The sequence below is a fragment of the Triturus cristatus genome, chromosome 4_2 (genome assembly GCF_964204655.1).
Source record: "Triturus cristatus chromosome 4_2, aTriCri1.1, whole genome shotgun sequence".
Taxonomy (NCBI): Eukaryota; Metazoa; Chordata; class Amphibia; order Caudata; family Salamandridae; genus Triturus; species Triturus cristatus.
In genome coordinates this window covers 311,580,399-311,724,577 of record NC_140586.1, presented here as the reverse complement: position 1 = coordinate 311,724,577, position 144,179 = coordinate 311,580,399, and the positions used below count along the sequence as shown (strand labels likewise).

Below are 144,179 nucleotides of genomic sequence, written 5' to 3'. Positions count from 1 at the left end.
TGAATTTCATAATTCAGACAGCAGTCAGTAGGTATATTTCCTCCTTTGCACCAGGGCCCATGACACAGTAGCTACTGTACTGATGGGGAGAAAGACAAAAAAAGGAGATGGGGACAGAGAAACAAAAAGAGAAAGAAAGTCAAAGATAAAGAGCGACTGACAAAGTCAGAGAAAGGAAGAGATGTGGAGCAGGAGAAAGAAAGACACAGGGAGAAAGTGAGAGACTATAGAGATAGAAAGACAGGAAGAGACAGACAGAAACAGTGATTGGGAGAGATAGAGGAGAGAAATGGTAAACAGCCATTACAACGAGGCTGTTACCACACAAGTTGTTACATCTCATGCGTAAAAACGCCTGCGAAGTAATAACGACTAACATTACAACGCAAACCATTATATCGCATGCGCTTTAAAAACGCATGCAATGTAATGGTTATCCACATCGTTGTGAGAAAATTGGGTTGTTCCGTTTCCTCACGACGTGCACCGCCCCTCTGTCGACGCTGGAACCAGGAGAGAGGAACCACGAGGAGAGAGAGGTAAGGGGGATTGTGCTTGGGGTGGGGGTTAACATTTTAAGGGTTTAGGGTAGTGTCAAAGTAGTTTAGTAATGTTTGTGTAGTGTAGGGTTGGACGTAGGGGAGGGTCATGCTAGGGATAGTGTTTTAGGGTTTAGGGTAGTGGTGTGGTGTTTGTGTAGTGTAGAGTAGTGTTTTAGGGTTAAGGGTACTGTAGGGGGGGCATGCAGGATAGTGTTAAAGTGTAGGGACAGGACTGGGGGAAGGTGGAGGGTCGTGCTGGGGGTAGCGTGTTAGGGTTTAGGGTAGAGTTGTGGTGTTTGTGTAGTGTAGGGTAGTGTAGGGTAGTGTTTTAGGAATTAGTATAGTGTCGGGGGGGGGGTTGTGCAAGGTAGTGTAGTGTTATTGTAGGGATAGGACTGGGTGTTGGAGGAGGGTCGGGGAATTAGTATAGTGTCGGGGGTTGTGCAGGGTAGTGTAGTGTTATTGTAGGGAGAGGACTGGGGGTCTGGGGAGGCTGGTACAGTGGAACTACATTAGGGATTAGGGTAGGGTAGGTTGGAGTCACTTACCTTGCAAACGTTTACCATGAGTATACCTTTACCACACATGCCTTGGCGTAGAAATGGCATGCGTGGTAAAGGTATGGTTGTGGTAAAATGTTGCATTGTAATGGTACTCGTTGTAATTGACATCGAGTAGTAATACCCGCTTTGTAAAGGCATGCATGGTATTTCTATGCGATGTAACGAGTGCTATTCGAGAGAAATGTTTGCGAAGAGAGAGAGAAAGATCTGGACAGACCTAGAAAGACAGAAAACCCCTGGAGGAGATTCCACAAAAATACAAGGATGCACTGAGAGAGACAGAGAGAAAAATAAAGGCGGACAGAGAAAGTCAGAACAAAAAAATAGAGAGAGGGTGTAGAAATCGAAATAAATATGTAGAGAAAAAACATTTGAGCTAGAGAAAAGCCATGAGATATGCTGGGAAAGGGAGGATGGATAAAGACAGCAAAAAGATAGGCAGAGATAATGACATGGAGAAACTAGGGAAGAGAAAAACTGAGAGAAAAAGAGCAAGAGAGACACAGAGCGAAGCAGCAAGGGAAGATAAAGACTGAGGAGTATAGGCAAATGCAGAGGGAGAATGGAAGTGAGATACAGGAAAAGGCAGAGTGGTGGAGTCAAGGAGAGAAAGAGCAGGAGAGACAGAAACACATGCAGACACACAGAGAAACAGGGGTGATAAAGTTATAAGGAAATATACAAAAATGACAGGAGGAAAGAGATATAAGAGGAGAGGGAAGACAAGCACACTCTGAACTCAATCTGCATCACTTCAAATCCTATCTATCTATCTATCTATCTATCTATCTATCTATCTATCTATCTATATATCTATCCTTATGGCTATCCACTTTTTACCTCTGTCTCTGCCTGGCTATCTTTCTCACTGTTTGTGTCTTTCTCTGTGCCCCTGTCCCTCTGTAAGCTTCTCTTTTTAAATTCCCTCCTGCTGCCCCCAATCCTGTCTCCCTTAATCTAAGTCTGTTTGAATCACAATCCCTTCCAGCATCTGAGAGGACCCAAGTGAAACCTGGGCACAATCTGACCCCACATATTGTGGGAAGAATTGCATCCTAGGCACAATTGGAACCTCACATCTGCATGGACAGAAGTCTTACCACCAAGAGTGAGAAGTAAAGGTGAATTGAATCTCATAGTGTGCATTATTATTTAAAGAGAGAACACCCGGAACAATATCACATTTTACCACAATCAATATAGAGAGCTGTCATCTATGAATTTGGTAGATCTGTGGATGAAGTAATAAAGTTTCTCTTTTGGCGAAAACTGAAGGCTGGGTTGAAAACAGATAGGGTAATCTCAGGGAGGGGAAAATGGATGACCCAATCTCAGCTGGGGCATGATTTTCAAGTTCAGCTTTTCTTTCAATAAAACCATTGTAATCTAGATTTCTGGTTCACAACATTGAATTGAAGTTGATATGCACTGCAACTCTGTGAAAGTATTAAGAAGACGTTGAATGAGAGCTCAGGAATGGAAGAAGATGCCCCAGATAACAAAGCCATCTGGAAGCTTTATGATCAAACTGAATCACATCTGAATAGTGAAAACCTGTAGATATCGGTGAGAGACAAAATAATGAAATCTGAAGCAAAAGGAAAAATCTGCAGAGAAGAAAATGATGAAATTGAAGAATTACCACATGACTCCATGTTACCAGGAAACAACTACTTGAGTCAATGCCATTACATTATATCAAGTGATGAGAAGCAGGACTACAATTACTAACCCTGGGCGTAGCTCGCGAAGTAGCACTTCGCGAAGCTACGCAAAGTGCACTTCGCACTACGCGAGCTACGCGTAGCACTTCGCGAACTGCGTAGTACCTTGTTCGCACTGTGCCAGATGTCGTTTTCAATGATTGCACAGTGCGGACAAGCAACCGGCACTGTGCAATCATTGAAAATGGCATCTTGCACAGTGCGAGCTGTAGTTTTCTGCTGCTCGAGTAGATTTTTACTCGAGAGGCAGCTTTCTCAACGCGAACTGGTAATTTCTTATCGCGAGCGGTCGCGAGCATACGTGACCACTCGCATTGAGAAGCCTGACCTCCTCGCGTTGGGATTCTCGCCGGGAGGTTTATTTTCCATGCTCGCGATCACCAACTTGATGTTGCTGATCGCGAACAAGGAAAAAGTCTTGCCGGGATGTCATTTTGCTTGCTCGCGGTCACCAACTTGACGCTGAGGACTGCAAGCAAGCAAAAAATGACCGCAGCACTACGCAACACTACGCTACGTGTGTTCGCACTCTGCTACGTGCAGTTCGCGTAGTGCAAAGTAGCGCGAACTTCGCAAACTACGCGAGCGTAGCGTAGTGCTGTGCCCAGGCTTAACAATTACCAGAATACAGTGATTTTGTTTTTTCATTAGAAGGTACAGGACTGGAAAATAGATTTCTTGGTGGCATGACAATGTTAATTAAATCTAGTAACCATATGAGGAATGAGGAAGAGTAAGAGAAATTAAGGGGATGAAATGGAGAGATATCTGGGAGAAAGGTATAGGCACAGTAAAGAAGTTATTACGCTGGGGTAACTCAATGGTCTCTCTTTGCCAGGACTCAAGTTTTTAGGTCTGAGCCTCACGTTCAAAAATCATTGTAATCAGATGCATTAATCCAGTTTGGTAAATTGAATAAAGATTAAACTTTCAAAAATGCAATGATTTGCTAACCTAAACTGTGAACTGGATGGGTGTCTCAGCATAAAGTCATCCGGTAAGCAAAGCTTAGTCACCTCAGTGTCTGCTGCACTTTATTGAAAGGCATGCACATTAAAAACAATGTCCCCTTAAAGAAGGGCAACATTTTGCATCTTCCCATCCTCTTTATTGCAACCACAGATACAGGAGACTGCAGGATATTACTTTGCCATTGACCAGTCCTAGGCGACAGTCGAGAAACACAATGGCCACTTTCTGGCAAGTTGCTTGGTTGGTATTTTTCCCTGCCAGGATGCCCACCTTGGGACTTTTTCTTTTGGAGAATCTTTGTTGCATTCCCCGTCTAAAACCATTTACCACAGACATGAGTAGCATGAAGAACATTTCCATTTAATGCTGCTTTCGTAAAATAAAATAAAATAAAATAAAAACCATGCCAACTGGTGAGATTTAAAAAATGTTAAGTTGCCCAAAAAAGGGTTTGTTGCTTCCAATTTGACACCTGCAGCATAAGCTATGGACCCATCCATACAATTACTTTGGTTTTCAGAGATGATGAATGCAGATTTCACAAAGGTCTAGTAGATGAACAAGGAGTTTAGATATAGAAATAAGAATCACTTATATCAGTACCATACATCCACTTCTATACCCCAATGACCTCCATCTCCATGCAGATATGATTCCCATGCATTCCAAATCCCAAAGGGAGTCATGTGACTGTCAAGGAAGGGTCTAAAAGTTTACCAAACAAAATGTCAAACATGGCCCAACTATCGTTATCATTAGCTCTAAACAACCACAGTGTTCATAAAATCTAAACACAATGTTTATAAAAATGAATTGAGAGTAGCACATGTACCTGCTTTGTGTATTACTTTCAGAAGCGCATGCTGCTAATCACTGGCTAAGCATTGGCACACCCTTTTATCTTGTTGCCGGTTATGTGAATACGATCCCAAGGAAGCAGAACCCAACTTGTGAAAGATTTCAAATGAAGTCCAAGCAGGCAATATAGGAGGGCCTGTCTGACAGAATTATAGTTTTGTCTGGAACAGAAGCTTATTTCATGCTTTCACACTTGATCTGAGCATAATCTAAGGGCACCATAAGCATGGCCCTGGGAAATGGGACCGCCCGCAATGCATGCAGCGGTCCCGCAGATACAATTAGGATGCGCCCGCCACACTGGCAGGCGCATCCCACATTTTTAACATTGCGGTGGGCGGTGCAGAAAGCACCCCCCGCCGCAATGCCAAAAATGCAAGTTGTGCATTTGCATGAACAACGTGACAGGCACAGCGCTGTGCCTGCCACGTTGTACATGCAAATGCAGGGGGCGGGGGTACCATAGGAACCCCCATGTGCACCCCCCACCCCCCAAAATTACCTGGGGGCCCACTACGGGCCCCCAATGTGAAAGACTGCATGCCTTTCCGTGGCGGCAACGGCAAATCCCCGCATGCATCCTGATATGGATGGCGGTGTCTAACAGACACCGCCACCATATCAACAGCTTTTCCGCCCGGTAGGCAATCGGGCGGATTGCCTACCGGCGGAAAACCGGCGGACGGTCTTTCCGTTTGCCGGGGTCCCCCCCGCCATAGTAATATGGCGGGGGGAATTGGCCGGCGGGCGGGAGAAAATGTCGGGCGGATCGCCACCGCCATGCGGGCGGTGGCGATCCGCCCGACATACTAATGGGCCTCTAAGTGAGGTGTTGATACCAAGATGGTGAAGGAATCGCTCCTTAGACAAAGATTTGAGAAGAAGCTTGAAAGATTTCCAGATTCTTATGAAAGTCTGACAGTTTTGTTTATTAAAACCGGTTGAAAATGGGGAGATCCTTCAGAGCTAATTTAATCCAGAATAAAGAGTAGTATTTTACCTTTAAATATGAGAGATTGTGTCTTGTTTGCCAAGATAGTGAGGTTGACGATGAAGGATGTCACCTGGTGAGGGGAACCAGAGGCATGCTAAGGTGTTGACACTTCCAAAGCCAATATTTTTAACAGCTGTATATTTGCAAACCTAGGCCCTCTCAAGTACTGCAAGACAGCTGACATTACCTTGGTGAATCCCTGCAGATCTGATCTCAGGTTGAGGGTTGTGTTGAGTGCTAATAGCAGACCCTCTCCTGTGAAAAAGTAATGGCACTTCTTGTGGTACAGGTATTGCAGCACACTCCCATAAAAATATTAAAGGTAGTGATTTAAAATAAAAAACCCAAGGCCTAATGTTAAAATAAAGAACAGTATTTAATTATGTAAAGAGTTTAAAAATATAGTTATATTTAATTTATTATTTAAAAAAATCTAAAACAAATAGATAATTATTAATGTTTTATTGCATTAATCTTTTTGTAAATATAAAAATTAATCTAGCATTAGTATTTATTAAAAAAATAATCAAATTACTGTTAATTCTATACGCCACTTCTAATACTTTTAAATACTTAATACAAATATATATTTTTACTTTAGATGAGAATTTCTTTCCAGTTAACCGTCAGCTAAATTATTTTATTTTAAATGGTATACAGTCAAAATAACCATTTTTTTTTAAAATTCATTTAGTAATGCAGTATTTTTTTTGTCACTCTACATTTACAATAAAGTTATTTCAAAGTTTAATAAAGTTTTAAATCTTTCCATACGCTTTACCATTGAGAGTTTTCTGCCCTTGTAGTGGAGATCCTTGACAAGGTGTGGGAAGTAACATGTTGTAACTTCAAGCTCATAAATTAGGCTCCTGCCCCTAAATTCAGGGGGTGGGGACACGTAAGGATAAACTTTTCAGTAACTTTACACTTGTAAATGGTGAGCAGTCTGAAGTGGTAAAGTTGCTCAAAAGTGTAACTTACACTTGTAGATATACTTATATGTAGGTTTACATTTGTGAGTACAACTCATATGTTTGTGAACTGTAGTCCTACTTTATGTTCTACGAATGCAGTTTGTGAATCAACCCCTAAATCTTTGGGAACTTGAACATGACTATTGTAACAAAAAGAGTCTGCAGGGACTTCTTTTGTATAAGTAAAACTACACACTAACTCTGGGGAGACCTGAGCAGCATTGTAATCACATACTATCTTTAGACTTCATAATCTTTACACACCATCTTTGTTTGAGTTGAATATCCATATAATTCACACATTATCTCCGTGACCACTTAAACCCCAGTCGGTCGATTTTTCCTCTTTTTATTTGTGCTGCATTCTTCAGCACACATAGGATGAGGAAAATGACTCAAAGTATTGTTTTTGTGCAGGAAGGTGCCCCTTCCTCCACAAAAACAATCCAGATTACAACGCAGGTACCTTTGCACCATGGGTCAAGAGTGCCTGCATTGGTGCTAGGCAGCACATTGTGAGCCAGCACTGGGAAAAGGCAGCAATGCGCCATATTATGTCAAATGCAACGCTTTCCTGCTCTTTCCCTTTCATCCGGCGCAGCACGATGACTTGCTACACTGCATAACTTTTTGATAAATAGGCCCCAATGTTGGTAGGACTGGAATATCACTATAATCACATTGTATGCAGATTCTTGAACATGCCCATGGTCACACAGTATTTCTGTGGAGACTTCATTATCGTCACACACTAACTATGCAGGGACTTGAAAATGTTTATCTTCACACCATCTCTGAGAGGTCTTGCACATTCCAATAACCATACACTATTGTTGTGAAGATTAGTACACCTCAGATACTACACATTTTTCTTGTGGGGAATTGAACATCCCAATACCCACACTCTATCGCTGTGGAGAATTGACCATCACTATAATCACACACTATCTCTGTGGGACTAGCATATCATTATCATTTCACACTGTGTTAAGTTATGCAGATATGTAAAGTGCACTATCACCAGAGAGGGTATACTGGCTGTCACTTTATGGACTTGATCATGATAGTCTCCACAAAGTATGTTGGTAGAGACTTGATCACAACTTTAATCACATACTACGTGAAGGCCTAAGCATGCCTATATTCACATACCAACTCTGTGGGACTTGAATATCAGTATTTTTATGCATTTCCACTGTAAGGACGTGACCATGATAATCTTCACACACTGAATCGGTAGGAACTGGAACATCACAATTATCACACAGAAAGAGAGTTATTGAACATGCCCATTATCACACGCTATCTTTGTGGGGACTTGACCATCATCATCTGCATACACTAGCAGTCTAGAGACTTGAACATTATCTCCATACACTATCTTTGTGAGTACTTGAACAGGCTTACCTTCACACACTATCTCTGCGAGATCTTGAATATCATTTTATTTTCATATTAAGTTGTGCTATTTATGCAAATTTGAAGAGCACACTATCACCTGGGAGGGTATCATGTCTATCACTGTATGGACTTGACCATGAGACTTTTTACACACAATGTCAGTAGAAACCTGAGGCCACCTATAATAACACACTATGCTCCAGCTTAAATGCCTATGATCACACAATATATTTGTGGGGACTTGAATATCATTATCTTTTAAACACCACGTTATGTTGTGCAGATTTGTAGGGTGCCCTATCATCCAGAGGGTATTCTCGCTACCACTATATGGACTTGACCATAATAGTTTCAACACAGCATATCAGTAGAGACTTGAAACCTTGCTGACAGGTTCCATTTGTTTTCCTCAGCGTGTTTTTTATTGAAAATAATGAAATTGCACATGAATGTACTGTATTTCTCTGCCTCACTTCTGAGAACTTATGCTGCTTTTATCAAATTGAACATTGCCACTTTGCACAAATATTTTAAACTTTGATTGTTGTTACGCTATTTTTCGAGCGGCGGCCATTTTCAGGGTGCCACACGCTTTCCCTGGTCAGCGCACTAGTCTTTGCACGCCGCACTGCCTCATTTTGTATTAAATGAGTAGATAGCGGACGCGCAGCGCCTGACAGGTTCTATTTGTTTTCCTCAGCGTGTTTTTTTATTGAAACTAATGAAATTGCACATGACTGTACTGTATTTCTCTGCCTCACTTCTGAGAACTTATGCTGCTTTTATCAAATTGAACATTGCCACTTTGCACAAATATTTTAAACTTTGATTGTTGATATGCTATTTTTCGTGCGGCGGCCATTTTCAGGGTGCCACACGCTTTTCCTGGTCAGCGCACTAGTCTTTGCACGCCGCACTGTCTCATTCTCTATTTAAATGAGCAGTAAGCGGACGCACCGGCGGCGCGCCGAAGGCGCGCCAAAGGCAAGCCCATCTGCGCCCGTCCGCGCCCTTCCGGGACCAGAGGCCATGAACCCTGGCCAATTATTACCTAATTTGGCTGCTTCATTGAGGTATTCACCCGAACAGCTACTGAAATATCGCCCATGCATAGATTTAAATTGTAACATTAGCTCTGTTTTAAACAATGTTTTCTGCTGTCCTTGTTGCAATTTCTCGTTTTGCTCGGCACTCCCTAAAGATAAGAGCTACGAAACTTTGACTAGTTCCCCCTCCCCCCTTCTTTAAGAAAGACTGTTTTGTTGTCAGGTAAGAATGCTGTTAGTAAAGTTTTTACATTCTGGAACGTGAATTGTCGTTCACTGCCCAAACATAAGATGGATATATTTGACCTCTTAAATAGTGAACATCCTGATGCGATCTTTCTTACTGAAACCTGGTTACATTCCAGTTCAGGTCCTGATGTTGTCTTGGCTTTACCATCTAATTATACCATAGCCAGAAGGGACAGGGTCAGCGGAAAGGGTGGAGGAATTGCTATAATTTATGATAAATCTTATCAATGTAAATTGGAAGATGTAGCTATTTCAAATTCTGAGGCAGCTTTATTTAAAATTACATTGACACCGCAAATTACTTTTTCAGGTACTCTTGTTTATCGCCCCCCTGGACCCTCTAACTCCTGGGCTTTGTTACTGCCAGAGCTAGTTGCGCCATACCTTCTCAAAGCGTCAAATTTCACCGTACTGGGGGATTTCAACTTGCATCTTGAAAACTTGGATTGTATGATTAGCAGTACACTGAATGCGGACCTTGTAGCTTTAAATCTTTTACTTGGTAATAGCGTCCCCATGCATGTGGCCGGGCATTTGTTGGATCCTATTTTTTCTAATTTGACTTGCCTTCACTGTGATCCTGCTCTCCCTTTATGCTGGTCTGATCATTTTGCTACCAAATTTCAGTGCACTTTTTCACTGACTCCAATCACAGCTTCTGCAAGTAGTCCTCAAAGTATTCGGAACTGGAGTAAATTGGACCTTGAATTCTTTAATAGGACTCTTATTGATAACGTCCCTACTATTGAACAAACATCAACTGACTCATCTAGTATGATACATGAATGGATTTCGGATACAGTTGAATGTTGTCTTCCATTAAATACAAAAAAGAAATATAACCATCGTCCCCCTGCTCCCTGGTTTATGGAACAATTAAGAGTTGAGAAAACCAAATTTAAAACTCTGGAAAGGATCTGGAGGAGGAATTACTCACAGGACTCTAAATCCAACCATAAATTAGTCTTAAAACAGTATCAAGCCCTTTGTAAATTAGCCAGAAAGTAATATGTATCCTCCACTATCTCCAATGCCCAGAACTGTTCACGTATTCTGTTTAGCATGGTAAAAAAACTTGCTGGTTCGGACACACAGTCAATGCCACCTATCCTTAATGAACAACAGTGCGATAACCTCGCAATTTATTTTGTGAACACAGTTGAACAAATATACTCTGCATTACAAACTACTCAGACAGTGGCATCTGGTATGTCATCTCCCATGATTGAGTCTGACCATGGAGCGAGTTATTCCATGAAACTTGAAACCTGGACATTATTTGATTTTAATTCTTTAAAACAAATCCTAAATAGTATTAAATCTGGCTCTCCTCGTGATCTCATCCCTGCTTCTGTGCTGCAGCAGTTGGATTCATCCTCTTTGATGCTCATTATGCAGTTACTAAATGCCTCTATCCAAGAAGCCGTTGTCCCCTCAGATTGGAAGCATGTGATGGTCCTTCCTCTCTTGAAAAAGGCCAATGCGGATCCTTCCCAGCTGCCTAATTTTAGGCCTATTTCCTGGCTTCCCACTTATTCCAAAATTTTGGAAAAACATATTAATCAGCAACTTATTCGTTTTGTGGATTCAACTAGCCTTTTACATCCCTCTCAGTCCGGTTTCAGGGCAGGTTTTTCTACTGAGACAACTCTGCTTGGAGTATCAGAGGTGCTACGACAGCGACTGGATGCTGGCTATACTGTAGCTCTTATATTGCTCGATTTGAGCACTGCATTTGATACGGTGTCCCACACCGTGTTATTAAACTCCTTTCAATCCTTTGGTATTACTGGCACAGCACTTGGCTGGCTCGCGTCTCTTCTTGTCAAGCGGACATTTCAAGTTTTTTCATCCAGAGCCACCTCTAAAATGTACCCCTCTTCCTATGGGGTGCCTCAGAGCTCTATTTTGAGTCCCCTTTTATTTAATTTGTACATCAAACCCCTGGCAACGATGATAGAGGAATCAGGGTTGTGCCTGTTCTCTTATGCTGACGACACCCAGATCATCTTTTCCCTTTCCACAGGACAGTTGTGCGGACCTTCAGTGCTTCAGACTGGTCTAAGAAACATTGCATCGCGGATGCAAGGTAATCTTCTTAAGCTTAACGGCGAAAAGACCGAGGTCCTCATCTTGGGGAAAAATAAAAATCTCTGGGGCCCTCAGCATTGGCCATGTGAAATGGGCGCTTTCCCTCAGCCCTCTGCCTATGTCCGCAATTTGGGAGTCTTGATTGACGATAATCTATCTATGAAGCAGCAGGCTGTAAATGTAGCTGCCACTTGTTTTACCATCTTAAAATGGTTGGAAAAAATCATTTGGATGCTTCCGGTTTCCGCCCAGAAAACCGTAGTCCAGGCGCTTGTGACCTCGAGAATGGACTATGGAAACATCCTCTATCTGGGTTCTAATAAGGATGTTATACGGAAACTACAAGTGGTCCAAAACTCTGCTGCTAGGTTGTTATGCCGGCTTCCCAAACACTCTTCAACTTCCAGTGCTCTACATAAACTTCATTGGCTTAAGGTTGAAAACCGTGTGAAGTTTAAAGCCATGAGTTATATGCACAAAATTAAAATTGGTTCTTCTCCAAAATACTTACAAACTTTGGTTCACCCTTACCTGCCTACTCGTGTGCTTCGCTCAGCCACTCAGGGTAAATTTGTGGTGCCTAGTGTCAAACTTAAAAGAATGGGTGGTCGTTCCTTTGCCTATCTAGGTCCAGTGCTCTGGAACTCTCTCCCCACTGTCATTCGCAATGAAACCTCATTTCCGAGCTTTCGTAAACTTTTAAAACCATGGCTATTTAATCAATAATTTTTATTCTTTGATTCGATCTTACTGCTGTTGGTCCTCTGCCAGGTTTAGCGCTGGGAAACCCTAGTTTGGGTAGCTGTGCGCTCTACAAAATTTACCTAACATAACATCACATACTATGTGAAGGTTTAAACATGCCTATAATCATATTCTATCCCTGTGGGGACTTGAATATCATTATCTTTACACATTAACATTATATAGACTTAACTTTGATAATCTCTAAGCTCTCTGTTGGTGGGGACTGGACCATGTTATGCAGATTTTTAACATGCCTATGGTCACACACTATCTCTTTGAAGACTTCAACATCATTATCTTCACTCACTATCTGTGTGCTGACTTGAACATTATCGTCACACAGGGAAGAGGTGTTGCGCAGCGGCCAGGGCAACTGACGCCAGACGCTGGGGATCATGGTTCGATTCTCGGCACCGGCGTCCTGGTTACCCCAGCACCATGTGACTCTGGGCAATAGCTCGCTTAATCTTCCCGACGGCCTCCAGCGCCAGGATGCCTATGGGTAGCTGTGCGCTTCACAAATACTAGATTTACATTTTACACTATCTATGTAGGGATTTGAACATGTTTATTTTTACGCACCATCTCTGTGAGATTGGTGAGTTATAGTCCATTCAATGTGGCAAGTGAGATGACAAGGCTGTGTAGGTAGGTGCATGAATTCTAGAAATGTGAAGGTGTTGCATAAGTATAAATGTGAGTTATAACTATGACATAGTAATTTGAAAGTGGTGCGCAAATTATAAATTGAAGTTATAACTCTAACTTTAGAATTTCTAATGTTTGTGTAGTTTGTTTGGTTTGTGTACAAAGAAGAAATAAAGTTTTCCTAACTATATCTTATCCTTAACCTTAGTTTATTTCATGTGATTTCAATGGTTTTTAAAATTGTAATAAAATGTTGTTTAAAAATGCATAGTTTACTGTTGTCAAGTGGAGTTTTATTAAATGGAGTGTGGTACAAAACAGTGGAGGATAGTGTTGTAATGTATACTGTCATACAGCATAGTGTCCTAGATTGGAGTTGAGTAGAGTGGCATGAGGTTCACTCGAGTGACATAGAGCGGAGTGGCGTAGAGCGGAGTGGCATAGAGCGGAGTGGCATAGAGCGGAGTGGCATAGAGCGGAGTGACGTAGAGTGGAGTGGCAAACAGTGAACTGGGATAGGACAGAGTGGCATAGAGCGGAGTGGCAAACAGTGAAGTGGGATAGAGTAGAGTGGTGTACAGCAGAGTGGCATACAGTGGAGTGATGTACAAAGCAACAGCATATGGTAGAGTGGCATACAGTGGAGTGGTGTATGATGGAGTGGTATAGGGTGGGATAGCATACAGTGGAGAGTGGTACAGTGGAGTTGCATACAGTGGAATAGTGTAGAGTGGGTTTGTGTACAGTGTAATGGCACACAGTGGGGTGCTATAGATTAGAGTGTTGTATAGTGTAATGGCATACATTGGAATAGCGTAAACTGGAATTCCGTACAGTGCAGTAGCATGCAGTGAAGTATGGTTGAGTAGACCTGCATACAGTGCAGTGGCATAGACTGGAATAGCGTAGAGTAGAGTGGCATAGAGTGGCAGGGCGTACAGTGAAGTAGTGGCGTACAGCAGAATAGCATACACTGGAGTGGGGAAGAGCGGAATAGCGTAGAGTACAGTTGAGTACAGTGGAGTAGCATAGAGTGGAGTGCCGTACAATGGAGTAGTGTTGAGTTTAGTGGCATTAAGTCCAGTGATGTACAGTGGAGTGGCATGTAGTGGAGTAGCATAGCTTACAGGGTCATACATTGGAATAGCTTAGACTGTAAAAGCGTAGAGTGTAGTGACATACAATGAGGTGGCATACAATGTAGTGTTGTACAGTGTAGCAGGATACAATGGATTGTAACAGAGTGAAGTGTGGTATACTGCTGTTGATTATAGTAGAGTGCTGTTGAGTGGAGTGGCATCTAGTGGATTAGCGTAGAGTGTAGTGATGTACCATGAAGTAGCACAGAGTGTAGTGGCACAGAGTAGCATAGAGTGTAATGTCAGAGTGGAGTAGCATACAAGGGAATATCATACAGTGGGGAGTTGTACAGTGGAGGGATATACAGTAAAGTGACATAGACTGGAGTATAATAAAATAGAGTGGTGTATAGTATAATATCATAAAGTAGAGTGGTGTAGCATAGAGTGGCCTAAAGTGGAGTGAGGTGGAGTACAGAGGAGTGGCATCCAGTAGATTAGCGTACAGTGCAGTGGTGTATAACGGACTGACGTAAAGTGGAATGGTGGAGAGAGGAATAGCATAGAGTGGAGTGGTGTAAAGTGAGATGTCAGAGTGGAGTGTGTTAATTGAAACAGACTTAGCATGAATGTGTGTGAATGAATGTAAATGTCATTTGGCAGGAATATACATTATGATGTTCATTTTTGGTTGTGGCCTAGAGTGGAGTGAGATGGAGTACAGTGGAGTGGCGTATAGTGGAATAGCGTACAGTGTAGTTGTGTATAATGGACTGACAAAGTGGAATGGTGTAGTATTTGTAAATAGTGTAAGTAATGCTAAACTTATAACTTTAAAAAAATATACTTATATATTATGCCTCGTTATACCATGGTATGTTCATGGTATACATGGGGCTTTGAAGTGAATATGTGATTTGCTAATTGCTCTGCTTACCAAAGGTAAAAGGCAGTCATGTAGCTTTTATCATAATTTTGCTGGTTTCTGGTCTATGTTTCGCTGCATTTTGGTTTAGGGTGTTACTTATAGGTTAGTATTAGGTTTAATGGTTGTTCACTATCTATTACTACTTTATTTAAGTGGCAATAGGTGGAGATTTTTACTTATAAATTTCTATATATTTTATAGGAGTTTAGGGTGAACTGCACTTTTTTTAAGTAACAATAATTTGTAGCTACATGAATAATATTAACATTAATGAAAATAATTGTAGAAAAAATAATAAAGACATAACACAATTGGGTAAATAAAGACAACTAATATAAAAATATACATTTAAAATAAATATAGATTTTTTAAAACAATAATAAACATAAAAAGATATATAATTTAAACATTTATATGAGCAAGTAAAAGAAACAGCAAAAAAATTAGCGAACTCGAATTAAAATAAAAGTATGAAAAGTGTTACACTTGAAAGGTGTCGCATTTACTATTCCTACTCAACAAACAAACTCATTGAAAATATTGGACTTCAGACTCCGATCTAAGCAACAGTAGAGTAAGGTTTGGATTTTGGAGAGGTTAGATTCACTATTCCCACTCTTATTTAAGCAACCCAAGAAAAAACTTTTGACTTCAGGGAGGCTACATTTACTATTCAACTCCAATCTAAGCAAAAGTACGGAAAGTATTGGACTTCAGAAGGGTTGGAATTACTATTCCCACTCTGAACTATGCAACAGTAGGGAAGGTTTTGGATTTAGGAGGGATTAGAGTTACCATTTTCACCCCAGTCTACGCAACAGTAAGGAAAGTGTTGGACTATGACAGGTTACATTTGCTACTCTCACTCCGATCTAAGTAACAGTAGGGAAAGTGCTGGGCATCAGAGGGGTTCAATTTCTATTTTCACTCCAGTCTAAGCAACAGTAGGGAAGGTTTTGGAATTCTGAGCGGGGTTTTGGAATTCTGAGCGGTCAAATATACTGTTCCCTTTCCACCCTAAGAAAAAGCAAGAAAACTGCTGAATTTTAGAGAGGTTAGATTTACTATTCCCACTGCAATGTACGCAAAGCTTGGAAAGTGTTGGACTTCCGAGGGATTAGATTTTCTATTTCCACCCCAATATATACAATAGAAGGAAAAGCATTGGACTTCAAAGGGGTTAGATTTACTACTCTCACTCCATCCTAAGCAACAGTAGGGAAAGCGTTGGACTTTGAAATTGTTAGATTTACTATCCCCACTCCAATTAAGCAACAATAAGGAATGCATTGGATTTGCATCGGCTAGATTTACTATTTCCAATCTAAGCAACAGCAGTGAAAGGGTTGGACTACAGAAAGGTTCCATATACCATTCCAACACAGGCATTCAAATAAATATTTAAATATCTAAAAACATAACATGATTAACCATATTCAAACTAAAAACTTTATCTTGTATAAATTTAAATAGGATGCAAAATGTATTATAAATCTGCCTGTTTTCCGTTTTTACTGATTTTTACACATAAATACAGACAGAAAACATTTATTTCTTGTCTGTATTTATTTTTAAATGTGGATAAAAATGGAAATTGGGTTGCTTTTGGAGTAATTCTAAATACTGTCTGCCATGACTGCCAGGCCAATAGCTGCATGGATTGATAGGTAAGGGATTAAAAAAGAAAGGAATTTTAGTAAAGAGGATTTAACAGCAGTAGATATGCACAAGGTTGATACTGAAATTGATCATATTTTCATATAAGTGCATTGATTTATCTTCTGTGGATGTTCGCAGCATTGAAACCTGACAGGCATTCAAGCATGTGTGCATATTTATCGGTTATATAAATTGGGAAATATACTAATTTCAGCTTAATTTCTCCACAAACACAAAAGAAATATGGATAAATACAGATAAAATTAGCAAAAAATAAATATGGATAAATAGAGATGGAAATGTAAAAAAAAAAAATACCATAAAACCGGGAGCCCTATTTATAAATATACAAAATAAATGTATAAATAAATTAAATATTGAACTAAACATACATGGAATTCATTTCACTCGCTACTACTGAACAAAAACCACAAAACCAAAAAGATAAATTGAAATATAAATAAAATTAAAATAAAATTAAAATAAAAGAAACATAAAAATAATAAATGGTAATATAATATGCACTTGTTTATAAATATTATCAATTATTTCTTACACAGTCCAAGTAAAAGAACAATTGTACAATATTAAATAATCAAGGAAATAATTATATAATAATTTATAAATTAAATATTTAAATAGCTTAAAACATAAAGAAAACAATTGTAATTAAAATATTATCTCACCCTACTCCCCTACAAACCATACAACATGCTACTAAATTATAGATGACTAATTATACTATACAAAATATCAATTAAAAATGCAAAATGAAACCCCAATAAATGAAAGAACAATTAAAACATTTAAACATTTACATAAGAAAAAAATTAATATTTACTTTACCTTATATCACTTAATATTAAAAACTACTATTTAAAATGTATTTAACTTGCCACCATATTCCCCTACAAACAAAATGACCGCTACTAAATTATAAACTACTAATTACATTATAAAAATTAAATTACTCAATGAAAATTACAAACTATATTTAAAAAAAGATGATTATACTAATATTCTTAGTATGTATATATATATATTTAATTAAAATCAATGTTTAATACAACTATATTAAAGTACAGAATATTAATGACAACAATTTTCTTCATGTAGATATTGCATAATAGAACCTATATTCTTACTTTTGATATTTAGTTCCACAATATTTTTGCAGAGGTGATATTCTTGACAACATGCTTATATCACATTTTGGAATCAATATGTGTTTCATTGCCATATTTAACATGTGCCATTTTGGAAAATGTCCCTTTCCACATGAAAAGTGTTGTTACACAACTGTAAGTGTATTTTTGTACTCCGGCACAAAGGAACCACAAACCTAATTGAAAAATTAGTGTTTGAGACTCTATGTACAAAATGTCCCCTGCTGAAAACATGTATTTCAACTTTGACATGGGCACATTTTAAGGATTCTTTTAACACAAAAACAGCTAGCGCATGACCATCAAATTATGTTTCTATATTCCTGAACAAAGAATTCACCGGCCCATTTTAGTAAGTCTAGTTGTATACCTGTTGGAAGGCGGACCCCGAGGAGTCGGCGAGACCACCAAGGGGGGGCCCTCACACTGTACGAAGTAGCCGAGCGCTGCCGAGAAGTCTCCTGAGAGATCCTTCTCCTATCACGTACTAGCACAGTAACACCACCACACAGGACTCAAGGAGGTTGTCTCAAGACAAGCAATTCTTTATCAGCAATAAAAAGGTTACGAGGTCAATATTTACACGAAGGGATCGAGGGATCCACCAAAAGTCTCAGTGTCTCTTTGGAAGGGTATGGGTAGCGGGACAGTCTTTGGCAGGAGTGCGGTACGAGGGTACCTGGGGCCCAGTTCTTATCCTCAAGCTGGAGGACCTCCGGATCTCGGAGGGGTCGAGCCGCGACGGCGTCAGCAGGGCTCCGGCGTACAGTTCGTGGAGAGCCGCGATCCAATCAGCAGGGCTCTCAAGATGGTTTCTGCTCAGCTCGAGCCGCGACGTCGTCAGCAGGGCTCCGAGGGAGGTTTCAGCGAGGTTGGGCCGCGACAGCGTCAGCAGGGCTCCGATGTTCCAGGTGGCTTCAAAGTGTTCACAAGAAGGAGCCGCGACGCAGTCAGCAGGGCTCGTGATGGTTCCGACAAGAGTTCTTCTCCGTAGGGTCAGCCGCGATTCAATCAGCAGGGCTCTCGACTCCGGGATACAACTGCCGATCTGTGGCGGGGTCGCCCCAGATATAGGTCTGGAGCCCTTTGATGTCCGGACCCAGGCGCCCGGGGGGGGCGGAGAGGCCGGGCGGAGGTGGCCAGACGCCCAGCAGGAGAGGCGCCAGGCCCAAGGGAGTTGCAGGGCGATCACACCTCGAGAGGGGAGGACAGTTGGGGGTCCCATCGAGACTGTCCTCCGCCGGGGGCGATGAATGGTTCCTGCGGCACCCCCTGGCCAGTTCGTGTTGCCCCGATGTCGGGGCTTCGCTGGGGTCGAGGCCGGGTTGAGTGGGGTCGCGCTGGCTGGCGCACAGTCACGTGGATGCCAACAAGATGGCGGAGCCACGAGAGGTATGCGACCTCGTGCAGCTCAGGATGAAGGGCCTCGGTGCAGTTCAGAAGGGTGGCCCGTGAAGGCCGGGGCGGGGAACGGGCACAATCCCCGGGGGTAAGGACCACGCCACGAGGCCGGGTCCAACAGGCGTCCCCCCCCAGCCGAAGGCATGGAGAGTCACCCATCTCCTTGGGGATTCTCCTCGTCCAGGCGGAAGAAGCGGGACAGGCCGTCGGCGTTGGCGTGGTCATTGCCGGGCCGGTGTTCAACGTCAAAGTCCATCCCTTGTAGCGAGATGGACCATCGCAGCAGCTTGGGGTTCTCGCCCCGCATTGGCATTAACCACCGCAGGGGCCGGTGGACGGTCTGGACCCGGAAGTGGGTACCGAAGAGGTAGGGCCAGAGCTTCTTGAGGGCCCACACTACAGCGAAGGCCTCACGCTCGATGGTGCTCCATCGTTGCTCCCGGGGCAGTAGCCGTCGGCTGATGAAGGCCACTGGTCGGTCGAGCCCCTTTTCATCGGCCTGGGACAGGACGGCCCCGATCCCATACTCGGAGGCGTCCGTCTGCACCACGAACTCCTTATTGTAGTCAGGGGCCTGCAGCACCGGGGCAGTACACATGGCTGTCTTTAGGGTGTCGAAGGCTGCTTGGCAGCGGGGTGTCCAGTGCACCTTCTTGGGCTGCTTTTTGGACGTTAGCTCTGTGAGGGGGCCAACAATACTCCCATAGTCCCGGATAAACCGCCGGTAGTATAGGGTGAGACCCAGGAAGGCCCGGACAGCGGTCTGGGTAGTGGGGGGTTCCCAGGCCTGGATGGCATCTATTTTCGGTTGGAGAGGGGCCACCTGCCCGCTCCCTACTTGATGGCCCAGGTAGGTCACGGATACGTGGCCGATCTGGCATTTGCTGGCCTTGATTGTGAGCCCGGCCCGCTGGAGGGCGGCCAGGACGGCTTTAATGCGAAGGAGGTGCTCTGCCCAGTTGTTGCTGTACACGGCAATGTCATCTAGGTAGGCCGCGCTGAAGGCCTCAAGCCTGGCCAAAACCTTGTTCACCAGTCTTTGGAAAGTGGCCGGGGCGTTCTTCATTCCGAAGGGCATCACCCGAAAGTGGTAATGCCCATCCGGGGTCGAAAAGGCGGATCTTTCTTGGGCGCCGGGGGTGAGCTGGATCTGCCAGTACCCGGCGGTGAGGTCCAGCGTGCTCAAGTAGCGAGCGGCCCCTAAGCGGTCGATGAGTTCGTCGGCCCGGGGTATAGGGTGGGCGTCCGTCTTGGTCACTGCATTCAGGGCTCGGTAGTCCACGCAGAATCGTAACTCCGGGGGGGTGGCCGGGAGCTGCGGCCTTTGGCACCAGGACGACAGGGCTGGCCCACGGGCTGTCGGAGGGTTCGATGACCCCCAGGGCCAGCATCTTCGTTACTTCGGCCTGGATGCATGCCCGCACTCGGTCGGGTACCCGGTAGGCTCTGTGTCGCACGGGGGGGCTCTCCCCGGTGTCGACGTCGTGGACGCACCAGTGGGTCACCCCCGGGGTGAGGGAGAAGAGGGCTGCGTAGTCCTGCAGCAGTTGCTGGCAGTCGTTGCGCTGTTCCGGAGTCAGGGAAGAGGCGAGTTGGACACCTTTGATTGATCCATCATGGACGTTGGACTGCAAGAGGTCGGGCAGGGGCTCGGAGTCGTCCTCGCCCCCCTCGTCGGTCGCCAGTAGCAGGCTCAGTTCGGTCCGGGCAAAGTGGGGTTTTAGCCTGTTAGCATGTAGGACCCGGAGGGGGTTCCGGGGGGACTCCAGGTCGACCAGGTAGGTGACGGGACTTTTCCTCTCCACCACCTTGAAGGGCCCGGTCCACTTGTCCTGGAGGGCGCCGGGTTCAACCGGGGCCATGACCCATACTTTCTGACCTGGCTCGAATTCTATGGTAGAGGAGTTCCGATCGTACCACCGCTTCATGTCCTCCTGGCTGGCCTCGAGGTTGGCTTCGGCCATGGCTCGGAACTTGCGGGTCTGGTTTCGGAGGGTCAGGAGGTATCGGTAGACGTCAGGAGGGGCGCCTTGGGGCTTCGTCACCCAGCCCTCCTTGACCAGTCTGAGCGGACCGGGTGTCCGTACAATAGTTCAAACGGGCTGAACCCCAGGGACTTCTGCGGGACCTCCCGATAGGCAAACAGGAGGCACGGCAGCAGGACATCCCATCTCCGCCTGAGGGGCTCTTCCAGGCCCTGGATCATTCCCTTTAGTGTTCTGTTGAACCGCTCAACCAGTCCGTTCCCCTGAGGGTGATAGGGGGTCGTGAACTTGTATGTGACCCCGCACTGCTGCCACAGGGACCGCATGTACCTGGAAATAAAGTTCGTGCCTCTGTCGCTCACCACTTCGCGGGGAAATCCCACTCGGGAGAAGATCCCCATTAAGGCCCGGCCTACCACGGGGGCTGTTATAGTTCTTAGCGGGACCGCCTCCGGGTACCTGGTGGCGTGGTCCACGAGGACCAGGATGAAGCGGTGGCCCAGGGCGGTCTGGGGGTCCAGGGGCCCCACGATATCGATTCCGACCCGTTCGAACGGGGTGCTGACGGCTGGAAAGGGTTGGAGGGGGGCCTTGACCCGACCCCCCGTCTTCCCGCTGGCTTGGCAAGTCTGGCAGGACCGGCAGTGGTTGTCCACGTCTCTCCGCATCCGGGGCCAGTAGAAGTGGGTCACCAGACGGCTGTACGTTTTGTCTTGCCCCAAGTGTCCGGCGAGGGGCACATCATGTGCCAGGTTGAGCAGGAACTCCCGGAAGCGGAGGGGAACCACCAACACTCGGCTGGCCCCGAGTTCTGCCACTTTTTGCTCACTGTATAGCAGGCCCTCGGCCCAGTAGACCCAGTGGGTGCCGGTCTGGTCCCCGTTGGTTTGGGCGGACGCTTGCTGGCGGACCCCTTCGAGAGTGGGGCAGGACTGCTGCTCTTGTTGGAACTGCTCCCGGGTGGGGCCCCCTTCGTGTCGCCATTGTGTCAGCTCTGGTAGGGCGCACGGGGAAACCATCTCTTCGGGGGAGGATTCACTAGGTCCAGGGTCGGTGTCCGCCTCCCCCTCGCTGCTGGCGGGAGGGGGTGCGAGCCCCTCGGGCTGGGCGGCCCCGGAGGCCGAGGATGAGCGGGGGGCCCGGGCGGTCATGGACCGGGTGATGGCGCAGGCCCAGTCAGATAGTCCCAGCATTCGGAGGTGCTCTCGTCGCTCTACTTGAGCCCAGGGGGAACTCTCCAAGTCGTTCCCCAGGAGGCAGTCGACGGGGGCGTCGTCGCGTACCGTCACCTTCAGCAGGCCTGTCACCCCTCCCCACTCGAAGGGGACCAGGGCCATCTGGCACAGGCTTTCGCTGTTGTCGGCCGTCCGGACGGGGCACAGCACATTCGGTAGGATCTGTTCGGGGGTCACCAGGTGGCAGCGGACAGCGGTGACACTGCCGCCGGTGTCACGAAGGGCTTCGGCCCGTTGTCCATTGACCGTGACCTGCTGCCGGTACTTCTGGGTGTTGCTTGGGATGGGGGTGCAGGGCACCATTTCTCGGCTACCCAGGCAGACCAGGGACATGGCTGCCGGCTCCCATTCAGTGGTCCCTCGGTCGAGGGTCTCCTCTTCCTCTTCTTCTCCTCCCAGGGCGGCGGCCGCCAGCTGTCGGGGCGGGGGCCCGCCGGCCCCGTTTCTTCGGTTCAGGGGGCAGACCGGATCGCTGGCATAGTGTCCGGTTTGTTGGCAGCCGTAGCACGTTACTGGTGGCCGTGGTCCGGATCTGGCCGGGGGCGCCCCCCCTTCGGGCTAGGCTCGGGGAGAGTTGTAGCTGCGGTGGCCCTCGAGGGGGGCTCCTGGGGGCCCCGGCGGGAGGGTCTCGGTTCCTGTTCGGCGCTCCCCCTCCACCGCGTTGGTGGGGGGGCCCGGTGGGGTTCCTCTGGTACTCCCCCATTGAGTTCCGGGGGACCCGGGAGTTGACCCATGGATCGGCCTCGACGGCGAGTTTTCGCGGGTCGGTCATTTTGCTGTCGAGGAGGTGCTGTCTCAGTTCCACGAAGCAATTGTTGGAGAGATGTTCCCACACGATGAGGTCGACCAGCTGCCCGTAGGTGGTTACTTTGCTACCTTTGATCCACCCTTCTAGGGCCCGACTGAAAAAGTCCACATACTCCACCCAGGTGGTACCCGGGATTTTCTTGCAGTCTCTGAACCGCTGGCGGTACATTTCCGCGGTTAGCCCGTAGCGGGTGAGCAGGGCCTCCTTCATGTGATCGTAGGAGGTCATCACCTCCTCCGGCAGCTGGAGCAGTGTGTCTCGACCCTCACTCAGGAACCGCCCCCACAGGCCCGCGCCCCAGTCTTTTCGGGGCACCCGATGAGAGGTCATGGCCACCTCGTAGGCCTTGAACCATTGTTGGATGTCGTCATTCTTGTAGTACTCCTTGACGACCTCTTTCGGGATATGTACCTTGGTCTCGGAAGGCGGTAGAGGGTCTCTAGTACTGGGGGCGTTGGTCCCTCCGTTCTTGGCCTTGATTTCGAGCTCCTTGAGACTGCGCTCGTGCTCAAGGGTCAGTTTCTTTTCCTCCCACTCCCGGTGTCGTCTCTTCTCCTCTATCTCCTCTTGAAGCCGTAGCTGCTCTAGGGCCAGTTTCTTTTCCGCCAGCTGGAGTTCGCCGTCCAGCCGCAGTCGTGCGAGCTCTAGCTCGTGGTTCCGGACCTTCTCCCGCTCTCGTATTTCTTCTTCGGAGAGGCCGGTTTCTAGGCTCTTTCTTCCTCCGGTTGCCGGAGTCAGTGCGGTTGATGTGGTCTCAGTCAGGGGCAAGGGCCCCTCTTCCTGGGAGGGGCACGCCCCGGCCTCCAGCCATGTCCTCAGAGCTTTCTGCATGTCTTCTTTGGTACCTAGGCCGGTGGTTGCAATGCCTTTGTCTTTGCAGAACTGTTTTAACTCTTTGTGCGTATATTCTTCCAGCCGTTCGGGCTGGAACTCCATTGTCGCGTTGTTTTCCTGGCTGCTCATGATTACTGTACGTTTGGATGGGTAGCTAGTGGGTACTGGCTGGTACGTACTGCGTTCGGCTCGGATCCCGTCGCTGGCCACCAAATGTTGGAAGGCAGACCCCGAGGAGTCGGCGAGACCACCAAGGGGGGGCCCTCACACTGTACGAAGTAGCCGAGCGCTGCTGAGAAGTCTCCTGAGAGATCCTTCTCCTATCACGTACTAGCACAGTAACACCACCACACAGGACTCAAGGAGGTTGTCTCAAGACAAGCAATTCTTCATCAGCAATAAAAAGGATACGAGGTCAATATTTACACGAAGGGATCGAGGGATCCACCAAAAGTCTCAGTGTCTCTTTGGAAGGGTAGGGGTAGCGGGAATTAATTAATTAAAATATTATCTCACCCTACTCCCCTACAAACCATACAACATGCTACTAAATTATAGATGACTAATTATACTATACAAAATATCAATTAAAAATGCAAAATGAAACCCCAATAAATGAAAGAACAATTAAAACATTTAAACATTTACATAAGAAAAAAATTAATATTTACTTTACCTTATATCACTTAATATTAAAAACTACTATTTAAAATGTATTTAACTTGCCACCATATTCCCCTACAAACAAAATGACCACTACTAAATTATAAACTACTAATTACATTATAAAAATTAAATTACTCAATGAAAATTACAAACTATATTTAAAAAATGATGATTATACTAATATTCTTAGTATGTATATATATATATTTAATTAAAATCAATGTTTAATACAACTATATTAAAGTACAGAATATTAATGACAACAATTTTCTTCATGTAGATATTGCATAATAGAACCTATATTCTTACTTTTGATATTTAGTTCCACAATATTTTTGCAGAGGTGATATTCTTGACAACATGCTTATATCACATTTTGGAATCAATATGTGTTTCATTGCCATATTTAACATGTGCCATTTTGGAAAATGTCCCTTTCCACATGAAAAGTGTTGTTACACAACTGTAAGTGAATTTTTGTACTCCGGCACAAAGGAACCACAAACCTAATTGAAAAATTAGTGTTTGAGACTCTATGTACAAAATGTCCCCTGCTGAAAACATGTATTTCAACTTTGACATGGGCACATTTTAAGGATTCTTTTAACACAAAAACAGCTAGCGCATGACCATCAAATTATGTTTCTATATTCCTGAACAAAGAATTCACCGGCCCATTTTAGTAAGTCTAGTTGTATACCTGTTGGAAGGCGGACCCCGAGGAGTCGGCGAGACCACCAAGGGGGGACCCTCACACTGTACGAAGTAGCCGAGCGCTGCCGAGAAGTCTCCTGAGAGATCCTTCTCCTATCACGTACTAGCACAGTAACACCACCACACAGGACTCAAGGAGGTTGTCTCAAGACAAGCAATTCTTTATCAGCAATAAAAAGGTTACAAGGTCAATATTTACACGAAGGGATCGAGGGATCCACCAAAAGTCTCAGTGTCTCTTTGGAAGGGTAGGGGTAGCGGGACAGTCTTTGGCAGGAGTGCGGTACGAGGGTACCTGGGGCCCAGTTCTTATCCTCAAGCTGGAGGACCTCCGGATCTCGGAGGGGTCGAGCCGCGACGGCGTCAGCAGGGCTCCAGCGTACAGTTCGTGGAGAGCCGCGATCCAATCAGCAGGGCTCTCAAGATGGTTTCTGCTCAGCTCGAGCCGCAACGTCGTCAGCAGGGCTCCGAGGGAGGTTTCAGCGAGGTTGGGCCACGACAGCGTCAGCAGGGCTCCGATGTTCCAGGTGGCTTCAAAGTGTTCACAAGAAGGAGCCGCGACGCAGTCAGCAGGGCTCGTGATGGTTCCGACAAGAGTTCTTCTCCGTAGGGTCAGCCGCGATTCAATCAGCAGGGCTCTCGACTCCGGGATACAACTGCCGATCTGTGGCGGGGTCGCCCCAGATATAGGTCTGGAGCCCTTTGATGTCCGGACCCAGGCGCCCGGGGGGGGGCGGAGAGGCCGAGTGGAGGTGGCCAGATGCCCAGCAGGAGAGGCGCCAGGCCCAAGGGAGTTGCAGGGCGATCACAGCTCGAGAGGGGAGGACAGTTGGGGGTCCCATCGATACTGTCCTCCGCCGGGGGCGATGAATGGTTCCTGCGGCACCCCCTGGCCAGTTCGTGGTGCCCCGATGTCGGGGCTTCGCTGGGGTCGAGGCCGGGTTGAGTGGAGTCGCGCTGGCTGGCGCACAGAGTCACGTGGATGCCAACAAGATGGCGGAGCCACGAGAGGTATGCGACCTCGTGCAGCTCAGGATGAAGGGCCTCGGTGCAGTTCAGAAGGGTGGCCCGTGAAGGCCGGGGCGGGGAACGGGCACAATCCCCGGGGGTAAGGACCACGCCACGAGGCCGGGTCCAACAATACCCCACACACACCAATGTACAACATTTGGCCTCACACCTCAAAAATGTTTTTGTTAACATTGCAAAAGACTTCTTTAATTACAGTAGGAGCATTCTGAGGTTTTTATTCCCATGAAAAAGACCACTGTACATCAGCCAAAGTAACTTTCTCTACTCTTACACAATGAGCATACCAGTTCAGTTCAGGAATACAATTGGTAAGACTCTTGCATATGATTTGGCCTTTAAATAAGACCTTAAACACTGAGAAAGTCTATTGTAGTTGACGTTGGCACTTCTGAGAAGGTACCTTTTTCCATGTAGAAGGCTGTTGCTCCGCGTGGCCAAACTATCCTTATCTACTCTTGTACAAAAAAACACAAGCCTGGCTTAAGAATTTCTATCCTATGCTCCAAACATAAAATGTTGGTTCTAAAATGGATGTTTCAACTTTGTGAAAGTTTCCCATGTTTCACCTGGGCACATTTTGAGAATGTATCTTATCCAATAAAAAGGCGGATGTAACACTGCCAACTTGACTTTTTTCTACTCTTGCACAAAGGACAACTAGCCCCATTGTGGAAACCCAATTACAGAATTTGTGCTTCAAACACAATAAATGTTTTAAGTTTGTTAAACAAGGTTTATGTACATTTATACATATTTGAGTATGAATGAGCCTGGGTAGCTAGAAAAAGCCCCAGGTAGAAGAAATACTTTGAGAGAAATAAGAGCTTTATGAGGCGAGGACAATTACATTCTTGAATTATAGAGACAAAAATTATAAAGATGTGCCAGTTCTTAAATCTATTTCTCTATTGTAAGAATCCTAAAGGGTCAGGAAGAATCAGCATGGGGAGTTTGTTGCATTCAAAAAAAAAGTTTTATTTTCCTGATGGAGACTAGATTTCTTAAGACGGTGGCTAGAAAAGAGAATGAGAACTCAGATACTTGGATTTTTAAGGAAGTGTGGAACTTCCTGGAGGGACACAGTTTAAATCAGTTAATGCTGCATTTGAAGTGGGATTAATAGATATGTCATAATTCCAGTCTATCTCTGGTGGTAGTTTAAGTACCACTATTATCATATCACATCACATCATCTCATGTGCATATATAAAGTACACATTCACACCTAGGGGTGTCTTGGAGCCGACTTCCATATTTTTATTGTTATCCAAGTAAATGGTATTTATTGTATGAATCTTGGAAGTATGAAAGGTTGAGTGAAAACACACGGATTCAAACATGTGAGAGAGAGGTGAAACACATATCCCTCAAGTGGATTAATTAGTTTAATAAGCAACTAGACTAATATGATATATATGGGTTCTTCAACATCCCTATAATTACACACATCACTCTGGAGACTTGAGCATAACTATAATCGCACACTAACTCTGTGCAATCTCCCTGTGCATACCTATAATCGCACGCTATCTCTGTGGGGACCTGGGGATGTCTATAATAACACATTATCTCTACGGGGACATTGGCATGTCTATAATCACACACTATCTCTGTGAGGGCTTGTACATCCCTATAATCACACGCTATCTCTGTGGAAACCTGGGCATGTGTATAATCACACACTATCTCTGTGGGGACCGGGGCAGGCCTATAATCACACACTATCTCTGTGAGGACCTATAATCACACACTATCTCTGTGAGGACCTGGTCATATCTTCAATCACACACTATCTCCGTTGGGACCTGGGCATGTCTTTAATCACACACTATCTCTGTGGGGACCAGGGCATGTGTATAATCACACACTATCTCTGTGGGGACCAGGGCATGTGTATAATCCCACACTATCTCTGTAGGGACCTGGACATCCATATTATCACACACTATCTCTGTGAGGACCTGAGTATGTATTTAATCACACACTCGCTCCGTGGGGACCTGAGCATGTCTTTTTTCACACAATATCTCTGCGAGAACCTCGGCATGTCTCTAATCACCCACATTCTCTTTGACAACCATGGTAATACTATAGTCACACACCATCTCTGTGGGGACCTGGGAATGTGTATAATCACACACTATCTCTGTGGGGACTGGGCATGTCTATAATCACACACTATCTCTGTGGGGACCTGGACATCCCTATAATCACACACTATCTCTGTGGTGAACTGGGTACATCTTTAATCATACACTATCTCCATAGGGACGTGTCTTTCATCACACACTATCTCTGCTGGAACCTGGGCATGTCTATAATCACACACATTCTCTTTGACAACCATGGTAACACTATAATCACACACCATCTCTGTGGGGACCTGGGCCTGTGTATATTCACACACTATCTCTGTGGGGACCGGGGCTTGTCTCTAATCACACACTATCTCTGTGGGGACCTGGACATCCCTATAATCACACACTATCTATGTGAGGACCTGGGCATATCTTTAATCATACACTATATCCATGGGGACCTGGGCATGTCTATAATCGCACACATTCTCTTTGATGACCATGGTAATATTATAGTCACACACCATCTCCATGGGGACCTGGACATCTCTATATTCACACACTATCTCTGTGGGGACTGGGGCATGTCTATTATCACGCAGTATAGTATCTCTGTGGGGACCTGGGCATGTCTATAATCACATACTATCTCTTTAGGGACAGTGGTAATGCTATAATAACACACTATCTCTGTGGGGATCAGGACAAATCTTATAATCCATCGCACACTATCTTTGTGGGGGATTAAACATGAGTGCTATCACACACTATCTCTGTGGGGACATGTGCTTCACTATAATCCCACAATACCTCTGCAGGGCTTGAGCATGACTATAATCACACACTACCTGTGACCCCACCTAAACATCACTATAATCAAAGATCATTTTTGCAGGAATCTAAGCATGACTAATATAATACACCATTTCTCCAGGAACCTGAATATTTCTATCCTAATCCTATTTATATAGTGAGTTGAACATGACTATCATAACACTTTTTATATGGGGACTTGAATATGAGTGTAACCATGCATTTACTCTGTGAGGACTTAAACATAGCTATAAATATACCCTATACCTGAGGGTAACTTGAATATGAATATACGCACACTCTTTCGGAACTTGAGAGTGATTATAATTAAATGCTGTATCTGTGGAGACCTGGGCACAACTGTTATGACAGATTGCTTATGCATGAACATCAGCATAAATATCATCGCATACTTTGTAGGACTTGAACATGACTATCACACTACTCTCTATGTGGGGACTTGAACATGACTAGAATCACACACTATCTATGCAGGGACTTGAACATAACTAATCCTACACTATCTCTGTGGGGACTTGGGAATTATTGTAATAACACACTGTTTCTGCATTAACTGCAGCATCACAATCCTCATACACTATCTCTAGGGGTACTTAAACATGACTATGACCAAACGCTATATCTCTAGGGACCTGGGCACGACTATAATAATCATACCCTATCGTTTGGAGGATTTGAGCATGACTATAATGACATGCTATCTGTGAAGCAACCTGGGCATCACTCTGACACACCGTCTCATGTGACTTCAACACAACTATCATCACACCCTATCGCTACAGAGAATTGAGTATTATTATAATCACACACCATCTCTGCGGGGGCTTTAACATAAATATAATCACACCCGGTCTATGGGTACTTGAGAGTGACTATAATTAAACACTATATCTTTGGGAACCAAGGCATCAATATAATCATGCACTGTCTCTGAGGGGGCTTGAAAATTACTATCACAGCACACTATCTCTGATAGCTATATAACATATCACATGCTATATCTTTGGGGACTATTATTGTACATCCATACCTAGACAATGGTGGAGTTCATGCAAAAACAAAGTAACCTCAACTTGGCTTTCCCATCTTGCCACAATGTATGCTCTTTGGCATTTACAGGAATTTAACTAATCACTATGTCCTTATCCCTCAGTTTTTGTGAGAAGTCAGCAATAGACTAGATATCTGAAAATCCCTTTCCATTTACTTTATATACTATATTTCTCCACTGAGAAATGCATTATCTTCAAACTATATCTGCTGGATGGTCCTAGGACACAAATAGATATTCATATATGTCTAAACTATCATGTAATATAGGTAAAGCAGGGAAAAACAACATTTAGTCATTTGTTTGTGAATGTATTCAATCAGAAATGATAATTATTGAGTAAGTCCCCGCAAGGATAGTAAGACACGTTCAAGTCCCCACAAAGATGGTTCTGTGCGCGTGATTAAATAACAATATATTTGCAGATTTGAAGCAGGATCCTGTATAATGAATTTTTTCTTAACATTTTTCTGTTATTGGTATGTTTTTAAAACATTGGGAAAGGTTAGTCCCCACAAGGCAGGTGTTCACACATAGTCCCCACAAGGATGGTAACACGTGTATGTGTGTGTGTGTGTGTGTGTGTGTGTGTGTGTGTGTGTGTGCGTGTGTGTGTGTGTGTGTGTGTGTGTGTGTGTGTGTGTGTGTGTGTGTGTGTTACTGTGTATGTTACTAGAGACCCTATGTCTAACATCACAAGCAACAACATCTTGACAATTATTTGGATGCAGTTCTTTACTATTTCCCTAAAAAATCTATCAGGGAGACCTACCTCCCAGAATTGATGCTGCTGGTTGGTAAATTGTTGTTGTTGATCTTCTCTGGCACTCCTAGAGGAATTTATCATGATAGTTCATTAACCACAAAATGCTTAGACGGGTGGGTTTAGAAGGCAGCACCCACAGAAAAATCAATCCCTCTCCTGTTACCAACTACAACCATTCACATCAAGCCTGGAATTGTATGCAGTTATTGAGGTCCCAAGAAGGAGATATGCACTTTTAAAGTTTACATCAAATGACTACCATGCAGGTCACTTTCATGCATTCCCATGGCTGCTGATAATGATACACAGGTGTCAAAGAGCCTTGCAGACATCTACTTTGAGTGAACTCTAGATTGAGTTCTGTGCCTCACACATCTTTTCTCGTACGACCAAATCAATCATTAGGTGGCTACTTGGGCCAACATTCTCCTTGTCATATGGGCCTGGTGGGCCACAGTCCCAAGTGGTTCTTTCTGTTTCTGAAAATGTCTCTCCACTGCTTCTGCCTGGCAATTTCACTCTTTATAGCAGAATGGTGCACACATGCTGGGCTTGACAAGATAGTGTAGAGCTGTTGATCTTTCTTTGACCTCATTCAGGTTGAAACTTTTAAATAATGATACATTTATTCAGCTTCTGGGAACTCATGGGTGTAGGCCAGGTAAAACACTCTTACCCATCCCATAGACTTTATAAAATTCAAAAGGTTGTGTTTGCAGGATATGCTTAATGACACAATCAAAGATGCTTCAGAGTAATGTAAGCACATGTATGACTTGTGGTCAACTCCTCTAAATCTTCCCAGATCTATTCCATAATCCAACCACCCTTCACATAAAATTAGGGCCCCTGTAAGGGGATGATAATGGAGATACTGCCCATCTCCTGTCACAGAATAGGCGTCCTAATAGTTCCAGTGAACTCAATGGACTTATGACAGATATGGACACTCTTGGTAGCATGTACAGCAGAAACAATGATATTGCTAATAGGGGAGTGTTAACTACTACTGCATCTATAAGCATAATGTTTTTAACCATAACTCTACTGGTTGAGACACACCAGCACAAGTGAGATGCAGTTTACCTTGTTTCAAACCACCACCAGGCAAGAGGTAGCATTTGGAACTAACCACAAGTGGTGTGAACATTGCAGGAAGTCCAAATACAAATCATTGCAGTGGTCAGTTGTTGCATTAATTGCTCAGGCAATTAATTCAAAGCTGGCTTGGGATATGCTTGGCCTATTGTTAGACCTGGCACCATTGGTGTGGGTCCCCCTTCCATTTTTTTGCTGTTGCCTCCTGTGTTTTTGCTATATGTTTTGCTGGTCTAGATGCTTTTGGGCACTGTGACACTGCCATTCAGTGCCACAGTGCAAGTGCTCCCTATTGTAAAGTGTTGTATTGGATTAGTGACTCCATGATTGGTTTATTTGATTTACTTGTCAGACCCTAGTACCGTGCACCATGTGTGCCCAGGGCATGCAAATCAAATGCTGCTGGTGGGATTGCAGCACTGGTTGTGCCACCCACAGAAGCAGCTTGTAAAGTGTGTCTGTGACTGCCATGTCGACTTGGCAAGTGCACCCACTTGCCAGTCCCTAAACCTTCTCTTTTCTACATATTAGTCACCCCTAAGGTAGGCCCAAGGGCAGGGTGCATTGTATGTAAAAGGTAGGGCATGCCCTGATGTGTGCGACATGTCCTCAAATCATTGCAGTGGTCAGTTGTTGCATTAATTGTTCGGGCAATGAATTCAAAGCTGGCTTGGGATCTGCTTTGCCTATCAAGTATGTTCAATATAGCATTCCCCACAGCTCAGGTTGGAAAAAGAGACCCACAGCTGTAATGTTAATAGGGACTCAGTGAGATTTTGACCACCCAATCAATTGTCATTTCATGAACAAAACGTTTATAGCCACAGTTTCTGCCATTTGACACAGTCGTGAAAGAAAGAGTGCAATACACAGCAAAGTGGTTCTCTGCTTTCAACCTTATTTTTATTAGTTGTCTACTCCTTTTTCATACAAAAAAAATCTGTTTTTTTGTTAAAATAAAATAATTAAATAGATACATTATTTTATCAAATAAATAGCAAACGAACACCTCTGTCATTCAGTTATCGGCGTATCGCTGTGTTCAAACCGTACATGTTGGGGAAATGGTTTGGCGACTGCGGGTATCTCTAGGGCCACAGAAAACGGAATGTCAAGGTCATTGGAGGTTCAACTTAGTTGCTTTTAAATCCTGCATTGACCAACTTTGCCTATGCACACGAATGTTTTCATGAAGCAGTTTTTCATTTAATTGTATTATAACATGTACAAAACCAAGGGGGGGGGGGTCCACTGGATAAGTTCCCGTCTTGTTTAAAGACAGGTCCGCTCTATTCTACCCTGGTTAACATAATTAGGGTACGACCTAATAAAATATGTTATAGGTGTATAAGAAAAGAATGGAGTGTGATATTGTCACATGAGTCAATGGTGATGACGTCACGGGTCAAGTTGTCTAGTTTGGATGCTGTGCTTTACCGACAGACAGAAACTAAGGAGCTGCGTGTTTTATGCCACCAAGCTTACCAAGAAAAGCATAGCTTGTTTCACTGTGATGCTTTAAAACTTGTCAGGTCGAGCCTGGGCAGCGCATGCGCTGCTCTGCGAGGCATGCTGTATTGAGGTAGGGACTTGAAGCTCCGTCTCCGTCCACGCTCCGCCCACATTTGTTATTGGCTTGTGTCATTGTCCACTGTAAACTGTGGCTGTTCATTGGTTGATAGGCTTAGTAGTCCCTCCTTAATACCGCCTTGTCTCATTGTGTAACCTCCAATGGCGACACCCCCTGTTTCGTGTGTTGTTACTCGGTAGGTCTTAAATACAGCCTCCGAGCACTATTTTCTCAAACAGCTTTGTCCTGCTCGCTGTTAAAGGCAGGACATGCTCTCTCCTAACGCTTCTTATTTATTTTTATAGCACGGAGGCTGGCATTTGCAAATGTGAAAGGTCTCACATTTGCGCGAGTTTAAGCTATTGGCATTGTAAATGACAATGCCTTTTATTTATCTGTTTTAACAACAACACATAAATAAAAGCCATTGTTATTTTCAATGCCAATAGCTCAAACTCTCATAAATGCGAGACCTATTGCATTGCAAATGCTTGTTATCTAGGGCTTTCTTCAGAATGAACTGAGCACGTGGCTCAGGGGACGTGATTAAAAGGCTCGTGGATAATAAAGTTAATTAATGTTTGTGCGAGTTATGGTGGTCAGACGGAGGAATTCACAAGCTGAATAGGAGATGCCCTTTCCAATTAATGTTATAGTGCTAGGAGAGGCTTGAGTGGAAGCTCCCACTTTAGCTCACTGATGACATTTATCATGTTAGCAGTGATATAGTTTGGTCATATTAGACAGCAGGTTAAATTGTGAAACTGTTCTTGGAGCTTAGTTCAATGCTTTTATCAATCAACCTAAAGACAGGCGAGATAGCACCGTCTTTAGATCGGGTCTGAGGTACTTGGGTTTCTGGAGCTACAGGGAAGAGCCAAGAAAATAACAGGTGTATTAGAACTGGAATGTAGCATGTGCAAGCTGCCATCTTGGTGTTGGGAAGTCACATCTGCCATCTTGGTCAAGCTGTCCCTCATCGTACAACCATCAATGTATAAGATCCTTTCTGCTCTTTGGGGCACAAGAATTATGCAGCAACAATAAATAGGACGGATGACCTTTAACAGAGAGCAAAAGCTGAAGCTTGTGTGGAAGAAACAAAATACATGTCATTTGATATACAGAGCTTATTGTTGAAGGTCCATCAAAGAGGAATTGCACACATCTTTGTTCCTTTCATAAATATCTAGCTTAATGTTGAACATCCAATATTAAGAGTTAGCACATTTGAATCAGACTATCTGTGGCATCAACTGTTCATAATGTACAGACATAAATTAATCCTGAGCATGTTTTGTTTTTCAGTGGCACACATGGTTCTATTGAGCAAGTCTCTTCAGTTACACGTGCCTTCGACATTAAATACTTCATTCAATGGGAATGCATGGCTCATGGGAAAACTAATCTACACCATGGAGATTTCCTTCTACTAAGGTGTATGGTCTGCCTCATCAAGTGGAATCTCCAACAGGAAAGTCAGCTTCAAGGATAAAATGCTCAGTTTAGCTTCGGAGTCGACTGTGACATTCATTGTGTCTCCCTTATAGAATGTTTGAAGAGTCAACAAATTCATCACTCTGTTGGTCATCTGCCCCTCGAGGATGAGTTCTGGCTTTTCACCTTTTCTGTTCCTGTAGACCTTGATGTCCGCTTTGTCACCCTCGCTCTCAAGACTTCCACGTACACAAAGAAGGTAGCAGCCATCTTTAGTGATGCTGACCGAGTTGTTCTCTATGTTTTTTTTGCCAAAGCGCCAGGTCAGGTTGCGAGGCTCACCACGCTGTCCTAAAAAAGAAGACAATGAAGAGATTGACACTTCTCACGATCAATCCGAACTTACCATGGGCATCTTTGTTTGAGTGCAATAGCATCAGGATATCTTAAAATTGTCTGAAACGTCCAAGCACTTTTTTTACCCTTTATCACACTGACCACAGAGATCAATCCACCAACTGTAGTTGAGTATAGTTTCTATAATTGAACTAGGTCCTAGTCAGCAAGCTGACCACAAAATGACTACCAATAGCATATTCTAACAAAAGTACCCCGGCAACCCTTTTCTAAAAGTACTAACCGTTGACAAAAACCTACACCCTTCAGTGTTAGCAAATTAGATTATGTCCTATGAATGAGCCTTTGGGAAATTTCTGTGACTGGCGCAAGTCCGCTATGGATGAGGTCCTTATATGAGTCCTTTGAACCACTGCGAAGCTATGCTCCAATGTTCTTCTGGCCACCCTGAAACCACTGGGCCATTTAGACTAAGTAAAACTATTGCAGTGAAATATTTGGACTTACCTAAGGCTAGTCAGCAGAGCCACTTCGACTAACCTAAAGGTACTCTAAAATGAAGGTAATCTACTGAACTATTTTGATGAATCAGAAACTACGTTTGTGGACTAATTGAACTAATCTACGCATATACCACTGGCACGTTTAGAGTAATCTAAACCTCTATCACTGAGCCATTTGCACTGCCATGACCACTTGGCCATTGGACCCACTCTGCTGCTTTGGTATACTGAAAATCTGTATTAGCTCTATAACCTTACCAATGATTCATTCTGATAAGTCTGCAGCCAAAATACTTGGGCTGCGCCAATTAAAGTCCGCTCTTTTCTACCGCTGTACCCCAATGGAAACCCACACGCTAATAACTGACAAACAAATATATTCGATTATCATTAAATCTGAGTTAAAGCCCCATTGAGATAATCATAAGCACTAACCTCTAAACCAGTACATCATCCAGAAAACCTACAACTGATACAATTTAAAGTAGATCAATGAAAGGGTGCCACAAGGACAAAGCAACAGCCCTGCTGTAAACCAATTAATACCCTCTAGCCCTATTTTTGAGACAGTTGTACACAATTTAAAACTCCCACTAACCTGCCAGTCCTGTGACCCTGAAACTGAGTTTCTTAATAATAGTAGTAAAATAATAATATTTCTTTTTTTTTTGAGTCAATCAGACTTATATGTTTATCATCATAAGATACAAAAATAAACACATAATAAAACACATAAAAGCTAAATAAGTAACTGTTTAAATAGTACAAATGGCGTACGAACTGCTGTTTAAAGAAGACTAAAAAGGGAAAGGGGTAAATCATTGTGGGGGGGATTGGTATAAAGTGTTTTATAAGAATATACATTGGAAGCTTGAGAAACAGTTGATTAGTGCAAAATAGGTGCACTGAAGGTATAGCACATCGAAGATATTTAATTGATGCACCTTCCTGCACAAAAACAATCCTGCATGCAATGCAGGCACCCTTGCATCTTGGTGCAAGGGTGCCTGCGCTGGCGCTAGGCTGCCGAAATGGAGCCTGCACAGGGGCAAATGACTGGAATGCTTCGTATGGCATAGACATGCCACATTCCTGGCCATTCACTTTGACTCAGTGCAGTGCAGCAAAGTGGCTTGCTGTGCTTCCCTGCACCAAATCCACAAAAATATGCCACGATGCGGTTGAAAATCCAGAATACATCACACACAATCTTTTTCACTCATTTCTAGGACCCTCACAATTGAGTGCAAATTAAATTAAAATGTGTTTTCTCCAAAAATGTAATGTCCTCGTCAATGGTTCCATGCCTCCAAAAAACATTTTCCAAAAATCTTTCTCAAATCCTGAAGCCCTGGACAAAGACACACTGCATGGGATACATTTATGCAATAGCGAGAAGCACTCAAACACATATCAAGCAAAGTCACAAAATAGGTCAGTCCAAATGACACAAGTTCAATCTTCTGCTTGCATGTTTTTCATTATTCAAGCTTTTTTTTTTTTTCTTCACACATAAATAGACAAACGCAGCCAACGTGTTTCCCAGCACCAGGCTTCTTCAGGGCCTAAAAAGAGTATGTTGGCAAAATTCATCAATTCACATTGTGGGTTCAGCAAAGAAAGAGATTATTGACATGCGTTAATTTGCAAGCAACGTCATTTTGATGGCCACTAAGGTGTACATTGAAAATACGTTTGGACTTTTTTTTGAATTATTGAATTGCTGTGTGACGGTGTGGACCACAATGCTGTACGACTAATGGTGGCTAGACATTTAAGGTGGGCAATCAGGGTGGTCGATAATCGCTGTGATTACATTGGGTAGTGCAGCATATGTTTCCCTTCCTGCCAGAATCTTCTCACACAATGCATTGGTCAGGGTTTGCCCACCCACATTCAAAAACAATATACAATGTCTTCCTTCTTTACATTTTTGCCATGCCCCTGCAAGCTCATGCCTAGTTAAAAGGCAGAACCAAAAGATCACAAAACCATGCCGTATTCTAACAGACATTAGAATTTTGAGGTGGCCCATTATCTTGCCAACATTATTTTACCACCATAGACCTTCCTACTGAGCTTAAGGTCACTTGAGAAACTAAGGGGCATATTAACAAGGAACGGGGAAAATTAACGCTAAGGGCGCTTAGCGTTAATTTTTTTAACGCCCGCTATCGCTGGATAATATCGCCTGGTTATCGCGTTATTAACGACGATAACCGCCTAGGCGATAAAAAATCCAGCGATAGCGGCATTTTGGGAGGTTATCGCTGGTAATGAAGCGATAAAACTACAAGGATGGGGATGTTCTTGTTGATAGCCCATGGTGGACTTAGCCATGTAATGCACCTCCCATTGGATTACATGGCTAAGTCTGAAAATTAGCAGACGTAAAAAAGCAGCGTTAACCGTGGTTAGCGTTGCTTTTTTTGTCTCTAACTGGGTTAGCGTGAAGCTTGATAATAGGAGAAATGTCGCTTAGCAACATTTCTCCTATTATTTTGCTCTGGAACGCCCACTTTGCATCTCATTAGAGATGCAAAGGGAAGCGTAGTGAAAAAGGGTGCTAACATGTGATTTTGCATGTTAGCACCCTGTTGTTGATAGGGCGATATTTTTATCTCCTCTTCTTTGGCTTATAAAGCCAAAAAAGCGGAGATAAAGCCCTTGTTAATATGCCCCATTGAATTCCTAATGCAGTTTTTTTTCACCCATTTACAGCCATTGCAGTCTAGTTTTTTTAGTGGTCCTTTATGTATAGACTAGAACTTCCCTTTTCTAGGATTTGTAGATTCACTGTGCAACCACAGGAAATCTGGTAGTGTGTTCAAAGCTAAGTATTATAGACACATATAGTAATCAATTGGAAAGGTAATCTCATTTTTATTTAATGTTATTTAACAGTCTTATGAAGCATTGCTACACATAGTGTTATTAGCAGTGCTTACTTTGAGAAGACATAAGTGCCAGGGCCCAACATTTTGCTCAGAAGCCCAAGGCTGAAGTTATTGAATGTCAGCATGCCAAATACCAAAGCTGTGTAGTCTTCATTCCACCTCTTGCCTCTTTAACCCACCACCAGACAATACCTGCCCACTTATCTCACTCTTGCAAGTTCCAACTGTCTTCATTTGTCATGGTTTTCCCATCTTTCTCTTCCTCCTTCTTTCTGCCTTACACGTTTTTTGCAGTCTTGTTCTAGGTCTGATGAGCAAAAATCAATGCCAGGCTCCAAAAATGAGTGCTGGCGGTCCCCACCTTCACACACCGGCGCAAATTAAACAATGGGGGGCTGATTACGATGCAGCTCGTAAAGGCTCCAACCTACGGTCAGAGTCTTTACGGCCGCATCGTAATGGGCTGCTCGGCTTCCTTCCCGACGACCTCATTACGATGAAGGTGATCGGAAAGGAAATCGACCAGTCATTCCGGCTGGCTTCCGACAGACTCAGAGAGCCCGTCTGCCAGCCAGAAGATGGGTAGTAATCTCAAGGGCGGGCCCTTCCACCCATTGAGATTATGATGACGGTTTCTGACATGGTTTCCATGCCGGCCTGTACGGCATGGAAACCATGTCGGAAAGCATATTTGGGGGCCCCAGCAGAGCCTCTGTGGGTGCACAGCCTCCGGTTTGAGGCCGAGGAGGCACCTATGGTGCCCCCTGTTGATCCCTGCACCTTGTGGTGCCTGCCACGGGGTGCAGGGATGAACCGCACCTCCCATTTCATTATGGGAGCATGCATTGCAGACGGTTTATGGATGTACTGCATGCTCCCATAGTGAAATATAGGAATGCGACCGAACAGTGTTTGGTCGCATCCTAATGGGGCGGAGGGGACCGCCGACCGGGAGTCGGTCGGTCCTATGACCAAGTCTGAGTCGGCGGAAGTGATTCCGCCTGACATTGTAATGACCCCCTGGGTGTTACTGCATCATAATAACAGAGTAAATGGAGGCAATAAGAGAATGTTTAGGAGGAGTATGAGGTGAAGTGTGGAGGAGGAGAGCGATGGAAAGCAAAGGATATAAATTGATCGGACGGATTAATCTGCCAACGAAGTTGTAGAGTAGAGTTTAGTTAAAGTACTGATTGGACAAATGGGTGTTTAATCTCTTTCTGAGGCACAATCAGAAAGATTGGGTTCCTAGTTGTTTGGGTAACAAATATAATTTTTTATTTATCACTCCAATGCTGACTACAGTTAAATACACACAAATTCAAAACAAAGCAGAACATGAAGTGTAGAACTGTGGTGGGCATGGCTTGGAAGCCCAGGTTGGCAGACACAGTTTAGTGAGGGCTGTGGCGGAGAGGACCGTCAGAATTTAGTGGCATTAGGGTGACTTGTGACTGCACAAAATAGAATAAGATGATAAGCAACTTGTGAAAGCAGTTTACTTGAAGAAAAAGTTTATTTTCAAGCCTGTCAACTGACATGTAAGAAGAAACAGGAGGTGTTTGTTTTAGTAAGTGTGGGCACTTTACTCCAGTCGGCTTTTTAATATGTTATGACAGATTTATTGAAGAGCGAGCAAGTTCATCTATTCTACAGAAATGTGAAATACTTCTGTAAAGAATCCACACATTTCTTTTTTTTGAGTGTGTCATGCCTGTCATGTTTTGGAAGAAGTGCTGAGGTGATTTACCAGCTTTTTATGCTCTCACTTTATCTCTATTGCTGTCAAAGGCTTCTTTAACACAGATTTAACTTTACTTTACAGCAGGACAAAGATAATAATGATTTAAAATAATACTGCTCTGCCTTTCAATTTAATGCATCTTCTAATTAAGCAAATCTTTCGAAAGCCTTTCTGCAATGAATGTAAAGCTCTTGTCTTGTGCTGAAGGAGGTTTTTATTAACAGCAACCAATGTTCCCTCTAATTTTTTTCCTCTGTGTGTGGCAGAGTAAGGTCTCTGTGTGCTGCAGCCAAGGGTATGTTCGCCAAGAAACCGACCACGCGTGTAGACCAGGCCTTTAAGTGGGATGAAAAAACTAGGGGGTCTTTCAAAGGGACATGACCGATGCAATTAAGGTCTTGGCTTAAAAGCAATTAAGCTAAAAATCTGTGCTTATCATAGTGTACCACCCGACTGATATTTTGCTTCTTCTGTCATTGCATCCAGATATATATTACAAGTAACATTACACCTACAAGAAGCCAGGATTATTGGATTTGTCAATGGTTGTTTGTTGCATAAAGTTGTATATAATATTGTGGTATAGGTTGTGGCTTAATGCTCGAGCTGCCGACTTAGGAGATGGGTTTTGAGTCTCGGCCTCGGGTCAGATTAACATCCTGTGATTCTCTGCAAATCAATTTTCTCCCCATGCATACAAATAAATAAATAATGTAAATTGCTCCAATACTTTTGGGATGAGTTTGCACTATATAAAACTTGCTGCATTTTGTTTCTAAATGCGGGGAGGATGGTTTGCCTTTGAAAGAATTAATGTTAAATGAAGCCCATGACGGACGCTGTGATCAGGGGAGCAAATAGACCCGAACTTCGAAGGCGGCTAACACTCCAAGCCAGGACTGGCCTTAGCACCGGTCGCACACTGTGCAACAGTCTTTTTTGGCGCCCCCTCCTCCATTTCCTCCTTCTCCATTAATTCCCTCACTACCACTCACCAACAATGCACCTCATCTCTCTATAGCACCTTTCTGACAAACATTTCATTTTTTTATCTACAATCTTTTTTTAAAAAAAAATTTCAAAGCATATTATTACATAGTGCCATTCCAGCCCATTCATTCTCTTCACACAATGGTAGGCTATAAGGTAGTACAGTTGCTTCGTTTCGGAGAAGAGAAAAACAAATAACTTTAAGAGAGACAGAGCAATAGCACTATTAATCTTTCTCATACAATAGTCTGTGAACATTAAAATCCCTCTTAACTCCCCCCTCCACCCCTCAGCCCCCACCTTAAGGGTGCACTGAAGTTCACTGAAGTGCGTCGTTTGAACGTAAGAAATGTCTGAACATTTCATTTTTTTAAAGCGCTGCTCATAGTTTACCCACACTCGGTTCTGTGATCTGCATGGTACACGTTCTTTGTAGCAGGCACATTAACCCTCTGCACTCTGTGGGTGACAGGAGTGCCCATTTGAGTGCAAGGTGAGCAATGTGACAGTGTGAGAGAAGGGTAAGAGGAGTGACTGCAGTGTGAGTGAGGTGACTATATGAATTTGGGTGCGGATGTAAGTGCAGAGTGGGACGAATGAATGCATGGGTAGTGATGGGCTTGATTGAGTGAGATTGCAGATTGAGCAGTGAGGGGGACAGGTGAGTGAAGTATCACGAGTGCAGGGTGAGTAGTGTGCTCGTGTGGCAGCAGGGTGAGGTACAGGGTGAACAGCACAAGCGTATTGTGAGTGCAGAATGATCACTGTGAGTGCAGGGTGAGCGAGTGAATGGTGTGAGTGCATGGTGATCAATGTGAGTGTATTGGGATCACTGTGAGTGCAGGCGAGCAGGAAAGTGAAGGGCTAGAATGAGGAGTGAGTTGTCTGAATGCAGGGTGCATTCCCAGACACTTGCAGTAACTCAGCTTGTTATCGACGGCGGCATAGGGTTTCAGATATAAGTTAAACTATTGCTAGTATAGCATTAATCAGGGATCGAGGGTGGAGGAAATAAATAATGTGCTGATCCTGCAACAAACTACCAGTCTTATAATTAGGGTTGCCAGCTCATTATTTTGATGTCTCAGACGGTACAAAAATAAGCAGTCACCTAAAGCCGTATTTTCAGCACTTTCAACAGCAGATATAAATAGAAAGCACTTTATAATTATGCACCTAGGGCTGGCTGAATGATCCATGACTGATTATTAAAGGGAACAAAGACAGAAACGTCACATTACAAATGAATACATACTTTTTTATTTATTACCCTATTTAGTGTCAAGGTGAGGTCTTTGCAGGCCCTTTAAACAAAAGGACTGGCATTTTTCTTTTGGCAACCCTACTTTATATTCCTTTTCATGAAATGCATTCTCACACTATGGCAGTAAATGTAAAATACAAATGTAAGGAATAGGCAGAGTGGGGGCCCAGTGGGTACTGGAACCATAAAAAAAAACAAGCCTTGGTAACCAGTTTGTAAAGGTATGTAAATATGCAAATGGTCTTTAAAGACCTGTGAAAAACTCAGGCGTGCCGGAGTAAAGACTCCAGACACTGCTTAGCTCGAACCGCAGCAGCCCGGGCTGAGACACACGACGGGGTGGGGCTGAAGTCCTTTTAGCTCTATGGGCATTGCAGCAATTTTTAAAAGCACAACGTGTGCTTTCAGGATCATCTGAAAGCACATGTTGAGCTTTTAAACTTTCTACATTTCTTTTCTTAATGCAGCACGGCTGCGGGGCTGATTGCGGGCCTTTTGAAAGTATTTATGTTAATCACAGCGTCCGTCATGGGCTGCATTTAACATAAATACTTTCAAAAGGCAAACAATCAGTCCCGCAGCCGCGCTCTATTTAGAAAAGAAATGCATCATGTTTAAAAGCACGAACGTGTGCTTTCAGATGATTCTGAAAACACACCTGTGTTCGTGGACTTGCTGCATTTCTTTTCTAAATAGAGCGCGGCTGTGTGGCTGATTGTTTGCTTTTTGAAAGTATTTATGTTAAATGCAGCCCTTGACGGGTGCTGTGATCAACATTAAATACTTTCAAAAGGCCCACATGTTCTCATTCTAGTATTAGAACCATTTCTCTATCAAATAAAAGAGTCTTGAGAGTTTTTCAGGCGTTAAAGTTAAGGAGAAACACATTACATTTACTGCTTAAGCAGATGATTTTCTTTTGTTTGTTTCAAAACTGGAATTATCTATATCAACTTTCTTCACAGCAATAAAACTCTATTCTGAGGTTTCAGGTTATACACATATGTAGAAAAATCAGAGGTTATGCCTCTTAATAAGCATTGCATGAAAGAGCCATTTGTTAACCCAGGTATTAAGCCTTTTGTATGTAATGGTTGGGAGAGGAAGGTTGTATTATATGCAGACGATTTGATGGTTTATACCTCAAATTTGGCAGGCTCATACCCCATTACGCAGCAGATAATGGAGACATTAGTGAAGTTTCTGGCTATCTGGTGAGTGCTAAAAACTGAAATTATGGCTTGGAACATCCTGTGTGATAGTTCTCTATTAAAGAGAGGGATAAGGTATCTTGGTGTTTTAGAAGTGCAAAAGTTGGACAGGATGGAGGCCAACTTCAATAAAGCTATGATGGAGGCAAAAATGTGTTAAAAACATGGATGAGTCTCCCGTTGACAGTTATAGAGTGATCCTTTATTTCAAAGATGTTGGTACTACCTAAGTTTACCTTCCTTTTTAACGCAATCCCATTATCATTTGAAAAGGAGTGGTTTAGGAAGTTGCAGGGGGGAACTGTATAGTTTTATTTTGGCCTCTGGAGGTGTCCGAATGTTTTGGAAATACCTGCGCAGGAGAACGGCGAATGGAGGTGTAGTAGCCCCGATCTTCCAAATTTACTGTTGGGCCTTCCAACCGAAGAATGTTAGAAGGCCGCTACTGGGTGTGGATCACTCACAGATAGGCATCATGCACTGAGCAATGCTAAAAAAGCTGCAACAGGGCGATACCTACTTTCTTGACTGTTTAGCAAAGCCCCTGAGAGAGTCTGGCATAAATAGGTGGGGTCAAATTATCCGAGAAGGAAGTTTGCTATCCTGGGAAGATATGTCATAGATAACAGAGGATAGGGTGTCCAGATTTGAAATACCAACAATTGGTCAGTTGGGCTCCTGGACTGGCCCAGTAAGGCAGGGATGAGGCCGATTTAGAATATTAACTTCATGATGGTTCTCCCATAAAGAAGTAGGTGGCTAAATGGTATTGGTTGATTCTGGAAGGCTTGGATTGAGACGTCACCTTGCCAGAGGAGATCTGGAGAAGGGACCTGCCAAACCAGAGCTAACAAATTTCTGGTAAGTATCAATGTCTACCTTGTAAGAATCAGGGAAATCCGAACTTTTAAAGAAAAACCATCCGCTTATGTTGCATAGAGCCTGCTGGACCCCAAAAAGGCTATAGTGGATGGGTAATCAAGCAGTGAAGTGAAGTCACAAATGTGTATGGAGAAAGAGGATGATGTGCACATGTTTAAGCGGTGTCCCAGTATTCAGCTCTTCTGGCAAGAAGTGGGTAAGGCTATATCTGAGATTCTGGATAGAGAAATTGAGGAAGCCTTGTATAGGTGATTTATGGTATCCTGGAGGAAAAAGGATCAATAATTAAATCACACAAGAAAAATAAATTGCTTCTACTTGTAGTAATTTTGCTGGTGAAAAGGAAACTGTGTATAAAATGGGTATCTTCAATCCCCTAGGGGTGACAGAGTGGGCACAATCAGCAAAATGGGTCTGTAAGATCGATAGCAAATACCCACCTTCGAGAAAGGCGGGATGGGGCTGCTGTTATAACAGTGGTAGGAGAGGCAGAACTCAGTAAGGGCAAAAAAGTAGAAGAGAGTTATCTTGCTCAGGTTGAAGTGCACCTGTTGGATCATGGGGATCAGCGATCCCTCTGGAGGGCAACCACCACTTGCGTGCGGCACAATGAGGACATGAAAAAAGACCCATTTGTTGCAGAAGGCATATCCTAGAATATGACTATACACAAATTCTTGGGATCTGGTATTGTAATTTTATTAGGGATACTCTGAAAATCAATACAAATTAAATAATTATTAAAGTCTGTTACCTTATACAAAAAATAATCTCCTTAATTTTTTTATCTTGGTGGGGTCCCATTGATACAATCAAGATGATGATTCTCCCAATTGTAAACCTTTTTCTTATGATGATGCGGGTTTAAAAAAAATTAAATTTTTTGCTACCTTAGAAATCATGGTTTCTATGTTTCTTTGGAATGAAAAGAAACCTAGATTTTCCCTAGATAGTGTGAAAAATCTCAAACTGTGTGGAGGTGTTAAATTTCCAGATTTCTCCACTTATTACTGGGCATTTGGAGTTATGAAAATTCAGGATCATTTAAGGGATGAATTTCTGCCACATTGGCAAGTTATGGTTCTAACGTCCTATTTTCTCACAAAAATATTATTTTTATGCCTAATCCACCCAAGGTTTTGTTGCCCGTCTACTGTTTCATATTCTTGCTCCTTATTGAAACTATTTATGGTTTCAACTTTGTCAAATTTTGATCTGTCTGTTAGCAGTCCCATCTGGTATATTCATTTGATTAAGAAAAATTGTAAAACCATATTGTAGAAAAAGTAGAGAGTTACAGGTATTTTCACAATTTCACAATTATTAAAGGATAACTCTATTGTTTGTTCTTCAGAACAATCCAGCACATAAAATCTCTCAATGTTAGAAATGGGGTCTCTAGTTGGAAGAGGTATGCAACCTGTCAATGTAAGGGCCCCCACTCTAGTTATGGTGAGTGTAGTACAAACCAAAGCTTGCCCGAGTTCATCCGCTGGTAGTTTGGCACAGAGCAGTCAGGCAAAACTAAAGAGGCAATGTGTAAAGTATTTGTGCACACACACAGTAGCACACCACAAACATATTACACACCAGTTTAGAAACATAGCCAATGTTTATCTGAGTAAAACAAGACCAAAATGACAATAATCCGACATACACAACTCAAGGTATTTTGCAAGATTAAATCAAAATGCAGTGCTTAGAAGTCAAAAGCTCCAACTGGGGCCATCTCCTCACGTCTGACGGGGACAAATATAAAAGTTCAGTGCGACCGCGATGGAGCGGGAGCCGGATACAGGAATAACACAGAACCCCTTGCAGTACCTTGGATGCATCGGAAATCAAAGACGATGCATGGCGCAGAGAAGGTGAGGCATCATAGGTGCAGGTGATGGGTCAGTTCCTGAAGGCAGTGCAAGGTCGTTGAGGCTTTGGCGCTTGGAGATGATGCGTTCGGCAGAGGAGATGATGCGTTGGTTGTGGATGTGAGAGCTCGGTTGCTGGAGGAGAAGCGGCGTCAATGATGCTTCAATGTCAAGGGCGTGATGCATCGATTCCGAGGAATTGTGGTTGAACTGAAGTCGGTGATGCTGTGTGCAAGACTCACGCAGTGGCCATTCTTCCGGGGTGTTGCAGCAAAGTAACAGCTGCTTTGAATGTTGAGGTCAGTACGTTGTGCACTCAATGAGCGGTGACCATGGCTTTGGGGCAGGCAGCAGTGAAGCGGCGATTTCGAAAGGGATGTGCTAGTTCCAAACTGACTCTTTGGGTTGGTGCATCAGTCTCTTGTTGCAGCACAAAAACTCACTTCCAACAGCCCAGTACTGAATTTGGCAACACTTGGTAGAGCAGGACTCACAGGAGAGGAGCCCAGGGGCTAGTAGCACGATGCAGGTGAAGTCTTTGCTGTCCCTGAGACCTCAGCAACAGGAGGCAAGCTCAGTCAAGCCCTTGGAGAAACTTTAGGAGCAGGATGTAGAGAGTAAAGTCCAGTCCTTCCAGGCAAGATGCAGCAGGCAACAGGCCAACACAGCACAGCAAGCAGCAAAGGGGCCACCCCTCTTGGCAGCACAACAGCTCTTCTCCCTTTTATAATGTTCTCAGTCCAGGTGTGTCAAGAGTATATGGTGTCAGAGGTCAAGTACTTAAATCCATTATAGCCTTTGAAGTAGGGAGACTTCAAAGAAAGGCCTTTGTACTGCACAAGACCCTACCCTTCCTGACCCTGACTCTAGGCACACTACAGGGGGGTATGCAGCTCTATGTGTGGGGACAGGCACAACCCTATTCATGTGTAAGTGTCAATTCCTCCCACCACTCTAGGTCAGGAAGGCTCATCAGCCTAGTGATGGGCCATCAGGATATGCAGGGCACACCTCGGCTCCCTTTGTGTGTGACTGTCTAGATTCACAAAGCCCAGTTGTCACCCTGACCCAGGCGTGTATTCTAGGAACAGGGCAGGACAGAGGCACAGAATGGATAAAGTAAGAAAACTCCAACTTTCTAAAAAAGAGCCATTTTCAGACCTGCAATTTAAAAACCAACTTCACTAGAAGACGTATTTTTAAATTGTGAGTCCAGAGACACCAAACTCCAATTTTCTGTCTGCTCCCAATTGGAAGATACACCTATAAAGTATTACAAGGCAGCTGCAGTGGCAGGCCTGAGACATGTTTGAAGGGTTACTTTTGTGGGTGGCACAATCAGAGCTGCAGGCCCACTAGTAGCATTGGTTTACAGGCAGTGGGGGTATGTAGTGCGCTGTACTAGGGACTTACAAGTAAATCAAATATGCCAAATCATGGACAAAACCAAATGCCATTACATTTTATATGCAGAGCACATGCACCTTAGCACTGAATAGCAGTGGCAAAGTGCCTACAGTACTAAAATTAAAAGTGCCCAGAGTACTAAAACCAGCAAAAATGAAGTTCAGCACACAGTCACAAACAGGAGGTCAGAAACAAAAAGACTGGGGAAACCCCAGCAAAAGATGCCAGGTCTAACACTCAAATAATATGTTTACACAATATAATGAGCTAAAAGATTCTCTCCACATTTCACTTGGGTCACTCACCTCTTGTAACCTTGCAGCTCCTCATGTGCAGAATTGTCCTATTTCTAAGAATTTGCTCTCAAAAGCTACTGTCATTTACAAATTGCAGTGACCATTCAATATGGACAGACCTAAGTTTCCTAACGATGCATTATGGGAATTGAAGTTGCATTGTACTTGGCTGGTTTTCACCTGGGATAAAATGTGGGCCAAAGTGCATTCTACTGATTGCTACAGATCGCTCCACTATTTTAACTCAACCTTTGTTTTTTTTCAATAATCTATTATTTTACACACCAGTTTTCTTTTTAAAACTAAACTCATTCTACAAGATACTTGTTGGCTTTGTGATGCACATGCTGGTACATACTTGCATATGTTTTTTCTCTTCCCCATTTATTCTGAAATTTGGACTCATAATCGGCAAAAGGTGGAAGTTATTACCAATGTTTCCTCACCTTTTTCATTATATAACCGTTATTTCGAAGGGGTACACTTTGGTCTCATAGAATATTGCTAGGAAAACGACTCTGTTTTCACAAGACTAACCAGCTTTTTGATGAATTTCATCTATGTTATGAGTTCTTAATCATGGTATATTACAATAGAATTGTAATAGGATATTTTGTTATAATCTCTTACTATATTATAATTGTATCTCAATATATGCTTTATATCCTTCTTACTTTCCTCTTTCCACTCTCTTCTATTTCCTTCCCTTTTTTTCTCTTTCTAGCTTTCTTTCTTCTTTTCTATTATAATAACATTCAGTGTATTGCCTTTTTGGTGACTCATTCATTTTGCCCTTTTTATTTCGCTTTATTTTGATAAACTGTTCACATCCTACTAAGTTGCTGACTAAATGACGTACTGGTTTATGTTCTGATTTATTATTTTGATTCTTCAATAAAAAACATAAACTAAAAAAAAGTGAAGAACTGTGAAATACAAATTAAAGGCACAATTACTTGCTTTTAATGATGCTCATTTTGCAACCAGCTGTGTCATTATAGATAGTGGAAACACAGTTCAAAATGAAGGATTTCACTTGAAAATGCCCTCATGAGAGGCAACGTCTGCGGATCTACTTTATTACAATTAAAATGTCTCGAGCCAAGTTGACTTTGTCCATCAGTACCACACTCTAGAACTCCTGGTTCAAATTGGGAGTTAAAAGCTCCCCCAAGTAGTTATATTGAGATACTAGTTAAATTGGCATTATTACGGTGAATGTTAGTATCAGTGGTAGCAGCTATAGTAGTAGAAGTAGCCACAGTTGTATAAGTATCATTGTTACCACTATCAGCAATGTAATTTTATTAGGACTCTTTGTATTATTATGATGATGATGATGATGATTATTATTATTATCATCAACAACAAACAACAACATTTATAATAATAATTATTATTAATATTATTTTTATTTGCATTATTGTTAGTGGGTTTCTAACAAGCTACCTTGAGCAGCTTCAGAGCTTAAGTGTCTTTAAAGCAAAAGTAACATCATCCAACATTTAGATATTAAAATATACATACCTTCCAAGAGTTCTGATTCAGTATACAGAATATCTTCTTTTGTCTCCTAAAGAAAAAGAAAACAATCTCCATTTAAAAAACACATTTTCAAATCTAATGCAACATTTGCAATACGAATTTACTTGACGGACTACTCCTCCATGATGAACTCAGAATATTCATACTTCTGCACTCAAGTTCCCCCAGTAACAGTTTCGGTCATTAGTCGAGGCTCCCGGTTTAAATCTGGACTCATATGAAGCATAACTGCACCCTTTTTTGGAGCCCAAGGGCCAGATCACATAAAGTGAGTATTGGAAGTGCAATGTTAAGCCATGATTTCTGCCACAATTATGGACCAACAGGTGCTTTAAATTGGTGAACAGCACCTTAAAGTGTGGTAAATTGTTGTTTAGCACTGGGACATTCTGTTCTGTTTCTGGCTGAAAAGTAACAGCATTGTTGGTGGCTGAAAAGTAACAGCATTGTTGGTGTCTTAAATGGAAAGTTTCAACATGATAACTCACCACAAAATAAAATAGCAGCACAGCAGAAACATAACAAGGACAACACACCAAAGCAGTCAAAACAGAACAAAAATCAACAAGCTCAGAACAACACAATATAGCCTCAATATTAAAGATTACAGTAAAATATTACACAGTATATCACCACCAAAACAAAATGTCTCACAACAAATGTTCACAAATATTATTATCACATATTACTAGGGTCACTGGAATTATGTGATTTTGCAGCTGGGAGGTTTTCATCCTGCATTGTACAGTTTTCCAGAGTATACTGCTTTTAATCATGCAATAGAGAAGGACAAATAAAGAACTCTCAACCTCCTTCCCCTACACTTATTTCTTCGTAGGTTCCCTGTAACTTTACCTCTAGGGAGTTACATTTTTCAACTCCTCAGTGAGTAGGGGCCGATGATGAAGCATGTTGCCTCAATGAGTGAGAGCATTCACCCTTTTTAGGGAAGACCCTTAGAGTTGGGCTTCTTCCATCTAGGTATCAAATTCTCATTAGCAGGATTCCAGTAGCCCTTTTAAACTCTTTTTCCAAGTAATTTTGTTTGTGCTATTCTTTTTTTTTATTGAGGATGTGCAAGAATACTTACATTACTTCACAAAATTTCTTTAAAAGACAAGGAAATAATAGCGACATAATTGATCAAAATTAAATTTTTACCAATTTCCGATACCTACTAACATTGAGGCTTTAAGCTACTTCACTAAATCATTTTCTCCAGATTTAAAAAAAGGTCTTTCTTTATGTTGGTGCTTAAATAAAGGGTGTTTGATACAGCTGATCTTGGTTATTTTCTCCTGTCATTGAAGAAGTGTAGGTGGGGTAAGTAGATTTCCATAACAACGATGTAATAGATTGGGCAAGAGTAATAGCGGTAAAGAACATGAGGCCACATGGACAAAGGTAAGTGTTTACGATTACTAAATAGAGGCTTTATGCAATTCGCTATTTGGTCATCTCCAAAGACCCATGTACAAATGTGTGGTTTACACATTTTGCGATGGGATGCAAATAGATCTACCACATGAATAATAATGAGCTCGGTCTTGGTTTGTGACCCATTTTTAATTGCAAAAATAACAGGGATGGTGGCCGGCTGACCACCATGTCTGTGATTGCTTTTAAATAAAGCACTCTCTTTTTTTTAAATGCATCCTGTTTTCCTTCAAGGAAAACAGGATGCGTTTCAAAAAGAAAAATGAAAAGTTGTCTTTTCATTTTTTAAGAGGCTGCAGAAGTCCATGGGACCACTGCAGACTCTTTAAAAATGTGTTTGCATCCATTCACAAAGGGGAAGGGTTTACATTGGGGACCTCTTCCCATTTGTGACTGGGTTACCACCTACTTATACTAGGCAGTAAAATGCAAATGTTTCGTGACCGCATTTCGGTCACAAAACATTTCCTCATACCACTGCGTTTCGGTGTTAGGAAGGGACACCCTACACACACCCCTTCCAAATACATAAATGCAAACAGCATTTGCGATTCAGTAATAGGTTACCAAATTGCAAATAGAGATTTGTACATTTCAAAAAGCCTTTTTGTGTTTATAAATGGACCGATTCTGTGATTCAGCCCGTTTGCAAACACAAAAATGCTTTGTACATGTGGTCTATGGTATGCTTATGAATATTCATCAAAATATCATGCTCTAATAAACCAAAGCAGACAGCTCCGGGAGAGTGGCATAATTGAACCCCAGATTGAGAACCCAATTGTCTAAAAATATTTTGCCAATAGTTCTGTATTTGGGGACATACCAGGAACATATTTCACCAGTCTTCAATTAAATTATTAGTACATCTAGGACATGCAGATGGAATAGTGGTGCAAAGAGTATGTATTTCTTCAGAGTGTAGTCTAACATCCATTTTGTCATAAATAATAATAAATATTGAAAGTAGGAACTATGTAAAGCTGTAGATGATATTCTATTAATTCTCAGCCAATCTGTTTCATCAAAATTGCCCATGGACGTCCCTCATTCTTATGTCATTTTCAATACCATTCACTAATTTTTATATTTGTCTGTTGTGATGTGTAAATCTGGTTTGCAATCTTAGGATTGTGCGACCAAATTACTTTCCAATTGTTTAGTTATCTGTTTTAAGTGATTATATAACAAAATAAAACCAGCTTGCATCTTCCATGGTCCGTATCTGATAAGCATATATTTTCTTCACCCAACCACCTATTCAAAGATTGGCCATCTTCATCACCCTAACTTGACTACAGTGTGCTATACAAGTGAAGGTTAGAGCTGTTAATAATTCTTGTAGTACAATCAGGGGAATCTCGGGATGTAAATTCTGAGTTTGCCATTTCTAGAATAGCCTAATTTTATTTTTATAAAAATTAACCAAAATCTTATGCCTCACTTTCTTTTGAAGTTTCACTAATTTAATTAAACACTGTGAGCATGCTATTTCCTTGTCCCTAATCATTCTTAGTATAACTGAATTACCAGAAGCTATCAATTTTGTAGCATATGTGCACATTTGAGGAATAATATTTAAGCCCAGATAATAGAAAAATTAATCAGGATGGGCCAATCCACCCCAATTTTTAAATACCTGTGCCACTTTAATTGAAATTCTGCGTTGTTTTATTTTGACCCACATAAAATGTGAAAAAATTCCATCTATTTCTAAAGCTAAAAAAAAAAGGCATTCGACAAAAAGCAGAGAAAAGTCATAAAAAGAATAGAAGCAGTGAAAGTATTGACATCTTAATTAATGAGATGCAGCCAAAAACTGACAAAGACAATATTTCCCATCTCTGAAACAAGCTTTGTACTTTGGCTATTATGGGGACATAAATATTTCCAAATAATGACTCTGTATCCTCAGAGATCTGACACCCAGATATCGTTTGGGATTGGTGTTATAATGGGTGATCAAAAAAGGTATTGAAACTGCTTTGGTAACGTTAAATAGAAATAACTTAGGGGCTGATTAGGATGGTGGTCAGACTTTCGTCAGACAGCCATCCTTTCGTAAATGGGACCACCCAACAGGCTGTTGGTGGTCCCGCCATAGGTATTAGGATGCAACCGCCACCATGGCGGTCGCAATGCCTATACTTTGTATTGTGGTGGGTGCACGCCGCAGTACAAAGTGGGGACACTTCACATATCCCTGCACTACGTGGCAGACACTGCATGGTGCAGTGCTATGTAGGGGGGTGCAATAGATGCCCCCCAAAACCCACAGCTGTGGGGCCAGGGGGGGAAGGGAAGCCCATTACGGGCCCCCAAAGTCCCTTTCCTTTGCCTTTTCGTGGCGGGTTAACCGCCATGAAACGGCTAGCGAAAAGAGACATTGTAATCCCTACGGCGGTGCCTGGCAGGCACCACCACCATTGTAGGGGATAAAACTCTCTCTGATGCACCAGCGGGCTCAAGGAGCCTGTCAGATGTGTGGAGTTTGGTCTTTCGGTCTTTTGATAAGGCAAGAGGAAAGGGACTCTGGGGGCCCGTAGCGGGCCCTCCTTCCCCCCAGCCCTCAGCTGTTGGTTTTGGGAGGCACCTACGGTGCCCCCCTACATATCCCTGCACCATGTGGCAGATAGCACATGGTGCCTGCCACGTAGTGCAGGGATATGTGAAGTGTCCCCTTTTTGTACTTCAGCACGTGCTGAAGCCTGCAGCATCCGTCGCAATACAAAACACAGGCATTGCGACCGCCGTGGTGCCAGTCGCATCCTAATACCTATGGCGGGAACGTCGACAGCCTGTCGGGCGGTCCCATTTACAAAAGGATGGCGGTCGTACAAAAGTTCGACCGCCATCCTAATCAGCCCCTAAGTCTTAGCTTTGTTCACTCTGTAGCTCACCAAAATAGTATATTCTTTTAGAGCTGAAAACGCAGACACAGCATTATCTGCATTAGCTGCTAAGAAAAGAGTGATGTCATCCACATTATTTTAATCACCAGAAGACCTCTAGCTGGAGGTAGATGTGAATAGCCAATGACTCAATAAATACAGAAAAGAATATAGGAAGGATGGGGCAACCCTGCCTTGTGTCCCTCTCAGGATAAACTATGCCAACACTTTTCTTATTAATCATCACTTTGGCGTTGGTTATATTTAACAATGAGGCAATCAATCTGATGAGTCAGGGAGGAAGCTTAAATTCCTAAGAGAGTCATAAATAAAAATACCCAGCTCCCCAGTTGAAAAGCATTTGCCTCATATGACAAAAAAAGACTGCTGCCCAAAAGTTATTTTTAAAATATTCAGATGCTTCAGCTAAAAAATGAGTGTTAATTGCCTAGGCCATACTGGTACACAACCGCTCTGATCTCTATTTATCAGCTGTGAGGAAATCTTTTTTTATAGTAACAGTAATACTTTGTTGAGTGCTACAAATGGAATCCTGCAACTGCATTTTAATTTTTATTCTTCCCACATTCCTTTGTGGACCTCTTTCTTTCCCACATCCACCTTGTTGAGTCCCTCCTAACACGGGTATACAACCCTTTCCGTTTTTGAAACATGACCTACCTCTGCACCCAGTACGGTGCTTTGTTCTGCCTACGATAGGTACAGGACTCCCACCCAGCAGTCATTGGATAAGCCTAACTTTAGAATATTTTCAGACAGAATACATTCTTTGAATCAATCTAATTTTAGTGTTCTTTGTCTGCCACTAGATTGAGGTTTTGAACCTCTGCCAGCAAGACTTGAGCTGCTTTGGCATATCTAAAGACATGGAATTGGTTGGCCAAAAAAAAGTTAAAATTACTTTTGACCAACCAATTCCACGGCTTTAGATATGCTGAAGCAGCTCAATTGTTGCTGGCAGAGGTTCAAGAACTCAATCTACATGACGTTATTCTGAGGACCATAAAGTTCAGTAAGATGCTATGTGGTACTTGGGGTGGTTGAATGAAGCTCAGTGTGTTCTTAAAATGGTAAGATCTTTGGGTTTGGTGGAGTCAACTTGGTTTTTAATCAAATTAATTAGAAAGTCTAGGATGTTATGTCCATCCTTTTGTCTTTCGGGAACACCTAATATGCAGAGATTTGGCCTGTGTGACTGATTTTTTAAATCCTCCATCTTTGTTTAAATGATATCACCTTCTTTCATACTATTGAGACCTCTAATTGAAAATGTACTTTAGAGTCTTCTAATTTGGAAACACTGGCTTCAACATTATCTATGTGACTTGCTAAAGAGAACATATGTTTGTGCAAAGGATCAATATTGTTTTGAATGATTATCAGAGTTTTGCCTTAGGAAGTTTTTATATCTTGTAATTCCTGTTGTAGCCTGTGCCGCAAATATTTGAGAATAAAAGGATGCTTCACCCAACAAAGTTTGACTCTCTTTAGAGTTACTGACTTGACTGTAATTGTCAAGAGTTTGGTATAAATCGGTCTCTGGAAAATTGTCCTGCATTATATTTGACTCCTGAATTTTATTCTTCTCAACCTGTGAGAGCAAAACTAACACCAACGGTCGCACTACCGACCCACAGTGCTCTGATTACCGAGCCCTGTATGCCTCCCTGCAAAGCTTCACCATGCTCCGCTTGATCCATGTGTTCCACCCTAACGCATCGCTAAAAGGTTCTTTTAGATCCAAACAGAACATCCTATATGCTAGTTGGTAGAGACACCTAATATTTCATAACTATCAGTGAGCTGCTGCTATGTTACCGTATTGCAAACACGTCACCATCCCCGAATATTGAATGGAAATACATTTAGAAATTGGGAGAGTATGCCCGTGCACCATCAGTAACTCTTCCCGAAGTGGGCATGAAAGAGCTGGACTGTATCAAATTCAAAGCTTTCCCGCAGGGGCCCCCAAATAGGTTTCTGCCAAGGGCAACTGAATATACTACTGCATGTGCTGTTGTGCACGAGAATGCTCTGCTGACCTAAACCTTCTAAAATGCAGTGTTGAAATGCGCCAGAGTCCCCCGAGCATCCTGAAGATGGCTGTGCTTAGCCAACAGAGAGGAAGTATTAATCAATGTGCGCCCAGGCAACACCAGTCACCGCTGCATCGCCAGCCGACCCTCAGCATTTGTTACGATAACTTAACATCAAACTTACTCAACAAACACGCACGCAGCTCTGATAAAATACTGCAACACTGTTGCCTTTGGGTCAAATCTGCGCTTTATAAAATTGCCGATAACCAACCTCATGGACGTACCCCGGTGCAAGTCCCTTGACCACTGCCTGTTGCCAATTTGTGTACAGCGTGTCGGCTTTGATTTGCTTTATTTGTTGCGGTCTGCTTTCAGTGATAGGATCCCTTATGCACCCTGCTCACAGGATCTGAGGGGCCGATCCCATAAGCCCACCAGTATCGGTGGGACTGTGGGAAATAGAAGAAATTGCGAGCGTCGGTCACAGGCTACAATCTTAGGCCTAAGTACTTGGTTACCACATGTGGTGGCAGCAAAGTCAGAGTGACTTCAAACACACAAACAACCACACAAACAGTGCGACGCCGCGGCAACAGTCATAGGCGCAGGTGCCCGTTGCCAAGCGCTAGAAACCATCGGCCCACTTAAGCGCTGCGAAAAAACGGCGAGGCAAAATGGATCTTCGTCTATCCTTGCTACAATGCGAATTCCAGAGGAGGGACACTGACCACTGCTAGGCCCATGCCACCCAAATAGATTAAGAGGGAAGGTGAATTGACTGAGTCAGCAACAGGGACGGCCACTGCCGAATTCCACTGTGGTCCCTGATAGGTTACGCGCCCTACGCCCCATCCTCGCACTACACGACCCGCAGTCATTACATTCCTGACTATCAATCAGGATTGACCCATGAGGGTCTCAAGGCGCTGACACAGTGCAGAGGCAAATTGGTGGGCATACACTACTTGCCCTCATCTGCTCACAGTTCACTAATATCAACCAGTGCGGCGTGCACCTGCACTGTGCACCGGCAGCGACACCAAATCAAGTCACGAGCGATGGGACGAACTAACCATCCAAACGACGGTGCAGCTGCACCGATCGCCATCAGCTGCTCGCCCCCTCGCCTCATTAACATCGGCCTGTTACGATTGTCTGTCACATCCCCACACCAAGGAAGCCACCGGAGCCTTAGGATAAACACGGATAGCGAAATACACTGTTGGTGCAGCTGCGCTGTCCACTATCAACCGCCACCGGAGGTCTGCTCTAACCGGCAGAACGAACAAACCACGCCAAGTACTCACCAATTGATAGATCATTACCCAGCACACGACGTTGCAGCTGCACTGGTCGCGACTGACTATGGATTCACTTATACAGTTTACCAGTGTGCAGCCTCCCAGGTACCCCGCTCACGAGGGTGCAGCAGCGCTATATGCCCCAAAAGTAAAATTACTGTCTGGACATCATGGGCCGCAGGGCATCGCAGGGACGTAAAACGCTAGATATTCAGGAGAAGGCCCGCATCCTAGGCCGCGCTTACCCAGGAGTAAAGGGGGAGAGCCAGCACTGAGGAAAAAGGACCTCGGGCGCCCGCTGGCCGCACATGGGGCAGGGGGTTACCGGTGGTGTGCTATGAAGGATATAACTTGTGGTTCGCCCCGAGTAACTAATGCTATTGCGTCCCACCACTATGTCCATGCTGGGGGGGAAGCCAGGCGAGCGTAAAAGCCCTGCCCCACCACCAGCGTTCGCCCCCTCCCATAACTGCACTAGAACAAGCACAAGACATACATAGCATTCTTAAGTTTCATAACCCAATTATTTTTTTTATTTATTTATTTTTTTCCTTTCCCTTGCTTACAAAATGCGCTAAAATAGCGAAATGCACAATTTAGGGAAGACCCCAAGATCCAGCGCAGCCTGCTATAAAATCGTAATTAGCCCGCTTAAAATGGGCCTAAGCTCGAAGCAAAGGCTCCCGCATCCTGAAGATCCCATTCAGGCCTCCCATCCAAGTGCTAACCAGGCCCGACCCTGCTTAACTTACAAACGGACACTGAACGTCTCGTGTCAGGAGATCCGGCAGCGTGTGCAAAGCGTGTGCAAAGCTGTACAACTTAATATGAACACAATTCCCCCGCGAGCGCAGAGGGCCCGAAGGGCGAGACTGTCAGGCCTCCGATTGATAGCAAACGGTCCGAGAAAACACGGTCCGAGATAAACTCTCTCGGCTACATAGGGCCCAAACACTGCCATGCTAGCTTCTTATGGAGGGTTGGGGGGGGCGGGATATAAACCATGGAGCTTCCCGCTGAATCTGGTGCCCCGCCCTGTCATTGTTTAATCGAAGGTAGTGCCGCCACCAGTCCACCAGACCTGTGCTGCTGAGCCGTTAATCAATACGACGAAAGGTACTAGGCGTACCCGCTGCGTAGAGATGACACGGGTAACTCAGTGCGTTAAAGAGCAGCTTGCCGAACAGCAACGGTTCCACTTACCCGCGTCCTACACACTATGCCGCCACGCTAGGCCTGGCCTCAGATATGTTTAACCTCCACACGTGAGGTCGTACTGCTACGGGGACATCACCACCCCCACCAACCCCAATACATGGCTGGCATCCTCTGACCTCGTAGCACTCGAGGATCTTGCATGCCCGCCCGCATCGTGCCGCGGGCCCAGGTCAGTGACGGGCCTCCCCGGGACACCTCATGCGGTCCCCGCCATCCGTGAGCCCCCGCAACCCATGCGCCGAGTAGGAAACCATGGCCTCCCCGGGACAACCTGTACCCATGCGGTCCCCGCCATCAATGCCATGACAGTGCAGAGGCTGCTCCCTCCGCTCACGCAAGGCCTCAGGAGTCCCCCCACATTACCCAGGCTGGCCACCCGTACAGCTCACAGAACGGATGGGAGCTGACATACTAGCTTTGTCCCACTCCCACAAGGCTGCGCATAGAAGTCCCCGCGGACCCTCCCCGCAACTGTTGATGCTGTAAACATCGCGGTCGGGCCCCCACCCCTCAAATCTCCGACATGTGGAGTGTATGTGGGTGGCGGGAAGGCCTGCTGGGGGAGGACTGGACCCCGGAGATAAATCGTGACATCAGCAGCCGCCGGGCAGGCCTGGCTGCCCTCTCCCCTTCCGATCGTAACAGCCTAGTCAGACCTGGGCCCCCAGAGCCCATGAGTCAGGGGACCCCGCAAGCCAAACACCCGGAAACACGGGAGAGGACCCGGTCCCTCCGGTGCTGCGTCTGCCGCTGGGCGAAGGAAAATGGGGGCACACGAACCCAGCTGTCCCCCACCTTCACCCAAACCCGGCACCCCCAGGGCCTGCTCTGGGCCTGGGTAGCCCGCAGAGATGCCCGTCGTCAAACAGGAGCTAACCGAACCCCCCCCCCCATGGTGGCCCACCACAGCAAAGCCACCCCGCCCTAATACAACTCCCTGAAAGGGAGGACGGGCGAGGGGGGGGGGATATGCAATCACCGTGCAAACAAAGATCGGCAGCTCCCGGGTCACGTCCAGGCGGCGTCAGGGTGAGGGGACAAAGAGGCCGCCAGGGGGGAGGGAGAGGACTATATACCTCTCCCTGCCCCCCCACGACCGGAAGTGACGCGTGGGACCCCAGCAGGGGTCTCAGCCAAAAGACTAGCCTGCCCAGTGTGCCATCTTGTGGCACTAAAGGGGCCGCCCTCTTATGAGGGTTCCCTGCGGGGACTGACGGTCAGCCCGCATTTCCGCCAGTGGGGAAGTGCGCCAAACCTGGAGGTACTGCAATACCTGGTTGATGGGTGGATTGGAAAACAAAATGTGTGCGGCGTCTTTGTGTTCACGAATGTGGTCTTTTTAAACCATACTGCTTACGTTTTGTAAGCATATAAGCAGTGGACATTGAAATGGGTCATTTCTGGAACCTGTAGTTTTCAGGCAAAAATACTCGTTGATTTCTGCATAATGACTGTAAAAGTTCACCATGTTGGTCCTGCTTACATTTCACATGCTTTATTTAATCTTTCATTCCCCATGAGTGTTTGCTTTTTCCAGGATGTTGTTACTTTTTCCTTTAGGCAGCATATTGCTCTTGCCTAGTGCGTAATTTGAATTGAGTCGCATCCAGTTGTTTATAGCACGTCAAACTGGATTGTAGTTGAAGGCAGTGTGAATTTCTCTCAGGGGGACAGTATGGTGTTCAGTGATGGAGCGGATGTAGCACTGGGGGCAGAGCTGCCGAATTTAGAACTAGGGAACCAGGTTCAGCCTTCATGACCAGTCCACCAGACCACTCTCCTGAGGGAGCACATTCCCATGCTAGACTTTAGAAGGCCCCGCAAATACGGAAAAGCCCTGGTGTCTTAGCACCGGCAGGTGGACCCTAGGAGTGCCAAGTGTGGGTTCACCTTGAAGGCTTGCTCACCACTATCCATACTGAAGTTCACCTCAAGTCTTGTGGGCAGACCTACGAAGTAGCAGACCCTAGAGCAGAGGTCTTCAATCTGTGGGGCGCGACCCCCAGGGGGGCCCTGGAGGCATGGGAAGGGGGTTGAGCTCTTCATATGCTAACAAAAAGGTTCCAGACATAGTTAAAATACTTTCCCTGGAGTTTTATTCAGGTGCCTGGGAAATCGAAGCCACACAGACATATACCAGTGTGTTGCTGGCCTGTAAGAAATGCAAATGTGCACAACGAGTTAATCTGCAAATGAAAAGGATTTGCAGATTAACTCGTTGTGCACATTTACATTTCATTCAGGCCAGCAGCACACTGGCAGAAAGTTGTGTTTAGCTGTCTGTCTGGCTACGATTTCTCAGGAGAGTGCTGTTGCAGGTAATAGACAGTGGTGTAACAAAACATGAGGGGGCCCCTGGAAGATATGTTGAAGGGGCCCCCTCACATGCGGGGGCCTTTGTTAGGCCCCTGGTAGCATACACATCTGCCAAGGAAATGATGGCAGCAGTGACCAACGTTCAGTGAAACACTGCACTAAACCCCACATCCTTATATAGGATTATTTTTTGTGTTCAATATATTGTGATTAGAGGAGCAATTTTCTGCATGGTATTTATTTATATTTAGGCACATCTAATGCGCTACAGCCAGGTAGGTACCTCAGCACTCATTTTTCAAAGCCCATTTCTGCAAATCACTAACCAGTCATGTAAAATCACAGGAGCCTTGTAGTGGAAAATACAGGTGTTTAGTAGCTCTCTAATATAAATCTCAGCACAGTGTTCTCTTCTCAGATTCTGTGTAAGCCAGTTCTAGAGCATTGCTGCAGCCACTGAAAAACATATTTCCCCATAAAGTTCTCTGAAACTTTGGAACGGTGGATAACCAATTTTTTCTGGGCACAGACTGCATTTGGGGGTCTAGAACCTAGATTTGTGGGTAAGAGGGCTATGTCTTACTGCCATATAATGCTTTATGAGCTGAGCATATGTATTTAAAGTTAAACCTCTGAAAAACCTGAAGCCAATAATGTATATTTAGGCACTTTGAGAAGGACTGACGCAGTGTAAGGCAACGCACCGACTTGCTCTGCATTGCCTTACACCATATCTAAGAGGCCATGAAAAGCCACGCAAAATGACTTTGCGTAGCATCGTAGATATGGGTCTGCTCTCTGCGCAACCAGAGCGTCATAAAAAATGACGCACCGGCAGCGCAAGGGGCTTATAAATAAGCCCCTATATTTTGGAAGCAGCCTGTATATTTTGGAAGCAACATTTTATTGTAAAACATTTTTTACTGCGTGCAATGTACGTATAAAATAAAGACTTATTCACAGTGCTCTCTGTCACAGGCTGTGACCGCATAGCACTAAAAATACACAGGTCACTATTCTCCACTGCACCAACCACGATTTAGTTCTGTGGCTCTCTGGTTTCACACAGAGTTTTGCAGTGCATTAACTAATAGAGGTTTCATAATTTATTATAGTTCTTTTCCTACTGAGTAACAACTTTTTTAATGTATTTATTATTCATTGAAGCTGCCCGTTATTTTATATGTAGCTACCTGATGGCAAAAGACTTAAAATAGTACGTATGTTTTAATTATGATGAATGATGTTCAGCTACCTCCAGAGACATGCAGCTGTAAATGCCAAGCTGCCAGCATCCCATGAAGTATAGTATGGTTTTCCGCTAATGCTGTGCATTAAAGTTGCAGCCCATGCATTACAGCTATTATACCAAGGGCCACTGGAATTATGTGATTATGGGGCCGCAGCGATTTTTGTATAATTATAGATTCGCAGCATTTGCCACATAATCCATCATCGGCCGCATAATCTGCTGATTTTAACCAAAAGCTTTAAAAGTTCCTAAAACGCAGCAACAGTTGTTGCCGCTCTGTAAAAGGCCCTTTGTAAAGCTGTACTGGTCCCCTTTTTGTTGCTTATTGCTATATTTTTGTTTTAAAATAGTACTAATGAGGTGCAACAACAGATTGACTGTCTCTGTAGAACATTTATGGGTGTCGATGATAAGGACTACCAGGTTCTAGAAAAAATTTTCAGGAGGGGGTCCTTATGCCTAGAAAATTTTGAAGGGGGTCTCAGCATCAAAAAGTTTGAAGACCACTGCCCTAGAGCAACAGTGACTGTCACTGAGGTCACAGGACCCCTGAGAAGAGCTGGCTCCAGGGTGGTGCTACCGGTGTGACTGCAACGGGTACTGACTGAGTGGGGGCGTTGTAAATTATGGTTTTAAAAGCACTTGCTGCCTCCTTCCTGGCCTACAGCAATTTTCGTCAATAATAAAAATGTCATGATAACTCCGGTGAATAAACTTCTTCCTAGAGAGAGATCAGAGTTTTGTCTAGTGGAAGTTTTGACTCATGGAAAGATAGCGCAGAGGGTTAATGTGCCTGCTGCAAAGAAAATGTACCATGCCCATCACAAAGTGCACATATTGTAAATAGGTCAGTGGGTTACTGCTTTTGTCAGTAAGATCCTTTTGTTAATTGCAGTTTATAAGTTAAAATCCTAACATAGAACAGTGAACTATTAACTTTCATCTAAGAGCTGCATACAAACTGCAAGGTATAAACTAGAGCTTTATGGTTTTTCCCTAACCCTTTGATTATCCTAATGTTGCAAAAAGTGTTCATTTGGATAGAAATCAATAATGATTCTTGAAGAGAACCCCCAATCATGGTATTAAGTTTTAAATTCTGAGTTTGTGTTTCTCCAGATCAATCACTATTAAACTATACTGCCTGCTAATATGGTTGTCATGTGACTCCTACATCGTGTAGTCCTTTGTCTTATATAACATTTCCTATACAGTGATTTACATACGTAACATTGATTGTCTCTGTGTATATTGCCGACGACAGAAACTCCATGGCTCGGAAACAAATGGCTTGTGCTTCCATTTTTAAGCATATTTGGGACATTCTGTGATTAGAAACATATCCCTCTTTGTGAATTTATTTTAATGTCAATAACTCATATTAATCGTTAAATAATCATGTGTATCCATTGGATGAATTACATAACATAATAGGCTGTAACTGGTCAGTGAAATGGCAAACAAATACTAAAGATTGGGATGTTTTGCCAATCCTGGCCACACCTCTAACTCCGCCCACTGACCCCATCCTCTGGTTTTTCCCGCCCTCTGATTCTCCGCCCACAGTTCCCCTACTTTTTTTCCTCACTTCGACCACTGCACAGAACAAACTAGTCTGTCAGACCACAGGCAACACATGGCTGCCTTTACCTGCTCACCCCCGAGAAGAGGGGCGTACCTTACTAGAGGTTTTCAAACCATTATGCACTTTTGTTCCTAGCTGTTCACGCATAAAGTCTCTCGTTGTGAAACTGCGCCTGCGTGCACCTCTTTAACAAGCCCTTTTGTTTGGGGGGTAGGTGGGTATTGGAGAGATGATCACTGAAGCATTGCTGCTGTGGCAGTGAATGTTAAATGTATGCTCCAGCTCCCTAAACGCACACATACCATGGATTTTTTTCCTGTGCTTTTTTTTTTACTTGCAATAATACTCCTTTATTAAGCAGCAAACTCAATTAGGAAGTTGAGAAATCTGGAAACTGGAACCTATTTCTAGCAGTGGGTGTCTGCCTCCTGAGAGACAAAGGATTACTGTAAACCATAACAAAATAAAAACAAATGACGACTGTGTACTTATAATAAGAATGTAGCATAGGAAATGATGTTCCAGCTGGCTGATACCTTAAAAGACACACCGGCGGGCTTCTTCTCTCTTGTGCCCACTGCTGGGGCTCACCAACTCCCATGCTGGGGTGCTTTGGTACGCACACTTGGTTGGACATGTTCAGATTTAGTCCTGCTGGTATTTCTGTTCATCCCCCTCAAGCAGCTGTTGACTACCGTGGACATGGCCTATTTGGTGTTGGCATCCACCTATACCCTTCTCGATCCCTTGTTGAAGAAGGCTTGTTAATGGATATCTTGTGGTATACCTGGATGTTTAGTGTAACACACAACACCACACAATTCAACACCACCCAATATAACTACAACCCACATAACTCCACCCAGCGCAACATGATTCAACTCCACATAATTACACTATACTCATTACCACATAATTACACCGCACATAAAACTACTCTATACCACATAGCAACAATCCACATGAATACACTCCACACCATGCCACATAATTCCAATCAGGATATTTTTACTCAACGGCACACAGTTCCACACCACACAATCCAACTCCACACATTTCCATTTCGCACCACATAATTCAGTAACAAACCACATCATTCAACTCAACAACACAATTACATAACACACCACATACATCCAATCCACACCCCAGAATTCCACATCATGCCACAAAATTCAACTGCACACCCGATAATTAAACTCCACTACATACCAATCCACAACATAAAATACAATTCCACATAAATATACACCATGACACACAATCCTGCTCTACATAATTCCAGTACACTCAATATCCCATTATTACTACCCACAGAATTCCATTGCACACCATTCTACATAATTCCACTCCACAAATCCACTTCACAACACACAATTCAATGCCACACAATTCCACAACTATCAATTCAAATACAACCCACATATTTCCACTCCACTCCACACCACATACATCCACACCACTCCATAACACATGGGTAAAACACATTGTCATTTAAAACGCCGATAGCTCTAACTCTCGTAATAGCGAGACATATTGACGTTGCCAATGCTTGTTTAAAATGGCGAGAGAGGATAAGGAAGGGTATTTAATGGGCAGTGTGGGAGGTTGGCAGATTCCAGGATTTAGGATTTTGGGAGGAGTACGGGTCAAAAAAGGGTAGTGTAGTGGGTGGCAGGACACCAGGTTAATTGTATTCCTAAAGTAGAGATGAGGGTGGGGTCTGATACAAAGGAGACCATGTTGTACTAGGCTTTCCTATGACACCTGTTCTCCATGTATGTTCTTGATAGAATGAGCTCTGGAGGCGAGCAGATTTGGGCAGGGGGATACATAGCATATATTTTAGATACTTGGCTGTCATTCATGTGGAGATTTTCACTTCTGGAGTCCAAGTCCTGTCTTAGAGAATTTGAGTTTCACCCTAGCCCATCTGATATTACTTGGAAACCCCTCGGTGGTAAACAATTGTGTATTCAGTTATACTCAAATTACTGCCAAGTGGCCACATGCAGCCCTCCTGACCTTTACATGCAGCGCCCTGACCTTTACATGTGGTACACCCTGGTCAACAGCAGCACTGGGCAGCTGGACTCAGGACAAAGATTAAAAAGATATATAAACAAGCAAGGATTTATTTAAAGGAAGTAACTAGGGTATCCTGTACTGCTTGAATTTAGAAACACCTATGTTTTTAAAGGCATGTTGCAGCAAAAGTGTAAATGTATGATAAAGTCTATTCAGAAATAACATGCACAGCTGTTTCACCATAGTACATTAGGTTATATCTGTGCTTTGAGGTTTTTCTTTGTAAAGTGCTAGGTTTCAAACATGAACTTAGAAAGATTCATTCTCCTTCTCCCCAATCCTACAACACTGCCAATAGTGAACTAAGATTGTTATGTGCACTCTCTGGGTTCTTTGTGTAATGAACAACATTATAGTTTATTAAATCAAACACTGAAGAAGGTTTTGTCCAGCACACGTCCTGAAGTCATGTATTTTGAGATCCTCATGTGTTAATTAAGAAAAAAGAGGGAAAGTGAAAAAAAGACAAATGCCCAGCATCACACAATTTAGTTAAGTGGAAAAGCTGGGATTAATTCCAAGTTTTTGTTTTTTCATTGTGCAATTCAGACACTGGCTGTATATGCTTTGGGTCCCCTAAATCCACCTTACTACCAATCCTCCCCCCAATAACCCTCGATCATCACCTTGCTGGCACCAATGCCAGTGGCTGCTGCTATAAGTGCTTGGTGGTGTGGTGGAGGATGGTGGGAAATGCAACCAAAAACTAAACGCACAACAAAAAATAATTAAAAGCACACTTACCTTGCGCTCCGACGGCCGCTGCCTTCCTTCTCTCCACCGATCCTGGACTCCAACTGCACAGGCTCCTAGATGCAAAATCCCAGCGCTTCTCTTATGCTCGGAATACTTTTCCCGCATGAGAGAAGTGCTGGGATTGATCTGAGCGGCTTCATTTGACGTTCAGACAGTGCATTGGAGCCTTGGGTGTTTTTCCAACCTGGATGTGCAACTCGGCCGGGTTGGAGAAACTTAGTTGCACATGTGTGCTTGGCCGGCCTAGGGCGGCCTGCCAAACACACGTTACTTAAAAGTGCTCACCACTCCTCCCCCTGCCATGCCTCTCCAACAAGATTGCCGGCCCTGCCCCGCTGAAGACTCACTCTTATGCTTTTATTATCATTTTATTTTTCCTCTTTTAGCAGGGGGCGGCGCTTCTCCACCATTATGAAGGAGCCGTCCCTGATCAATGCGGCTCTCGGCCACATCACAGAGCAAACTTTAGGGCCCCCGGGGATATGCGTGCGAGTATCCATGCTGTATATTTGCAGCTGTCCTGTATAATTCCCTATCATGGTATATACTTGGTCGAGTAAAACATTTCTTATTTGCACAGTGATTCAGGAGCTGATCTAGCACTTCACAGTACAGGATTTACCTCTGTAGAAATATTCATCAAATAGATCAAGCCGAGTACATAAGCATAATTCTCACAAGGGAAGAGGTGTGGCGCAGCGGCCATGGCGACGGATGCTGGGGATCACAGTTCGATCCGCGGCACCGGTGGCAGGTCAGCCCAGCACCATGTGACTCTGAGCAATAGCTCGCTTAATCTTCCCGACGGCCCCCAGCGCCGGGATGCCTACGTGTAGCTGTGCGCTTTACAAATAATGGATTTAAATTTTTTTTTTACACAATTACAAACGCTAGGTTTGTTTCATATGCCTGCCAATATTTCACTGTTATAACCATGCTTGTTGTTTACAGCGCTTTGAAACAGCAGAAATGCCGCTGACCAAGGCCCCCACTGGGGGCCACTAGAGCGGTCAGCGCTCTAGTATCGCCTGGGCACCTGATACTCCTCCCCGCTCCCCTTGGGGGCAGGGACTCCGGTTGGAGTCCCCCCCACTTCCTGCGAGGGGCGTCACTTCCGGGGCGTCTTGGTCTTGGGGGAGGCTATATAGCCCTCCCCCACCATGTTGGCGACCTCTTTATCGCCACGCACGCTGCAGCCCTCCCTACCGCTTACCCGGCATGGTGGTGGCAGGTGGGGGGTAGAGAATATTGTAATGTTTTCCTTTTTCGTTGCAGGCGGAGTTACAGGGCGATCTGGAAGCAGGCCGGTACCAAGGGTACCTCTGCGCGGCACCATAGGGGGTGCCAGAGCCAAATCCGAGGAGCCTCATGGGAGGGTCCTGGAAGCCGTGTTGGCGCCCCGCTAGTCCTTCGGGCGGTTGGAGCCTGAACAACCGGGGGTTTGCTATGAGACGCTCCGCCCTGGAAGGGGTGTGAGTAAGAAGTTACCAACGGTCACGTGATCCTGGGAGAGAATCACTAGTAGGGCAGCAAAGGCGGGGCTCGCCCCAGTGCTGCCCGGCTCATCAGGCGGGCAAGCGGCCCAGTTGGTTGCCTGCCCTTGAATCGCCCGTAAGATAACCCACCTATTACATAACGGTGTATGTAATAAACCTGCAGCAATTGTACCCAACCAAACAGTCTGTGTTGTGTGTTTATTCTTGGGAAATGTATATATGTTTGGAGGAGTGTACAGAAGGATGTCAAAGGCGATACTATGCAGTCTGAAGCACTATACAAAAATAACATCATTATTAGCTGAACCTACTTGCTAAAAAAAGTGTGTTGTGAGTCATTTCAAATAATTGCCTGTTCAGCGTTGTCCGGCCTACTGTTTTGCTGGACTCAAACCACAGTTAAGAAATCTCTTTGTATTGAAAGGGTTACCTACCATGTTTAAAAATCACTGCAAAGTGTAGGTAAATTGAGAAACGTCCAGCACTTGTAAATTAAATGTAGACTATATTTAAATCTGCTGAAGCCCCTGAACACATTTTCTGCTTCCGTGAAGTGTCAAATATATAGAAATGTAGATAATCTACTTTTATTGAAAGATATACATTTTCAAACTCGCATAGAATTTATGAATTATTTGTTGGGTTCTAAACTTAGCATGATCTCTAAATTTGTTTCTCTCCATTTGAGAAAGAAATTTCATGAGCTTGAGTAAAATGTTGATTTTATTATGCCCTACGGCTTTCTATTTCCTTTTAAAACCAAATCAACTTTTTTTCTAAACTGAAGTGACACCTCTACACACAAAAAGGCATGGTTCATGCCTTTCTTAATCAGAATGCTGGCAGAAATGTCTACTTTTTCAAGCGTAATATGTCTGACCTGTGCACAGAGGTTGTTTTGCAATTTGGTTTCCTATCCTGTGCAACCTATCTCTCCTCTCCCGCCCCCCACCCCTGTTGTGACCTATTAGATTTGTTGGACTCTAAAATGCGGAGATACGTCTACTCTGCCTTGTCCAATCCAGGGTTTTGAACAATACAGCGACATAACCCGTGCTTTTTACCTGGCGAGGTTAAGGCGCCACCTAGCGGCGGCACCAACCTAGAATGAAATACTGAAAAAAGATTTTGGTTTATTTTGATATATAGTGCGAGCCCGACCGGAAAGTATCAAAGCGCTTTTTCACAAGTGCACGGGTTACATTATGCAGGGGCACGCCATTATTTTTTTGGGCACGGGAGATTAAGTGAGATGCCAAAATTATAAAACGTCGACCCGACCTCTAACCTAGTTCTCCAGTTCCAAAGTAGGCTGCTCTGGTCAAAATGCCAAAACCTCACCCCAATTAATTTTCCAGGAGGACTCAAGAATGGAAAATGTCTTAAGTGCAAAAGCATCCTCACAGAGTTCCTGAATGAATCTAAGGCTAGCTCGCCCCTAAGCCTCATTTGGGGTCATGAACGTCAATTGTCCTCCATTTTAGGTCGAGCCTGGGCAGCGCATGCTCTTCGAGCCATGCTGTATTGGAGTATGTACTTGAAGCCCCGCCCACTCTCCGCCCATATTTGCCATTGACTTGTGTCATTGTCCTTCGTAAATGCTGCTTCTGATTCATTCATAGGCTTGTTAGTCCCTCCTTAGTACCCACTTGTCTTCATTTGTAACCTCCCATGAGGACTGGCCCTTTTACTTGGGTTGTTACACGGTATGTGTTGTTTAGCCTGTAAGCACTATTTTCTTCAATGAGTTTCTCCTACTGCAGGCACTACGTGCTTGCCTGCAACATTCAGTGTGCCATGCGCACTTTTACATTGCGCTTTCACAAAAAAAAGCACCCCATACCGCACTTTCATTTTAATAGCCGCCGCTGACCTTTCTTTAGACTTGGCTCGTCTAAAGAGTCGTGACCTCTATTAACATGAAAGCACAGCATAGGGCGCTTGTAAACAACAAGCAGTTGCAATGCAATAGGTCTCGCATTTTATAAACTTTGATCTATTGGTATATTAAATGACAATGCCTTTAATTATTGCAGATTTTTTAAACACATAAATTAAAGGCACTGTCATTTACAATGCCAATAGCTTAAATCTCACAGTTGCGAGACCTATTGCATTACACATGCTTGTTTATTTCACTAATAGTGTATAATATAACGAAGCAATATTCACTATTAGTGTAATAAATACAATTGAGAAAAAACAAAGACAGTGGCGCCCCATCCCACATTCATAAGGGCGAGCTGCCACTGTGTTCCTGGGACTGATGTTGCCACCTTTGAGGCCAGGGGTCTCAATGAGCAAGCCAGGGATCGCAGCTGTGACCCCTGGCGACCCCTTAATGACCTCCATGTAGGGTGGTTGCTCCTTCCATGTCGGGGGCTCATCCGCACGGAATGGTCTATCATTGCAATAAAGACTGGAAAATGGCTGTCTCAAGAGGAAGTAACAAGGAGAAATAAAGATGTTTCTCCTTATTACTCCTCACCCGGGGATGCGTGGCATTTTAACTCATTCCCAGGTCTACCTGTAATGGTAAATCCGGGAATATGCCAAAATCCATGAGTGGATGCGTGGGAACACCCATGCTCCATCCATAGAACGCCTCCCTGGGGCAGAGTAACACAAACCAGAGATTTGCCCTGCCATACGCTACTCTTGATTTATCAAGCCCAGCCATGATAAATCAGACTTAAGTGTTGCGTCGCTCTTGCGTCCCATTGTGTGCACATTTTTAATAAATATGCCCCATGCTGTATAGGTGTTTTGCAAAGTATGGAAGGCTGCGAGGATTTGTTCTTGTTGCAGGCAATGTTTGGCTTAATATCAGGGAAATCAGCAGTACAAAACGGCCCCACCTGTTTAATCTTTGGCAAATCACGTTTGTTCCAGGTGCCTCATTTTCCTTAATAGCCACATTTGAGTGCATTAGGAAAATTGCCAATTTCCAGTTTTAAGAGATGAATTAACTTTAAATAGGGTTTGAGAGTGCCAGATTTCCTTAGTCTAGTATTTCCTAATATCGTTATCAAATGAGCCCAAAGGTTTTACAAAATTATTTGTAAAGGTTTCTTCACATAGTTAAAACACTGTCAGTTATTATCGGCCTGTCTTACAGTGCAACTAGGCATGGGAAGTGGGCTGTCATTTGTAGCTGGGCCAAGAGATGGTGACTGTGGAGCCAGACTTGAAATGGGCATGGGTTGTTTGTGCATGACCTGTATGAGTGAGGGGTATGTGTCCATGTCAAGGTGCCTACATGCGTGTGCTCCTATGCGTGCCTGGGTAGCTCTGGACATGACAGTGTCTCTGTGTGCCATCCTGTTTTCTGTAGATCTATGTGCCTGCCTGTGTACCTCTACTTCAGGGCGAAAACCTGATTGAACTGCTGCCTTTTTGCATGTTTTTTTTTTGTATTTGAACTAACAATCTGTACTTGTAGGGGCAATTTAGACATTTTAAAAAGGTGAGCATTATGGAAAATGAAGACATATCTCGATTTTGGCTTTACTGTCAACCTTGTTTACAAAAGTGTATTACAATGTCATGGAGGTTGTGTATACTAGGCCAGATGTGCATTGTTGTAGGATTGTGAAACCTTGTGAAACCCGCACTTGTTGCTACAGACCCCTTGGCAACCTACCACACTAATTACTCATTCGGACCAACTTTGAACTTTCTTTAGCACTGAAGCTGCTTCCTAAGCATAAAGGCTGCCTCTTGGTGCTCTGTTCTTCATAGTGAATGTATAGTCTGCTATTTACCATTATCTCCTTATTGAGCATTCTAGAACTCTGGAGTTGGCTCTGCGAGGCACGGCCCGCTATGCACAAGTACGCCCGGCTACTTTGGGCAAGATGGGGTGCACCTATCAGACCTGGGCAATGAGATGTTTGTGAGTAACATTTGGTGGGCCTTGAAAGCATTTGGTGGTGACAAATGAAACCTAGAGCTGCACAGGTGGGGGACTCAGGGTCGTGATAGGCCACCCTGAGCCATGGTGGGCCTTACGGGTGATCTTAATTCAAAAAGCAATTAATACCCCATCAGGTGGAGATGGGGCTGCTAAATATGAGATCCTCAAGCCATAGGGGGCCATGAGAAAAATGCGACGGCGGACCCTTCATCTCATGAGGGACAGTTGGTATCCTGACAGCTGGGGGTTGGCCTTACCTCGCTCCGTGGAGGCACAGGTGCAGCAACCTTTAAAATCATTGGGCCGCACTGGATGAATAATAAGACAGCAAGGTAATGCCCTGTGGCTGGAGATTGTTTCAGGATGGGCGTCAGCGGTTAGGCCTACATGGTGCAGCACTCGGATGATCACCCGTGAGTTAACCCTACCTGTGTACTGCATGAAAGAATATGAATAAACTTGCAACAGTTTTTCCACAAAAAAAGTGTGCGGTCTGTTTTGTTGGTTCAACTGTATTTCGTCACAAAAGTCTGTGTATAGACATATCAGAGGACAGAAGGGCTAGGGGTGGAAGCGCTAAGGGCCAGAACTTGTAAAACACAACAGGGACACGAAAAATGTGGATGCAGTAATGGTGCTCATAGTTTACTGGAGCTAACAGCTACATCTGCATTGCATACAAGAATGTGGTTTCCGGTGCTGTATTCATAGATCAAACATAAATCTCCTTTAATTGGATTCCACCACATGTTCAAGACATGGGCATGTCCCATCTCTAATGAGAACCGGACAAACGCCTAACCACAACCACCCACTCAGGAGGGAGCGCATCAGATGGTAATCACTTACAGGCAGGACAAGCGGAAACAAACTTGTCAAAGTCTAAAAGGGAGCTGAGAAACGTATGCTGACTTCCGAAAGTTGACCCACAAGACTGTCTCGAGCAAATTCCAGCAAGATTGGGTCATAGTCATCTACAACTTCTCAGCCATGTCTTGTGGCTCACTAGGGAACACCTGTAGGATCCCACACTAATAATGTTTATTGTCATGTGTACCTATTGTGAAATGGCTTCATGCTTTGGGGTCTATTACAATGTCGGGCGGATCGCCACCGCCTGCATGGCGGTGGCGATCCGCCCGTCATTATCTCCCGCCTCCCATTTCCCCCTCCACCACATTATGATGGCGGGGGGTACCGCGGCGGACGGGAAGACCGTCCATCGCTTTTCCACGCGGTCAACTCGTTGACCGGGCGGAAAAGGGTTGAATATGGTGGCGGTGTCTGCTAGACACTGCCATCCATATTACAATGCATGCGGGAAGCAGCCTTTCCGAAAGGCATGAGGTTTATGCAGTTGGGGGTCTGTTGCGGTCCCCCAGGATGTTGGGGGGTTGGGGGGGCACATGGGGGGTACCTATGGTACACCCCTGCATTTGCATGCACAACATGGCAGGCACCGCGTGGTGCCTGCCACGTTGTGCATGCAAATGCCTTTTTTGCATTGCGGTGGGTAATGCTGACAGCACCGCCTGCCGCAATGTAAGAACATGCGGGATGCACCCGCCAGTGTGGCGGGCACATCCTAATTGTGTATGCGGGACCGCCGCACACATTGCGGGTGGTCCCATTTCACGATGCAATGGCGGGCGGACTTTGTCCGCCCGCCATCGTAATAGACCCTTAAGTCTTTACATTTGTTGCATTTGTTGCATTTGTTGCTGAGATGCACTTATATTGCGGTCATTTGCATTCATTTTCTTAGCCGTGGCTGGCTGCAGAGCTGTAAGGCACAATAAAAGCCAATAATACTGGCAAGAAGTAAGAGGAAGGAGTTCAGAATGTATACAAGTTGACAAATGCATAGACACAAACATTCATGCACAGGCACACATGCCCCCATACAAACACAGACACACATACAACACGGGTGATGCTTGATAAATGTGGTGGGAGTTTGGGGGATAAGTTCAGCATATTGTGACACTGTGGGCAACATTTTACTTGCCTGATTCACTGTTTTAAGAGCTTTACATTCTAGGTCTGGCTGGGAACGGCATCAGGAATCTCATTCAGTTACTGCAACCTAAACAGATGGTTAAAACGTCAGTCCTGCTCAATTGCTGTGCTATTTGTAAACACCCAGCTGACCACCTTCATCAAAGAAAACTCCATCCTAGACGCCTTCCAGTCCAGATTCCACAGCAACCACAGCACTAGAAGGCCCTCCTCGTTGCCACCGATGACATACGCATGCTACTAGACCAGGGGCACACCGCAGCCCTCATCCTACTAGACCTCTCCGCAGCTTTCAACACCGTCTCACGTCGCACCCTCGCAGCCAGACTCCACAACGCAGGGATACGAGGAACCGCTGCCTCCTGGATCCAATCCTTTCTCTCCGGCAGAACCCAGAGGATCAGACTCCCTCCTTTCCTCTCCGAACGCACTCAGATCAACTGCGGAGTTTCCCAAGGGTCATCGCTCAGCCCCACGCTCTTCAACATCTACATAGCCCCCCTCGCCACCATCAACAGACAACACGGGCTCAGCATAATATCTTACGTCGATGACACCCAGCTCAGCCTCTCCCTCATGAAGAACCCCGAAGACACCAGACTCTGTTTCCAGGAAGGAATGAAAGACGTAGCCACCTCGATGAAAAGCAGCTACCTGAAGCTCAACTCGGAGAAGACCGAGGCCCTAAGCCCCTCCACCTCCGTCTGGGACAACACCTGGTGGCCCTCCGCCCTCGGGAGTCCATCCACCCTGACAGACCACGCACGGAACCTCAGCATCATCCTCGACTCCTCCCTCACCATGACCCGCCAGATCAACTCCATCACCTCCACCAGCTTCAACTGCCTTTGGATCCTCCGCAAGACCTTCAAATGGATACCCCCTGAATGCAGAAAAACCGTCACCCACGCACTCATAACCAGCAGATTGGACTACGGCAACGCCCTCTATACCAGAATCAACAGAACTTTCCTACACAGGCTACAGACCATCCAGAACGCTGCAGCCAGACTCGTCCTCGGAACCCCATGGCACGAACACATGACCCAACACCTACATAGCCTCCACTGGCTCCCCGTTGAGAAGAGAGTTACGTTCAAACTGCTCACCCACGCCTGCAAATCCCTCCACAACATCAGACCCAAATACCTCAACGAGAGAGTCTCCTTCCACGTACCCAAAGGGAACCTTCGCTCCGCAGACCTCACCCTCGCAGAGACCCCCCCGCATCCTCAGCACCAGAGCAGGAGGAAGAGCCCTCTCCTACATCGCAGCCAAGGCATGGAACGAGCTCCCAGTGAGACGCTCCCCCACCCTCCACACCTTCAGGAAGAACCTCAAGACCTGGCTCTTCGACTGAACCGGACCTGCACCCCCCCTCCCAGCACCTTGAGACCCTCACGGGTGAATAGCGCGCTTTACAAAATCCCTGATTGATTCATTAATTGATTCAAATAGCGATCAGCCCACATTTGTCAAACACTACATGATTCCAACTGTCTTGCATGACATGTGGACTATGCTCAATTAAATGAGGCATTTGGCATTTAAGGTGAGCAGTCAAAATATCGATTTTTTTACATCGACCTACAGTAATATAGAGTTTTTAATATCATAGGGACAGAATATCAATGTCAAGAATATCGGTGACCAGAATATCGACCTTAAGGTAAGTAATGTCGTTTTTTTTATATCGAAGTAAGTAATATCGAAGTTAGTAATATCGAAGTAAGTAATATCGTTAGCAAAAATATCGTTGTTAATAATATCGCTATTTATATTAGTGTCATGTATTTTAGTATGTATTTTATATGTATGTTTAACATTTTTTGTAATGTATTTTTATTATTTTTAAATATATGTATTAAATGTTTAGAAATTAGCAATTATTTTAAAGTAAATTTTGCGTTTTAGTATCAGAGCGGGTTGTGGGTTTATAGGGGAATAGGGTGGGAAGTAATTTAATTATAATTATTCCATTAATATGTTTCATTTATCATTATATTATTTTTAATTAATTTATTATTATTATTATTATTATTTATTGTTATTGTTTATTAATATATTCTTAAATAATTATTCATTGGTAATTTCTTTTTATTAATTGATTAATTGATAATTAAATTAATTATGTCCATTTTTATGTGTAGTGGGTTGTGAGTTTATAGGGGAATAGGGTGGAAAGTAATTTAATGTTATTTAAGTAAATATCAAGGGAGGGAAGCAACAAATGAGTGAAAGAGCTTAAAAACACATCATGGTGTGCTGAATAATAAATAAAAAAGTGGTTTCCTAAATGTGAGCAGTGGAAGGATACAAGTCAGAAAATAAAAATAATCAAAAAGGGAAGTACTTGAGGGAAGGGACAAATACAAGAAGAGGAAGAAAAGTCATTGAATAAAAAGAAAACAAATGAGAGTGACAATAAAGCCAAAATAAAGCCAGTAAATTGTAAGGCGTGGGCGGGCTGTAAACTCACTGCAAGTTCACAATACGTGCATCGCAACCAGGCAGCTTGTGCTGTGTGGTAGGCGAGGCCTAAAAAATGTCAGGCCATTTGGCATTCACTCACTCATGCATTTATTCATCGATCCATACACTCCCTTATCAATGTATTCATCCATCCATACGTCAGAAATTAATCTATCCATGCACTCACATATTTATCCAGCCACTCACTCAGTCATCCATCCATAGTCTCAATCTCAAAAGCATCCACTTGGTAGTTCACTTATTTCTACTTGTCCTTCCATACAGTAAATCATTAATTCATTCTTCCACCCATTTACTCTGTCTGACATTCAGTTTCAGTTTCAGTTTTTTAACGTCTTTATTTCGAATATTCTTCATAAAAGACAAAATATTTACAAACATACAATTAATAACAATATTACATGATCAATAACATTATATACGATATAAAAACACGTAAGACCTCAATTAAATTAGAAGTATACACAAAGACGGAGAAGGAAAATTATTATTATAAAAATACAATTAAAAGATACAACATCAATACTGGTCAGAGACACAATCTAGCAAAGTAACAAAATATATATAAGATGTTCATAACAAAATGTTACAAACTATCTTTGATCTTAATAACCAAGCCCATCCAAGGAATTTAGCCATTCCGATTGAGAAACATTCAGAAGTATTAGTTCTTAAGATGAATAGGGCTTCTCTGCTCGACCTGGTCTTTAGTCTATGGCAAATAGGTTTTAGCCACTTATGTCGAGGTTCACGATAAGCATTACAAACGAACAAAAAGTGACCTATTGTTTCTTTATGGATTATACAACATGGACAAAATGGAGTCACCGGCTTCTGCCAACCACTGGTAAAGGACCGTAAAGGCAATGTACCAAGACGGAACTGGAAATAAAGTTTCCTATCAGTGGTTTTAACTATTATATCCCAGAAACACTCTGTATGGGGGACTATTTTATATAGCAGAAACAAACCAGTCAAGTTCGGTTTCTCCGAAAGAGCAACGTATTCATCCTTGACCATAGACCAAAAGAGGGATTTAAAATCTTTCTTAGAAGGAAAGATATGGGAGCCCGGCTCAGACCACAACAGTGGGAGACCCATTCCTGAAAGAGTGTTTCTAATAGACTTAAACCAGGGAATATCACCAGCCCCCTGCTGTGATCTAACATCCTGAAGTTCTTGGGCGAACATGGCAAGTTCCGGTGTGGACCATATTCGTCTCCATAGCGCCACCAACCTATACTGGGCTTGATGTTTGAATGAATAAAGCCCCATGTCCATCAATAATGGCAGAGTTGGTGTTGATGGCGGGAGACTAACTAAATTTCGGAGAAATTTGTTTTGTATCCTATCAAGGACATCCAGGTCTACACAGCCCCATATATCCGCCCCATATAATATGGCAGAACTAATTTTTGCACTATATATTTTGAGGGCGGGCAACACCCTTTTGGTCATAGAGCTCCGCTGCTCCTTCACCAAACAACCGGATAAGCGCATTAGTTTCAAGCTAAGCGCTGTTATTTGCTCTTTCCAGCGTAATCTATAATCCAATGTGACATCGAGATAGGTCATAACTTCAACCTGTTCCAGGGTTGACCCGTTCATAATGACATTGCCCCTCTGTGCTTTTTTCTTTGTGAAGACCATAAATTTGGTTTTATTAATGTTAATTTCTAAATCGTTCTCTTTGCAGAAATCCACAAATTTATCTATAGCAACCTGCAAACCCTTCTGAGTTTTGGCCAGTATGAGTGTATCATCCGCAAATATTAAAAGGGGGAATTTACTCCCCCCCAACGATGGGGCGTCTGTAGGAATATCTGAGAGAAATTTAACCACTTGATTAATAAAGAGTATAAAAAGGGTAGGGGCCAGGACACAGCCCTGTCTCACTCCACGAGTCACCGGGAAGGTTTCAGTAACCTGGCCCTGACGACCCCACCTTACTCTAGCAAAGTTTCCCTCATGCATCCTGATGGTAAGTTCTAAGAGCGCAGGAGGAACACCCATCTTTCTCAGTGCAGCCCACATCTTTCCTCTAGGGACCAAATCAAACGCTGATTTGAGGTCCACAAATGCAGCGTAAATCCTGCCGCCTTGCAGAAACACAGTTTTCCAATAGATCATAACAAATCTTAAGATCTGGTCAACTGTGCTAATATAAGCCCTAAAACCAGCTTGTAGTGGGGAAAGAATGTCAACTTCGACCATCCAAGTGTCAATTTTTCCTAAAAGCATTCTAGCCACAATTTTTTGAAGGGCATCGATAAGACTAATTGGACGGTAATTTCCTGCATTAGTTTTGTCTCCTTTTTTATACACGGGAAGGATCTCTGCCCCTTTCCATGAATTTGGAATCTCCAACCCTCTGGCTATCGCATTTGCTAGGGTGGTTATATACGGAACCCAGTGCACCTGATCATACTTAAAAAGGTCCGCGGGGACACAGTCCATACCAGGAGCCTTACCGTTCTTAACCTGTTTAAGTGCAGCTACAGTATCCAATTCTGTAAAAACAACGTGGTCAAGTAAAGGCGCCGCAGTCTGAACACTGGCATCTTCCCAATATTGGGAGATCCGTACCGTGTCACTAAACTGCGTCGCGTAATGTTTGACCCATTGTTCTGCAGACACGTGGTTAACAGGTGTTTTCGAGTCCCCAGTCCCACCCCACTTCACAACCTCCCAGAATTTTTGTTGGTTAGATGAGGTGCATGCTTGATATAAATCTAACCAACGCTGTTCATCCCAGTTGGTTTTTGCCACTTTAAGTGTTTTTTTATAGTTAACCCTAGCTAGCCTAATATCTATGGCTGACTTCAATTTAATAGCATCAATTAAGGTGCTATGTGCTAACCGACAAGATTTATCGTACCATTTGGTCCTAACTGGTACTAGACTATTTTTCCCTCCTTTTGTGGGTTCGTTAAAAAAAGTTTTTATCTTATTAAACAATGTCTCATGGATCATCCCTATTTCTTCCGGGGAGGTACCTTCATTAAGTATCGGTACCATCAGATTAGTGGCTACTGAGACCTCCACCGCAATCCTTTCTAACACGGTAGGATTGTCTATAAGCCTAGTCCAGCATACTCTTCTACAGTCATTCGTGAGAACAGCCTCAGCTGTAACAGTAGTAGACACAGAATCCAATCTGAAACCCTCATTCAGTATTAGTTTAATTGCCAGAGGGTTATGGTCGCTTTCAGGTCTTTGGACTACTTCCATATCCTCTAGGATTTTCCAGAATTTTATCTTTATTAAGAAGTAGTCAATACGACTCGAATACTTGGAATTGTCAAAAGTGACCTTTCCCATTGGATCTGATTTAGTTCTACCGTTAGCTGCACGCAAATCCCATTCAAGACAAAGGCCTAGCCACTGCATTGCTGCCTCAGTAACCTTTTTGATGGGGGGGATAGATAATGGTGGAATATTCCAGATTTGATCGGATTCCCCATATCCTTCATTATCAAGATTAGGAAAGGGTTCAAAAGAACAATTAAAATCACCAGCCACCATTATACAATTATCACAAGAAATTGTGTTTAATAAGCAGTCTAGATCACTGGCTGCTCTCGCAGGCTTCCCACCAGGTAGCCCTCTTGCATATATATTAATCAAAGAAAAAACCTCTTTATTTTTACCCGACAGTTTCAGGGCGAGAATATCACTACTTAAAGTAGGAATTTCTTCAATTGTAAGGGCTAGAGATTGCCTGATCCAAATAACCAAACCACCTGAGGGACGGCCTTTTGGTCCTTTACAGGCTGGTATATGATAATTGAGATAACCAACCCGAAAAATGGCAACAGTTGACCAACTTTCCTGAAACATAATAACATCAAAAGAATCCACAAAAGAGCCCCAGTCAGCTTCGGACATTTTCCCCGACAATCCCGCTATGTTCCATGACAGGACTGTAAGGATCTTATTTGTGTCTTTCAGCAGGTTGTTGGGTAGGTTAGTAGTCTCCTCCAATGCTAGAGGACTATATATGGGATTCAAAGGTTTTACCCCAACTTCCTCCCCTTTGGAATTACCACTCAACCCTGTTGCCATCTCAGCCCTAAGAGATGGAACAGGGTTAGGGGAACTCGGTACAACTTCACTCCGCACTGGATTCAGCATTGGATTATCAAGTCAATCCACATCTTCCAAGCCGGTCAGCGGAGCAAACCGGTTTGTGAGTTGTGGATAAAACAAAGGATAAGCTGGAGTGTCTAAATGAAATCTCCCTCTTGGCCTGTCTCTTCTAGAATATTGAGGTGGGGTATGGGGACCGCTTGTGCAAAAAGCGGGATAAAAATAATTCAGCAATAAAGTTTGCACATCCCCAACTCTACCAAATCTAGGTTCTCTGCCAATAAAATTAGCCACCCATGATTCTCTAAAATTAATCACCACACAGTCCCCTTCAAGATCTTTCTTACCGTAACCTATCCAATCCACCCTTCTAACATTAAGAATTTCAGAATACGTATTGGGTGGGAGCGGGCGATTTTTGTTAAGCCAAAATGTTACCTTATTGTGGAGGTCCATGTGTGTTTCTCTTTTGCCTTCAACTAATGGAGCCACCCCGGTTAAAATGATGGTATAGGGCTGTGACTCCGGGGGGAGATTAACACAATGTTTCCTCGGGATAGGTTTAAAAAATGGCCGAGGATTATGTCCATGACTGCTAGGTGTTTTCTTAGGCTGGGGTAGCTTTGTGGCCTTCTGTCTAGGTGTAACGCCAGAGCTAACTGTCGTCTTAACGGCCGATACTGAGGTTGGTTTCGGGGATTTTAACATATGAGATCCCGCCTTTATACTTGACATCCCTGCTTTTTTTCTATTTATCGGTTTGGATTTCGGTGGAGATTTCGGTGGTGGCGGAGCGATGGTAGTCACACCTTTAGGGATAGGACTGTCTAACTTTTTGTTTAATGATGCTATATTCTCTTTAAACAGCCTATCCAAAGAGTCCATTTTTTCATTCAGTAATCTTGTCCTTTCTAATAGCGGTAAAAGCAAAGACTTCATTAATAACTCTATCTTTGCCAGGAGAATACCTTCTACAATACTTACAGTGGTATTATGATCTTCGGGTTGACTCACCACGTTAGTGTTACACAGCCGTGTAGAAGAATCAATAGTACTTCCCACTCTCTCATTATGTTGAACTATGAGGGGAAAATCTAGCCTTTTGCGTTTCCCAGGATTCTGTGGGGGAGAAAGCTGTAAAATGGGGGGGGAGATCACATGCTCCTTACTAAGATTTAAATTAGGTGAGTCCGAGAGACCTGAATTCCCTCTAGACTGATCTAGCAAAATGGTAGTTCCACCGTTAAGCATGTTATCGTGGACAGTGATAAGTAAACTATCTTGACCCACCTCCACCATTTCCCCTATTTGGGTCTCAGGAACAGTTATAGGCACAGGATCAGAATTAGCAACATTGCTATCAGAATCTATAAGGGAGAGCGAAATAGGGGAAGCTGCCTCACTAATTTTCCCAAGAGAAGATCGCTTGCCTGTAATTATATCTAATGAAAGGCGTTTTTCAACTATAGCAATTTCTTTCTCCAGTATAGCTGTAGAGCGTTTAAAAAATTGGTCAATTGTACCCGTATAAATGCCATTAGAAGTAGAGACCTGGATCTGCCTCTTTTTTCCAGATCTTAGGGTCATCTTTAAATCAACAAATAACCAAGTCAATAACTCAATAAAACGTGTATATGGTAATCAGTAATAGATCTAGGCTATTATGCAAACAATGGGAACACACGCCTAACAATGGTTAAATGCAAAGATAAAAATATGAACATTTACGTCGACAATGTAAAAGGACCATGTGTAGTTTGGGCGAAATGTTTTAAAATGTTAGGGAGGTGGCCCAGCCCAGCCGCTACCAGCCCCGGACGGCCACAGACGGCCCGCCCTTTGCCCGGGCTTAGCCCCGGGCGCTCCCGCGCGCTCCCGCGCAGCGGGGACAGTGACTGGCTATGAGCTAGTACGTGGGCGGGACAGGCAGGGAGAGCGACCCAGGTGTTACGGGTCAGAACCTCACGCAGGGACTCCTGGAACACTGAGTCCCTGCGGGTCTGCTCGCAGCCCCGCGGTCCTGTACAAGCGCGCGCAACCACGCCAGCAGCCCAGCACAGACTAAGGGAGGCACAGTGGACAGCCCAACAGCAGCTTCAAGGGTCCAGCAAAAGTCCGGGGGTCCAAGGCGACGAAGCGGGACCCGCGAAGCGGGTCCGGCGAGGAGTAGCAACAGGGAAGAACCAAAGGTGAGTTTCCACGCTTTGAGAGCAGGTGTTAGTCCCAAAGATTACCTCTGACACAGCCCTTCTTAATGACTGATACGTGGGCGGGACAGGCAGGGAGAGCGACCCAGGTGTTACGGGTCAGAACCTCACGCTGGGACTCCTGGAACACTGAGTCCCTGCGGGTCTGCTCGCAGCCCCGCGGTCCTGTACAAGCGCGCGCAACCACGCCAGCAGCCCAGCACAGACTAAGGGAGGCACAGTGGACAGCCCAACAGCAGCTTCAAGGGTCCAGCAAAAGTCCGGGGGTCCAAGGCGACGAAGCGGGACCCGCGAAGCGGGTCCGGCGAGGAGTAGCAACAGGGAAGAACCAAAGGTGAGTTTCCACGCTTTGAGAGCAGGTGTTAGTCCCAAAGATTACCTCTGACACAGCCCTTCTTAATGACTGATACGTGGGCGGGACAGGCAGGGAGAGCGACCCAGGTGTTACGGGTCAGAACCTCACGCAGGGACTCCTGGAACACTGAGTCCCTGCGGGTCTGCTCGCAGCCCCGCGGTCCTGTACAAGCGCGCGCAACCACGCCAGCAGCCCAGCACAGACTAAGGGAGGCACAGTGGACAGCCCAACAGCAGCTTCAAGGGTCCAGCAAAAGTCCGGGGGTCCAAGGCGACGAAGCGGGACCCGCGAAGCGGGTCCGGCGAGGAGTAGGAACAGGGAAGAACCAAAGGTGAGTTTCCACGCTTTGAGAGCAGGTGTTAGTCCCAAAGATTACCTCTGACACAGCCCTTCTTAATGACTGATACGTGGGCGGGACAGGCAGGGAGAGCGACCCAGGTGTTACGGGTCAGAACCTCACGCAGGGACTCCTGGAACACTGAGTCCCTGCGGGTCTGCTCGCAGCCCCGCGGTCCTGTACAAGCGCGCGCAACCACGCCAGCAGCCCAGTACAGACTAAGGGAGGCACAGTGGACAGCCCAACAGCAGCTTCAAGGGTCCAGCAAAAGTCCGGGGGTCCAAGGCGACGAAGCGGGACCCGCGAAGCGGGTCCGGCGAGGAGTAGCAACAGGGAAGAACCAAAGGTGAGTTTCCACGCTTTGAGAGCAGGTGTTAGTCCCAAAGATTACCTCTGACACAGCCCTTCTTAATGACTGATACGTGGGCGGGACAGGCAGGGAGAGCGACCCAGGTGTTACGGGTCAGAACCTCACGCAGGGACTCCTGGAACACTGAGTCCCTGCGGGTCTGCTCGCAGCCCCGCGGTCCTGTACAAGCGCGCGCAACCACGCCAGCAGCCCAGCACAGACTAAGGGAGGCACAGTGGACAGCCCAACAGCAGCTTCAAGGGTCCAGCAAAAGTCCGGGGGTCCAAGGCGACGAAGCGGGACCCGCGAAGCGGGTCCGGCGAGGAGTAGCAACAGGGAAGAACCAAAGGTGAGTTTCCACGCTTTGAGAGCAGGTGTTAGTCTGGCAGGTGTTAGTCTGACATTCACTATTCAACCGTATTTTCACTTATAAAAAAGCCAGTCCAAATGGCCTGGTGATTTTTTTTATGTGGGAAGAGAGTGCTGTGGCCAGCACTGTCCTAATCCACCCTCACAGTGAGATGGATGAAGATGAGGCAACCGAGCAACTGACTGACTCCCAGGCTTTCACAAAGGGACCAGGAGACAACTGAACTAAGCAACTGACTGCCTCCCAGGCTTGCACAAAGGGACCAGGAAACAGCCGAGCAACTGACTGCCTCCCGGACTTGCACAAAGGGACCAGGGTGGGACTGGGACAGAAAATAGGCCCAGGCATTACCATAAAAGTGGCCCCCATTATTGAATGTGATAGTGGCCCATGTTTGAAAACTGGGGCAATTTTGAACTTGTAAAGACATGCTTTATCAATACTTTCAAGGTATGGAAAACTTCACGTATTTGAGGTTGCTTAAGGCAATGTTAATATCGGAGGAATCAACACAACAAAACAGTCCAGCAGGGCACAAGACAAGCAGACAAACAGCAAACAAGCATTTGCAACCCAATAGGTTTCACATTTACAAAACTCTCGTAAATGCGAGGCCTATTGCATTGCAAATGCTTGTTTGTAAAAGCACCCATAGGGCGCTTTCACTTTAACGTCAGCCATGCCACTTTCCTTCGATGAGACGCATCTATAGAAAGGGGCACAGCTGCCATTAAAGGGAAAGCGCACTATGGGGTGCTTTTACAAAATAAAGCATTTTTTGTCAAATTGACAATTAGGGTGCCGAATCCGATCCTGTATTTTTTTTCCCCTATGACTCGTATCCGTATTTTTTTACGTACGAATCGTACAAGTACCGTACAAACGGTGAAGTACGATTCGTACTTGAGAAATACATACGAATCGCGTCGGGAAAAGTCTACGGGATGTCCCCGGACAGTTTTACGTACAAATCGTAAAACTGAAGTCCGAGCGCGCAAGTATGATCCGTACCGCCCTTCCGAAGACACAAGCGCATGGGCAAAGCCCTGTACGGGGCGAATGCCGTACCACTCGTATCCGGGGACAGTTGTGCCCGGGATACGAGTCGTACAGGCCCCCCACCCCAGCCCCGTATGTACGCGCCGTACCCCCACCCCAGCCCCGTATGTATGTGCCGTACCACCAGCCCCGTATGTATGTGCCGTACCCCCAGCCCCGTATGTGCGCGCCGTACACCCACCCCAGCCCCGTAGGTACGCGCCGTAACCCCAGCGCTACGCGCTGGGGGTTCAGCGCGTACATACGGGGCTGGGGGTACTGCGCGTACATACGGGGCTGGGGTGGGGGTACGGCGCATACAAACGGGGTTGGGGTGGGGGTACGGCGCGTACATACGGGGCTGGCGGTACGGCACGTACATATGGGGCTGGGGGTACGGCACATACATAAGGAGCTGGGGTGGGGCTACGGCGCATACATACTGGGCTGGGGGTACGGCACGTACATACGGGGCTGGGGTGGGGGTATGGCGCGTACATACGGGGCTGGGGTGGGGGTACGGCACGTACATACGGGGCTGGGGTGGGGGTATGGCGCGTACATACGGGGCTGGGGTGGGAGTACGGCGCGTACATACGGGGCTGGGGTGGGGGTACGGCGCGTACATACGGGGCTGGGGTGGGGGGGACTGTATGACTCGTACCCCTGGGGAATCAGCTTTTACAGCTGTTTTTGGCTCCCGTCAAAAAAGAGCCCTACGGAGTGCCGTAGGGACGGATCGTACTTGCTGGTCCGTAAAACGCTGCTTACATTCGTACGGACGGCGCGTACAGGCTGTTCCGGAGATGATTCGTAAGGTAATTTCCCCCGTACGGTCTTTTCTACGATTCGTACGGAAATCGCCTTTCTGTAAGAATCGTACTTCCTGGGTTGTAATGACAGTTTACCGGGTACGCATCGTACGGAGAAAACGCTCCGTACGACGATTCGTAGGGCCTTTTTACCAGATCGGAATCGGCACCCAAATGTTTCTTTTGTAAAAGTGCCCCACTCCGCAATTTTACTTTAATGGCGGCCACGCCCATTTCCTTAGATGCGGCTCGTCTAAGAAACGGGGCGCGACCGCTGTGAAAGTGTGACACGAGGCAGTGTAAAAAAAAAAGGTAATTTTTTTTTTAAAAAAACATGCAGCCACCGTCGGCGCCGCAAAAAAACTAAAGGCACGTCTGCTACTGTATGAGCGTGGCGTGCCGTGTTCTGAAAAATTGGGCACTCACTGCCTGATTGCCCTATAGGCCAGCTCGAAACGAGACCAAGGCAGGACTCGGAAACAGGTTCACAAATTATTGAAAAGTAGCGGATCTACCACAAAAAGGAAGCAGATTCAGAAAAAGAGGGACGAGAAGCACACAGGAAGGAAAACAGGAGGAAACAGACGTAGGACTGTGGGAGGCAACGAAGAGGCACAGGTGCCGAGTAGAAGCATTAGGAGCAAGATAATGAAGATAATTTAAATATGATGCAGAGAAAATTAAATTTGCGAATAGAGGAATAGAAAGCAATCAAAGTTGAAGATGAGGAGATGTAAACCGGGGTAGGAGAGGTAACTGGGGAGGGAGAGAGAAGGTGAATTTCAAACATTCTGGACTAATTGTAGCTGGGGAGTGGCAGACTCAGACAGAAAATAGGCGCTGGTGCCAAATTCAAGATGGTTACCATTAGCGAATCAGATAGCTAAAAAAGTGGCCCTCAAATCAGGAGAGTTTTCAACTTGTACCAAAAGGCTGAACAGGTAGTTTGCAAGATATGGGAGACTGCATGGATTTTATCTTGCTGCGGGCAATGCTTGCGGTAATATCAGGGAAATCAAGAATAACAAGCATTTGCAATGCAAATAGGTCTTGCATTTGTGAGTTAGAGCTATTGACATTGTAAATGGCAATGTTTTTTATCTACACGTTTTATTTTTGGAGTGAATGTATGTAGTGTGCAAAATCCCTTGGAAAGGTCCTGCACTTGAAAAAGACGCAAAGTGTGGATTGTGTCAACAATTGCTTGGCACGTACCTCATGGGTGAAGTGTCGCCACACATGCACACTATGGTGCTTTACTAATGCGAAACTCATTAATAAAAGTAGTGCTTACAGACTAACCAATGCGATCGGGATCGGAGCATGTGAATCCGAATCCCGGCATTTTCTAGACTATTTGACTCACTCTCCAGCGTCTTGGTTATCCCCCAAACACTGGGAGGCAATGAAGTTTGCCAAGGGGGCGGGAGGCAGGGGGGCTTCGGGGGTACATGAAAATGTATTCATTGCCTGCTTGTCAAAGGTCGCCCGGTGCTATTAGTTAAAAGTGTGCCGATTTCATTAAGATATTAAGAGTACTTTACTCGCATCTATGAGAAAATCGACATTAACTAAACAAAATGCCAGAATGCGTGTCAGTTTTCTCAGTGTTTTAGACAGTACTGGTTGCTTAGTTTCATTGCATTAATTTTTGTATTTACTCTTTTACACAGCATCCAAAGTAGGTTACCTAACCCCAGAGCCCCGAGTTGTTAAATGACCCATAGAAGGAAGTGTTTTACAGTTGAGCAAATTTGTCCAAATGTCATTTTGGTAGTGCCATGGAATGATCAGCCAATGAGGTACTCGATGAGCAGGTATTTAACTACATGTTCAAAACGTACGGTATTGTTGCTGTTGTTTCTTTGTACACAACCACCTCTCTGAATGTGTTTATTAACACAGAGCTTCATCTACCAGACAGTGCTCACAGAGGGGCGACTAAAGCACAGAACAAAATGTATTAATTTATCCTTAGTGTGAAGGCACCCGGAAGGCTTAGGTGCCCACCCGGAGAGGCTAGGGATCCCAGCACTTCTACAGACTCTGCCGTGCTCCTCTGCACCAGCAGGGCACAGCACAGAATCTGCCCCTTCTGCTAAGAATAGGTGAGGGGGATGAGGTTGGGGCATGCGGGAGTTGCCAGCAGATTTCCAGGTTATTGAAAGTGATGATTCTGACGTGAGGCAATGGAGACTGACTTTGTCTGTTTGTCTGCACCAGTCTATTTATCTACCATTTACTAGGCTCACTGTCATGTATCCATTCATCTCTCTTTGTTAGAGGTGCGCAAGCCAATATATTCATTAACAGGTAGAGCCAGACGGAGATGAGCCAAGCGTATACGAGCCAGTGGGCGAGCCGTGAAAATGATCGGCATGTTAATCATACAGTAAACATGACGTAAATGTGCGATAATGTCTCTTCAGAATTCAAAAAAGTGCATTTCTTTAGCGTGTCACCTAAGTACACAAGATTATAGCACTGAATTGAGAGGAAGTTATTAAAAGTGCTCGTTTTAAGCATGAGTTAAAACACTGCCGCTCCTCCCGCCCGACAACAATGCCATTTGTGAGCTAAGAGGCGTCAGTTGCCATTCATACCCCGAATGTTGCCTAGAGTCTTATTATATTTAGAGTAACATTAAAATCTAGTTCATTAAACACAAGAAGTTTTTGCACAGCAAGCATCTTGAACTCGCATTTTTCAAGGTGGCAATAATACAGATGAAAACAGAAGTGCCGGCAGGCAAGAAAACACGAACGGGATTTGGGACGAGCGGGGGGTTGAGAAGTCACAGACCGAGGGAAGGGGCAGTGGGGTGGGGAGACAGGGAAGAAAATAGTGTTAGGAGTAAAGGGGCCAATAACCGTGGAAGGATACAAATGATGAATGAGAAGGGACTAACATGCCTCAAACCAATCGGAAGGCATCATTTAAGACAAAAGCCAATGGGCAGAGAGTGGGCTGAGCTTCCACAAAGCTTCCACACTACAGTATATACTGCATGCCTCGCAAAGCGATGGCAGCGCATTCGCGCAGCAACGCTGGGCGAGACTTAAAAATCAGCGCACCAGACCATAAAATAGGCACACAAACAGCCAAAAACAAAAACTGCCCATATACTGATCTATGAGACCAGTCTTCCGGCAGTGTTAGAGTGCCCTATAGGCCACTCAGACCCTGGGGAGTAGGGTATCTGGGTAAACTTAGAAGCAAGGAAGAACAGGCATTGAAGTGTGAAGGAACCGGACTGTGTAGTCAAAGTTTCTGAGCGGAAAAGGAATTGAAAGGTTTAACTTGGAGAATGTTGAACAGATTAAATCGACAGGATTAGACGACAACAGCAATCCGAGGTACAAAGTCGAGATAAGAGTTAACAAGCATTGTCATAGGCATAGGCAATAGGTCTCACCTTTGGGACCTTTTAAGTGTTTAGCTAGAGCTATTGGCTATGCCAATGTGTTAAGGTTATGTTGCAGAGCAGTGTGGCTGCTGTCCATCATGTTGAAAAGTTACAATAAAAAACATTTTGGTTCCTCTGATCCACTTCGCTAATGGAGTCCCTGACATTGGCTTCTGCTTATGTTAATGTACACTGGTGTACATAGGTGCAAAAATTGGTGTTTCAACAGCAAAATACGTTTTTGTGTGTTGGAGTGCTCCTTTACATTGGATTGTGGCTGTTTTTGCCCTACTGTTACTTATCCAATTCTACATCTAGTGCACATATTTTTAGTTGTCCTCATTGTTTGTTTATTTAATTTATGTATTTTGTTGGGAAAGAGTTTATTTATATTTTAACCCCTTAAGCGCGGTGCGGATTACCGCGCTGTGCTGCAGGGTTCATGCGCGGGAGGGGCCGTGACGGAGCGGTTCCGTCATCTGCACAGCGCGACCGACGCGCATGACGGAACCGCTCGGTCACACGCATCGAAAGGGTTAAATGGAAAGTGTTGGCCAAATTTTTTTTTTTTTACATGCGTTTGACTTTTCAAGTTTAAATGATGTATTGGGTACCTTGTAAAAAAAAAAACATAAAAAATCTCGCTCAGAGGCAAAGGTAGTTCATCTGTGAACTTATCGAGCTGTGGGCCCTATAAAACAAGCCTTGAAATTTTTGCACGCGGAAATGTTTTTCTTGCATCAGTAAGTCACAAACAACAATGGTGGTATATGCTGATTTAAAGCTTTCCTTGCATGTGGAGAGTAGTCATAGCAAAGACTGCAGCACTGTGGGAAACATAGGTGCAGTATTCTTCATTACAGTTACAGCCTGTACAGCAGAAATAGTAATACAAGCTCTACTGCACATACAGCAGCTGATCAAGGGGTAGGCATTGCCTCCCCTATATCCCAACAGATTGAGAGCCTTGCCCGCCTCTACCAGTCAAGCCCTCTGAGATCCAAAGGCTGGATTTGGGGGCTCTCTCCATTTGTGAGTAGAATCATTTGAATCCTTGGCAACTAGCATTCCGAAACACTAGGGAGGTCGCGGGAGGCGGCTGAAGGAGGAGTAGGTGGTTGGGTAAAACAATAAAGATCAGGAAGGAGGACATAGTGGGTCATAGGAGGCAAAAGCATTGGTAAATTCAAATCAGCTACTGAGGGTGATGGGGTGGTGGGTTAACATGTACTAAAGACGGCTGCAGATGCACTTTTATGGAATGCTTGCGAAGTGTTTCTGTGTAATGTAAGCGGTGCTCATGCAAAGCGCTTCAGGCCCTTTATGTAGAGTTGGCGCTACCTGTATACGTGAGAAACGGAAAAAAATAAAGGGCAGTGCAGTTCTGGGTCCCTGTTTAATGATCAATAACAATCTAAACCACCGTATCTAAGAAATGATAACAGCACCCATAAATGATGAATAACCTAGAAGCAGACTTGACCATGCTGAAAGAAGAATGCAAATGAATTTAGGCCAACCAAATTGAGTAGTAATAGTGTTAAAAGGCTGGGGATGCTCTTGTATAATTACTAGTGTTTTCTGGCATCCAAGCAAAATTGTACCCAAGCGTAAGTCCAGTCAGAGTTCCCGTAACATAAACTCTCCTTTCAACACTGCGAAGAACAAAACCAAATACACATGCAGAAAGCAGAACTATCTCTCTGCACATGACAAATATAAACGTGCTCCCAGAGGAAAAAGTATTCTTTGAAATGACGCGCTAAGTAAACAAACCCTTGACTCAGCGAGTCATTTCTGATACAGAGGTAAAAGTTGAGTATCCACATGAGAAAATTATGCCCCATTAACTCCTCAGTTTACCAGCCTGGGAGCTGTCTTTGGAGAGAAAACAAAAGAATGACAGCCACATGGCATGAACTGGGAGGGACGAATGCTGAAATAAAATGTAAGCAGCTACAGGCCTGTTCACCCACAGTGTAACACGAGGTGGAAAAAAAAATAGTACCCCCACGAACAGATGAACACAACAAAGCGTAAATACCTTGTTCTTTGTCCCCGCTCCTTGGAGGAAAAAGGAGGGACAAAGAGGCAGGACTGGCCACTAGCAAGCAAGGATTTTTAAAGGATATTGAAGCCAACAAAAGAGAAGCCTGGGAATGACTTTAGGCCCACAGAGATGTATATTAAAGTATACAAGAGGTCGTACACTTACGCTCGACCTAAAAAGTATACAAGAGGCCGTACGCTTACGCTCAACCTAAAAATGATGCCAAGTTTACAGGCAGACAAATAATTTTATGGGCCTGTTTTCTATCGCTCTCCGGCCTTGCAAGGAACAAACAGAGCTCTGGAGAGATGGAAGCTCGAGGGAGAAAGAAAGTCTGAAGCAAGGAGGAGACTGGCAGAGAGAAAGTTCTCCGATGCCGCAGTGAAGACGTACTACAACCAGGCGACATGTTATAATCAAGCTTTACCCTTTCGGTCACTCTGTTTGATCTCAGGCAAATCACGTTGATTCCCCGTTCCTCAGATCCCTTGATAGTCAAATTTGAGAGCACTAGGACATTTGTTAGGTTCCTGTAGTAAGAGATGAATTCACGTTAAATAGGGTTCGAGTTGGAGGTTTCCATAGTCCAGTATTTGCTAATACCGCAATCAAATAAGACCACAGGGTTTAAAAAATTATTTTTAAAGAAGGTTTTTTCACAATAGTTGAGAAATTGTACACCTATCTTACAATCCAACTAAGCATGGGAAATGGGCTGTCGTCTGTAGCTGGGCCAATAGGTGGCGAATGTGGAACCGGACTTGAAATGGGAGTGGCTTGTTTGGGCAAGACCTGTATGAGGGAGAGGTGTGTGTCCATGGCACTGTGCCTACGTGTGTGTGCTCTTGTGCCTGCTTTGGTGGCGCTGACCATGACACTGTCTCTGTGCGCCTGCATGTTTTCTGTAGATCTCTGCGCCTGCCAGTGTGCCTCTTTGCTTCAGGGCGCAAACCTGAATTAACGTCTGCTTTTTTTGTATATTTTTTTGTGTGTGAACTTACAATATGCGCGTGTAGGGGCAATGTAGAGATTTTGCAAACGTGAGCCTCGCGGCTTAATTGTGGAAAATGAAGACACATCTGGATATTAGCTTCCCTGTCAACTTTGTTTACAGAAGTGCATTGCAAATGTCATGGGGGTTGTGTAAACTATGCCAGAAGTGCATTGTGGTAGGATAGTAGACACCTGCGAAAACCCGCACTTGCTGCTACAGGCACCGTGGCAGTCACACAAGTTACGCAATGGCTCCGGTAACTGACCGACTGATCTTGAGTCGCATTTCTCCGGAAAGGGCCAGCACTACAGCTGGTCCGCAAGCCTAAAAGCTGCCTCTAAATTTATAGAGTACTATTTACTGTTCATTTCTGTTAAGCACTCTGGGGCCCTTAGGGGCCGATCAGTGCCATATAATACTACAAAAAAATTAAACAATTATAAAACATAATCCCCTGGCTCTTTCCAGTAGGTTTTTCAATAATTCCTCACTTAACCAAAAAATAATAACTTTAATCACACAATACAAATACATTTTTGGGGGTCTCCTCTATAGGCATTCTTAGCTGTCTGCTGGCATGAACTATTGTTTCCAATACATAACATACACTTAGATTGGGTTTTGGGTCAGCCCCTTACTAATAATCGGATAGTTATTTTGTTTATTTCAGTATGCAGCTCACGATTTTATGGTTTTTCTCCATACTTCTGTGTTTATAACGCTCATGACCATTTCGGTCTCACTTTGCCATGACTGAATGGATTGTATCACTCCGCTGCGTACTTGAGAGGACTCTTTTTATTTGCTACTGAGCACTACATTGGAGTGCATGCCTTTCCTTGCTTTACTCATGTCCCCTTTGGCACCCATCCACGTTCTCTTTTTGCCCCCAATGCTCTTCGACTCACTCCGAGTCCTTTCCCCATCCTGCACCCCATGTTACTTACTGTGTTTTTTCGAGACCGTGGCAGCTGTAGCATGCTGCTGGCTTTCCTTTTTTGTGCTTTGTGTTTCTCATTTTTTAACAATTTTATTTACTGCTCAGGACAGTAAATATGTTTATTTTAATATCAGAGGAATCAACACAAAAAAACAGCCCAGCAGAACATAAAACAGACTGACAAACAGCAAAAAACTGGCCCACATACTGACCTATCAGGAAGCCCAATGGGCACTTCCTGATGGGCAATCAGGAAGTGCCCAATGGGCTTCCTGATAGGTCAGTGTGTGGACCACTTTTGGGCGGGGTCAAGGCAAGACTCGAAACCAGGCTCGCAAATTAGTGGTGGAGCCCACCTCTGATCACTTGAACAGCTCCAAATCTAAGAGCCGTATACAGCCTGTGAGATGCCCTCACCCATGGGCCTTATGCCCTAGGAGAAAGACCAGGGAATATTTGCATTCTGCCAATCAATTGAACCATACAAGAACCAATCAGGAGCAGGCATCCAAGGAGCCCTTGAACTCATAAATCATGGAACAAGCGAATGTGCAATGATGTCACGTCATTGTGGGAACTCCTCTTACCACTCTATCATACCCATTACTATAATATGAATGGCTGTATTTTAAAGTCAAAAGTGAAGTACACATTTTGCTCGACATACTCTTTATGCATTTTAATAGGTGTGTCCCCTGAATTTCGAATCAGCCATATCGAAGGACGGAATATTGAAGACAGAATATAAAAAATAAAATATTGACCGGTAAGTAAGTTTAGATTTTCTATACCTAACATCACATCAACGTACCTATGCGGTGCATATATCTTCAAAGTAGGTAGATGTGGAATTAGAAATAGTAAATCTATACTTCCCTATATGCACTAACCTTTTGATAAAACAGCAAAGAAGACCTACTTCTCCACCCGGATAAAAGAAAACTGTAACTCGGCCAAGGAACTTTTCAGAGTTGTGAAGGAGCTTTGCAAACCAGCTAGCCTGTCTCAAACCCTGCCTCCCTCTGAGGAAAATTGTGAAAAGGTTAGCGAGTTTTTCTCCAATAAGATCAGTACAATTTATTCATCATTCACCAATGACTCTTTTTTATCCCAAACCCACTGGGAATATCTACCTCCATACTCAGCTGGCACGACACATATGGGCAACTTCGCCCCTATTACAGAACTAGAGGTTGAAAAAGCAATGTCGGAAGTAAAATAAGGATCACCCTTAGATCCATGCCCCCACTACATATTTTCTCAGATCACTTCGACAATATGCCCCTATGTTACTCATCTCCTTAATAGATCACTGGACACAACAGTATTTCCAGAAATATGGAAACAGGCTGTAGTGACCCCCTGCTGAAGAAAGCTGGAACAAACGTTCATAATCCTGAAAACTATCGGCCCATCTCCCAGCTCCCATACCTTTCTAAGGTTCTGGAGAAACTGGTAAACAGACAGCTGTCCAATTACTTGGAGACCAACGAACTGCTGGACTGTTCCCAAACTGGCTTCAGAGCCACCAACAGCACAGAGGCCACCCTTCTGGCGGTCCTCGACGATATAAGATCATCGACGGATCAAGGTAAAGCTGTTGCCCTGATCCTACTGGACCTGTCGGCAGCGTTCGACACGGTATCACACGACCTTTTGCTGAAAATCCTCTACGAAAAGGGTATCCATGCCAAAGCTCTCCAATGGCTTAACTCTTTCCTGAAGAACAGAACCCAGATGGTACAAATGGGTCAGTTCTTCTCGAAAAAAAAACCCCATCAGCTGTGGTGTCCCCCAGGGAGCTTCCCTGAGTCCGACACTTTTCAATGCCTATCCTTGGCATCGATAAGCAGGAAATGGGGACTTAGTATCTGCTCCTATGCAGATGATACACAGCTGATGATCACCATAGAAGACAGACATGAGGATACCAAGGTCAAGCTAAATAATTGCATTTCGGAGATGGCAATATGGATGACTAAACACTGCCTCAAGCTAAACGCAGGGAAATCAGAGATACTGCTCTTTGGTGGAGAACATCTAATCTGGGATCCAACCTGGTGGCCACAATCCCTGGGATATGCCCCAGCACCCAAACAGTGCGCGAAAAACCTAGGCATAACCATCGACAACACTCTGTCCATGCAGGACCATGTGCGGGCTCTGTGTGGAAGAGGTTTTGCTACCCTAAAACTCCTAAGAAGGCTTTTCCCATGGATCCCCCTAGAATGTAGAAGGACGGTCACACAAGCATTACTCACTAGCAGATTGGACTACGGCAACGCCCTGTATGTAGGCATGGCAGACTACCTCTTCTCACGCTTGCAGGTGCTGCAAAACGCGGCTGCTAGGCTTATTTGCAATAAAGGTAGATTTAGCTCTGCGTCCGCATGCATGAAAGAACTCCACTGGCTACCCATGGGCCAAAGAGCAAGGTTCAAACTGTTGAGTCATGCGCATAAAGCACTGCACAACGTCAGACCTAAAATCCTTCAGAATAAAATTGAATTCTATATCCCCACAAGATGCCTGAGATCAAGACACCAAGCATTAGCTAGACCCAAGCGCATAAAGAAAGTCAGAGCCGGCGGCCACATTCATTCTCACACCTAGAAGCCAAACACTGGAATGAACTCCCTCTGTACTTGCGCCTCTCCGAAAATTATGCTTCGTTCAGGAAACAGTTAAAAACGCACCTTTTCCCGATAAGTACAAGTAGTTGAAGACCCCCAACACAACCTACCACATGTTCCACTAAACAGCGACGTGATATCCGTCAGGATGAATGTCGCACTCTACAAATACAAATACAAATACAAATACAAATATTTTGTCCCTCTACAGTCGGTCCTTGATATTAGTATGCCACGATATTGTTCATGTCGATATTCACTAGTACAGTCATATTAATATATTTACTTTATACAATGTACCATATTATAGGCAAGCTACATATTCCTAGCTGTCAACTTATTGGTCTGTCACTGCCACAGAGTGAATGTTCGAGGGGATGCATGAGCCTATATTTAAGTACATGCATTTTTAAATATTCAATCATACCTGTCATACAAAAAAATATGGAATACAATGATTGCTATAAATTGTCCTTTATATTTGTAGCTGAGCAAGTTGATAAAAGTGACGACTTAGCATGTCAAATACATGTATTTGTGAAACATTGTACTGTGACTTGAGGCATGAGTATAGATTTCCGTCCAGGGCCTCTTGAAGTTCATCAACATGCTCTGTTTTTATTAGCGCTATGAGTCTATCCCCTGACTGTGAGAGCACTATATAAGACAACAAATAAACTAGATAGTGTCAAAAACAGAAACGTGTAAATAACTTTTAAAACTAATGCAAACTTTTGCAAATATCTTTTCAGCATATTAAGGAGTACTTAACTGGTAAAGAGTGAGACACGGGGGGATAAGCTTGATTCCACATTTAACAAATATTTTTAATAATATGTATTTTAGGGGATAATGCTGATGCTCTGATGAGTGTACTTTCTAACTTATGCCTCCTACCCCTCCTGGGTCATGGGCCATCAAACAGGACTCACCAGCCATCTCTGTCCTGAGCATTTATTTCAGTCTGACTCCAGGTGTAACCCATCTCCTTTCAGTCAGCCTCGAGGCCTCAGTGCCAGGTGTTTCTTGGCCCTCCTCTTTTCCTTTTATCTTTAGGGTTCCAGGTCAGGGTTTGCCTGGTGGTGTTTGATGTGGGCTTGCGGCCAGAGCCTTTTCATGATTTCTTCATGAGCAGGGAGTTGAGAAGTATGCTGCCAAAGGTCATTGCTGCTGATGGTGTTTGGCCAGTGGATTTGGAGTATTTTCCTCCAACAGGTATTGATGAAGGTCTGGACTTGGTTGGAGGCGGTGACTGTTGTCCTTCAAGTTTCTGCTACATAGAGAAGCACCAATTTTACGGGGATGTCAAAAAGCCTGGTTTTGGTTTGCAGCGTTGGGTCCTTGGAGCTCCAGATCTTCTATAGCTGAATTTCGTCAGCCCTTGCTTTGTCAATTCTTGCCTTGATGTTGGCTTCTGTGCCACCATCTGTGCCACCCTGCTTGCATATGACACTGACCATGTAGGTGAAGGCCTCAACCTCTTCTAGTGCATCGCCTGCAAGAGTGACTGTAGTTGTGCTGGTCATGTTAACCTTCAGGATGTTTGGTTTTCCCCTGTGGATGTTGAGGCCTAGTTATGCTGATGTGACTACCACATTCTCGGTCTTCTCTTGCATCTGCAAATGGTAATGGCAGAGTAGGGCCAGTTAGTCTGCAAAGTGCACGTAGTCGAGCTGTGTCCAAGGTGTACACTGGATCTGATTTCTTCTCCCTGCTGTGGATGTCTTCATCACCCAGTCTATGGCCAGCAGAAAGAGAAAAGTAGAGAGCAAACAACCCTGGCGGACTCCGGTCCACACTTGGAACGCTTCAGTGAGATGTCCTCCATGGACTATCTTGCAGGTAATTTCCTTGTAAGAGTTCCTGATGATTCTTATGAGATTATCTGGCACACCGTAGTGGTAGAGAACTTTCCAAAGGGTCTTTCTGTCCACGCTGTTGAATGTCTTCTCATAGTTAATGAAGTTGACATAGAGAGGGGAGTCCATTCCATCTACTGCTCAGTGATGATGCAAGTGTTGCAAACTGGTCTGTGTAGGATTTATCTTTGTGGAAGCTAGCTCGCTGGTCTCACAACTGAGTGTCGACTTACTTCATTCTGTTCAGGATGAGCCTGTTGAACACTTTGACTGGGGTTAATAGAAATGTTATCCCTATGTAGCTTTTGCAGTTACTCAGGTCACCTTTCTTGGCGATCATGATGCGATAACCCTCTTTCCAGGCTGATGGCACCTTTTCATCTTCCCAGATCCTTACAAACATGATGTAGAACATGTCTACTGATGCTTTAATGCCTTCAGTGCCTCTGCAGAAATGTTGTCAGGTCCTCCTGCCTTCCCATATCTCAGATGTTTGATGGCTTGCTGTATTTATTACTTGGTTGGTCTGCTGCAGTCGATTGGCAAGTCTTTGTCAACTGGCTGTATGTCTGGCAAAGACTGCGGCACAGGCTGGTTGAGCAGTTCTTCAAAGTGCTCCACTCATCTTCGTGGTTGGCCTTTGTTGCCTATGATTGTCTTCCCATTTTTGTCTTTAACAGGTCTTTCTGGCTTGCTGTATCTGCCGGAGAGTTTCCTTGTTATGCCATAGAGTTCTTTGTACTTTCCATGGCTTGCTGTTTCCTGGGCTTCTGTGGCAAGACAATCAATAAACCTTTGCTTGTCTGCGCTTAAGCTTCTCTTTGCTTCCTTGTTGGTTTTGGTGTATTCGCCTTGAGCTTTGCTTTTTTCTGCTCTTGTTTGACTGGTATTGACTGCAACTTTCTTCACCTTTCTCTCATGGATTTTGGAGAGAGTATCAGTGGAGACCCATTCTTTATGTTGATATTTATTGGGACCCAGTACTTCCTGGCAGGTTAATGTCACAATTTCTTTCACCTACTCCCACTGACTTTCTACTGGGTCTCTGTTGTCCTCTAGTTCTTGCAGGACTTGAAACTTGTTACTGAGGGTGACTGAGTATTCACCCCATTTCTGTGCATCTTTGAGGAGTGTGGTGTTATGTCGGTGGCTTTGATTTGTCGGTTCCATCCATGCTTTCTTCAGCTTTAGCTTTAGCTTGGCCATGACATGGTGATGGTATGACCCCATGTCCACTCCTCTCATCACTCTCACCTTCTGCATGGAGCTCCAGAACTTCTTAGCAATTAAGACATGGTCAATCTGATTCTCTATTGGATGGTCTGGTGACCAGTGGCAGCCGACACAATTAAGAGGTGGTTGGGTAGGTGTCGGGGTCGCGGGGAAGCGCGGGAGGGGGGAGCGAGCGTTGGAATAATTAAAAAACAAAAAAAAGCACTTACCTTAACCTACCAGCCGCCTTCAGCATTGCAGCCTGCCTTGGTGAACTTCCTTGTCCCAGTAGGCACTGGGGCAGCATCACAAACCTTCCTGAGCTGTCCTATCCTATTTCCTCCTACATGGATGATTAACCAGAAGACACTGACGCCTTCACCTGCAGTCTCGGTAGATAGGGCCATATATAAGGAGCCCCAGACATGAACAATTGCTAGGGCCCTGGCTCCATGGGCCACTGGGACATACCACCTATGCTAAAGGGGCAGGTAGGGGAATGTAGTATGGGTTCCAGTTTCCAGTCCCCTCTGCCAAGCATATAAACACACTCTTATCTCACTCGAGGTCAAGGAGGGTGAAGAATATGATTGAGATATTTTACCTCCTAACAACACTTACCAATTCATGTCCAGGGCGGGGGTCTGTCCACAGGGGTTTGAGAGTTCCGGTCCCTGGATTAGGCTAGGGCCCTACAACCTCTGCCAAATATTTTTCACAATATCTAGGTCAATAATATTGACCTGTATATACATCGACTCCACAATAATGACAACCAGCATATTATGCATGTATGCATATACAGGAACAGATGAGATGGGTGCATTCAGTGTGGCATGGCTGTAGGCAATGTAATCATCTAGAGGAAAGTATAGATGTAATATTTTGAATCCACATTTACTTACTTTGCTTTACATTGTCCAAAGTCAATACTGTGAAGGCAATATAAGTATGGCTCGATAATAAAACCAAGCAACCTTTCATTATCAAACTGCAGTTTTTGGGGTGGGCAGTGAAACACAAGGGCTGTGATGAATAGAACATGAAACATACATGCAGAAAAACTTTGAAGTTCTTGCACTGGGCCAAAAGAAACGTTTCCAGTGGCTAACAGATGATGCAGTGATGCAGATGGATTCTGAGTCTTTTTGGTTGCCACAAAAGTGACAAATAGAGCATTTGTTTTAGGGAATGCAGCTTTGTGCTCTAGGAATATAAGAAGTGCTCCCAGCACACCCAAAGTATGAAACCAGAACTTTAAGTCTGGTTTTAATTTTGAATAAGGACATTAAGCTCAAGTCCTAATGTAGGTGAAATATACTTATGGTCTGAGGTACACATGAAGGCCATGGACTGAGAGTTAACTAATCTGGGAAAAATAAAAGGTAGAATTTATGAGCGACAAGGGTATTTGATTACCTGCAAGAGGGTTTAACGATTGAGGCACTCTTTGATAACATCTATATAAGACTTGAAAGCCATGAGATTAAGTTCTAGGAACTCCACCAAAGGCCAATAAACAGAGTACCATTAAACTTTATGGGAGTAACACCTGTTTTTTATTGTGCTTAAAAACAGCAAATTGCAGCCAGAAAAAGCACTATTTCTGCCAAGCTATGGATGGTCATGTAAGACGAAAGGACGATTAAATGCCAGGACTGGAAAGTGGAGAACTTTTCTCCTTTGCTCAAAACTATATTTGGAGTCAAGCAAGAGGAAGCTCAATCTGAGGTTTGCTTCCACAGGTTTCACAAAAATCCTTGATGGCTCACAACAGACCTTTCAAAGAAGAGCATGAATGGACTCCAGAAGAATTCTAAAATGAGCCGAGGATCATGTTTCTGAATTTTAAAGCCTCTAAAAAAGTGATGAATTGTTCTGTGGAGTTGGGGGAGGTAATAGGTGCATCGCCACCCTTAACTGGTGAATTTCAAAGGTACTTCACTTGAATGTCATAACTATAATTGCCAACTTTTGTGGGGGGGGGGGGGTGATTTTTTGATTCATATAATTCTTTGAAGTTATTTCTATTTTTATTTAACAATAAATCACATGAGTTTCTCCAGTGAAGTTTTGGATTCTGTAATGATATACTGCCAGAAGCCTGCTTTTCAACCTATGGCAACCAACGTGCCATCTAGCAATGTACTGTTGCACTGCACCGTTTTCATTATATTTTTTGTGGGGAGTGTTGGGCACACTCATAGGGCCTGATTACGAGTATAGGTGGTATTTATCACACGTGATAAATAACAATACCAAAGGGTATGTTATCTCGAGTGCACTAAATACCACCTATTCTGAGTTGTTGGGGAATAAGATGCGGATTTTGGTGTTGGCACCAAAATCTTCATGATACGGTAAATATTGAATGGTTTGACCTGCCGAAATTTAACGAGGATTGAGTTATTAAATGCATCCGATAATAATCAGATGCATTAAATGCCTAACAACTCGTAATTCCAACCCATGCATAAACAGGAGTTTATGCACAAGTCAGAATTAACCACCCAACTCATAATCAGGGCCATAGTCTTTTTTTTTATGCCACAATTTTTTGTTACCTTAAATTTTGCCATGGGAGAGAAGCAGGGAATTTTGCTACACGGCTTCATAATTTTTCTCCAGGTGCCCACACACTTCTATAGGTCGAATGCTTTACAGCAGGGAAAGGCAGGTCTCCAAAGACCATTTTTGCAGTGTTGGTTCCTCCATAGGAGCGGAGGAGCTTCACCCCCAACCACACTGCTGTGTAGCAGGCATGAAAAAGAAAATGGTAATAAAATGACCATTTTATTTTTTTAGTCTCTACCAGCCGAACGGAGTGCAAGGGCAGGGTGGGGCCAGTCCATCATTGCTGCTGATTGGCAGCAGTGAGGAGTGGCCACTTCAGTTTGAAGAGCACATGTTGGTTGGGTCGGCTATCTTGCTACAGCCAGCCTGACATGCACAATTCAAACCTCTCCAATGGGTGGAGAGCAGCCACTGGCCTCCAGTGCCTTTAGGAGGGCTGAGCCAGTCTGCTCAAGTCAATCCAGACACTTTGCTCATGCTGCTTTACATTGTTAACAGCATGAGGGCAGCCTCTGGAGTGGATAAGGTAGTTGGATGTTGGACCTCGTGCTCGGAGGAATCTTGAGCCAGGGAGTGGAGAACATCGAGGAGCTCTGCAGTCTAAGGCAAGTTAAACTTGTAGTTTTTCTTCATAATTTTTTGTTTAATGTATGCTCATATAGCGCCCCACGATTTTTGTATGTCGCCAATCGCCCTGCTTTTTTTGGGTGGATTGACACCATTTCTAAGGGGGTCACTGAAGATCTGGGAAGGGGGTTAAGGATGGCACCCCCTTGAAAGCCACTAATGGAAAATAAAACTGAATAAACCTTCAACATGGTGAAAGCCATTCTAAAAGAAAAATTGGCAAGAACAATTTAAAGAAGAAATTAGCCAGAACATGTGTATACATGTTGGATAGTTGTCTCTCCTGAGAATAGTGGAAGGATGTGTCCCTTTTTAGTTATGCTCCCTCTTCGGTGAAGCTTTCTCACAAAGCCCTAAGTTCACCAATGGAGGTTCAGTTCACACTCCAAAGAGGGACTTGAAGAATGGGGACCACAAAATTAAAATGTGCATTTTTTGCTTTTTCAATTTCTGTATAGTGTGCATCACCCCCACATGCCCTTAGATTGGTTTTCTTTAGAGGTCCCGAAAGATCACAATATGGCTGATGGAGTAAAATGACTGTCAATCAAGTCCATACATTCCATGTCAATTTATGCATTTTGACACCTGTGAAGTTTGGGTACCAAAACCACAGAAAAAAATATTACCAAATTTAGACCATTTTAAAAAAGCAGCTCACAAAAACAATTGGGCTCTTTGTGCATGTCACCCTTGCTATCATTCCATCCATCTGTTTTGACGTCACTCCTTCCGAAGAGCTGTTAGTTGTTAACATGAAGCAAACTCACTTTGTCACATGCCCCACGAAAAAGTTGATCCCCACACCCTGACATAGTCTGCAAATATCATTCAATATTTCAAGGCAGCGCCAAAGTTGTTAGCAAGATAAATAGGCCTTTTAATACAGAGATACAGAGATACTATTTCCACCCCTGTAATACACATATGAGAGAGTGAGAGAGAGAGAGAGAGAGAGAGAGAGAGAGAGAGAGAGAGAGAGAGAGAGAGAGTTTGGGGTAGGGCTTAGGCTTGGGCAAATCTTTCTAATATGCATAGTTTCTAGCATTTTGCATTACACTCTTTTCATGAAATTCTACAAAATGACATCATTAATCCTCATGGGGTTGTTCAGGTAAAAACAATCTGATTGAGGGGATACTGGAACCATGCAAAAGGACAGAACTCATAGCTTATTTGTGGCTTTTGTGTATTTTGCACTTTTTTTAGTTCACTCCTTTTACTCACTAGGCAATTGGAGGCTCATTGGAGTGTAGGCTTAACTTCTCATTCTCACTTGCTGTTTTTAGCATGACGTGTGTCCTTGTATCATTTGTGGGTGCAAAGGCACGCTTCACATATGACGAAGAGCACAAAATGCCAGATTTGTATTTTTATCAATTGTTTTAACTTTTTCTGACACATCGCATAAGTGTACACATTTCTCACACTCTTAATGTGCATTCACAAGTGTATGCATGTGTGTGTATCATAAATCTCTTTATCTAATGAAAAAAATAATTTAAAAAGTTTTGCAAACATTTTCATCTTCTTTTTTTAAATGCCTCTCGTTTTACTTTTAATAAAACAGAATTTAGAAAAAAGATTGCTTTATTTAAAATCAATCATAAACATAATATTCTACTGACCCCAGCAGGCCACCAAGCATGTGATTGTAACCAATCGTAGTCTGTCGCAATTTGCGACCTACTTCATTAGCATTTTTGAAGTAGGTCGAATTGTGACCCACTAGGATTCTGTATTTTGTGAACTGAACTATAAATACTTCGGTTGGCTTATAAAATAAGGGCCTCATTTACGAGGCCCTAGATGCACTTTTGAGTCACCGGAGCGTCACTTTTTTGATGCTCTGGTGGCGCAATATACTGCCGCATATTTACAAGGCCATGCACAACCACTTTACATGACTTTTCATGGCCTTGTAAATATAGGCCCCTTTTCACGCAGAACACTGCATGAAAGGAGCATTCCATGGGTGTTGCTGTGGATGTTCCCATGCGACACCCATGGAACCTGACGCATTCCCAGATTTATGAGAAATTGTAAACCTGGTAATGCATCAGATTCCTACGCGTTCCAAGGGGAGGTGTAGGAGTGGCACAACAAGGAGAAATACTTTTATTTCTCCTCGTTTTTTCCTCTTTCTAATGCGTGCTGCATTCTGCCATGGCGCAAGGGTGTCTGCGTTGGTGTATGGCTGCTATTTGTTTGCCGGCACAGGGGATAAGGACAGAAATGCTCCGTATCTTGTAGATACGGCGCATTCCTGCCCTTTTCCTTTTTTGGTATAGGAGCCTGATGATCAGTTAGAGGTTTATGAGCGCTCATCAGAACTGAGGTCACATTTCTTCAGGGACAAAGGAGTCTTTTGGGAGGGCAGTGTCAGTGGAATAGTTTAAATTATGGAGGTGGGATGATGTTGCATCACAGGTAGTGGCCTTTTGGTAACTGATAGTTAGGTCTTATGATCCGTCAGGAATGTCCGAGGACAGTTTGTTATTTACGATGTTGAATCTGATGGTGTTGATCTTGTACATAAGGAATTGAATGTTGTTGATGATGTTGATGGCTTTTGCTACTGAATTGGGGACAAGGGAAAAAGATGGAGATCCAATGACTGAGTGCATTGGAAAGGGGTTTGATAATTATTGTTGGTTACCGGTATAGTTTTGAGATATCGATCAAACTTTGCTGTGGTGATGGTATATTTGTGCTCTCTGCAAGCAAATTTGATTGTAGAGACTTTCGAAAATGTTGACTTGAATAGTGTGAACTGGAAGCTACACTAACTGTTTTCCAGTTTGCTAATGTATCTTTTGAAGGTATTAAGTGCTTTTGTTTTTCAGGGCCCCAACAGTTGAGGTATGAGTTTTTTGAGTGAGTGAATTGGGTATGTCAGTTAGGGCCAGAAGTCAATTGTTTATGTTGGTGAGGAGTTAAATGGAGTTAGTGGAGGTTGGAGAAGAGGAGTGAGGGTGTGGTAGGGTATGTCTGTGGTGAATCACTTTTGAGCTGCCCTGAATAGGATAGTTTTGGGGGCTTTGTGTGGAATGGAATGGTGTGGTGGTCAGACCAATGTAGATTACCTAGACAGGTCAGAGATGGTGGTGCAGAGACAACCAAGTTTAGCTTGTTGATTTTGGAACAGGTGTGTCATGGTACATATAAGGTGAGTTTTAGTGAGGCAGTAGTATTTGCCAAACTATCTTTCATGGCTTTGATGTTGGGACAATCAGTGTGGTTGAAGTTGCTAAGGTATGTATTAGTGGTGCTGGCATGAAGCTAACCGTCTTCCTCTCTACTGTTCTCCACAAAGAGCAGTGGCACCGCTGATGGTTGGAAGTGGGGAAGAGAATTAGCCTGACGTATCTTGTGATCGCAGACAACTCAAGTAGTGGTAGAACCATTTTTAGAGTGGGGGTGCTAACATTAGTGTTGCATCACTGACCTCATAGGGGTTGTGAAAAATCCAAGCGGCACACAAAGAACAAGTGCAGCAAATCATGCACTGCCATTCGCAGTAATGATGCAGTACGCAACTGATGGTCAGAAATATATTACTAAAGCATAGTGTGTTGGTGGACTGGCCTTTACATATATGGCACATTCTTCTTTGAAATTACCATTACAGTTTTCAAAGACTAAGGGACAGATGTACGGTGCCTTTTCACACAGAATTGGACCTTTTGAGGATGCAAAAAGCTCTTTTCTAATGTATCAAGCCCAAAGTGAATCACAATTTGTGTTTGCAACCACGTATCGATTCAGTATCTAGAAGGGGCGTGTTTAGGGCCCCCTTCCAAATACAGACTCAAAGTGGGATGTATTAATGTTTTGTTACCGAAATGCAGCAGCAAAACATTCAAATTTTATCAATACCTCAAAGGAGGTGGTAACCCATTTCCAAATGAAAAGAGGTCGCTATGGATCCTTTCCCCTTTTTTATTGTTGAAAAAAATATTTTTTAAGAGTAGTCAGTGGTCCCAAATTGCAGCCTATCTTATTAATATTCATGAGGTCGGTTGAAGTCCGATCTACTATGAATCAGTAATTTGCAAACCGACCTAATATTGCATAGGCAGCTTTGTAAATTCCCACACTGGTCGCAAAAAAACTGGTAATAAATTGCGAACATTATTTTGTGACCAGTTGTACGTACATATGGCCCATACAGTTTTTCTGATAAAATTAACAAAGCACAAATGATTAGATGCGGTTTCAGTAAAAAGTTGTCATTTGCCCACCACAAAGAAAAGTGTCATGATTTGTTTTGAGCCTTCTAGAATCTTTGCTTCCGTTACATGTAATAATTGTTAAAAAAGCGCTTCCTTTGTGCTGTCTTAAATGCTGATCTATTTTGAGAAGCATATACAGTTCATTTATAGGTATTTAAATTTTGTTACATTTTGTTAAATTGTATTCCTTTCTTTCCAGTATGATTGTCACAGTGCTCATTTTATAAAATCCTCTCACTTTGCAGTTAATGGAAAAAAAGTAAACACCAATTTCCATGTTAAAAGAAAAAGCAGCAATTTGTCAGAAGACACAGCCTGACATTTGACATCTGTCTTTAAACACGCAGCAAATGTGACAAGATTAAAACTAAATTTGAAGACATCTTTATTGCTTTATTGACCAAATTGCTCCTATTCCACTATTGAAGGGTTGATAGGTTGTCAGTTTCTAACAATACTGTGTTTGAGTCTCATATTTGTATTCCTCTGTTTCTGCATTCAAGTCACATTATGATTGCCAAGGGTTCCATGGCCAACACAAAAATCAGCGGCAAGAGGGGACACCGCTGTCTTGTGCCATCCACATAGTACATGGACTTGAACTCTCTCTAGTATGATCCTTTGCAACCGATTGAGTAGGGTGCAAGGATATCCATTTAATCAGACTAATGTCCAGACCTAGCGTTTTCGATACAATGAAGAGATATCACCAGCTAATTGTATTGAAGGCTTTTCTAAATCCAACAATAAACAACAGGAGAGAGAGGGTATATCCACACTCTTGGTCCCCCAGGAACAATATAACAACAACAAAAGAGCGTGAGCAATCAAATGGTCGGATGTACCTTAGTACACCATGTGCTTGGAAAAAGGTGTGAAGGAAACAAAATCAATCTGATGAAAAAATAAAACCCTCACTCACCAACATAGTTGGTGACATGCTTCATCATAGGGTTTTAGCCAGAGTAGCCTTATGCATCTCTGGTGTGCTTCGACGCTTCAAATTAAGGCGGAGCAACAATTTCAGACTAAAATAAAGTGAAGTGATAAGTGTGAAAAAAGTGAAGAGCTTTTAATAAAAAACCATGTGTCGTACACCAAAACACTTTAATAGTGACGAGACAGGCATATGTTAAAAACTGTGAAGGATAATTCCTTCTGACATTTAATTTGGTCAGATGTATCCTATGGGTGGTCAGGCGGTCGACATGTTTCAGCTTATAAGGTGTTTATTCACTAAGCTTTCATCAGGACCTAAGTATACAACAGAAAAAAGCACCTTGGCGGTATAGGCTCGCTAAGGCCTACCCTAACCTCAGGTGCAGAGAACCGATAGACTCACGGTTCCAGCGGAGGTCTCCCACAGTTCTGGAAACAGACCTCGTATTTGTATAGGAGAGTGGGTGTGCGCTCCTTGGGCAAGAGGCGGATTGCGGGACTACAGAACAGATCATCCAAGTCCACAGCCAGCAGTCTGCACCTATAAGGTCCGCCGAGCCCAACAATACTGTGTTTGAGTCTCATATTTGTATTCCTCTGTTTCTGCATTCAAGTCACATTATGATTGCCAAGGGTTCCATGGCCAACACAAAAATCAGCGGCAAGAGGGGACACCGCTGTCTTGTGCCATCCACATAGTACATGGACTTGAACTCTCTCTAGTATGATCCTTTGCAACCGATTGAGTAGGGTGCAAGGATATCCATTTAATCAGACTAATGTCCAGACCTAGCGTTTTCGATACAATGAAGAGATATCACCAGCTAATTGTATTGAAGGCTTTTCTAAATCAACTGCTAATCACGCTGACCAGGGGACAGATGAAGGAAGCTCTTCTATCTCTCAAGACCACTTTGTGGATCTTGTAGCCTCATTCACTCCCTCTTCTTTGAAAACCAGACACTCAGTTGTAAAAGTTCTTATTCCAGCAATTCCACACGCTAGGCACTATGTGCAAAGAGCCTTTGTTCTCCCATAGGAAGTCTTAAAGAAGTAACCTTTTGAGTCATGCGAAATTAGCAAAATTCATCAAATTTCCAGCTGCAAAAATTCACGAAATTTTTTTTCTACAAGAAACTGGTTTGAGCACAAAATGTTTCAAAGGAGGCATTTCTTTTTCAAATCGCTCCCTCTGGCAGTAAATCATGTGATTTTTTAATGCTATGTATGCCCTCACATTAAATTTTCATTCAGATTCCTGTGAAGTGAATTACAAAAACATTCGAGTAATTTCATGTGATGTTTGCAAAATTTCACTAAAGTAAATTTCTCACACCTCTACTTAAAAGTAGACAAGGCGTAACTGAAAATTTCCGATCTTTTCCCAGATGCGACAACTTCTCCTTAGTGGGTGTTTTGAAAACCAAACAACAGTATTGGTGATGCTGTGCAACTATATTAAACTGTATAGAGAACTTGCTTTTGGGGATTTACCAAACCTATATCACCTACGTGAGATATAGGAAGCCTTGCGGCCATAGGACTGCCATCTTTTTATAAAGGTATAGCAATGTTACATTTCAATGGATAATGGGATGCAGTCACATAGCCTACAGCTTTGTTAGCACGCTTTCTGTTTGGGGGGTTAATGTTACCCTGTTGAAATCAAGTTCCAGTGCCAAGGGAAATTGCTAGAGTTGTTGCTCAGCTTTTGAACAACTCAACATAATTTTAAAAGAATTTGGGGGCATATTAACAAGGAACAGGGAAAAGTAACGCTAAGGGTGCTTAGCGTTAATTTTTTTAACGCCCGCTATCGCTGGATAATATTGCCTGGTTATCGCGTTATTAACAACGCTACCGCCTAGGCGATAAAAAATCCAGCTTTTAAGACTTACAGTATTCACAGAAGGCATTTAGGAGTCCTAAAGTTAGGAGTCCTCACTTTACTACTACTAAACTAAGAAAAATACTAATTTTAATACTTTCGGTATTCACAGAAGGCATTTAGGAGTCCTAAAGTTAGGACTCCTAACTTCTGTGAATACTGAAATGAATAAGGGCCTTCTGTGAATACCAAAACGAGTAAGTGCCTTCTGTGAATACCAAAATGGTAGTAAGTTTAGGATTTTGTCTTTAGTTAGTTCTGTGAATCGGGCCCCAAAACTTCTGAAAATAGAGAATTGGGTGTTGTTGTTTTCTTGGGACTGACAGTTTTCAGCTGGAATCTATAGACTAGAGAAGAAGGCCTAGAGCAAGCCATAAGCTGTAAAAAAAATAGAGATTCATAGAGAGAATGAGGCACAAAGAACGGTAAGAATGAGAGGTGACTGACTGATAAATGGTAAATCAATACCTTACACTACCGCAGAAGCTTCTAACAAAATAGAGCTACCCTTACAGCCCTGTAAAGGAAAGCAGGTGGGGAAGTAATTAAAACTGCGATGGTTAAACCCTTCAACACATGTTACTGGCTCCCCTTCATGTTTTCAGTGAGACTCCTTTTGGAGACTTCCATTTTGCGTATTTTATACCTGGAATCTTTTACTTCTGGAAGAAATGGGCGATTCCCAGTGAAAAGTTACTTCCCTGACTTGTGCAATTCGAAAGCAATCACTTCTCAATAAAAGCGGCTTATGTAAAAAATAGAAATGCAACCTTATGGAAATGCAAAAAAATACAGAAATAAAAAAAAAGAAACAAAAAAATAAAAGCAAATAGAAATACACAAGAAATATCATGCCCAGAGGAAAAAAACACGAAATACATACGGATATACAAAATAAAGTGTAAACAGTAAATACGAAGGAAGCTGATAGAAAACGTACAGAAATGCAAAACCACAGAGTAGAATACTTGTCACGTTAACACCAGTTCTTTTAAGCCTTTTTAATGAACAAAAAAAGCTCTTAGTGTAGGGGAAAACAACAAATCATTTATTCAGATATGGAGTAGACATTCCTATGTTTTCCCCTAATTTAATTGCTAGCTTTTAGCTATACAACTTTCTCAAACCAATCTTCAGTAGTCGGTTACGTGTCATCAATGTAGACTTGTCCGGACAAGTTCAAACGTTAGTAACATCCTCTTCCGAAGCAAATGGTGTAACTAAACAGAAAAGAACCCCACCACCATGTTTTGGTGTTCACCTTTTTTATAATACATCTGACATCGAACTTTTGAATAGCACCAACCACAAACTGGACTGCCTCTAGGCGCTTCACTAAGAGATGTCATTATGCAGGATGTAGACCCATTGGTCTTCTGGGGGCTCAGGGACGAACGGATCCACTACAGGAATCTGTGCTTGACCAGGTAGTCACAGATTCAAATGTCAGCAGCTCCCCTGAGTATGTTATCCTTCTGAGGTTGATGAATGAGCGTCATTAAGTTGGGTAGCAGTAAACATGTTATTCATCCAATGTACCTGAAGGGGTGAAAGTATGCTTTACAGATACTTGTCTTATGTTAGTTACCCAGTGACACTAATTTTCTCACCCAGGGGTGGAGGAAACTCTGAGTCATGTCACCATCTAATCCTATGTCGTACAGGTGCACCGGTCTCCGCAGCATTTGTTCAACGCGCTGCGCTAATCTACCTGGGGCCGTACTAAGGATAGGGCGCACTTTCCCTGTTTGTGACACTGCACACTTTAAAACAGGATGCACCGTGCACAAACAGGGAAAGTGAGCCCTATTACATAGAATGCGCTGCACCGAGGACAGCTGCAAATGTGCACTGCCCTGGGGGCAGTGCATTCAAGTGAAAAACAGAGCGGCTTTGAAGCAGTCGCTCCGTGTTTCACTGTGCACGCGGCAAACCTGCCTGCATTTTTTAGAGGGGAGAGAGATCCCCTTGCATGCAGGAGTAGTGAGTGACTGCACCTGCCTGCAAGGGAATGTCTTGGAGGCCCATATGACCCTCTTTCCCCCCTCCATAGGGCTACCATCAGGAGGCGCACTGACAATACATTGCTAAAACTTGTGTCATGGACTTGAGTCAGCAGATGTGGGTTTTTTTTTTTGCAGTTTTATATAGCCCAAACTCAACTCGAAGGTATTAGAGCACTTTATATGAGCACCAGTTACATTACGCAAGGACACATTCATTTTCTTTTTAGGCACGGAGAGTTTAAGTGATTTGCCTAGAATAACAGGATGTTGAGCAGCCCTAAGACTCGAACCTAGTTCCCCAGCAGGGGCAGCTCCTCTGCTAAGCTGCAGGAGCATCACCCCACTGCTTTCCAGCAGTGCAGAGAAGGAAAAATAAAATGATAATGACAAAATGTTATTATCATTTTATTTTTCCCAAGTGAAGCCAGTTTTCGGGTGGGGCGGGGATTGGCTGTCATCACAGCACAGCCAGCTGGGGGAGAAGTGGTGAGTGCACTTAAGTGCGCATGATGGTTTGGCTGGCCGTCTTAGGTCGGCCAGTCATGGGCACTTAGCATGTTCTCCACGCGGCTGTATTGCACAGCCTGGGTGGAGAACATGCACAACCTCCAGCTCCCTGTTTGAGCGCCGAACCATGGCACTCAGACCAATCACAACGCTGCTGTCCTGCTGGTGCTGCATGTGCTTCGTGATTGGCTAGGGGAGTCTGGGAGCCTGTGTGCTTCTGGTTCACAAAAGCAGAGGATGGAGGAGAGACGGAGGAGATGTGGCGGCTGGTCAGCCTTCCACCTGGCAAGTAAGTGGTTTTTCTTGTTTTTTTTAGCCCCCCCTTTCTCCATCCCACCACTGCTGCCCTGGAGCAACCTCCACTGTTCCCAAGTACCAGCACTTATGGCATTTTCAAAGCAGAAAACAGCACTACTTAATAAGCACAGTGTGAAATTGTAGAACATCAGCATGTTATGTTTTGTTTATTTGTACAGAGCACAACTCACCCAAAGGGTAGGTATCTTGGAGCTGAAGCAGGCGCTGTATGGGCGGAGCCAGGGTCAGGGCCAGGGCTAGGTCTTCAGTTCTTGGGGAATTCTAGAATTAAGCAGGCTGCTATGATGAGCAGAGGCTGGATGTTCCAGGCTTTGGAAGTGAGGTAGGAGAAGGATCTGGTTCTGCATATGCTGAGGAGGGATGGGTGTGGGAGTCCGGCTGAGCAGAGCGGTCTGATTAGTTTGTGGAAGTAGATTCAGTATGATTGCTACACTTAGATTTGGAAAGTACCACTTCTCATAAGGATGTATAGCTTACACTTTCATGAGACTGTGATAATGCTTCTCTATCGGAGTATTCCATCTATAGCCTATTTACCTTAGATAAAGAGAGGCATTAAAAGTGAGTAATTGATGTAAAGTGGGCTTCACATACTCCTGACCCGGGACACCAATTCTCCTGCTTCCACAGGGCGGAAGAGGTAGTGCCTTATTTCAAGGCCATAATGTTCTCCAACTAGTGGGATCCAAACTCTGAGCAGAGGGCTGGGCAGTGCTTAATTTGAGCCAATGGTTAAAGATGGGAGCCACCGGCACTCATTTTTGGGGACCTGCACTTACTTTTCCTCAACAGACCCAAGAGAAAGAAAAACACAAAAGAAGGAAAGGTGGAGGAAGAAAAAGGGAGAAAGTAGGAATGAAAAAAGGCCTGCAAGAGTGAGAAAATCAGGCAGGGAGTGAGGTGATGGAAGATAGAGGCAGAAGGTGGAATCAAGACTACGCAGCCTTGGTATCTGAGAGTTCTTATACTCGTCAACACAGGCTGAGGGTTTCTGGGAAAAACTATGTGCCCCAACACTTTTTATTTGACAAATTAACCACTGGGCCTGGGGAGGGTAGTGGGTTGGTCCCTATCGATTTGTCTAGTGACATTGGAAGTAGGGGTGCTGGGGGTGCAAAAACAGGGAGGCATACTGCTGGAAAATGGGCATAATGCCGCCTTTTAAATTATTTGTTTTGTTCAAACGCCTTATGCAGCAAATGATCCATAAACATGGAACGTTTTCTAATAAACTGCTGCTCTTTTCAGGAGTCTGACAGCCAAATGTGAGCATTTTTAACATGATACTGATGTCACTCTCTGACTGGGACACAGGAGTAAGCATAATGAGAAAGTCATGGCAGTGACGTCTTAAAACAGGGAAGTGAAAACCACCAACTTCTTGTTTTATCAAATCTATAAATGTTTTAAAAGGCCTGACCTTCAATTCAGGAGATGTTTCCTCCTAACATCTAATTATGGTGGGAAGAATATTTTTAAGTAAGGACACATTTCACCAGATCTACTTTTGGGGTGCAAAGAAACACTTTGTTTTATTTTGGTCTGTATTATGCATTGTCTTTTTCATTCTAAACGGACATATTAGCATGTTAGTACAGCACTGTATTTTGTGGCATACTTTTGAGTTGCATCATAGCAAAGCGAGCACATTAATAAATCTATTTTACATGATCTGTGGTATATATTATGCTGTTGTAGGCCAGATCTATGATGCTGGTTGCAAATTGTGACCAGTATTATAGTGACCGGTAAAGATTTTTAAGAACCGGCCTATGTATAAATAGGTCGGTTCCTAAAAATCCAAACAATACTGAGTCGCAACCTGGCCAACCTCAAGAGTATTAATGAAGTAGGTTGCGCTTTGAGACTCACTACGATTGGAGACCATCACAGGTATGGCGGCCTGGTGTTGTCAACAGACCACGTAATCAGTGGGTGCTTTTAAATAAAGCAATTGTGCGGCCTGTTTTTTTGTTTTTTTAAAAGGAAGAGACTACATTTAAAAATAAAAGGTATCTTTTTTGAAAGTTTAAGAGTCTACAGTGTTCTGATGGACCACTACCTACTCTTCAACAAACTCCTCCTTTTAGGTCTTGATAACTTTTCAATGTCATGCGACTGGATTTCCGTTGCAAAACACTGACACATAGCATATTGATTAGATATTTGGAAGGGTTGGCTACACCACACCATTTCCAGATGCCGAATCGGTATCCATTCACAATTCCAATTTAGGAGCTGGAAAAACTTTTGTGTCACCTAAAACAGGATTAGTAGATCTAAAAAGGCATTTTTATGGCTGCATATATCAAATCAAGGATTTGCAGACATAAAAACACTCAGTACATCTGGTCCCATCAGCCTATTTATGATATTAAACCAGACTTTCAGAGATTGTGGAGTCTCTGCAACATGCGCATGAGCACATACATTACCTTTCCACGTAAAATAATAATTGGTGCTAATCTGCTGGTTAATAGAGCGCTCCTTGTTCATCTATTTAACCCAAAGCTCTCATTAATGCATAGGATGTCGGAGACAAAGTGCCAATATACCATGATACATTTTTAGGTACCCAAAACTAAAACAAATAATTGCCTCCAAGATGGTAAGAAAGCATCAGGCAACTATTTTTTAAACTATACTATTGAATAGAAATATCAGTCCAATAATATTAGAGAATTACAAGTTCCCAATTATATTACATATAATAATTGATAGCACGTCAATTAGCACATATTTACCATACGTAGGCAGACAAATGGCAATACTTGATGACATTTGAGTGATCTGCAGATTTCAGTAAGCCTGATTTCAGTAAAGCTACAATACATTGTGGTAGATGTAGCTATTTGCATTTTCAAAATTTTGTTTAAAAAACTAATCAATAAACAGATTGTACAGTAAATTTTTCACTAAGATGAAGTCTTTGTTGAGTGAGGTATTTGTGGTACACAGCCATTAGAGCTAAAAGAACCAACAATGCAGAAGTTGGAGAATGGCAGCAGTGTATAAGACTAAGGGCCTCATCACGATGGCGGTGGGACCACTACCGTTAGACTTTTGTTGAATGTTATGTTATGTTAATGACGATTTAGTATAGCGCTAGCGACACCCCAAACGGATATCTCTGCATTGTAGCTGAGTGAGTTTAGAAAGCGGCAAGTCAGAACAACCAGGTTTTAAAATAAAATAGGGGAAGTCTGTTCCAATGGTAGGGGCAAGGTAAGAAAAGGCCTGGTCGCCGTATTTAGACGTAGGGATGCGGCGGGGTCTTAATAACAGTTTGTTTTCTCACCTTAGATGTCTACCAGGACAGTAGAAGGTGAGTTTCTTTTGTAAGCCTTTGCCAATCAGGGACTTGTGAATCAAGCAGAGCAGTTAGAACAAGACTCTTTCCCTGACTGGGAGTCAAAGTAGGGCTCTATGGGAAGGTGCCGACGGCATGCCTGGCGGTTGTTGGCTGATCAGGTGGGTAGCAGTGTTTCGGACAACCTTCATTTTAGAAAGAAGAGATTCATTGGACGCTAGTACTAGGACATTTTCATAGTCAAGAGGACTAATTATTAGTGCTTGAGTAAGAGGTTTCCTTGATCCCAGTGAAATATTCTCCTGACTGTCATCTATCAAAGATTCACCATCAACCCTTTCAAGGGCTTTTATAGAAGTGCGTGAAGATCACCACCTTTGACCATTCATTGTCTCAGCAATAAAAATTGCTTGATTCACTCTTAAATCTTACCACTTTTATCCAAAAGCCCTCAAATTCTGTTATCATCGGCAGCTAGAGCTTTACAACAGGATGAGAAATCACCTGAAACATGAGTCCAGCCAGTCCCAGAATGAACCAGAGCAAAGATTAAAATGTCCTCTGGAAAAAAGCACAGAATAAGAATGTAATTGCTAGTGGACGATTTTGCCAACCAAACCAAACTCTGAGGTGGTGGAGATATTGTCCGAAACATAACCTGAAACTCTGGGTGATGAGACAGTTGGTTTGTACATTGTGAACATTTTTAGAATCACACTTCTATGTGACTCTATGTTTTTGAACAACATCTGCGAGCACAAGCTCTGGGTAACTTTGGGCATTATCAGGGAATCGAACAAAAAGCTCTGTGAGACTGAACTGATCTACAGGGCCAGACTGGCCGTAGTGGGCAACGGACGTTTTCCCGGTGAGCCGGAAGGGTGGGGGCCAGTTTTGGACTGGTGGGGGCCGTTTTTGTTAATGGGGGCTGGTTTAGCAGCAGTGCTGCAAAATCGGCCTCCTGTAACAAAAGCGCAGCAGCAGTGTTTTCCACCAGCATATATCCCCCCTCCTGCCCCATGTGGGGCCATTCCGACGTAACTGCCAGGGCTGGTTTGTGGTCCCAGCCCAGCCCTGCTTATCTAGAGCAGATCTGTAAGTTTATCTGGGAATTATCCAAAACCAAGTTGTGGGTGTCTGCAGAAAGGAGATCAGTGCTCTAAATTCACAGGGGCACATTTACACGTTGTTTACAGAATGCAGCAACTAAATGTACTGCTTTGTGTTGAGCAAGAGGGCAAAACAGTGAAGAGAAATATTTACAAAATGTGTCCTGCTGCTGCTGTCATCCCTTGTTCTGCCACTCTAATTAGGCTGTCTTGCACAAAGCACAGCCCCACAGTATGGTGCATAGGTGAATGTATGCTTTCTAAGATTGTACTGGAAGCATACCCTCCCATTAAAATGTCTATGCCTAGACAGACTCAGAAGGAGCTCAGACATTGCTCACTGTGCCACTGAATTCAAGCTAGCCTGGCTGATGAGGGGTGATGCCCCGAAACCGGTGCCAGGATGCTTGTTTTCGGTCCAGGGAGGACCTGGCTTTGCAGTACGGACTGGACTGTTCCCATAAGGCACAAGGTCAAGACTGATTTCATATGGCTGGGTCCAAACTGGGGTTGCGTGGTGAGCAAAAGAACGATGGATTAAACCCGGATCTATGTGAGTGGGGGTGAATGTTTGCATTGTTCAGCATTCCATCCATCATTTGTTCCTTTTGCTTTGGATGTGTACTGTGTATTTCAACACACATGCAATGTGTGTTTTTTTATGAAAATACAGTCCCCTCCTAATGCCTGCTGTTTGTGCTGATCCACTCAAGTAATGCCCTAAGTGGTTCCCTCTTGAAGCAATGTGACACAGAGCAGCACGAAGCACTTGTATAGAATCTTGCAGAGTTTGTTCATATCAGGAATTGTTTCAAAATACTCTTTAACAACTATCAGTCTTCAGTATTAATCTAGTGTCTTACAGGTAAAAAAGATGCTCATGAGTATTATTTTTTCTTGCGCAATATGTAAGACAGTTATTACATCTGCTGTTGCCCAAATGTTTGAGTTTGACAGCTTTTGAGCTGTTATACAAGATTGAGCATGTTGATCACCCAAGGTTCCAACCAACCACACAATGCTTAGGATTGGCATATTAAAGCTTTTTCTTGCTGCCTCTACTGAAAGTACTAGATAAGTTTATGAGGACATGATCTGACGTAATTAGACCTAGCAGCCGCGGTCGGTAGTAGGAGTAACAGCAGGGCGGTGACGTGGGGAGGGGGAGGGCCAGGGTGGGGGGTAGTAAACTATGGATTACGGAGGTTTACAGGTAAATTAACATATAAATTACTAAAACGAATTTCGTTGTGTGCACTGCATCCCCAAATGCGATGCAGTGCACGCAACAAAATTCGTTTTATGAATTTATATGTTAACTTACCTGTAAACCTCCGTAATCCATAGTTTACCACCCCCACCCTGCCCCTCCCCCTCCCCACGTCACCACCCTGCAGTTACTCCTACTACCGACCGCGGCTGAGACCTAGAGGCTTGAGTGAGTCTATGTATTATCAAGAATAGAACCATGGGTGACTATATAAAGGTGGTGTTAGAAAGGCTCTTTTAATATTTTTAGTATTAACAGGAGGCATTTTTAATGTGTAGATATGAATTACCAAGATCTTAACACTGAAGGAGCCCGAGTAATAGCAAGAAAAGAGTATATTGGTATTAGGAGGACCACATTTCTGAGTGACTAGCATTTTAGTGCAGAGCTCTGGGTGAGTGTAGGTATTAAGAGTAGAAGTTTGAGTGAATCTTTATTGTGCATCTTTAGTTCCAGTTAGGCACATACATTTTGATGATTGGCATTAAAAGCTGTATTTACAGGATCAGTTGCGGCCGTTGCAGGTAAGAGCGGTGGGGCACGGCGGGCGGGGCAGGGAAGTCGACAGACGACGACGAGGGAAAATAAAATTTAAAAATAAAGAAAAACACTTACCTTGGATGCGGTGAGCGCCAGTTAAGTGGTTTTCTTTTTTTTCATTTTACTGTCCCTTGTTGTCGTCTGTTGACCGCCCCGTGCCCTCCACACGCACCACCGCTCTTACCTGCATTGGCCGCGACTGCATAGGATCCCATCTTACTGAAAACTGTAGTAAGTGATTTATTAACTGATTTTCATGTCAGTAAGCCTTTGGAATATCTCTCCAGTGGTTGGGTTTGCACATTAATGGGATCAAGAAGCCACTTAGGTAATTTGGATTCATGGTTTGAGGGAAAATATCTTAGAAGGCCCACTGTACCCCAATTTTAAAACAAATGTCATGGTAGAGTTGAGACCAGAGTGCCATGCCAACTCCGCAGGAAGGAGTTTACATATCTCTGCCAAGTGAGACATATTTGACTTTAGTGAGGTAGTGACACTGGTCAGTGCCTACACTCTGAAAATTGTGCCATCACGACTGGCGTAGGCAATGTCTAAAATCAACTATTTGCACAAACTGGACGTGCTTAGAAGTAGACTAAACTGGCTGTAGGAAGCACTGTGGAGAAACCAGCTATTTTTATACTTTGAAGGGGTAGTGGGTTGGCTAGATGCATTGTCCAACCTCTCTTATCCCAGTCTTGTCTGTATCTCTGCACCTTTAAATATCTCATCCTCGATTATAATGAACCTTATGACTTCACTGGGTGTTCTGGGATACCCGCACACATCCATGGATACCCCCTATTCTGTAAAGAGGATAGCTGCATGGCCCAGTCGCACTGCTGTATGAGGACAGACTCAGGGGTTTAGAGTTCTATGACTTCCCAGTGATGGTCCCTGAGCCTCTGACTGCTTGAAATACGTGCTGTGCAGGTTTTTGGGGTGTCTGGAGCGATATGGCGGCAGCGGTCCCCTCAAACTCAAATTGTTTCTCAGTTAAATCAATACAACTCAATGGGGCAGTCGGTAGCATAGCAAGGATCCCGATGCAAGCAAGCAAAATGGAGCGTTTGACTGCTGTTGGGGTAGTAAAGACTGCGATTCTAAGGTTTCAATGGGCCCTCAGGGCTCTGGTCCTGGGTGCCACTGCACCTGTTGCACCAATGGTGGCTAAGCCCCCAAGGGCAGTACCAGTCCTTCTCAAAATGAGTAATGCACTCTACTGTTGATGTACCTTTTTAGAAAGACGGGTTAACTTTAACAGGGTTGTATCACTACTTGTCTATAAGGCTGATACCCATTCCTTCTATTGGTCAGCCCCAGCTCTTCTTAAAATGCATGCTGCACATTTAATGAGCCAGTGCTCGCTCTTCCTGGAAGTGCTGATTCACATTAATGGGGCAGCAGCACCCCCATTTCCTCGGCCTATCATTTTTGGGGCAGAACCGCCTATATCGAAATGTTCAAAGCAATTTTGAACCGACACTCGGCACTTTCAAGAAACAGCTAGACACTTTAAAGGGGCAATTCTTAAGGAAGCTAATTTACCTTAAAGAGGCAGTACCGGCACTTCTCAGGATACTTGGTATGCTTATAATTTTAAAACATCGCCACTGCTCGCGATTGCTCAGATACTCTCAGGGGAAGAGCGCCATTACTTCCAGAAGAACCTCTACACTTTTAATGGGACGGTACAAGCAATGATCAGCTAAATTGCTTCATTTCTAGCGGGACAGTAAAAGCACTTTTAGGTGTGGCTGCTATACATACCACTGGAAAGTATCAGCAGTGCATTCTTCAGTTGGATTAATAAGATTTTAATGGTTTAGTGCAACCATTTCTGAACGATATTGCTATGCTTTTATTGGGAAAATATGAGCACTTTTCAATAGGACTGCTAACCTTTGGTGGAGCAGGATAAGCCTTATCAGGAAGGCTTAAGCACTTTGGATAGGACAATGCAGGCACTTCACAGAGACTGATATACTTTGAATGAGACAGTCCACACCCTTCTCAGCTGGCCAGCTATACGTTTAATGAGACAGTAGGGCTATCCCAGCAATTTGTTTATGCTTTCAGTGAATTACAAAATGGGCTTGTCAGCACGGCTGTTTTACACTTAATGGAGCAATGGATGCTCTTCACATCGGGGCTGCTACGCTCAGAAACAGTACATGCACTTCTCAACAGGCCTGCTTTAATTTGAATGAGACAGAACCCGCACTTCTCAATAGGGCTGCAGCACTTTGAAACAGTACATGCTCTTCTCAGCACGGCTGCTACACTTTGATCGAGACAGTACATGCACTTGTCAGCAGGGTTGCTATACTTTGAACGAGACAGTGCAGGCACTTCTCAGCAGGACTGCTACACTTTGAAAGAAACAGTAAATGTTCTTCTCAGCAGGGCTGCTACACTTTGAATAGGACATTACAGGCACTTCTCAGAAGGGTTTCTCCACCAAAGGGCTGCTACACTTAGAACGAGACAGTACATGCACTTCTCAGCAGGACTGCTACACTTTGAACGAAACAGTACATGTTCTTCTCAGCGTGGCTGCTACACTTTCAATAGGACCTTACAGGCACTTCTCAGAAGGGTTTCTCCAAAGGGCTGCTACACTTTGAACGAGACAGTACATGCACTTCTAAGCAGGACTGCTACACTTTGAACGAGACAGTACATGCTGTTCTCAGAAAGGGTTTCTCCGGAGGGCTAATACTCTTTGAACAAGAATGTACTTGCACTTCTCAGGTGGGCTGGTGCACTTTGAACGAGACAGTGCAAACAAGTGGCAGAAGGGTTTCTCCGAAGGCCTGCTGCACTTTGAACGAGACATTACATACACTTGTCAGAAGGGTTTCTCCAAAGGGCTGCTGCACCCTGCATGAGATAGTACATGCACTTCTCAGCAGGGCTGCTACAGTTTGAACGAGACAGTACATGCACTTCTCAGCAGGACTGCTACACTTTGAACGAGACAGTACATGCTGTTCTCAGAAAGGGTTTCTCCGGAGGGCTGCTACTCTTTGAACAAGAATGTACTTGCACTTCTCAGGTGGGCTGGTGCACTTTGAACGAGACACTACAGACACGTGGCAGAAGGGTTTCTCCGAAGGCCTGCTGCACTTTGAACGAGACATTACATACACTTGTCAGAAGGGTTTCTCCAAAGGGCTGCTGCACTCTGCATGAGATAGTACATGCACTTCTCAGCAGGGCTGCTACAGTTTGAACGAGACAGTACATGCACTTCTTAGAAGGACTGCTACACTTTGAACGAGACCGTGTATGCACTTCGCAACAGGGTGGCTACACTTTGAATGGGACAGTACATGTACTTCTAAGAAGGGCTGCTAAACATTGAATGAGGCAGTACATACATTTCTGAACAGGGCTGCTTCACTTAGAATGAGATAGTACATGCACTTTTCAGCAGGGCTGATACACTTTGAACGAGACAGTACATGCACTTCCCAGCACGGTTGCTACACTTTGAATGAGAACGTATATGCACTTCTCAGCAGGGCTTCTGTACTTTCAATGAGAGGATAAGCACACTTTACTGCAGGACTGTTATACTTTTAAAGGCACAGTACTCGGCAGGGTTGTTGTATGCTTGTGGGATATTATCAGAAGCCTTCACAATAAGTTAGATACTTTGAGTGGAGAGATGCAAGCACCCCTCCATAGGGCTTCCATACACTCAATTGGAAATGTAGGCACTTTTTTGTCTTGGCACCATCTGTGCAGTACTACAGTGGGGGAGAACCAGCCTTTCTCGTGTTTATTTCCATTGTACAGACTTTGCTGCACATGTGCACTCTTGATTTAGAGGTGCCGCAAGAAGAGTCTGCAATAAAAGTACCTCAACTGCTCACTTTTCCCAGTTCAGAACGGTCATTTCTAGCAGTGGCAGCTGCTACGGGCAGTACTGGTGGGGTTTAAATAAAAAAAAAATGTGACTTACCTGCCGGCTGTCGCCTCTCCTCCGTCATCCTTCTGTCGACGACGCATGGAACCAGGAAGCACACAGGCTCTACCAGACCATTCACAACACTGCTGTCATGATGGTGATAGCAACGTTGTGATTGGTCTGAGCGCCCTGGCTCAGCGCTCAGACATGGAGTGGGAGCCTGTGCATGTTCCCCACCTTGCCTTGCAATACAGCTGGGTGGAGAACATGGAGAACATGCTAAGTACGCATGACTGTTTGGCCAGCCCAAGACGACCGGCTAAACCGTCATGCGCATTAAAGTGCACACCAAATCTTTCCTGTTGGCTTAAAGCCCACCCCACCCACACCTAAAACAAAACAAAACTTTGTCAGTACCGGAAAAATAAAATGATCATCTTGTGTTATTATCATTTTATTTTTCCTGTGGGGAGACGCTCACCTGCCTTAGCGGAGGAGCAGCCGCTGATTTCTAGGTGGCTAACAAAAAGACATATACTGAGTTCTACACATTGAAATAGGACCGCACATATAACCATTGGTTGCAGGGCGCATCTTACACCATTCCCCCTGGAGTCAGGCGGCTAGGCTTCTATCCCTGCTTGCTCCCCGGACCACATTATCTCCCACGAAGCTCCTCCCTCATGAGTGCTAAGGCACCGTTGGAAACCGTGAGCGTGTGCTCTGAAAAAATAGTAACATAACATCTTCAAAAAGTATTGGCAAAGGCTGCTGACCTTTTTGTCTTTGACAATGACTATTTTATCTAGGAATGTTTTTGGTGTACACACAAGCACCCTGGTTGTGCTAATACGTGCCTTGTGCAAGAGCAGAATGCTGTGACTCACACTCAAGTGGGCTGACCCTGTACCAAGAGCTTTAAGTGGGGCGGGTCCCTCGGGGAACGAGACCCAGCAGTTTGTAAAAGCTGCTGTTAAAACAGGTCACATGCACCTAATATTCTGTCCTTCATTTTATAGTGAAAACATTAATATTTTATCAATGGCTGTACAAACTGTTCAGAGAATCCATGGAAAGAAAACACATGTTGAACAATTTACTTTCCCAAGAGTATTAGCTTATTCCAGTATGTTGTTTTTCCTGTGGTTTTCTTTCCAAACAGCGTTTTTACTTTTTAATAGTGCGTAGATGTCTGTGTGAGTCAGGTTGTGGGCGGATGTTTGTAACGCTGTGTTTCATTTCTACATTTTACTGATGATATAGTGTATTCAATTATTGTCTATGGTCCTTACAGATTGTACTCTATTGTCCGGAGGGTTATATTTTTCTTTTAACAAATATAGGGGCATATTAACAAGGGCTTTATCTATGCTTTTTTGGCTTTAAAGGCCAAAAAAGCAGAGATAAAACTAGCGCCCTATCAACAACAGGGTGCTAACATGCAAATTTGCATGTTAGCACCCTTTTACTCTACGCTTCCCCTTGCATCTCTAATGAGATGCAAAGGGGGCGTTCCAGAGTAAAATAATAGGAGAAATGTCGCTAAGCGACATTTCTCCTATTATCAAGAATGTCGCTAACCCTGTTACAGACAAAAAAAGCAGCGCTAACCGCGGTTAACGCTGCTTTTTTACATCTGGTATTTTTCTGACTTAGACCATGATATCCTATGGAAGGAGGATATCATGGCTAAGTTTGCCTGACCCTATCAACAAGGTAACGTGAGATTATCGCTGGGTTTCCAGCGATAATCTCATGTTAGCCTGTTAGCGTGAGGATTTTTATCGCTATTGAGATAAGCGTTGCTAATAGCACGCTATCTCAGCGATAAAAATTCACGCTAGCCAGCGATAATTATCCTAGCGCTAAGTGCGCTTAGAGATAATTATCGCCGGTTGTTGTTGATATGCCCCATAGTTTTGGTAAATGGTTTCACAATTGCCCTGAATTTCCCAAAAACCAGTGGAATGTTTTCCTGCCATAGCTGCACGCCCAGCTAGGGTGGCACAAGTTTCTGGTCACGTTTGAGAGCTCTGGAGCTGAGGCTGAAGGCAGTGCGAGCTTCTCACAGTTCCTGTCGATGGGGCACAAAGGTGGTCAGAATACATGCTCATCCAGTTCTTGGCCTCTCCACAGAATGTACAGAGCAATGACCCAAATGCCAAGATATTTACTACAACAAGGTGATGGATGGAATGCTTTAATTAATCTCAGCCACTGGCAGTCGCTCCAGGACCACATTCCAGTCCATTGTTTTTTGTCCACCATGCCACTCTAGACAAAGGCCCACCTTATGCAAGTCAGTACTAACTGCTTCTCACCAAAGCAGTCTGTCCTGAACTGTCAGATGTGGCCCCCTCCAGAAAGGACCACACGGAATCCTAGACTGGTTTTGTCCTACTTGTTGCTCATCAGTAGGGTGTATCTCGAGTTGTATGCAGCAGCGTAGCAAGGGGGGGGGGGGGGCGGTGGTTGGGTGGTCTGCCCCGGGCAGCACAAGTTTTGGGGGCGGCAGCTCCCCCCTCGCTCTTAACAGTGGCCATCACGGGAAAATCGACAGTATTCCCCCCCCCCACTCAATCCTCGCTGCTCTTAAATTCGACCTCTGCGGGCGGCAAACGCAGGGGGCGCCACAGGCAGTAAAAGGCCTAGCTACGCCCCTGGTTCTATGACACAGTGAGCCCCCTTTTTTTCATTCAACTTGAAGCCCTGACTCCACCCCATGCTGTAGTGGGCGGAAGCAAAAGATATCTGGCAGCACAGTAGCCCAGGACTGACTTCCAATGGGCGCTCTTGGAAAGGAACGCATCAGGCGTTGTATCAAGCGTGACGTCAAACGCTGCATTATTATTGATTCAAGAGCCTACTTTTGACAAGAAAGCTCTAGAAGATATATACTGCAAACACGTGGCAAAAATACATTCTTTCCTCACTGCTTAGCCTTACTTTTCAAACCCTCATTTGCAAGTTGCTGGTACGTACTTCTGGATACCTCCCTGAATGTACAGCAACTCATGCCTATACATTGTCCCCCAGCACAAAGGCATTCTGGGATACGCTATATTACATAGCGTTAACAATAATAATAATGACAGAAATGATGATAACAACAATAATAATAACAATAATAGCCTTATTGAACTTGTCTAGATAAAAAAAGGTTGAGTTGGCCCCACAGCGATTTGAATCTGTGACCAGCCAGTTACAAACAAACATCTGCAGCAGGCGTATGAGCCCACTGAGTTAGCTCATTTCCTGCTGTTAAATGCACGCTGCACACAGATCCCTTTAGCCAGAGCATCCCACTCACAAATCCATCTTCCTGGGATTTTGGTTTATGAACTTCCGGTACATGTCCAGTAGGAATATTGGCCCAAATGAACTATTTCCAGGAATTTTAACGTGAGATCAGCTGGTTAAGCACAGACAGGGACAGCAAAAGCAAATAGCTGGGTTTCAAACCTGCCACTGGTAAATTACACACAGATCTGTGTAGTGAGTGTCTTAACCAACTAAACATTATTTCGGAGATTAAAAGCATTTACTTAAGGGCGGTTAAGGAATGAGAGCATTAGGGCGTTGCCCCGCTGAACTTGAACCCCCCTTGCCCCCCGAATTAAAAATAATAAATAATGCTAAAAAGTGCACGTCGTTTTTTTTCGTCCACCGTACTTTTATTCGAGTCACGATGCGCACTGCGGGAGGGCTGCTGGTGCAGAATCACGAGCTTGTTAGTAAGGAGGGAAAATAATATTGACAGCAGAGCAGGCTGACTGAGTCCGCTCTGCACTAAAGTGCAGTGCACATGTCGGGTTGGACGGGTTTCTTTCGCCGACCAACCCGACCTGCGCTATTTAGGGAGCCGGGGAAGCACAGCCAAGCCTTCCCGGCCTCCTCACCTGTAGATTACACAGAGATAACCGCCATTGACTCAGTAACCAACCGAGCTACGTTATTCCGAATTTGCAATCTCTTCCAAGTAATTTGGACATATCTCAGCGCCATGCGCACAAACCAACTGGGCTGTCTTTCTGGCATTCAGACTTTTTAATCAATAAATTACACAAAGATCTCTGCAGCGTGTACATTATCCCTGTAGGTTGTCCTGCTACTTGGTACTGGAACCCCAGGATATGCGGGTACACAAAGATCCCTGCAGCAGTTGCGTGACACCCTCCGTTTTTTTCACCACCATGGTTATTTTACTGTCTGCTCTGAAAGCGTGAGTGGCAGCGGCCTGTGGTGGCGAGCAAGGGACAGCGGCGTGGAGGTGCCGCGTCTTACCTGAGCCCCCGGGTGCCGGTGGAAGTGCACTCCCATGTACACCAGACAGGCCAGTATTAGCAGCCACTGAGCAGTGGTGGAGACCAGCAGCAGCCTATGTCCGCCATGGGCCCTCCGGGAGCAGTTCTGACAGCAGGTGCATTGACTCGACCGGCTTTCCTCCTCCATTCCACCCCCGGGAGTATACGATACATGCACCGCTGGTCCTCGGGGCGAAGAAGTACTGATCACCGCAGGGGTTACACAAAGTAAGGCTCTGAAAGCGAGATGCCTCTTGGTATTATAAAGACCTAGTGGGCGGGGGACTTTCATGACTAATCCGAATTTCCCTTCTCTCGCAGCTCTCCAGGGCTGCCCGGGATCGGGCCCTGTAGTGGGGACCGCTCTGTGCCTGGGCAAAGCACCAGCGATCCGAGCGGGGAAACCCCTCTTCAGAACCTGAACTTCGCTGAACATCAGAGGGCACAAGATCACGCAGGGTGTCCGCGGGGGAGATGGGACGCCGAGACAGGTGCATCTCGACCCTGAACCTCGTGGCCATTCTGCACAGTGATTTATCCATTCTCGTTCCCATTATGTTTAATTAACTAGATGTGTGTATTTTACTTTGCTATTTTATACTTACTATGTAATGTGTAAACTATATGGCGTGGTGTGTTTCGCTTTTATTAGTGTGTAATATGTTGTACTATGTTGCCTGAAATGTTGCCGCGCTGTGTGATGCTGCTGTGTTATGTTATGGCCTATTATGGGGTATGTCTGTGTCTGTAAGAAAGCTGTCTGTGTAGAGATGTAGACTGCAGCGGCGTAGCTTCCTTTGGTGCAGCAGGTGCAGTGGTGCCTATGCCAGAGGGCACACTCATCCCTGATTATTGCTGTATTTTATCATTCAAACAGCGGCCAGGAGACCCATTTCCTTCCTTGCACTAGGGCCCATGACACACTGGCTACGCTACTGGTAGACTGACAAACTATAGGGGTGCGATGTCCCCTGTTGTAAGAGCTCTCACACTGCCTTAGCAGAAGGAACCACAAGAGTAACTAGGGGTTTCACTAAGGGAAACATTGGTGCACCTTTTGTAGCCCGGGCTAACCAGAAAGGCAATCCCTAGATCAGATTAGTGTTGCATATAACACACCAGTTGGAGTAGCGGTCTCTCGTATTGTGAAGTGGTGAGGCGGGAGGAGGGGGAATACAAAGTAAAAAAGACAAAATTATGTAAAACTACACTTACCAGCTCCTATGGCCGCCTCCTTGCTCCCGATCCTCGCCTCCTGGACGTCCAGGAATTGCAGCACACTGCACAGGCCCCCAGATACCAATCCTAGCGCTACTCTCATACTGGGAATCCTAGTCACAGCATGAGAGCAGTGCTGGGATTGGCCCGAGCACTGTGGTTTGGGGCTCCACCCAGCTGTACGACACTGCTCGGGTAGGAGAAAGGCTAAGTGTGCATTACGGTTTGGCCGGCCCCACTCCCCTCCTCCCTGGTGCTGTAGCATCAGTAAGGACGACCACACCCCTCCCTTGGCTCGCAGCCTCCCAGACAAAAAATAAAATGATAATAAAGATGTTTTATTATCATTTTATTTTTGTTGTTTGCCTCTGATGGCTATCAGCAGGTGGGGCGATGCTCCTCCGCCATAACGGAGGAGCCGCCCCTGACCAATTGAACAACAATCACATTCAACAACTAAGGAACTCCACACCTGTGTTCCGATTGTCTCATCTGAAATCTGGCAGTGCCAGAGGGACTGGTCTGATGAGTCATTGTGTGCGAGTAGTTTGTCGCTGTGTGTGGGCTGGTGTGAATTTTATTTTTATAATTACCAAGCTGCACCAGTAGACAGTAGTGTATAAGTGATTGTGAGTTAGGCTAGTCGCATACAACAGGACCGTGTTAGCAATGAGACCATGGACCCTGGTGCAAGGAACAAAATGGCCCCTTTCACTGCATTTGAGATTGTAAATACAGAAATTATCAGGATTCAATGAGCCTCTGTGCCACTGCACTTCTGCACTAGTGTTAGCTACACCGCTGATGTTATGGAGGGAGCTGAATCTTGTCATAATGTGTGTGCTGTGACTGGTGGTGAGGCTGAAATTTGAAAATAAATCTACTGCGACATGCAGTTTTTATTTACAAACGGCCGAAGCTTGCGGTTAGGTGCAAGCCCTCATCTGTGTCCAGTCTCTAGTCTGCACCCAACACCCCGCTGGCACCCAAGCACTCTCCTGCGCATGGCCCTCTGCCGTGTGTGGTGTGGAGTTGGTGCAGACCTGGTCTGTAGCTAGGCCCTGCACTTAATCACCTGCAAGCTTCCCACTTCCGGCAGCAGACGGCCTTTGGAGGTTGGTTGCAGGGCCTGGCCGTAGTCAAGTAGACTTACTGACTTTGTCAAAGTGTTACAACACCAAAAAATAAAAAATGCACCTATTGGCTTTATCAGGGGGTATGCATATCAACAAATATAAAGCAGATCTATCGTCTTTGTCTAAAAATCACAACTATAATTAAATGTATATTTGACTAATTTACACAATGTAATGTTTAATAAAAGTGATTACTGTGAAATATGTTTAATAAAGTTGCATAAAGAATAATCAACATGTCTCCAAATGGTCATTTAAACATTTTTAGCCCACAAAATGCAATCATAAAAAAAAACACAAGAGGGCCTTGCACTCCAGCTAAAGGCATAGAAGTACTGGTTAGGAGGGCTTTCAGCAAAATATGGTTGTACTCCTGGGGACATGGATTTATTGGCATAGGAGACACTGTTTTTTTTTAATGTTGTGGGGGAGGGGGTTGCTGCTCTTTCTGCAGCCCTCACAACATAAAAAATGTTTAGTGGTGTCCCTTTGTCTTGGAGAGGCACCACCAGCAAGCAAATATTTATTTAAAAAAAAAACCCTAGGACATTATGGGGCACTCTTTGCGGGAGCAATGAATCATAAATGACCCGCTCTGGCTATCAATTATTCACTTTTTCTTATTTTTCTTAACATTTTTATCATTGTCTTGGTGCCCACCTGCGACGCCCTTATCTTTATTAGTGGTTGGGGGCAGCAGGGGGAGTCCCAGGGCACCTGCAGCCCCAGCCATTCCCTTAGCTGGCACCCATAGCGGGTGATGGTGGGAGCCAGCATTTTTTAATGAATGAGTACTCCCACAGCTCATTTTTTAGGTCTCGCCTAGCGTTGCGCTGCCATGGCTTTGCGAAGCATGCAGTATACACTATAGTGTGGAAGCTTCGCGGAAGCTCCGCCCACTCTCTGGCCCATCTTCTTCATTGGCTTAGGTTATAAATGCTGCCTCCTGATTGGTTTTAAGCTTGTTAGTCCCTCCCCATGACAGCCATGTCAGTCATTTGTATCCATCCATGGTTACTAGCCCCTTTACTCGAAACACTATTTTCTTCCCTGTGTCCCCCCGCCCCCTCCCGCAGTCTTTGATTTCTCTGTCCCCTTCTCACCCCCTCCCGTTCGTGCCTTTTAGCCCGCCCGCACTCCTGTTTCATGTAATAGGACTCGCGTTGATGCGAGTTCTATTGCATTGCAAATGCTTGTTTTTAAAGTAGTGCGCATTAACATGCACGCACTGCCTTACATCGTACACATACGCCAAAAGTCTCCCACGAAGAAAAACAGGAAGTGATGTGGATTGGAGGGTGTTTGGTTTTCAGCACTCGTGCACACCACTCGTTTAATATGCTGACTGCGAAAATGATGCTGGCCGATAAAGATTTTAAGGTCAACCTACGACTAGGCTGCTGGCAGAAACAGAGGCTAACTTCAACCTGGGAACAAGATCCTGGCACTCTAAGAAAGCTGGCAAGTATGCTGCTATTACCACTGCACCGCCACTTTACCCACCCAACCTTCCTTATGGAAGTGGCAGCAGCACGGCCTCTCCCAGCCGCAACCAGTTCTCAGCGCACGACTAAAATTTTGGTGTGAGTTCCGTGACTGACCCGGTTTAGGCCACTAGCCTGCCTAGTCATGCTCACGTCCACTCAGAAGCGTACCTGTCAGCTATATAGTAAGACGGGTCAGACAGAGACTGTCTCTGCACCTCAGAGGCACGCGTGGCGGCCACAGCTAATTAGCACATCGGAATTTCACACAGTGCATTAAGATTGGTTGAGGTGCCAAAAATGCCCCAATCCTAGGTCATCGTCTACATTTCGAGTCACGCCCACTCCCAGAATATTTTCAGCCCTAGGATTGGCCATGATACGACCCGGAAGTACTGGGGAGGAGAGAGGTATAGCAGGATCTTGGAGGTCTCTACTGGCCAAAAGTGAGTCAATAGGCAAAGGGCATGTATATTGTATAACTTCTACATTATTCACAAAAGGTACTGTGTTTTTAGTTACTCGCTAGTCCAAGCATAGGCTAATTGGTTGTTTTGATTTGTCCTTTCAAAAAAGGTGTTATACATATAGCCCCATAAGCGGATGGTCTGTGGGTCGAGATTCTTCGGGAGTCGTGGGGACACTGCTAGGGGGGGATATCCGTCAGAGTTCATACCAACCTGGGGGAGCGAGAAAAGATCTGTTAACCCTTATTTTTTTCATAGCGTGAACTGGACAGAAGGTAATAGACTGCTTTACATGAGGACGCATTTGTTTGTGGTAGGCTCAGGGAGATTAAGGGATTTGCCCAGACTCAAAGAAGGTTGAGCCAATGCCGAAACTTGAACCTGGTTCCCCAGCGCCAAAGTCGGCGGCTCTGACCATTACGCCACATCCTCACAATCGAGTCTCGGCATTGGCTCAACAACATTCTGTGATTCGCAGCAGTTGTATGTTGGAGCGCTTCACACAGGCACCAGTTACCATTACAAGGACACATTCTCTCTGGATGGTTATCCGCGTTTGTATTATTTCGTAATGAGGCCTCTTAAATGAAGAAAGCTGCTGAAAATCTCCTAACACAAACATTCATTAGGTTCTTACATGGTGAGCTCCCTGCTTTCCTTGTTCGTATCCCTATTGCACCAGACCTACATTTTAAAGCGTGATGCTTCATTTAGGCACGAGGGGGCATATTATCAACGGCCAGCGATAATTATCGCTGGCCGCTCTTAGCGTTAAAATGTTTAACGCCGGCTATCGCAGATAATTATCGCCATGCTAGCGCTGTATTAAAAACGCTCAACGCAATGCGATAATTATCCTAGCAATAGCGATGTTTTCCATGGAACATCGCTGGTTTTCCAGCGATTTTCCATGGAAAACGGCGATACCCTTGATGATAGGGGCCTGTGGTCTTAGCCACACAACCCACCCCCCATGTTAAGTATGCCTTCGTTAAGACATACTTCACGCAATTAAAAAAATCGCTACCCTTCCTTGATAATATCGCGAAGCTGCCTTCGCGATATTTTCCCTGGTTGGTTTCAAAGCCACGCCTACTTTGCATCTCATTAGCGATGCAAAGTTAGGCGTGCTGGAAACGGGGGCTAAGTCAGCAAAACACGCACTAGCGTGTATTTGCTGATTAGCCAATAAAGTTATCGCCACTTTACGCCCGAAAACGGACGCTAAAGCGGCGATAAGTTTATCGGCTGCCCGCCTGGCCTTGATAATATGCACTGAGGTGCTTTATAAATGTAACCAAGTAGCGAGGAAACCAAGTGCAAGTTTGTATGTTTTTTATTACATTTGGTGTTACAAAGGGCTTTGGTATGAGTGGTAAGGATGGACACGCTTGAAGAGGGACGTGGTGGTGGTATGGACATTGTTTGTGGTAGGGTGACTAGAAGTCCCGGATTTCCCGGAACAGGCACGGATTTCAGAGTACTGTCCTTAAGCTTTTCTTCATGTTAAGCATCTCTTGGTTTTTAGAACAAAGGTCAAGTCATCCTGCAAACCAAAGCAATGTTGAAAGTTGTGCTCATGTTTCCAGAGTTTTTAAAGGCGCGTCTAACGTTGGAAATAATGGGGCAGATTTATGTTTCCTGGCGCATCCCTGCAAATCAGCAGGGATGGTTCAGGAAAGATGCGTCACGAAAGTTTACCCATGCGCCACCACAGATGCGCCGCATTTACAATGCAGCGCATCGTGGCGCAAGGATAAACAGATGCATGACGCATCTGATGGCATAAGGGCGGCGCATTGCTGGAGTCGTGTTGCAAGCACGACGCACCTCCAGCAATGCTCAGGGGTTGCCCATACCAAACATGCTGCGTCATGCCTTACGCCTGCTTCAAGCAGGCGCAGGGTTTTGACGCAGCAGCGTCGGAAAAGTGACTCAGTGAAATCTTGCAGATTTCACTGGGTCACTTTTCCGAGGCGTTTTCCGACGGAACGCCCACCCTGCATACATTAAACCTGACGCAGGTTTAATGTAGCGCAGGGCTTTACAACGTGACGCATCTCCCTAGATGCGTCACGTTGTAAATAAGGTGCAACATGGCGCATGGTTTACGCCGCCGCTGCATCAAAGAAGTGACGCAACGGCGGCGTAAATGTCTCGCAAGGGACTTGTAAATCTGCCCCAATGTATCTGCCTCCTTCAAGCAGCGCAGGAGGAGGCCGGCTGCATGCTCAGCGGAGACAGAGTGGGAGGGCAGGGGTCTCAGGTTGGCGATGCTGCCATAGGCACGCATTTACATAGATAACATAGCAAATGTGTGTGTGTGTATATATATATATATATATATATATATATATATATATAGATAGATATAGATATAGATACATATTACCTACTGGCGGTCGCCAGTAGGTAGTTATAGTTAGGACCACGTTTCCATAGGAAATCCGCAACATTCTATTTTGAATAACTTTGGCGCCGGTCGACGAATCCTCGCGAATTTCTCAAAATAGGTGGGGCGCTACGCTCCGCTCCTACCCTGAAAGTCTCGGGGGGATTCGTCAAGCGGGGGCTGAGATAAAAGGGGGGTCCCAAAACACGTTTTTCCCATGCATTTTTCCATAGGACCTTTAGACAGGGCTACAGCCCGAACGGCTGAACAGAATTACTAGAAATTTGGCAGAGAGGTAGTCCTCAGGTCAAGGAAGTGCCTTTTGTAGGTTTGGTGTAAATCTGTTCAGTAGAGTCTGAGAAAATAGCCTTTAAATCAATATATATATCTGAGCCAGCTTACGGTACGCTTACGGTACGCTTACCGTACGCGTACGGTGGCGTGCGCGAGCGCGATTCTGATTGGCTCTTAGATCTTAGTAAACATTCGAATCGGCCGAAACCAGGAAGCGGCGGCCGCCATTTCGTGTGTTTCACTCAGAAAAAAAAGAGTGATAACAAGAAAAGGGGGCAAGGAGGAGAGTTACAGACCCCCTTACATTTGTGAGGGGGTCAGAGAAGGACAGAAAAGTACAAAGAAAACATTTATTGATTTTAAAAAAAATCACGGGGTACGCGTACGGTAAGCGTACGGTAACAAAATAAATAAATAAAAGAAATGAAATGCAGATTTAAGAGTTTAGATATTAGGGGGCTCTAAAAAGAGCCGTTGTGTTTATGAAGTTCTTTTTTAGTGGTACCTACAAGTAAGTACCGATGCAGAGTCTAAGGTTCAAGAGGAAGACTCTGTTCCCTTCATCATTGAAGTGCACACCATCTCCTCTATAAATGTCTTGCATGTCGTAACGCAAGTTGTTGTGGTAAATGGAACCCATACCATAGTCACGGAGGAAAGCAGAAACAGATTTGTTGACGTGCTTTCTTGCTTTGTCAATCTGCGGACAGAAATGATTGGACCAGTTCCATTTTTGCCTTTGGCATATGTTGAAAAACACAAAGGCAGTTTTAGGGAAAAGTGAAAACAGTTGTGCAAAGGTGTCCTTCATAAGCATTTCCAGACCTACCCCAGTCAAAGTGCCTAGGTCATTGCCACCACAGTGCACTATTATGAGGTCAGGGTGTTGGATTTGCATGAAGGATTTCACCAATGGCATCAATTGGTGCCACTTTAACCCTCTCTGACCAATCCATTTAATGTCTACATTTGGCAAAGCAAGGTCTCTCACAATACCTGTTTTCTCTGCAAACTTTTCACTCCAGAAGACATAGCTGTGTCCTACAATCCACACTGTGAACATCTTCAAAGGAGATCTGGATGCACTCAGGAGGTGTAATTCAGTAGAATGGTAAAAAGAAATGAAAGACAGTTTGGAAATGGAGGCATACATATTTTTTTATAAAAAAAAAGAACTGATTGGCTGTTTCATACCATTCTACACTAAAAACGAGGCTGTATGTGTAAATTTATAGAAGCATGTTTTGTATTGGTACAGAAAAATGTGTTACCAAAGAACAGTACTATGGATTTGCTGTAAGGTTTGAAAAGTCAAGCACTCTTGCTCTGTGGAATTGAAACATTGTTTGGCGAACTTCTGACCTAACTCCACACAGCAGTGTTCCATGAACTGTTGCTATGGTAGCAGGCAGAAGTCAAGTTGGGGGAAGGGTACTAGGCAGAAGTCAAGTTGGGGGAAGGGTACTTTTGGAAAAGGGTTGGTTTTCAACCAATAGAAATGTGTGATTACATTTGAAAAAAAGGGGGAAGCACTGAGATTTGAAACTTACATGTATATGTGTGGAAAAATAGAGGGAAACTTTGCCATTATCTGGTTCTGCTGAGAGGAGAGAGGTGTAGAGAACAGAGATCCTGGCTCTGATAATCTGCTGTTTGAGTGCCACATTTCTTTCACAACTAACTAATTTCAAAGGTGAGTTTAGAGTTTGAGAGGAGATGTATATGGTAAATTAAGAAATGAATAATAGAAATGTAATTCTTTTTGTTGAAGTTGTGTTTATTATTTTCTGTTTTGGGAGAAATTTAAATGTGAGGAACATGTAAAATAATATGGACTATGTTTTCACGATAAATTAAGGTGTATTGGTATAAAAAAAGAATAGTTTAAGGGTTTGAGGTTGGACTCAGTAATGCAAATACATTCAGCATCACTAAGGCTGGTTGCCCTTGCTGGAATGTAGGCAGTCACCCAGGTTACACATGTTGGGAAATATAGGCAGATATTTATTGTGTACAACTCTGGTAATTTTATATTTGCATTAGTAGGAAAAAGGGGGAGCGATTTTTTGGTGCAGAAGCAGACTCTTAGCACACACCCAGCTGCTTTCCATGTATAATCATGCACAGTATTTACAAGCGAGTGGGGTTTGAGGTTTCAGTCTGTAATGCAAATACATTCAGCATCACTAAGGCTGGTTGCCCTTGCTGGTATGTAGGCAGTCACCCAGGATACACGTGGTGGTGGTCTGAAAAAGCAGTCTGGACATGGGCTTTTTAAAAAATCTGAAAAGTGGATTCATAATGTGTCAGTCTGTAAAAGTGATTATCACTTGCCAAAAAAAAAGAGCAGTAAGTGTGCTTTCAAATTGGCAAAGAAATTTCGTTTTGTGACTAATGTGAAAACATGACTCTGTGTGCAAATAGGAATTACAGGCAGAGATTTATTGCGTTTTGCTCTGGTGATTTCACAGTTGCATTAGTAGGAAAAAGGGGGAGCGATTTTTTGGTGCAGAAGCAGACTCTTAGCACACACCCAGCTGCTTTCCATGTAGAATCATGCACAGTATTTACAAGCGAGTGGGGTTTGAGGTTTCAGTCTGTAATGCAAATACATTCAGCATCACTAAGGCTGGTTGCCCTTGCTGGTATGTAGGCAGTCACCCAGGATACACATGGTGGTGGTCTGAAAAAGCAGTCTGGACATGGGCTTTTTAAAAAATCTGAAAAGTGGATTCATAATGTGTCAGTCTGTAAAAGTGATTATCACTTGCCAAAAAAAAAGAGCAGTAAGTGTGCTTTCAAATTGGCAAAGAAATTTCGTTTTGTGACTAATGTGAAAACATGACTCTGTGTGCAAATAGGAATTACAGGCAGAGATTTATTGCGTTTTGCTCTGGTGATTTCACAGTTGCATTAGTAGGAAAAAGGGGGAGCGATTTTTTGGTGCAGAAGCAGACTCTTAGCACACACCCAGCTGCTTTCCATGTAGAATCATGCACAGTATTTACAAGCGAGTGGGGTTTGAGGTTTCAGTCTGTAATGCAAATACATTCAGCATCACTAAGGCTGGTTGCCCTTGCTGGAGTGTAGGCAGTCACCCAGGATACACATGGTGGTGGTCTGAAAAAGCAGTCTGGACATGGGCTTTTTAAAAAATCTGAAAAGTGGATTCATAATGTGTCAGTCTGTAAAAGTGATTATCACTTGCCAAAAAAAAAGAGCAGTAGGTGTGCTTTCAAATTGGCAAAGAAATTTCGTTTTGTGACTATTGTGAAAACATGACTCTGTGTGCAAATAGGAATTACAGGCAGAGATTTATTGCGTTTTGCTCTGGTGATTTCACAGTTGCATTAGTAGGAAAAAGGGGGAGCCATTTTTTGGTGCAGAAGCAGACTCTTAGCACACACCCAGCTGCTTTCCATGTAGAATCATGCACAGTATTTACAAGCGAGTGGGGTTTGAGGTTTCAGTCTGTAATGCAAATACATTCAGCATCACTAAGGCTGGTTGCCCTTGCTGGAGTGTAGGCAGTCACCCAGGATACACATGGTGGTGGTCTGAAAAAGCAGTCTGGACATGGGCTTTTTAAAAAATCTGAAAAGTGGATTCATAATGTGTCAGTCTGTAAAAGTGATTATCACTTGCCAAAAAAAAAGAGCAGTAAGTGTGCTATCAAATTGGCAAAGAAATTTCGTTTTGTGACTAATGTGAAAACATGACTCTGTGTGCAAATAGGAATTACAGGCAGAGATTTATTGCGTTTTGCTCTGGTGATTTCACAGTTGCATTAGTAGGAAAAAGGGGGAGCGATTTTTTGGTGCAGAAGCAGACTCTTAGCACACACCCAGCTGCTTTCCATGTATAATCATGCACAGTATTTACAAGCGAGTGGGGTTTGAGGTTTCAGTCTGTAATGCAAATACATTCAGCATCACTAAGGCTGGTTGCCCTTGCTGGAGTGAAGGCAGTCACCGAGGATACACATGGTGGTGGTCTGAAAAAGCAGTCTGGACATGGGCTTTTTAAAAAATCTGAAAAGTGGATTCATAATGTGTCAGTCTGTAAAAGTGATTATCACTTGCCAAAAAAAAAGAGCAGTAAGTGTGCTTTCAAATTGGCAAAGAAATTTCGTTTTGTGACTAATGTGAAAACATGACTCTGTGTGCAAATAGGAATTACAGGCAGAGATTTATTGCGTTTTGCTCTGGTGATTTCACAGTTGCATTAGTAGGAAAAAGGGGGAGCGATTTTTTGGTGCAGAAGCAGACTCTTAGCACACACCCAGCTGCTTTCCATGTAGAATCATGCACAGTATTTACAAGCGAGTGGGGTTTGAGGTTTCAGTCTGTAATGCAAATACATTCAGCATCACTAAGGCTGGTTGCCCTTGCTGGTATGTAGGCAGTCACCCAGGTTACACATGGTGGTGGTCTGAAAAAGCAGTCTGGACATGGGCTTTTTAAAAAATCTGAAAAGTGGATTCATAATGTGTCAGTCTGTAAAAGTGATTATCACTTGCCAAAAAAAAAGAGCAGTAAGTGTGCTTTCAAATTGGCAAAGAAATTTCGTTTTGTGACTAATGTGAAAACATGACTCTGTGTGCAAATAGGAATTACAGGCAGAGATTTATTGCGTTTTGCTCTGGTGATTTCACAGTTGCATTAGTAGGAAAAAGGGGGAGCGATTTTTTGGTGCAGAAGCAGACTCTTAGCACACACCCAGCTGCTTTCCATGTAGAATCATGCACAGTATTTACAAGCGAGTGGGGTTTGAGGTTTCAGTCTGTAATGCAAATACATTCAGCATCACTAAGGCTGGTTGCCCTTGCTGGTATGTAGGCAGTCACCCAGGTTACACATGGTGGTGGTCTGAAAAAGCAGTCTGGACATGGGCTTTTTAAAAAATCTGAAAAGTGGATTCATAATGTGTCAGTCTGTAAAAGTGATTATCACTTGCCAAAAAAAAGAGCAGTAAGTGTGATTTCAAATTGGCAAAGAAATTTCGTTTTGTGACTGATGTGAAAACATGACTCTGTGTGCAAATAGGAATTACAGGCAGAGATTTATTGCGTTTTGCTCTGGTGATTTCACAGTTGCATTAGTAGGAAAAAGGGGGAGCCATTTTTTGGTGCAGAAGCAGACTCTTAGCACACACCCAGCTGCTTTCCATGTAGAATCATGCACAGTATTTACAAGCGAGTGGGGTTTGAGGTTTCAGTCTGTAATGCAAATACATTCAGCATCACTAAGGCTGGTTGCCCTTGCTGGAGTGTAGGCAGTCACCCAGGATACACATGGTGGTGGTCTGAAAAAGCAGTCTGGACATGGGCTTTTTAAAAAATCTGAAAAGTGGATTCATAATGTGTCAGTCTGTAAAAGTGATTATCACTTGCCAAAAAAAAAGAGCAGTAAGTGTGCTTTCAAATTGGCAAAGAAATTTCGTTTTGTGACTATTGTGAAAAGAAATGTAGTAATATATTTAAATAAAATAAAGGATTTTTTTTTTAGTTTTTTTTCAGGTATTGCTGAAGAGCAGTGAACAAAATTTAAGATGCCTACAAAATCCAGAGTTAAAAAAACCCACAAAAAAAACCTATATTTGAAGACAACTGGAGGACCAAAGTTAGTAGAAGATGCTCATGTTGGGAAAAAGAAAAAATCTTCTGGTAAGCAGACAAAACAATTTCTAAAAAACATATTCAAAAAAAGGAAAAATGTACAAAATGTCTGTACTGGAAAGAATGTTTTGAAAAGAAAAGGACAGGAAAAAATTGAGAATTTAGTTAATGCAAATATACCTTCTGCAACTGAAAAGATTTACATAAACAGAAAAACAGCGTTTAAAGAGATACGTAGAAAAATGTTTCACAGAAGAGTTATGTCCAATTTGATAAAGGATGTGAAGAAATATAAGCAAAAGGCTAAGTTTTATAAAAGAAAAAAAGAAATTGAAGCCATTGCAGCAAAGGCATTAGAATTAAAAAGGAAACTATTCATTTTAATTTTGAATAGGATGCGTACATTAGACAAAATGGTTAATGTACTGAAATCACATAGCAAAAGGAAAAGAGTAGTGAACAGAACAAACTTTTGTAAAGTGTTTTTAGGAAAGTGGATGCATAGTTCAAGTAGTGAACCTTTTTTTAATGAAGAGAGCTATTTTCAAAGTAATAGTTTGCTGCATGCAGTTGACACCAGAGGTCGTGCTTACGAAGTGAAAAATGGTTGCATAATGGAGAAGGAGATAATGGTTCCAAGAGATGAGGTACAAGTGATGGCGGATGAGGCTATGGGGAGACGTCCTAAAGCCCCAGTGTACACTTGGAATTGTAGTAGGATTTGCACTGTGCGTCAGGAATCTATTGACAAATTTTGTGAGTTTCTAAGAGAATATAGTAAAAAAAGTATAAAACAGAAGATTAAGGTGCTTCAAAGTCTGGATCCATGCAGAGTGAGAGAGAAAACTGGTTTGCAGGGTCATTCTCTGGCTTGTCTATCTAGAAAAGTGTGTAATAGTGTTTTCCATCATTTTAGGATGCTGGCTGTTCATCATACTGAAATGAGAAAGTTTGTGAGACGGTTGTATTTTGCTAAAAGTCCAGCAATAAAGTTAAATGAATTGAATAGGGCTCTGTTCCGAGGAACGGTATCAGATGTAGAGAAGGCTGTTGATGAAATTCAGTTTTGTTACTTTGGTCCTGAACAAAACAGTGCAGAGAAGGACACAGTAAATGAGGAAGAAGTGGAAGAGAATGTAGAACCCTCTGTAAGTAACACATTTAATGATCACATAACAAAATTTGCAATAATCTCTAATGAAAACCAAATTTTACTTGTATTTGTTGCCGCAGAACTCATTATAGAAAACAAACTAGGAATGTTGATCTCTACAGAAAGAGTGAAAATGAAGATAATTATAAGTGGAAGGATTTTGCCACATATATATTTCTTGAAAATTGTTTTGATTTGGGTGAAGATCAGCGTATTTGTAAATACTGTTACAACAAGTTAGAGGAAAATAGAATGCCGACCAGAGCTGTACATAATAATTTAGAATTGGATGCTATTCCTGCTGAACTTTCTGAATTAAATACATATGAGTCTATACTCATTCAATGTGTTCATCCGTTCCAGACCATAGTACGTATGGAGCCCAAAACTGGTAAATTACCTCCTTCAGATTTACTGAGAGGTTTAAAAGGTAGAGTGGTGTATTTGCCCTTGGATTTGAAAAAAAATATGGAAACTATTGATGCGGATACTTTGGAAACTGAACCATTAATTATTCTGGTTAATGGTGTACCTACAAAGAATAAGAAGATTTGGCAGGAGCTGGTAGATGTGCAGAAAGTACAAAGAGCAAATTTGTATTTGAAAAGGAATAACAAATGGTATGAATCAATTTATATAGAAGAAGAAGAAGAAGAAGATTTACAAGAAGACACAGAAACACCAACTGGACAAATTGAAAAAGTGGACAAGTCAAAGGAAGAAGAAATTTATGAACATTTTAGCATACATCCTCTTCATTCAAAAGAAGTTATGGGAGACAATATTGATCTCTTTCAGATGAAGAAAGCAAAAGGAACTCCCGTGAGTGTATGGGAGGAGAGCTTGGAAGCTCGATGTTTTCCCCAGCTGTTTCCTAAAGGAAAAGGAGGACGATATGATGAACGTCCGGAACAGATTCCAGCTTCTGAGTATCGGACTACAAGACTATATGCTGAAGATCCCAGATTTCGACAAAGTATTCCTTATTTGTTCCATCTTTTATTTGAAAGTGATTTGTCTGCACTGTCCTATGCAGTAAATCACATTTTAAAAAGTGGAGTACATTTACAAAATGTGTCTGCTAAGGATTTTATGGAGAAAGTGCAGCACCGAGATGATCATTTGGAAACACAACTGATCAATCTGATGGCTTGTCAGCGTGGGACAAATGAATATTGGTACCGACGCCATGGTGAATTAAAATGCATGTTACGGAATTTAGGAACACCAACATGGTTCGTTACCCTAAGCTGTGCTGAGTACGCTTGGGATGATTTACTGGATTTTCTACGAGAGGCAAATTCAAACATTAAAAACATCGAATACAAGACAGCAGGAGAACTGTGCTCATTGGATCCGGTTAATGTTTGCAGATATTTCAATCATAGATTTGAGGCTATGATGTCCTTCATCTGCAATAAAAAAAATCCACCTCTTGGAGAAGTAGTAGATTTCTTTTGGAGAAAAGAGTACCAGGCAAGAGGTGCTCCTCATATTCATATGCTGTTGTGGATCAAGGATGCCCCAAAGTTTGGAACAGATACTGATGAAGCAGTGTTATCTTACATTGAAGAATATGCAACATGTGCTATACCAAAAAGCACAGAAGAGAAAAAGTTAAAGGAGCAAGTTTTACGTTTCCAAAGTCATCGGTGTGGAAAATACTGTCGACGGAAATACAAGAGCAAAGATAAATACTACACTAAATGTCGATTTGGATTTCCTAGACCTGTTCTTTCAAAAGGAAGAGTCAACAGTTTTATGTCAGCTGTGAGACATACTATCACAAGAAAATCACCTAAGAATACCTACAACCTAAAAAGAAAAGAAGAATCAAAAAATATAAATGACTACAACCCAGTCATTTTATCCATGTGGAACGCTAACATGGATATACAGTATGTAGCTGACAATTCCATTGCTGTTGCTCGATATGTAACGTCTTACATTACGAAATCAGAAAAAACAGAATTGAAGGAAATGTGGGAAGAGATTTCTCACGAGAAGACTGTCAGTAAGAAGCTGTACAGTTTCAGTTTGAAGATGTTATCGCATCGAGAAATTGGATCCTACGAATGTTCAGATAGGTTATCTTCTGCAAGTCTCTACTCGAAATCAAGAAGAATAATTTGGGCAAGTTTAGGCCTTGCAGCAATGAGAAATCGGGTACTGAAATCTGTTGGAGAAATTGAATATTTGGCCGAGAATGACCCAGAAAGTACAGATATTTTGAAATCAAACATGTTGGACACATATTATCCCAAGAGAAGTCAACATCTGGAGAACATGTGTCTCTATGAAGTGCTGCAGAACTACATTTATTCACGGAAAGCCGCAGAAGACATCAACAATGGAAAATATAAAGTCATTGGTGAGGAAGGATGTTTGGTGAAGCAAACAAAAGGAAGTTTGATAAATCACAGGAAGCTGAGTTGCGACACTACTGACAAGAAGGAATTTTACTACTTGGCTCTTTTACAGTTGTTTAAACCATGGCGTACAGAGGATGAACTACTGGGAGAATTTCAAAGCTATGAAGATTCTTTTAATGCTTGCAAAGACAGCATACAATGCAGTACATTCTCAAGTTATCTGCAAATGTTAAATGAAGAAATTGAACAGGAAACTACAATTGCAGCAGAAATAGCTAGAGACAGTTCTCAGGACAGCCAAAGTTCAGGAACACTCAGTCAAGATCCCCTAGGACAACCAATCGTTGAAAATGAAGCATCAATAGCCATGAATGAAGTGGAAACGGCTATGAACGAAGCTCAAGAAGAATTTATAGACTTACAAAATTTGGAAAGACAACTGAATGAAGAGCAGCAACAAATTTATGAAGAGATCAGAAACAAAATTGATCACGGATTTCTACATGAAAAAAAAGAGTGCTCATGCACATCATTTCATCCAATCAGGATGTATGTAAGCGGACAAGCTGGAACTGGAAAAAGTTTCCTAATTAAAGTCATCAGAAGCTACCTACAGCAAAAAACGGATTCTACTTTGTCTTGTGTGGTTACTGCTCCAACTGGGTTAGCAGCATATAACATAAAAGGAATCACTTTACATCGTTTGCTAATGTTACCAGTGGAGCATGAGAACAAAATACAATACAACAAGCTAACTGGAGAAGCATCCTTGGAAGTTTCAAGAGTATTGAAGAAGATGCAAGTTCTCATTATTGATGAGGTGAGCATGGTTTCAAACTTAATGCTTGCCTTTGTGCATTTAAGAATGCAGCAAATTCTGAAGACAGACTATGACATGTTATTTGGTGGA

General features: G+C 43.9%; 1 protein-coding gene across 1 annotated transcript; it reads right to left on the bottom strand.

Annotated features, from left to right (window-relative positions):
- Window positions 1–33,026: 33,026 nt before the first annotated feature.
- Window positions 33,027–127,368, bottom strand: TNFSF4 (TNF superfamily member 4). The gene is made up of 3 exons (XM_085600087.1): window positions 127,117–127,368; window positions 50,094–50,139; window positions 33,027–35,501 (listed from the first exon to the last, which is right to left on the bottom strand). The coding sequence occupies exons 1-3, from the start codon at window positions 127,282–127,284 to the stop codon at window positions 35,146–35,148; spliced, it is 570 nt and encodes a 189-aa protein (XP_085456213.1). The 5' UTR covers window positions 127,285–127,368; the 3' UTR covers window positions 33,027–35,145.
- Window positions 127,369–144,179: the final 16,811 nt, after the last annotated feature.

Coding starts and splice junctions, on each gene's coding strand:
- TNFSF4 (XM_085600087.1), bottom strand. CDS start 127,284: ATGGAGGAGGAAAGCCGGTCGAGTCAATGCACCTGCTGTCAGAACTGC. Junction 50,140..127,116: donor ACCGGCACCCGGGGGCTCAG/GTAAGACGCGGC, acceptor CTTTTTCTTTAG/GAGACAAAAGAAGATATTCT. Junction 35,502..50,093: donor TGAATCAGAACTCTTGGAAG/GTATGTATATTT, acceptor CTTCTTTTTTAG/GACAGCGTGGTGAGCCTCGC.